This window comes from Oncorhynchus keta, chromosome 14, assembly GCF_023373465.1.
Source record: "Oncorhynchus keta strain PuntledgeMale-10-30-2019 chromosome 14, Oket_V2, whole genome shotgun sequence".
In the NCBI taxonomy this organism is placed as follows: domain Eukaryota; kingdom Metazoa; phylum Chordata; class Actinopteri; order Salmoniformes; family Salmonidae; genus Oncorhynchus; species Oncorhynchus keta.
The window spans coordinates 73218479-73357636 of NC_068434.1; the positions used below are offsets into that span (position 1 = coordinate 73218479).

Consider the following 139158-nt stretch of genomic DNA (forward strand, 5'->3'; position numbering starts at 1 on the left):
CAGTGTGGGCATCTTTTATGGCCAGGGCATGGTGTTCCCTGCCATACCTTGAAACTGTGGTTGGTTGTAATCTTGCTGCTCCTGCTGCATGTGGCTAGATTCTGGGTGGTTGTATGCTGGCTGTTGCTGAGGTCCTGGGTGGTTGTAGTGAAAAGGGGGTGGTCCTCCTCTTCCTCTCCATTGCAGTTGGTGCGGGGAGAGTGGTTTCGTGCAATATCTGGCATAGTGACCGGCAATTCCGCAGTTATAACACTGGTAGTTTCCCTTTCTGGGTTGTCCAGTGTAGGGACCTCGTTGAGCCCATTGTGGCTGTTGTTGTTGCATGATATACTGCTGTGGGGGAGGGTATTGGGGTGGTTGGGCCCCCCTAGTGGCAGTGAGTGAGGCTGCCTGCTGTTGGATCATCTGAGAGACAGTCTGTACTATTATCTGAGTGATATCTGGCTTTTCCCCTTGGTCTTGAGTTTCTTCTGCAATCATTTGTTTTTTAGGTTTCTCACCTTTCTGTGCCTCTTTTAGTTGAAGCTTCAAGAGTTGAATTTGGAGGGACTGGACCTGGCTCTCAGCTCCCCCTCTTTCCTTGTTGTGTTGGGATACATGGTGGTGCACATGCGTATTGAATTGGGTCAGAGGAAGTGCAATCAACCCCACTGTTCCTTTGAGTTTGGTTTTAACATCTCCAGGACACCCGTTCACCACCATTTCCTTCCACATGCTGAGTGTGGTATCAGTGTGATCGAATGGTTCTTCGTGGACCGATCTCCATGTGGTCTTAGCCCTGTCCAGGTATGCTGCAGGTTGCTCACCTGGGTTGATTGTAAAGGAGGATAAGGTGGCATGATTTCTTTCTGTAGGGTATGCTCTCCGTAGATCTTCCCATAATCTAGTACGGAAGTTGTCTATGGGGAGTGTTGGGGCCCGCCATTCAAGGCCAGCTGCTGTCATGAGGGCCTCCATGGTTCCGTGATCAGTGGCTCTTGCTAGTAGTGCTTTCATGTCCCCTAGGCAGAGTTGCAGGCCTGATGTAAGAATCTGCAGTTGGAGTAGCCATGCGGAGGCCCCTCCATGTAGGCTGGGCATCTGTTCCATCATTGTGGTCAGGTCAGTCATTTTCCAGGGTTGGTACTCTACGTAGCGTGGATCAGCTGCTGGGAATAGAGGATACATGCTGGCTCCACCCCGTTCCAGGTCCCAGTCTTCTCTGGTGGTCACTCCTTGAGATCTTAGTCCAGCCACCCTGGCAGACTTCCGGGTTGCGGTCGCCCCCTGGGTGTTGGTTACGTCAGTCACCTTTCCCTTCATCATGCCTTCAATGTGGTACTCACCCATCCCTCTGCCTTCATTATTCATCAGGCCCTTGGCTTGGGCTATTGATTCACTTAATTTTCTCCTTAAGTGTTGTATTTCAGAGTCTATTTCTAAACTGGTGGGTGTCTTTCTGTTGCTTTCCTCATCATCTTCCGTCGCCTGGCTCACGTGGCTGATATAGGACCCTTCTTCAACTTGGAGGCTACGCGGGGAACACTTTAGATGGAAGTAGTTGGGGTTTAACCGTTGTGCCTCCAGGGGAAAACGCCCATCTGCAGCTCTATTTCCTGGGCTTGTGAGGGAGCCCACAGCACCTCCGAGATCTATCAGGAGGGGCGCGGCGGAGTTACCAGGGAAAGCTCCTTCCTTGCATTGGTGCTCTCGGTTCTGGGGGGTGTGACCTGTATGTGGAGTGCTGGTGGTGGGGAGTGGCTCACACTCTATCTGCCCTCCTTTTATTCCGAAGCTCATAGCCCCATTCAGCTGGCCCACCTGTACGCTTAGCACTGGGGCCTGTATTGCGGGCTGGGTCCCGGTGAGGAAAGGGTTACCTTTGAACGGGTTGTGAGAATGCCCACGTTGGTTATGCCCCATTGAGTATGGTGGAGGTTGGGCCACCTCTAATGGTATTTCTGGGTATAGTGAGGGAGGAGCAGACGCCGTGCTGGCGTTGGCCACTTGGGGTACTGTGGGTAAACTCTCGAGTGGAGTTTTTTTCTCTGCTAAGGCCACACACAACATGTCCAGTTCGTTTTTTTGGCAGCACTCTTCTACTTTCTTCTATTGCCCACGTCCCTATTTTTAACTCCGCTTCGGCTCGCTATCTCTCTTTGGTGCCTTGGTTCTTGAACAAATGAGTCTTGTTCCCCTCTGTCTCACTTGCTTTTGCTCCCTTTACGGCTTCTTCTAGCCCTCTTTGCATAGATTGGAGTTCCTCGTCTACTGGAGGTCTCCCTCTAAGGTAACCCGCCTGTATCCATTTCAGTCTTACCCCCTCCCACACTGTTTTCATTTTTTTTATACTGGTCTTTCCCTCCCGCTCTATTAGTCATGCGCTGTTCTAAGTATTCATTGAACTTGAGTTTGGGTGTATTTGAGCCAGACATGTTATCACAAAATAATTACGTGAACTGCTTAGGTAATTATTAACGCGGTTAGGCAAGATATAACTGAGGCAGTGATTATCTGAAAAAGGTCTTATATGGCTTCCTAATTCCTGTTCTAGCTCATCTGGTAATGTCTGAAATGTGTCCTTTAGGTTTCAATCATTCCTGTACTACGTCCTCTGTAATATGTGTTTATTTCTATCTTTGTATACCCAGCCCGTATTGTGGTGTTAGCTCAGACTCCTCGCATGCGCCCCCACCCTCGCACACAAAAGATTTATCAGTGTGTGGTGACAGCTACGTGTGTTTCTCCGGTAGTCATTTGAAAATGTTCAGCGATTTATTTTAGGTATTTTCTAGAAATTATTGAGCAATCCCCTCTTGGGACAATATGTTAGCAAATTCAAGCGGTTCTAATAACATTTGTCAGAATAAATCTTTCTCCTTAGGAAATATCGAAAAATAGAAGAACCCCCCAAAAAATTGTTCTGCAAATTATTTAAATACTTTCTGTAAATAATTCAGTAACTTCCTTTTGGAAGTTAGTAAATATATTAGTAAATTCAAGCGATTCTATAGCAATTGTCAGAATAATTCTGTCTTTAGGAAATATGGATAAATAGACAAAATACAAAAAAATTGTTCATAGAATTATTTAAATACTTTCTGTAAATAATTCAGTAACTTCCTTTATGAACTTATATCAGTAAATATGAGCGATTCTATAGCAATTGTCAGAACAATTTTAAACTTTAGGCAATATCAACAGGAATGGAAAAAGCGAAAATCAGTGTTTGAGCTGGGCGGCTGTCAATCAAAGTTGCACGGCCATTCGACTACTAAGGTAGCTTTGTCTATCAGCACGTGAGCATAATAGCCCAGTTACGTATCCCAACCTAGCGGTTTACTCCGCGACAAACGTTTCTCTCAATTTAATTTCTCCGGTCTCAAAATCATGGAACGTCAACTCTGGTTCATATGTTTTCTCAATACTACATTCATTCATACGAAATTCACATTGAAATTCCAACATCCATAATTGTGTCCATTACATGTTAAAACACAGCCTCTGCTTTTCCTCACCTCTATACACAACCCAATATATATATAATTAGGACAGTTTTCTATGCAGATTTCAGAACAAACAGCGTCCCGAAGGAATTTAACACATTGGTCAATCACAATTCACTCATTCCTATTCAAATAACTCAGTATAGGCCAATTAATTTAAAAAATAAATTTTAAAAAATCATTTTCATTTTTGTATTTTTATATTTTCTTTGTCTTTATACAAAACAAGATATCCTTAATCAATGCCTTAGGTTCTTATGTAAAAAATAATTTGGCAACGATTCATACTCACGCTCAGTACTTTCTGATCAAAATTTGGTTTAGACTATAATACAATATGCAGATTTCGATTTAACAGGCTCTGCTTTACCTTTCAAGTAGAGCGCTCCGATCAGATTTCTTGAGGCAAGACGAATAGCTGTGGGTCACTCTTCCGTCTGATTTTGAGCCGCTGATCTGTTTCGTCCTCTCACACTAATTTATCATAGATCGAATCCAGGAATAACCATCCTCTGCTACCATTTTGTTAGTGTTTCATACTGGAGAGGGAATGCAAATCAATGACGCTGGACAGAGTGGAATCAGGTGTATCAAAAAGGCTGTTTATTGGTCAAAGATATCTTGTTCTACATCGTGCACGGATCTAGTTCATATAACCCGATAAGGAGTCAGGTGAAAAAGAGAACTTATACAAAGGTTACATTCATTTTTATACATAGAATAAAGTAGGTAGAGTCTTGTCGTGACGCCTTCTGAATGGTCCTGTAGGGTTGAAGGCGGACCCGCTCTAGCCAGAGTAGAAGCCCCCATTGGTGCACAGCAGTCTTCTGTTCTGGGCACCTGACCAGTAGAAGGGGGGAAAATAGTGTTTATTCTAGGAGATGTTTGTGTCAGGGGTTCGTGAGGTAGAGGGGCAGTTTTTATGGCTGGGTGTATGTGTTCATGCGATGGAATGTCTTTGTTTCCTGGGGTCGGGAGACAACAAACCTGAGGAGATAGTGTTAGGGGGGTAGTTTTATTGCTGGCTGTGTGAGCTAGTTCCTGTTTTAGCAGGTGTACATAAGATGACTTGAGTCAGGCGGATTAGCTTAGCGCTGTATAATATATGAGCTATGTGTATGAATATTTATATAACAATAGGAGTCATGCGTGCATTCAGGTGTATGTGCCACGGCTAATATTCTTCAAAATAAACAAACATAGGCTCATTCTGTTGAAAATAAGCCAGGGAATGATGTCATGTGTACATCAAGCATAGTGATCCTAAATGTTGATACTGTACATGACATTAGTTTTAACATTTGGAAATGTGAAGTGCAGATTTGGACTATCCAGGGTTTGGCTTGCTAATATGACATCAAAGCTGTATTTATTACAATCCTCAATGTTTCATCATTCAAAATACATTGAGTCCTCTTAATTTACAGAATTTCCCTCACTCAGACAACAACAAATGTGCAAACGTTTCCCAATTACCAGGAGGGATGGGGGCAACTTGTTGTTGCGCAGGTTGCTCAAGAACAGAACAGCTGTAAGTCAAAACCCATGCAGCGCTGGGAGCCAGAGCTCTGACAACATGTAAAGCATATTGGCTACAGTTGAAGAAAAACAATTGTAGACCTCCACAAGTCTGGTTCATCCTTGGGAGCAATTTCAAAACACCTGAAGGTACCACATTCATCTGTACAAACAATAGTAAGCAAGTCTAAACACCATGGGACCACGCAGCCATCATAACACTCAGGAAGGAGACCCTTTCTGTCTCCTAGAGTTGAATGTACTTTGGTGCGAAAAGTGCAAATCAATCCCAGAACAACAGCAAAGGACCCTGTGAAGATGCTGGAGGAAACAGGTACAAAGTATCTATATCCACAGTAAAACGAGTCCTATATCGACATAACCTGAATGTCTGCTCAGCAAGGATGAAGCCACTGCTCCAAAACCACCCTAAAAAGTCAGACTACAGTTTGCAATTGCAAATGGGGACAAAGATCAAACTTTTTGGAGAAATGTCCTCTGGTCTGATGAAACACAAATAGAACTGTTCAGCCATAATGACCATTGTTATATTTGGAGGAAAAAGGGGGAGGCTTGCAAGCCAAAGAACACCATCCCAATCGTGGGGGTGGCAGCATCATGTTGTAGGGGTGCCTTGCTGCAGGAGAGACTGGTGCATTTCAAAAAATAGATGGCATGATGACGGATGAAAATGATGTGGATATATTGAAGCAACATCTCAAGACATCAGTCAGGAAGTTAAAGCTTGGTCGCAAATGGGTCTTCCAAATGGACAATCCTATAGAAAATGTGTGGGCAGAACTGAAAAAGCGTGTGCGAGCAAGGAGGCCTACAAACCTGACTTGGTTACACCAGCTCTGTATGGAGGAATGGGCCGAAATTCACCCAACTTATTGTGAGCAGCTTGTGGAAGGCTACCCGAAACGTTTGACCAAAGTTAAACAATTTTAAGGTAGTGCTACCAAATACTAATTGAGTGTATGTAAACTTCTGACCCACTGGGAATGTGATCACATTCTTAAAATAAAGTGGTGATCCTAACTGACCTAAGACAGGGAATATTTACTAGGATTGAATGTCAGGAATTGTGAAAAACTGATTTTAAATGTATTTGGCTAAGGTGTATGTAAACGTCCGACTTCAACTGTAAGTTCCAATTTAGGCTCTTTATAAGTGCCCAAATCTGCCATTCTCAACCCATATATGAGTATGAGTGTAAAGGGTTTATAGACAACAACAAAAAAGAGGGTTTCAAAGCTCTGACAATAATAGCTAGTTTTCAGTTTTCCGCTCCCCACTCAGACCACTCTCAGACAGTAAGAGCTAAATTCTTGCTTGAGAAAATCCTCTTTGCTAAAAAGCTATTTTTGCTTATTTTTTACAATTTTAAATTAAATAAATTACAGTAATATACTTAATAGGACATTCACAAAGCTAGTCCACTCAACTATGGCCCCCATCCTCCACTAGACTTTCCCTATGTTAGTGCATCCATCACAGAAAAACCTATTACTATACACTTTCACTAGTCCACTTCCTGTCTGCTGGATAAACATATGTTTTGTACACCGGTCTCCTACTGGTAATTTCCTCTAACCGGAACACTGGGACAGTTGTACCGAAATTCTAAACTAGCACTTCTTTCGAGACCACCATCAGTTGGTGGCACACTTTTTCATGGTCGTTCGAGCCAGATAGGTGCAATTGTCCTGGACTATGACCAGTAGCGATATCATGCCACATGCCATCTCCCAGACCAGGCACACACGCTGGAGAGAAGGGAAGGACTGGGAAGTCCAGCCCATCGAGGCCATGGAGAGGCCCGTCATGGGGGTTCTGTCTGCCTACTGTCACATTGTCACCGTCAGGGAACAGAGCCTGGAGCAACTCAGGTGTCAACAGTAGGAATACGCGGCACTACGGAGGCACATTGTCCTTGCAGCCGCGGTCCTGAGTCCCCCTCCTGTCCAGAACTCACCAGCTCCCCAACCTTTGCCTGGCTACTTGAGGCACCTCAATGCCTGGACTTCATCTCCCCTCCCTAAGTACCACAGGATCAACCAGAAATATCCTGTATATCAGGCAGGGCAGCAGCCTTAATTGGCATGGGTGGCACGGCCGCCGGTCCAGCCACCACTCACTCATGTGGAGTGAACACCGATGCCCCTGGAGGTGCTATAGCCATTTGTCCTCTAGTTTGAGAAACAGACGCCTCACAAGTCCTCAACTGGCAACTTCATTAAATAGTACCTGCAAAACACCAGTCTCAACGTCAACAGTGAAGAGGCGACTCCGGGATGCTGGCCTTCTAGGCAGAATTGCAAAGAAAAATCCATATCTCAGACTGGCCAATAAAAAGAAAAGATTAAGACGGGCAAAAGAACACAGAGAGAGTTGCCGAAGTTGCCTCTTCACTGTTGACGTTGAGACTGGTGTTTTGAGGTTGCTATTTAATGAAGCTGCCAGTTGAGGGCTTGTGAGGCGTTTCTCAAACTAGACACTCTAATGTACTTTTCCTCTTGCTCAGTTGTGCACCAAGGCCTCCAATTCCCCTTTCTATTCTGGTTAGGGCCAGTTTGCACTGTTTTGTGAAGGGAGTAGTACACAGCGTTGTACGAGATCTTCAGTTCCTTGGTAATTTCTCGCAGGGAATAGCCTACATTTCTCAGAACATGAATAGACTGACGAGTTTCAGAAGAAAGATCTTTGTTTCTGACCATTTTGAGCCTGTAATCGAAACCATAAAATGCTGATGCTCCAGATACTCAACTAGTCTAAAGAAGGCCAGTTTTATTGCTTCTTTAATCAGAACAATAGTTTTCAGCTGTGCTAAAATAATTGCAAAAGGGTTTTCTAAAGATCAATTAGCCTTTTAAAATGATAAACTTGGATTAGCTAACACAGCGTTCCATTGGAACACATGAGTGATGGTTGCTGATAATGAGCGTCTGTACGCCTAAGTAGATATTCCATTAAAAATCTGCCGTTTCCAGCTACAATAGTCATTTACAACATTAGCAATGTCTAAACTGTATTTCTGATCAATTTGATGTTATTTTAAAGCAGAAACATGTGCTTTTCTTTTAAAAACAAGGACATCTATATCCAGTGCCACCTCTGTCTATATGCAGACTATGTGCAGAGCGTAGGGCCCCGCAGCCGCTAGAGGCCCCCCAACCCACAAAAAAGTAACTACAGTAAGTTTGAGTCTCTAGTTACTGTTGGGAGTTAGAATACACAATGTTGCAATTTCAAAATGTGGTAGTGCATTGATTTTGTTAGTTAGTTACCGAGATATCGTATGAACATGGCATAAGTCAAGCTAAAATGTTTAGAAATATTTCTGTCCGACCCATAGCAAAATGTGTAGAATTGCAGGAAAGTAGCTTTAAAGCTGCAACATTGTTTCTACTCATTGCAAAAATGTGTAGAATTGGTGGAAAGGTTAGGGTCATGAACTCAGACTGTGAGAGGGAGGCTTTGGATTGTTTCTGTGTGGGAGGTCATTATTTGAAAACCACCACCCTCTCTCTTGTTAGCGTCCTGGTAGGGTCATGAACTCAGACTGTGAGAGGGAGGCTTTGGATTGTTTCTGTGTGGGAGGTCATTATTTGAAAACCACCATCCTCTCTCTTGTTAGTGGCATTCCTTGTCTATCCCTTGTTGGTATACTGTATGACTAATCGAATATTATGAAGATAATGTTTTTAACTTTGTTTAACTGTATTCATCTTAATTTCTCAAAGCCTGAAAAGAAGTAGCTTCTCAATAGTTTCTACTTATCTATGAGTGTTTTTATTGTGAATGACCATACACATTTTAATAACTGGGAATATGCAGCTTCCTCCTTCGCTTATGCAGTGGACGAGGTTGTGCAAATGAGGGCTCTGACCTCGTAAGATTCAGGGCAGACGGAGGAGGAGGGAGAGAGGAAGGAGGGATAGTAAAACTACTAAGCTTGCATCTTTAAGTGTCCGTGATAGTGTCACCTCCAGAGGACTGCCTAGCCTTGACAAAGACTAAGCTGTTTCTCCATTCTGAGATGTTCCTCCTTTCAGCCCTGCCACATGCCAGACAAGCTAGACTCAGCGGTTTTAGTCTGAATTTTCTACAGCCTATTTTAATCAGTGTGTGTAGGTTTAGAGGAAAGGGGCTGACCCACAGCCTGACCAGGGTATCAGTGGACCGGGGGGAGTAAAAATAACCTTAGTCATCACAAACAGTGGTGTTGGGAAAGTCAACCTTCAACCTTGTCAGAACTGTGTGCTAATGACTTTGAGAACTAACTTATTTTGGTTCCTTCAATCATTATCAAGCTAGCTATAGCAGGGAGACCAACAGCATTTTATCACCTTTGAAGTTGTACGTTTTGGTTAATCAGACCAAATCGAACATCTATACAGAGTAATATATAGTGTCATACCCACCTCTATTTTACTGCAGTAAAAAGTTCCCATGTGAAAAGAAGTGAATATTTAAAAAGTCAGAAACATATTATTTTCAGTGAAGATCATACAGTAAAGTATATTACTTATCTATTGGTTCTGTGAATGATAAAGGGAGGTGAATTCTTGGGAAAAGCACTTATCCTACCTTTTGCTAGCTACTGCCTCAATGCTATTGTGTAGCTGACTGTGACTCACTTTGGAGAAAAGGAAGTTACGTATCAGCTCAAATAGTAGAGGTTGTTACATTTGTGCCAGGAAAGTTGCCTTGACCTATGTCGTATATGTTTTGAATTACTTGTTTGTTGTCTAGTTACGTATGGGTTATATTTTATTGTTACACTAGGATTTCCCAACATGAATGTCAAAACACATTAGTAACTAATAACTTCAGTATAATTCACAAATATCCTACAAGAGGTAATAATACAATATTTGCCACACCGCTCTGTTGTAGATATCATATATAAAGTACAGTGAGTTAGTCATTGGCTTTGCTGCTGTGTACTGTAAATGGCTAGGGAACCCAGTAGCTATGGCCCTAACATAGCCTCCTACTAACAGAATGACGAGGTCATCAGTTCTGAGCGGCTGATTGACAGCCTGTACGCAGGGAGACAGAGACCAGTGAAGAGAGTCGCTATAAGGTCAGTGAGAAAGAAGCGTGCGGCGGTAGAGGCATTTCACTAAACGCTAATTAGCTCCCCGTCATTACTATCTCTCCTTGGCAGGTCCCACTGGTACTCTCCATTCATACATCATTAATGACTGCATGCTCTGCCACGAGGACCAATGCTCACGTCACCTCTGACCCCGCCCCTCTCTCCCTGTCTCTCTCTCTACGGTAATTACAGTGCTGGACAGCTTCTGTGTGGAGAGAGAAGGGGGAGAAAGAGAGAGAGTCCAAGTGTGAAGAGGGAGATAAAGAAACAGAGTGTGAACAAGAGAGAGAGAGAGAGAGAGAGAGAGAGAGAGAGAGAGAGAGAGAGAGAGAGAGAGAGAGACAGAGACATAGAGGGATATAAACTTGGACTTGTTATAAATAACCCTACACAGCCTGCAGAGGGGGCTACGCCCATGGAGACGACGGCTGCATTTGACAGAGGTCAAGGTTCACTAACTAGCTCCTCCCTGTAATGAACCTTTTCCGCCTGAGGGCTTCAGCAATTGCTAACTCCGTTCCCGGGGTTAGTGAGGCATGGAGAGCCAGGTGAGGAGGGACCAAGGTGTGAGTGTCACCCTGCAGAGAGAGAAGAGAGATGGGATCAGGCTCAGGTCAACCCCCCTAACAAAGCCCAGGGATGAACTATCACTGTGTGAATCAATCTGACTCATTACTTCAGCCTCCACACCATGTTCAGTGAAAGGCCAGTTAATTAAATGAGGAAACCTGGAGGTGTAGAAGTTAAGAAGGAGTGGAGTGCCACAGCTGCACTAAATGAATAGCAGGAAGGATGTGTTGTGACCTTACTTTCATTAACCTGATGACTGTTATTTAATCCAGTAACTATGTGTAATTGTTATACGATTACATACGATTACATTGATCATGTAACAATTAACTCATTTGGATTTGGGGCACCACGGAAAAAGTTGTTTAGAGCGTTACCATCTCCCGAATTAAACTGTATAAGGTCTTTACGTACAACATCGATAAACAGTCATTTTATTAATCATTACCTCTTATCAAATTACAATTCTGACCATTCGTAACCTTCTTGAATCTGCAGAAAACCCAGCCTAGCTCATTATTCAGTACTACACCAATTAGTTTAATTAATTATTTACTAGCTAGCTAAATAATAACACAGAATAAACATACACCCTTTACATGAGACAAAGATCCATAGTGGACTGAAAGGATATGACGGCTTGTTACAACATAGATGGAAGGGGGGGGGGGTAGAGAAAAAGGACACTTATGGCGGATACATTCTAGGACTGTCCTCACATGAATCATACACTTTGCTTATGAACCACCGTCCGTTTGGAATAAGAAATAATGAATGTATTTATGTGTGAAATGCCTTTGTTCGCCGTTTATCTCGGTCGGAACCAAGCCTTCTCGGAAAGTTGTTGGTGGGCCTTTCCTGTGGGTCACTTGTACACACTCTGATTGCCCACCAGAGGTCACAATCTTCTTAGTTGTCCGGTCTCCATGGGATGTTTCCTCAGAACTTCCTCTTAGCCGCACCAGTGATTGTCTGAGAGGGGAGTTTTCTCCTTTCTCCACCTTATGTGTATAATCAGAGTTTGTACCACGTTACACGCAAAGCTGCAGACTGGCCATGTCCTGGTCTGATAAGTTAATTTTCTTCACCTCATATTAAGGTTGAGAGTTCCCACCATTTCAAATGTTTCCTGGTCGAAAGGTTGATTCCTCTTCCAAGCCTTTATGCACTCTTGGTAAAAAGGGGCATTCCGTCATGCTGACAAGCTCTCTGGCCTCCCTCGGGGCATGGCTACTTAATGTGCAAAGGATATGATTAGAAGTTCTCTTATGGCTCCTAAAATCACATTTGTATCTTAACAAAAACACATTCATATTTTTTTATATCATTTGCACAAAGTATTGGATGAAAACTTGACAGAGGATACATGGTGTATCCTTTCCAAGTTACAGTATTTGGTCCATACAGTTTTTAATAACATCACAAAATAAAAAACTAATTATATTAGTTTTCTACATCTCCCCACGGACCATTTACCACATGGTTGTGTTAGAAATATTGTTCCATTATCACTTTTTGGACGTTAAGAGTTGTGTGAGCAAAAGTGTCTGTGAACAAAGACATTCCTTGGGTTGATACTAAAGAGCGAGAGAGAGTCTCCCGCCCTAATTTACAACCGAGTGTGAGCTGTCAACCCGGAAGTTCCCTCCACCAACCCTTTGTGGGTGGGAGAGGGTCTGGTTATTGTCAGCCATTGCCAAGCTGATCTGACCCATTGTGATCCTCACCCCAGTCATGACAGATGTGTAAGTGCAGAGTACAGTATGTGCTGGATTGTAATGAGTTTCCTCCTCTTCTTCCGAAGAGGAGAGGCGAAACGGATCAGAGGACCAATACGCGGCGTGGTAATTTTCCATGGTACTTTTTAATGCTACAAGGTACACATGAACAAACTAACAAAACAAGAAATGTGAAAACTCAAAAAACAGTCCTATCTGGTGCACACACAGAGACAGGAAACAATCACCCACAAACACACAGTGAAACCCAGGCCACCTAAGTATGATTCTCAATCAGAGACAACTAATGACACCTGCCTCTGATTGAGAACCATACTAGGCCGAAACATCGAAATAACCAAAACATAGAAAAACAAACATAGACTACCCACCCAACTCACGCCCTGACCATACTAACTAAACACAAAACACAGAAAATAAAGGTCAGAACGTGACAGTACCCCCCCCCAAAGGTGCGGACTCCGGCCGCAAAACCTTGACCTATAGGGGAGGGTCTGGGTGGGCGTCTGTCCGCGGTGGCGGTTCTGGCGCGGGACGCGGACCCCACTTCACGATTGTCTTTGTCCGCCTTATTGTCCGCCTCCGTGGCTTTCTCACCATGGCAACCCCTCTCAATGACCCCACTGGACAGAGGGGCAGCTCGGGACAGAGGGGCAGAAGCTCTGGACAGAGGGACAGGGGCTCTGGACAGAGGGACAGGGGCTCTGGACAGAGGGACAGGGGCTCTGGCGCCTCTGGGCTGAGGGGCTCTGGCGCCTCTGGGCTGAGGGGCTCTGGCGCCTCTGGGCTGAGGGGCTCTGGCGCCTCTGGGCTGAGGGGCTCTGGCGCCTCTGGGCTGAGGGGCTCCGGCAGCGGCGCCGGACAGGCGGGACGCTCTGGCAGCGGCGCCGGACAGGCGGGAGGCTCCGGCAGCGGCGCCGGACAGGCGGAGGCTCCGGCAGTGGCGCCGGACAGGCGGGACGCTCCGGCAGCGGCGCCCGGACAGGCGGAGGCTCCGGCAGCGGCGCCCGGACAGGCGGGACGCTCCGGCAGTGGCGCCGGACAGGCGGGACGCTCCGGCAGCGGCGCCGGACAGGCGGGAGGCTCCGGCAGCGGCGCCGGACAGGCGGGGACGCTCCGGCAACGGCGCAGGACAGGCGGGACGCTCCGGCAACGGCGCAGGACAGGCGGGACGCTCCGGCAGCGGCGCAGGACAGGCGGGACGCTCCGGCAGCGGCGCCGGACAGGCGGGACGCTCGGCAGCGGCGCCAGACCGGGCGGGACGCTCCGGCAGCGGCGCCGGATGGGCGGGACGCTCCGGCAGCGGCGCCGGACAGGCGGGAGCACCTGCAGAGAGGAGACAGAGAGACAGCCTGGTGCGTGGAGCTGCTACAGGAGGCAGCGGCGCCGGACAGGCGGGACGCTCCAGCAGCGGCGCCGGACAGGCGGGAGGCTCCGGCAGTGGTGCCGGACAGGCGGGAGGCTCCGGCAGCGCGCGCCGGACAGGCGGGAGGCTCCCGGACAGGCGGGAGGCTCCGGCAGCGGCGCCGGACAGGCGGGAGGCTCCGGCAGCGGCGCCGGACAGGCGGAACGCCGGCAGCGGCGCCGGACAGGCGGGAGCACCTGCAGGGAGGAGACTGAGAGACAGCCTGGTGCGTGGGGCTGCCACAGGAACTACCAGGCTGGGGAGACTTTCAGGAGGCTTGGTGTTAGGAGGAGCCTGAAAGACCGGGCTGTGGGGAGCACTGGAGCTCTGGTGCGCAACCTGGCACCACTTCCCCAGGCTGGACAACTACTCGAGCCCGGACCCTCCAGAGTGCAGGCACAGGTTGAACCGGGCTGTGGGTAAGCACGGGAGATCTAGTGCTTACTACACGCACCTCTCCCCTAGGCTCCACTCCCACAGTTGCCCGGTACGAGCGGAGCGCAGGCAGAGGACGCACTGCACCCTCCCAGCGCCCCGGAGACACAGCACGCAGAGCCGGCGCAGGATAACCTGGACCAAGACTGCGTACCGGCGACCAGACCCGCTGAGCAGGCACCATACGCCCTGGCTCAATGCCCACACTCGCATGGCACTCTCGGGGGCTGCCCTATAGCGCACCGGGCTATGGACACGCACTGGCGACACCGTGCGCTCAACCGCATAACACGGTGCCTGACCAGTAATGCGCTGCTTATCATAAGCACGAGGAGTGAGCTCAGGTCTGCTACCTGGCTTAGTACCACACCTCGTGTGCCCCAAAAAAAATTTTGGGGCTGCCTCTGTACCTGTCGCACTGCCGTGCTGGCTCCTCATATTGCTGCCGCTCAGCTTTCGCTGCCTCCAGCTCTGCTTTGGGGCTGCGATTTTCCCCAGCCCGTGCCCAGGGTCCCTCTCCGTTCAGTATCTGCTCCCATGTCCAGGAGTCCTGTGATGGTGGCCTCTGTTGTTGATGCTGCTGCTGCTGTCGTCGCTGTCCTTTACCACGCCGCTTGGTCCGATTTTGGTGGGTGATTCTGTAATGAGTTTCCTCCCTTCTTCCGAAGAGGAGAGGCGAAACGGATCAGAGGACCAATACGCGGCGTGGTAATTTTCCATGGTACTTTTTAATGCTACAAGGTACACATGAACAAACTAACAAAACAAGAAATGTGAAAACTCAAAAAACAGTCCTATCTGGTGCACACACAGAGAGAGGAAACAATCACCCACAAACACACAGTGAAACCCAGGCCACCTAAGTATGATTCTCAATCAGAGACAACTAATGACACCTGCCTCTGATTGAGAACCATACTAGGCCGAAACATCGAAATAACCAAAACATAGAAAAACAAACATAGACTACCCACCCAACTCACGCCCTGACCATACTAACTAAACACAAAACACAGAAAATAAAGGTCAGAACGTGACATGGATTAATTTACCTCAGTTAATTTACTCTATGTAGAAAGTGAATTCCTCCGTCGTCTGGTAGGTAAGTACAGTCATTTTAGAGAAAACAAATATATATATTTCAAGATTTCAAATTCAGAACCAGCCATCACAGTGGGGCTCTGGAAGTCTGGGAAATCATCTGAAGTTTAAGGTACTCTGGACACTACTGTACTGTGAATAGGAAGTACGGCCTCCCAGCTAGCTTTGAACCTCCCGTGACTTTGACACCAGTCAGGGATTAATGCCACCCCACTGAGTTGAGTAACTGCCCCATTACAAGAGAGGGGAAAGGGGAGAGTGGGAGGCAGAGACAGAGTACACCTGAATAGTGTTTGTGCTGTTGTGTTAGAGAATGAAAAAGCCCTTGAGCGGAACAGGAAGTGAAAGAGGGAGTGAAAAGGAAAGCACAGAGTAGTACCTTTACCTGTGAAGGAGTGATTCTTCCATACACAGAGTACGAAGAGGTGTTGTGTCTCGGTGTGTATGCGTTCATTTACGGTGCTGTGGGAAAGATCCATTAGCAGTGAAACAACACAGCTCACAACAAGGAAGTTATTTATGTGTTCAATAAGGGTCTCTGGCTTTCACTCCCTTTTCCCCTCAGTATCACTTCCTTAAGAAAAGCAGCGCTTGGAAAGTAGACTACCACGCAAGGTGTCCCAGGTAGGTGAGAGTACATTGTCCTACTGTACTGTAGTCCGGTGGTGCACTGTACTGTGCCACTGGACCTCATACACTAACTGCTATTCTGGGCAAACTACCTGACAGTGTGCTGGAGTATGTGAGTCAGAAAACTGGAGGAGGGTGATGGTGCAAAGCTGCAGATTTTAATTGACAAGTGAAAACTTGCAGAACAATGAGCTGTTTTATCTTCAAGCGGCATATCAACACAGTGATGAAGTGTGTTTTGATCTAGTAAGACAGCTTTGAGCCTTTTCAAAGTGTTCACTTCCAATTTAATGGCTTATGGTTCTAAATATGAACCATTTATTAGGAAGAGGAGAAGAAGTGAGAAGTGTGGAGCGGGCCTAAGGAAACTTTTTAATGAGAACACGTAGGAAACAAACTGCAAGTTTCCTTGAGACAATCATGAAGGAAATGTTGACACCACCATTGTTTTCTGTGGAGTGTAAAGGCAGGGTATCTTTTTCCATTCATAAGGAGGTGGGGGACCAAATGCTCAAGAAAACTTCTAAACAGGGACTGACAGAACAGTACAATCTATCAGTGTGGGAAAATAAGGGGGGGAAAGAAAGAGGAGAAGAGGAAAGTATGAGAGGAGATGGAGGGAGACAGGAAAGTCATGGAAGCTGGGGATCGAGAGAGGCAGGCCAGATCCTGCTGACTAATCCACTTTCTAACAGCTGCTTGGGGAACCTCACAGTGTCCATTTGAACAGCACAGACATGATGAGCAATAAATCCAGAGAACGGGAGTGAGAGAATGAGTGGGAGAGTGAAAGAGAGTGGGGGAAAGAGATGGAGAATAAGAGAGAGAGTGGGGGAAAGAGAGGGATAGAGAGTGAAGGAGAACAAGAAAGAGCGCCATTCAGAGTGGGAGAGGGAAAAAAGCAGGGAGAACTTAAAACCCATTAATTTCCCAAAGCCAGGTCTGGAGGAAATTAATCCTGATAGGGGGGCTGATGAGCTTTGCCAGCTTCTCTCTCTGCTCTTGCCCTCTCTCCTTCTCTCCTTCTCTCTCCTCTACATCAGCCGGTGGTTGATGCTCTACAGATCCAGCAGAGCTGAAGAGGCAAGACAGACTCAATAAGAGCCAGAGAGAGCAGAGGAAGGTCAGAGGGGAGGAACGATGGAGAGAGAGAGAGAGAGGAGACAGAACACAATTTCGTTTTGAAATGCGTTTATTTTAACATACATTTTGGGGATGGACTGTGTGAGTGTGTGTATGTGCGTGAGTGTGTATGTGCATGAGTCTGTGATAGTGTTAGTGTGTGTCCCTACTGCAATAAGGTCTCTCAGTCCTTTTCTCAAATTACAGGGAACAGAAATGGATTTCCAGACAATCAGGAAGGCTTTGCTCTGATTGGGCGGAATGCTTCCTCAAGTGTTTGTCAGCCAATTTGGCCCATTACCCAGTAAAGTGAATAAGGACTCCTAGTCCATCAAAGACCTGTCCAGCTGCCAAGCAACAGCAGTGGGACAAAAAATGGATCTTAAAAATAATTTTGGTGCAAGAGAAATGTACCACCATAGCAATATTAGAGGTAAGAAGAGTGAGGAGAAGTGATCTAGTGCAAATACATATACAGTGTAAACTGTATCTACACTGAAAAAAATATACAAACACATGTAAATTGTTGATCCCATGTTTTATGAGCTGAAATACAAAATCACAGAAATGTTCCATATGTACAAAAATCTTATTTCCCTCAAACTTTGTGCACAAATTGTTTAGTGAGCAGTTCTCCTTTGGCAAGATAATCCATCCACCTGACATGTGTGGCATATCAAAAAACGGACTAAACAACAGGATCATTGCACAGGTGCACCTTGTGCTGGGGACAATAAAAGGCCACTTTAAAATGTGCATTTTTGTCACACAACACAATGTGACAAGTTTTGAGGGAATGTGCAATTGGCATGCTGACTGCAGGATTGTCCACCACAGCTGTTGCCAGAGATGTGAATGTTAATTTCTCTACCATAAACCGCCTCCAACATAATTTTAGAGAATTTGGCATTACGTCCAACTGGCCTCACAACCGCAGACCATGTGTAACCACATTAGCCCAGGATAGTTTGCGGCTGATGAGAACTATTTCTGTCTGTAATAAAGCCTTTTTGTGGGGAAAAATCATTCTGATTGGCTTGGCCTGACTGCCAAATGTGTGGGCCTTTGCCTTCCAAGGCCCACCCATGGCTGTACCCCTGGCCAGTCATGTGAAATAAATAGATTAGGGCCTAATGATTTATTTAAATTGACTGATTTCCTTACCGTGCATTCATAAAGTATTCAGACCACTTGACTTTCTCCACATTGTTACGTTACAGCCTTATTCTAAAATTTATTAAATTGTTTATTTCCCCTCATCAATCTACACACAATATCCCATAATGACGAAGCAAAAATGGGTTTTTAGACATTTTTGCAAATGTATCACATTTACATACAGTACTAGTCAAACGTTTGGACACACATACTCATACCAAGGTATATCTTTATTTTTACTATTTAGAACAATAGTGAAGACATCAAAACTATGAAATAACACATACGGAATCATGTAGTAACAAAAAAAGTGTTAAACCGGTTCTTCAAAGTAGCAACCATTTGCCTTGATGACAGCTTTGCACACTCTTGGCATTCTCTCAACTAGCTTAATGAGGTGGTCAGCTGGAATGCATTTCCATGAACAGGTGTGCCTTGTGAACCTATTATAGATCAGACCCTTTTTTAAATGTTTTACCTAAAATGACCCAAATCTAACTGCCTGTAGCGCAGGGCCTGAAAAAAAGGATATGTATATTCCTGATACCATTTGAAAGGAAACACGTAGAAGTCTGTGGAAATGTGAAATTACTCTAGAACATAACACAATAGATCTGGTAAAACATAATACAAACAAAAAAACAGGTGTTTCCTATTTTTCTTTTTGTCCCATCATCTTTGAAATGCAAGAGAAAGGCCATCATATAATATTGCAGTTATGTGCAATTTAGATTTGGGCCAATAGATGGTAGCAGTGTGTGTGCAAAGTTTCAGATTGATCCAGTGAAGCATTGCAATACCGGAAAATATTTTGAATCAATTCTGCCCAAATGTGCTGAATTGGTCAATTGATACATATTAAAGTGCATAACTATAGAACATATACAAAAATAAAATGCTAATACAACATTTAAGTTTACACACTCTCAGGAATGTCACACATGATGGATCATTAGCTTATACACTACCTTTCACATATCTAGATGGCTGGGAGTGGAGCCAGAGACAGCAGGGGTTCAAGCTGTAGAACCCAGTTCCTACATTTGAATATAAAAATGGATTTTATCAAATAAAACTATGCTACATTTTATCCCTGGGACCATCAGGATGACAAATCAGAGCAAGATTACTGAATATAAGTACATTATTTACCTTCAGAGGTGAATGTATCAAACCATTTTCCGTGATACATTTTTGTTGTTATGCACTCAAACAATAGCATGGTATTTTTTCACTGTAATATCTACTGTAAATTGGACATGGCAGTTAGACTAACAAGATGTTAGCTTTCTGCCCATATTAGACATGTCTATATGGGCAGAAAGTTTGGTGTTACTTACAGCGTCATGCTAATCACATTATCGCAAGTTAGCTCAACCGTCCCGGTATAGGGACACCGATCCCGTATTAAAAGTTCATTTGTGGAATGTATTTCCTTCTTAATGCATTTGAGCCAATCATTTGTGTAGTGGTAGGGATGGTATACAGAAGATAGCCCTATATTGTAAAAGACTAATTCCATATTATGGGAAGAACAGCTCAAAAGAGCAAAGAAAAACAACAGTCCATCATTACTTTTGTCACGGCCGTCGAAAGAAGTAGACGAAAGTGCAGCGTGGTGAGCGTACATTTCCCTTTTATTTTAGTAAATGTCGCCAACAAACGAAACACAACCGTGACACAACCGTGACGCTTACAGGGCTATAGTGCCACTAACAAAAGTTACCTACCCACACTGAAAGGAGGGAAAAAGGGCTACCTAAGTATGTTTCCCAATCAGAGACAACGATAGACAGCTGTCCCTGATTGAGAACCATACATAGAAAACATAGAAATAAAGAAACATAGAAAACAAAAAATAGAATGCCCACCCCACATCACACCCTGACTTAACTAAATAGAGAAATAAAACGGCTCTCTAAGGTCAGGGCGTGACAACTTTAAGACTTGAAGGTCAGTCAATATGGAAAATTTCAAGAACTTTGACAGTTGCAGAAACTATCAAGTTACAGCCCAAATAAATGCTTCACAGAGGTCAAGTAACAGACACATCTCAACATGAACTGTACAGAAGAGACTGCGTGAAACAGGCCTTCGTGGTCAAATTGCTGCAAAGAAACCACTACTAAAGGACACCAATAATAAGAAGAGACTTGCTTGGGCCAAGAAACATGAGCAATGGGCATTAGACCAGTGGAAATCTGTCCTTTGGTCTGCTGGGTCCAAATTTGCGATTTTTGGTTCCAACTGCCATGTCTTTGTGAGACGCAGCAAGATTAACGGATGATCTCTGCATGTGTGGTTCCCACTGTAAAGCATGGAGGAGGCAGATAGATGGTGAGGGGGGCTTTGCTGGTGACACTGTCGGTCATTTATTTAGAATTCAAGGCACACTTAACCAGAATGTTGAAAAGCATTCCAGATGAAGCTGGTTCAGAGAATGCCAAGATTGTGCAAAGTTGTCATCAAGGCAAAGGACGGCTACTTTGAAGAATCTCAAACATAAAATATATTTTCATTTGTTTAACACTTTTTTGGTTACTACATGATTTCATATATGTTATTTCATAGTTTTGATGTAGAAAATAGTAAAAATAAAGAAACACCCTAAGTGTGTTCAAACCTTTGACAGGTACTGTTAGTATTCAGACCCTTTACTGAGTACTTTGTTGAAGCACCTTTGGTAGCAATTACAGCCTTGAGTGTTCTTGGGCTCCCATTCTTCACTGCAAATCCTGTCAAGCTCTGTCAGGTTGGATGGGGAGCGTTGCTGCACAGCTATTTTCAGCTCTCTCCAGAGATGTTCAATCAGGTTCAAGTCCAGGCTCTGGCTGGGGACACAATGACATTCAGACACTTGTCCTGAAGACACTCCTGTGTTGTCTTGGCTGTGTGCTTATGATTGTTGTCCTATTGGAAGGTGAAGCTTCGCCCCAGTCTGAGGTCCTGAATGCTCTGGATCAGGTTTTCCAAGGATCTCTCTGTACTTTGCTCAGTTCATCTTTCCCTCGATCCTGACAAGTCTCCCATGATGCTGCATCCACCATGCTTCAGCGAAGGAATGGTGCCACGTTTTCTGTCGACGTGATGCTTGGCATTCAGGCCAGAGTTCAATCTTGGTTTCATCAGACAAGAGAATATTGTTTCTCATGGTCTGAGAGTCCTTTAGGTGACTTTTGGCAAAGTCCAAGAGGGCTGTCATGTCCTTTTTACTGAAGAGGGGCTTCCATCTGGCCATTCTACCATAAAGGCCTGATTGGTGGAATGCTGCAGAGATTGTTGTCCTTCTAGAAGGTTCTCCAATCTCCACAGAGGAAATCTGGCGCTCTGTTAGCGTGTCTATCGGGTTCTTGGTCACCACCCTTCTCACCTGATTACTCAGTTTGGCCCGGGCGGCCAGCTCCAGGAAGAGTCTTGGTGGTTCCAAACTTCTTCCATTTAAGAATGATGGAGGCCACTGTGTTCTTGGAGACCTTCAATGCCCGAGATATGTGCCTCGACACAATCCTGTCTCGGAGCTCTACAGACAATTCCTTTGACATAATGGCTTGGTTTTTGCTTTGACATGCACTGTCAACTGTGGGACCTTATATAGATTTTAATCAAGTTGTAAAAACATCTCAAGGATGATCAATGGAAACAGGATGCACCTGATTTGAATACTTGTAAATAAGGTATATGTTTTTTATTTTTAATACATTTGCAAAAATGTAGATTAATGAGGAAACACATTTATTTTTTAAATCCATTTTAGAATAAGGCTGTAATGTAACAACATGTGGAAAAAGTCAAGGGGTGAGAATACTTTCCGAATTCACTGTAACTTAGTAAAATACTAGAAACTGTTGCATGTTGTGTTTATATTTTTGTTCAGTATAGTATTAAAGAACTACTCTATAAAGTTGTTCATGTAATTGAATTGTTACCATAGACAGGATGAGCCTTGAATCACATGAAATGTTCTCCTGTTCCAGGTGGAAGATATCAGAAATGGTCTGAATGTATCCTCACCGCTCTGCTGACAAACCTCAACTGACATACTTTTCTTTGTTCTTATCAGGATGTACATTTGTTCAATTCAAAACGGTGGAACAGATGCCAAAGACAAGCTCATACTCCAGGAGAAACACACACACACACACACACTATCTACCCTACAGCTTTTAAACACATAGAACAATCAGAGACCTTGAAAGTTAAAGTTAAATGAAACAACACATAACCCTTCCCTGACAAACCACATTCATCTTGTGAGACACATGTGAGGCTACAGTAGGGCAGATGAGATGAATGGATAGATATTGATGGATAGACTGCATCTTGTTTTCAATTCAACACACAAACAATCAGCCATTAAATGTTGGCAAATGCGCCGACAGAACTCCTATTTCAACTCTATCTAAAACTTTTTTGAGAACCTAGCAGAGAAATAGGACATGTTCACTCCCAAGTACCCATGTAGAGGATGATAAATGTTTCTCTCCATCTTGCAATGTGGGATGAGGCTGAGTTATCCTCTCTCTTTCTGCCTCAATGCAACCTGTTACTGCTCAATGTACGACAGATACAGGAGCGCATCCTAAAATAACTCTGCAAGACAGATACCCACATACTGCTGGGTAGCAGCCTGGTGAAGCCTGGGCCTGGTTTCAAAAAGATTGGAACAGAGGAAGGAAGGAAGCAAGGAAGCAAGCAAGGAAGCAAGGAAGGAAGGAAGGAAGGAAGGAAGGAAGGAAGGAAGGAAGGAAGGAAGGAAGGAAGGAAGGAAGGAAGGAAGGAAGGAAGGAAGGAGAGAGAAAGAGAGAGGGGGGCAGAGAGAGTGAAGGGACTGAGAGAGAATATTAAAATAAACTGAATGAGAAAATATGTCTTGGGAAGGGATGTTGAGAAGTATAAGGGAGGAAAAGAGAGTACAATAGAGGAGAGAAGGCAATCTTTCTGGAGCCCTATCTTTTGGAGCGGTCTCTAACAACAGCCTCATTAAAACAGCAGTGAATCACAACTGTCCCTGTGTTTTCACAACCATTCAACTTTTTTATTTGGTTAGAATTTGTGGATTCCATCTTGAGTCTCAATTTCTCTGCCATATTTCACTAAATTAACGGGCTTGCTGGTCTAAATCACTCATCTCTCTCTTCACTCCACTCTGCCTTTAGAATACACTCACAATCTCCAGACCAATTTTCTAAAGATTTGATTCAGAAGGTAATATCCTCTTTTCTGAACTTAAAAATACATTAAAAAGGCAACCTTATTCTTTCTTTCTCTCCCGCTATGATTTTCCCCAGACTGATTCTAGATTACCTGAAGTAAGAGTAGTGAAGGCAGGGCAACACTTGGCTGTGTGTGTGTGTGTGTGTGTGCGTGTGTGTGTGTGTGTGTGTATCCCACTCTTCTCTGTGTTCCTCTTCCTCCGTTTCATCTGCAGTGACCCTTTTCCACCCTTCTCCAAGTGCTGAAGAAATGTACTTTCCTATAGTTTACCCTGGTAGACATCATTATGAGGACAATGGCTTGTGAGCAAAGGAATGATTTCTAGGTCTAGTAATTCTGTTTTCAATGACTCTCGGAGGGGTAGAGAGAGAGAAGGTGAGGGAGAGATTGGGATGCAGTGAGTGGGCTTTCCTCCATTGACCTTCTCCCTATGGTTTGATTACACTCACTCCATCTTTCCATCCATCCATCCATTGCCTTTTACCCCTGTTGCTCTCTCTCTTCCCTCTCTCCATCTCCTCCCCTGGATTTACCCAGACTGATGAGAGACACCTTGGAGGGGCCATCAGACCTCTTCAGCTGACCACAGACAGTCAATTACCCCCTGGGTGAACGCTAGGACAGCTAATGTGTGTGTGTGTGTGTTTGTTTGTTGTTGGGCATGTCTGTGAAAGGTGAGGGGTGGCTCTGCAGATGTCAACATAATCATTCCCTCACAGTACAAAGGCATAGACACATGGCCTTGTGTCATTTCAATATAACATATATACTACAACCTAATCACACACGCTTCCTGCCCAGGATTGATTTGTTTACCTGTTCTGTACTGAACACACACTTGAAGAGAATCCCTGCTGCACTGCATGCTCACACTTGTTCTAAAGCAGAGTACACAAACACACACACACACACACACACACACACACACACTTTTGCTACACTGGTTCTACTCAACCCCAGTGGAAAAGGCACTTATCACTTGAACAGATAAAAATATGCAAACCTCTGGATTTCTAGTGACTCATAGCTCCACCTACTGGTTATAAAGTGGAAGTGTAGTTCCACATGTAGCTCAGAGTACACCTTTAGTGGAATACCAATACCAGCACCAGTACCCACAGCGAGAAATCTAATTTTCATGCAGATTGGCGCTTTTAATATGCTTAACTATGATTAATTGAAGTGATTACACCAGCATAAGAAACTATGTACGTTTCTATATCCATCCCTCCCCTGTGCCGGGTTACGACAAAGTCAACATCCACCCACAAACTGGCCATCAATTACTGAGGCAGGCTCCATTAACGGAATAAAGAATATTAAGTGGAGGAGGCGGTCTTATGGCACAGGCACCACTTTCTCATTCATACTCTTTTTTTATTTTACCTTTATTTAACCAGGCAAGTCAGTTAAGAACACATTCTTATTTTCAATGACGGCCTAGGAACAGTGGGTTAACTGCCTGTTCAGGGGCAGAACGACCTTGTCAGCTCGGGGATTTGAACTTGCAACCTTGCGGTTACTAGTCCAACGCTCTAACCACTAGGCTACCCTCTCTCTCTTTCTCTCCATGTGAGTGATAATAAGGCTAGTCTAGATGATCTCCAGGTTGCTCTTAACTGTTGATGGAAAGTGGTGATGTATCCACAGAGAGACTATAATGTATATGGAGAATATACACACAGAGTATTACTGTATGTGCTGTGCTATGACTATGAGGTGACGCGAAAGCTCAATTTAAATACAACTGACAACCATCAGAGTCAGTTCCAACAGCCTCAGAACCAACTCATTGGATTTCCCCCACCCCATGACTCAACTAGCAATTTAGACCAACCCGGTCTCCCCTCATCTGATACGTTGCATTGTTACCCACAACATTTTATGGGGAGGAGAAATTAAATGAGGATATCACCCTCATTTCATCAAATTCAACAGTGCACTTTCTCTCCATGTGGGCACCAACAAGTAACGGAAGGCTACTTAATTCTTCCGAGTTGGCTAGATCTAAATTCCCCTTAACTATTCTTAGGGAGCATTACTGTTACTATTTCTGTACCTGTTAATTTTAGACTAATTTAACGCTATAACAGACAATGCTATGTTGTTGAATTTACTCTGAGTGATGCGCAGTGGATAGCGCAACCAAAGCCTACACAAAACAAGAGTGTACAGCATTGTTTTGAAGATACAAAAAGTTGTACTCAATGGGTTTGCATACATATCCACATTGACCTCAGAGAGATCATAGATCCGTAGAAAAGCCATGTGATCACTGTTTGGCTCCCAGTTTGAATTGCAGCATTGAGATTGCTGAGTTTTGACATGGCAAACATTGAATGTAGTACTAATGTTTTTAAAAAATCAACTGTACTAACTGCATTTCTCAGCTTGTTCTCAGGTTGTGACAGATGCTGTCGGTACAGGTACCATGGACAGTTCAATACTGCCATAACAATGACCACCACAGAAGAAAGGCAAAGAGAGACAACGAAAGGGAGAGTGACAATTATAGGAGAGAAACGAAAGCTATATAGATGGCAATATCCAAATATTGTTTGATTTGCTTGCCATCTACAGTGCAGATGACAGTAGTCCGACTGACAACTTTATCAGGACGAGGTCTTGCCGATGTCAAGTTCTTTCCAAAAGCCTAATCTCTGATGACGCCAGCTAAATGACACATTGGATCGGCTACCCTCAAACATCAATTGATGTTTACTTATCATAAAAAGCATGCAGTTACTTGCTGTACAACGCTGATCATCGAGCTAAATGTGGAATAATTGGAAATGTGTAGTTCTGACTATGCTCTTCAAGAGGTGATGATATTAAAACCAAAATAGTTATAACATTTAATTAACAATCCTTTGAAAACGGCATGTATTTGTCAATGGTTTTAGCGGAGCTGGTGGTCTCCTTGCCCCCCAGCTGCCAAATCTAAATTGTTTTGGGACGTTTTATTGATAACGATCTGTTGTAATTGTAAATCACCATATTGGCATTGTTACATCACTGGTAGGAGAGTTTTGGAATACCTGAATTAATGAGAAAATGACCTCTGAGTGCATGAATTAGCATCATTTGCTGGTGTTAAACCATATATGAAAACATTCAACATATTTTGAAAGCTGAGAAACAGCTCTTTCAAATGATATGACATACATTTGAAGTCTGAAATTTACATACACCTTAGCCAAATACATTTAAACTCAGTTTTTCACAATTCCTGACGTTTAATAGTAGTAAAAGTTAACTGTCAGCATAATAGTAGAGAGAATTATTTATTTCAGCTTTTATTTCTTTCATCACATTCCAAGTGGGTCAGAAGTTTACATACACTCAATTAGTATTTGGTAGAATTGCCTTTAAATTGTTTAACTTTGGTCAAACGTTTCGGGTAGCCTTCCACTTCTCAATCACGCACCTCACCACAATTCCCAACCAATGCGTATTTTGGTACGCAGTCCCTCTTCATTTGATTATGTTGACAGCTGGAGGAATTGATTGAGCTGTGCGTACACCTTTGGTACTCAGATAGACCCTTAAGGGACAGACAATGCGTTACCATACATGGATAATGCTCTGGCATGGCGATATTGTCCTACCAGTTGAATAATAAATGCTACTTTGTTCCATCTGCTGGACTTCATTTGTATATTTTAAAGTAACAGTGGTGATTCCATAGTAATCAATGGTGAAGCTGAAGTGATGTTTCTTTATCTGCAATTGATTTAATATACAGTACATGATAGCATCTTCAACCACTGATAGTGTGGGGATAGTCTACTCAATGATACTGAGATGAGGGTGGCTCCCTCATTTCACAGCAAGTTAACTCAGGAACAGAAAACAAGTCGAGGAGCCCTCTGTCCATTTAAACCCAAATGAGAGGGAGATGAGTTGAATCAAACTGTATTTAAAAATGGAAACCACAGCTGTCGGATTATGTAAAGGACCAATGATTCATCATTTATCTCATTTAAGTGAGACCTCACGACTCTGTCCACGTTGTGTAAAACTACAGAGACTGATTCTCCACTCGATTACACAGCTTCCCCAAACTGTGGAAGTGTTCAGAGTATTCCTGGAGTTTCAGAGAGGGGAGACTAGAGTGAAGAGGCTGACTGTCAGAAAACAGTGCAGTGTAGGGCAGTTTATTGTTTACTCCATGTGTAACTCTGTGTTGTTGTCTGTGTCACACTGCTTTGCTTTATCTTGGCCAATTGTAAATGAGAACTTGTTCTCAGCTAGCCTACCTGGTTTAATAAAGGTGAAATATATATATTTTTAAATAAACGTCTGCTTTGTATCTCTTAGGGGTTGACCCTGTCCTCCTCCTCTCCCTCCTCCTCATTATCATGCCTTTCATAATCACTGTCTGTTCTGTTCTCCTTTAACCTTAATATAAGGATGAGAAGGGCTGTTCTCCCATCTCCTAGTAATGGTCCTAGGTCTACACATGAGCACCCCTGTGGAATCAGACTAAAAAAGATAGGAAAACCAAGCATGGAAAGTGTCGCTGTACTCCTTATTATCCCACAATGCAAAAAGGCAAATCGATATATGTGTTTTAATTCAACTGGATTTTTCATCGTCATCCTAGGTCGCTCAGATGAATGATTATACAAAGCTAGCATAGTCTTGTATGAGAAAACAACAGGAAGGATAAATAATTAGCAAGAACACCAATAGAGCAAAAGCTCTCACTTTTCACAAAGTTATCACATTATATATTGTATAAAAGTTCACCAAAATAACTATCCACTATATCAGGTAAATAGTTAAAGATGCAATGTGTAACTTTTGGGGAAACCCAACCAAATTCACGTAGAAATGTGAGTTATAGATTTGTCATTCTTGTTGAAAGCAAGTCTAAGACGCAGATCTCTTCTATCTGCAATATTTCTATGCCTCCCGTTCTTAAGCTTAGTTTTTGCGTCTTTTACTTTGGTTTTGTACACCAGCTTCAAACAGCTGAAAATACAATATAACATATTTCACAGAGGTTTATTCTAATTTTGGGAACCAGGAAATGGCATCGCAAATTTTGCATATTGCACCTTTAAAAAATATGTTACATACCAACAATGCTACCAAAGGCATAACATTGCAGATTGATGGAGATTACAAATGTGCTGTATGCAGAATCAACCACCCTCTTCCAGAGACAGAAGAGGAAGTGAGACATTCCATTCCCTAATTTTTTCTGCATCAATGGAAGTCAATTAACTAGGTAACTATCGCATTGGTGTTGATGGGAGAGCCACCCCTTCAAGTAGACCGGAAATTATGATTTTTTTTTCAATGGTAAACAGACTGAGTGAAGTATATTTATTTATCCACCATCTTTGACTTTTCCATTAGAAAAACAAACTTAATGAAGTCACATGGTAGGGATGGTCACGGTCAGAATAGGAAGAAACTGCTTATAGACAACCACCAGAAGGGGGAGACAAATACACTGGGATCAGAACACCATCATCAACAGACACTATTATGAGTCTCTGAAACCTTAGTGCTCCTGCATTTAATTCCTTCAACAGAATACATTGGAATGCATCAGATAAAGTTCCTACCAAATGTTTATTCACCCACACAAGTGCACGTGTCTTTTTTCCTCAACCCGTCCTTGGACGGCCCACCTTACATTTACATTTAAGTCATTTAGCAGACGCTCTTATCCAGAGCGACTTACAAATTGGTGCATACACCTTATGACAACCAGTGGAACAGCCACTTGCATCTAAATCTTGTTGGGGGGGTGAGAAGGATTACTTACCCTTACTTACCCTATCCTAGGTATTCCTTGAAGAGGTGGGGTTTCAGGTGTCTCCGGAAGGTGGTGATTGACTCCGCTGTCCTGGCGTCGTGAGGGAGTTTGTTCCACCATTGGGGGGCCAGAGCAGCGAACAGTTTTGACTGGGCTGAGCGGGAACTGTACTTCCTCAGTGGTAGGGAGGCGAGCAGGCCAGAGGTGGATGAACGCAGTGCCCTTGTTTGGGTGTAGGGCCTGATCAGAGCCTGGAGGTACTGAGGTGCCGTTCCCCTCACAGCTCCGTAGGCGAGCACCATGGTCTTGTAGCGGATGCGAGCTTCAACTGGAAGCCAGTGGAGTGTAATGATTAGGCCTGTCGACTTTTCTGGACCGCTGTACCATAATTACTTTAACTAGGCCTTGTTAAGAGATAATGTACCTTCAGAGGTACATCAGATCTCATTAAGTCTGCCAAATTAGGCCTGAACAACCTACCTCAGAGAAAGAACACACTGAGAAACATGCCTTACACCTGTGTGAGACTAAATGTAAATGTAAATGAACATATCCCAAATTCAACCCTAGCCCTGACCCTTTCACCTTGAACCCCTATCCCTGACCCTCTCGCCTTGAACCCCTATCCCTGACCCCCTAGCTCAGCGTCCCTAGCCCTGACCCTCTCGCCTTGCACCCCTAGCTCAGCGTCCCTAGCCCTGACCCTCTCGCCTTGAACCCCTATTCCTGACCCCCTAGCCCTGAACCGCTATCCCTGACCCCCTAGCTCAGCATCCCTAGCCCTGACCCTCTCGCCTTGAACCCCTATCCCTGACCCCCTAGCTCAGCGTCCCTAGCCCTGACCCTCTCGCCTTGAACCCCTATCCCTGACCCCTAGCTCAGCGTCCCTAGCCCTGACCCTCTCGCCTTGCACCCCTAGCTCAGCGTCCCTAGCCCTGACCCTCTCGCCTTGAACCCCTACCCCTGACCCCTAGCTCAGCGTCCCTAGCCCTGACCCTCTCGCCTTGAACCCCTATCCCTGACCCCCTAGCTCAGTGTCCCTAGCCCTGACCCTCTACACCAGTCTCTCCTCACTTGTATAAACCTGATAGGAGTGTATAGGTATAAGTGTAACCGGTGCTGTACTGCACCGCTGTATCTATGCATTGTGTGTGGTTGATTGAGACTATAGAAGTGGACTTTGGAGATCAGGTTGTTTTAATTCAGCACAATTCACTCACTGTTTCCTGCATCAGCATCCAAAAGAAAATAAAACATTTGTAGAGCACGTATGTTCTGCGAATCGTCGCCTCTTTCTTTCATAGTGCATCAACATGATTTGAGCACGAGCACGCAGGGCAAAACGTAAGTACACACTCCCCTACTCCCAGCTTGCAGGCATGCATAATAACAAATCAACATGCCATATTGATATATGAACCTGGTGAAATTCACACAGTACTTTAACAACTGTTACATTCACCCCTCCTGAATTTCACCAACCTTGTAAAACTGAACAAAATAACCTACCAAGCTCAAGGCATAATTCTGAATTCAGCTCAAAGCTACCCATAGGGTTTAGGGCAAGTGAAAGTTGGTCAGGCCTTCAACTGCCGCTAGATGCATAGTGCCTCTTACACTATACCAACCTACTTAGCCTTACAAAAATGGTCATTCTGTACTAAATTATATCTCTATACTATGTTAAACTTGCACCTTCTGGTGGATTGACTCAATTAGTCTCTTGACAGGTTTAACTACCCTCCCCGCCCTTGTGCGCCCTGCCACTGGGCTAGGGGCCATGGTGACTAACAGTGGCTCTGGCCTTAGATCATTGATCAGAGGAGGGTTTGAAGGAATCAGCTCCAGGATCTCAGAGGTACTTCCCAGGTAATTTTCCTCAAGCAAGCAAGGTTCTTCTGGTTCTGACTTTCCATCCGATGCCCAGAGCTCGGAGTAATCGCTTGAATCCTCCGCCACCCAAGATGCACTTTCCTCCCCAGAGTCCTCCATGTCTTCCCTGTCCAGTCCATCACCGGAGTCGGTGACCTCTCCTGCATCTACATTGATTGAAGGTCCTGCAGCATCACTGTCATTGAAGTGCACTGAATCATCAATTTCAAATGGCAGGAAATTCACCTGCAGCAGTAGATTCCGGTGAACCACTTTCTCTCTGCCGTAACGGTTTTGCATTATGTACGTGGGAGTTTGTGGATTGACTGAAGTCACTGTGAAAATCTCGGGGTTCCACTTGTCAGCCAACTTGCGGTGGACCCTTTCACCCTTGTTGGCGATGAAGACACGTTCCCCCATGGACAAACTGATGCCTTTAACCCGCTTGTCATACTCCCGACCTTGTCGTCTCTGTTGCTTGTCAGTGTGCCTTTGGGCAACACTCATGGCTTCCTTCAGCCCAGTGATCAGAGTCTCGACATACTTGTTGCAATCCACAACACTGGAGTCGTCCAAAACATTGCGGAACATCACATCCACTGGGAGCCGAGGGACCCTACTAAACATGAGAAAGAATGGAGCATAGCCCATAGTCTTGTGAACAGTGGCATTGTAGGCAAATGTCAATGACTGGATTTGTTCAGGCCAGAGTGAGGTGTACTCTCATTTGTGTCTGGAAGTAGCTAGCAAGCTAGCCAACATTAGCCAGTTCGCTTGGGTGCTTGATTGCTGTTTTGAGGTCAGAAAGGTCAGATCAACCCACAAAACACTCTGAATTTACAAACGCCCAGAGCGCACTCTGAGCGCACTCTAGCACTACCGATTGAATTTACAAACACACCCATTGCGTCTTATTAATGTTTCGGCCGTAGGCCTATATACCACAGTGGCAAGGCATATGAACTAACATGTTATAGAGCAAACAACACAGTTGTCACAACACATGTAATATGGCTTTTTTTGGGGGGGCTTGGCTTCCCCAGTGAATTTACCCATGCACCGCTACTGAGTCTGAACAGCCAAAAAGCACATTAATCAGATATATCTTGATGTGGTATGAAGTCAGATACAAATCTGATTCCTGGCCATGTACCTTGTGTCTGAAATCTTATTTATTTTCCCTTAATTGGTTTTTAGACTGTTATTTGGCATATCTTGTTGCTTGCTAGCTGCTTTGTTGACAGTTTGCTAAGAGCATGTGGTAGCTAACTAGCTTGTTAATTGTTTACAAACAAATTAGTGAAAGTGCTAGAAAGCTAAATGGCTAGCTAGCTAGTTGACTACTGTGGCCAAAAATGGCTTGTTTTGAATGTTGGATCATCTTATCCTTCGAAGCTTAACTTAAAAGTGTTCTTACACTATGATTTTGACCATTCAAAGCAACTGTGAAACGTACATGGCAGGCATTGTTGTCATCTTAGCTTGCTACATAACTTCTGATTGATAGGAAGAAGTAAGAGCACCACCACCAATCAGCCTACACCACTGCCAGTGCGCACACCAATCGTTACTATGACAACAAGCTTGGCCATGTCAACTAATGACTGCTGTCTGAAATCCGATTGGGTCACTTGTAAACTTGCTGTTTGGACAGCCAGTATTCCAAAATGGATTTGAAAACGAAACTGACTTGAGCATTAAGGCCTGCAGTGTGAACAAGATTTGATACTCACAACTCACTTCAATCTAATAGGAGGAAATCATGGATTATAATAATAATATAATGTAACGACCCTGGGTCTAGTGTCGTTACAATAATAATAATAATGGAGTGAATAGCCTATGCATTCCTGTCCTCATCTGCTTTTCCTCTATGCACATGTTGAGAAAGAAATAAAACAGATTAAAGCAAATTCTGGCTGTCCTGTTTTTTTGTGAAAATTAAGGAGAAAAGCTATTGGCTATTATGGATAATTGAGTTGCCCTATATTTTTCTCTCGCCCAAATCAGACTGCACCCTTACTGATGTCCTGAAACGCACCAATCAGAAGCTGAACGAAGTCAAGTCAGCTGATTAGTCAGGATTCTTGGCGTGACACGATTGGATAGCTGGCGAGCTTGAGTTGTTTACTTTTTTTGCTAGTCATATTTCCTCTATTCTTTCTAACTGTACACTGTCACAGTAGGCTTTCGTTATTTGTGAAACTGACACACTTCAAAACGGAATGAGTACTACCATTAGCACCCAACGAGGACAGGTAAATATAACAACTAACGTCAGATAACAAGCTATAGTAGCTAGCTAGCGTTAAATTAGCCAACGAACACGGATAAACACCATTTTAGCTAACGTTAGCTTCAATAATCACTATATGTAGCTAGCTGCAACGTGTTAATGCAAATAACACCGTAGCGTTAGCTAGTTACAGTAGCTAATTAACTTCCAGGTAGATACATTAGCTTCAACAAGCTAGCTTGCTGGGTGGGTCGTTTTTACGTCAGCCAGCTAAGTTAATTTAGAAGACTAAAGTTTGGCAAGTCTCTGGATATAGCCATATAGCTAGCGGTAGCTAGCTTGCGCTCCTTAGCTAGAGCTTGTCAGGAGCAATAACCACAATTGCGTGGTTAACACTAGGCTAACTAGCTACGAAGATTACCAAGCTACTGGTTAAATCTAAAGTCAACTAGCCAGTTATCTAGCTAGCTAACGTTACTTCTTCTTCGATAGGGTTTAACGGCGGTTGGTATCCAATGGCAATGGTGCATTACCGCCACCAGCTGGCTGGGGTATTGAATAAGCACTAAAAATAAAATATTCCGGGAAAGGGGGAAAAGACATACAAAATAAAACACTTCAAATAAAAAAAATACATAAATCATCATTTAACAGTCCACATAAAATACATCCCTACACACAGGCTCAGTGGTCTGTGATGGGGCTACATTCACCGACAGGATTTCTTGCACTGCCTCGGCTGTGAAATCACGAAGACACAAAACACGTTCAGCGGCATTCACAATGATTCCAATTTTCTTAGATTTCTTCTCCGCTTGTGCTGTGCAGTTTATGACCATTGCAATAAATAATACAAAATCCACCTTTTTAACATGTAGCATTTCACTGTCCCTCAGTTGATGAGAAACCTTCACTGGTTTTGGTGGCTCTACCATTGCTTCTTCCCTGCCATTTGTTCCTTCCAATTTTCTCACCACCCCCAGATAGGAGACAGCTGGACACTACCCATTCCACCTCTTTCTCCTTCACAGGGCACAAGAATTAAGGGGCATGTTCACCTCCACAGGTGCATCATTTCCCTCCATCGGGCATACAATATTCTTCCCTTCTGCACACACTTGACACATGATGAAATATTTTACATTCATGACATTGAAGGGGCTTGTACACAAAATCTCTTACAGGCTATCAAGGGAGAAACTCTTCATCAAAGAACAGTAGGGAACTTATTTTCTCCGTATACCATACAGGTCAATCGACGTGCACCAACCACTCCATCGATGTCTTCAGTTATATCCTCAGCCTTTATTTATTGCGCCACACTAGAAATAACCACCTTGATAGGCATTCTGCTATGATATCTTTTTGAGTCTTAACACGCGCCTCTTCTGCTCCGCAGACATACAAAAAATCGAAATAAGACCACTTCTTGTGACTCACTGAGTCCACACTTTTTTCCAACACATTCCAGATTTTCATGGAGACGTGAAATGGATTTCCCAAGTAGTATTGATCCCAAAACTGATCCAAAACCCTGACTCAGACCAAAAACGAGTCTAGTGGTTTCCTATTTTCCAACATAGCTTTTCTTCTCTTGTTTTGCTTTTTCTTTGGTGCTGTCACCCACTCATTCTTCCTAGGTTTTGGCCTTTCTAGGGAGTTTTTCCTAGCCACCGTGCTTTTACACCTGCATTGTTTGCTGTTTGGGGTTTTAGGCTGGGTTTCTGTACAGCACTTTGAGATATCAGCTGATGTACGAAGGGCTATATAAATACATTTGATTTGATTTGATTCTCACTTTCAGTACTATTGGCTTCACTCGACTCACTAACAGTTTCAAACAAAACCTCAGTTTCCGCCATCTTCTGTCTAGCTAACTACTGTATTCACAGGAGCCTTACATGCTGATTTTGTCCCCACTCCCCAGACGCGATCAAGACACGCAGATTGAAATATCAAAACAAACTCTGAACCAACTATATTAATTTGGGGACAGGTCAAAAAACATTAAAGATTTATGGCAATCTCGCTTGCTAGCTTGCTGTTGCTAGCCAATTTGTCCTGGGATATAAACATTGGGTTGTTATTTTAGCTGAAATTCACAAGGTCCTCTAATCCACAGATAAAAGGGTAAAAGTTTGTTTTCTAGTAGTCTCTCCTCCAGGCTGCTTCTTCTTCTGACCTTATATGGTGGTTGGCAACCAACTTTAAGGTGCATTGCCACTACTGACTGGAGTGTGGACCTCAGTTAATCTTTCAATCACCCATGTGGGTATATGCTCCTAAAAAACAATTAAGAGAGAGCACGTGGTATATGCTCCTAAAAACCAATGAGGAGATGGGAGAGGCAGGACTTGCAGCGCGTTAAGCTTCACAAATAGAACCAAGTTCTATTTTAGCGCCTGGCTACGCAGACGCTCGCGGGCAGTGTGTGTGCAATGATTGAATAACATGTGTAGTTGAAGTCGGAAGTTTACATACACCTTAGCCAAATAGATTTAAACTCCGTTTTTCACAATTCCTGACATTTAATACAAATACAAATTCCCTGTTTTAGGCCAGTTAGGATCACCACTTTATTTTAAGAATGTGAAATGGCAGAATAATAGTAGAGAGAAGGATTTATTTCAGCTTTTCTTTCTTTCATCACGTCAGACGTTTATATACACTCAAACCGTATTTGGTAGCATTGCCTTTAAATTGTTTAACTTGGGTCAAACGTTTTGGGTAGCCTTCCACAAGCTTCCCACAATAAGTTGGGTGAATTTTGGCCCATCCCTCCATTTTGCCACAACTTTGGAAGTATGCTTGGGGTCATTGTCCATTTGGAAGACCCATTTGCCATCTATTTTGTGAAGTGCACCAGTCCCTCCTGCAGCAAAGCACCCCCACAACTTGATGCTGCCACCCCTGTGCTTTATGTTGGGATGTTGTGGCCAGCTTAGCTAATGTTACTTGCCCAGATTTAAACTTGCTTGAGTTTATTAGGACATAGCTAAACCATTGTCGTCTGTTAGCCAATTTGAGCTGAAATCTAGGCAAGAGAGCAACATTTTACTGAACCACCTCTATAGGGCAGTGATGGAGAGGCATGGCCAAGCTAGATCTGATGATGTTGGACCGGTTTCCCAGACTGATTGAACCCTGGACTGAAAAGCCTTCTCAATATAAGGGATCAAGTCACCTGACACATTTTGTCCAATAACTAAAGATAGGGTGGTCATATTGTTATGCCATTTTCAGGGTTTATCTACAACACAGAGATGATTCAAAATTACATGTATGAAATTAAAATGCCATATTATGAAAATTACGCAAATAAGTCAGTATGCAAAACACAATTACAATAATTAAAGCCCAATAATTAAAAGTAGGAATGGTCATATAATTCGCAAATCTGAATGTTTTATGCAAAACTGAGAGTTTGTACAATTTTAAACAATTTATGAAATTAGATTCATTTTTTGTACAATTTATAAAAATGTGATACTTTAAAACCTCTTAAGGCTGTTGCGAATTTTCACAGCTTTTTGTTAAAAATCGTGCAACATTTCAGCGCCCTGCTACTCATGCCAGGAATATAGTATATGCATATGATTAGTATGTGTGGATAGAAAACACTCAAACGTTTCTAAAACTGGTTAAATCACGGCTGTGACTATAACAGAACGTGCGTTTCATCGAAAAGTGCAGGAAAATCTGATCACTGAAAATGGAAAAATATATCCATCCGCCACTTCAACCCATTGTTAAATGCGAACCACATTAAATGGGGCTGAGGTTGCAATACCTACAGCTTCCACACGATGTCAACAGTCTTGTCATTTGCCTACAATTTGTTTCTTGGTCAAACGTAGAAGAGACAAGCCATTTGTTCAGGTCTCCGACCGGATATTTTGGTTGAGATTTACCCGGACATTATTTCCAGGCGGACAGCTAAAGAATATACATCGCCTCGTGATCAATTTGATCGCTTATTAACGTTTACTAATACCTAAAGTTGCATTACAAAAGTATTTCGAAGTGTTTTGTGAAAGTTTATCGTCGACTTTTTTAATTTTAAAAAATGACGTTACGTTAGAAAACGCAATTTTTTTCGTTGTTCACACAGTCTTCATAGATCGATATCTAGGCTATATATGGACCGATTTAATCGAAAAAAGACCCAAAATGATGTTTATGGGACATCTAGGAGTGCCAAGAAAGAAGCTCGTCAAAGGTAATGAATGTTTTATATTTTATTTCTGCGTTTTGGGTAGCGTTTTGGGTAGCCCCGGCTACCGCAAAATCTGTCGTTAGTTGACGTTGCAGTATTTTGGGGGTACATGCTATCAGATAATAGCTTCTCATGCTTTCGCCGAAAAGCATTTTACAAATCTGACTTGGTGGATAGATTCACAACGAGTGTAGCTTTAATTCACTATCTTGAATGTGTATTTTAATGAAAGTTTAATGACAGTTTGAGTTTTATCAAAAACTATAGCTGGCGCTCTGAAACTCCGCTGAGTGATGTTCCTGCCAGGGAACTGTATTCTGCTACTTCCTTAAGAAGTTTTAATATGCTAATCTATATGGAATAAACACAAAATACAGGAAGTTAAGACCATTGATTTAAACTAAGGTGGTCATTGTTAACATATATTGATGTTTTATGCAGAACTGGTAGTTTACACTGAGGAGTAATGTGGAACCCATGCCCGTGTACACACACACACCAGGGGTGTTAAGAGTACATATAATTGGCATTGATTACATAATTATGAACAAAAAAACAGACTTAGTATTTAGTATTTACCAATTAGCAACTGTTAGGCAGTATATATCACAGTTATGTTGTAGTTAGTTGTCCAACTGAATAGGCCCAGAGTTCCAAATAATAGGCCCAACCGTGTGCCACCTGCATACACACTCTGCATATCCCACACACACACAGTATCCCCACACACTCAAACAGCACCCCCACCAACACACACACAGTGCCTAACAGACACACATTTCTCTGAATCCTCACACAGCACCCACCAACAAACACACACACACCACAATACACACAGCCTAGCACAGACACACTTCTCACTAAGTCTGAACTGTTACACAGAAATCTACTAGTCTAATAACATAGCTTACTTCTAAGGTAGGTCTACGCCTGAGTTGGATTACATTGTAATGTTATTTTTTGGTGTTGATGAATTTCTCTGGTAAAGGGAGTATAAACTGCACCATTCCCAGCAAATAATTCGCCTAGGCTCAGAAAAGACAGTGAGCTGCCTGCTAGCCGGCTGCACAGAAAGATAGCTGGGACACATTTTCAATTCACTTAGCTATGTTGTTATCGATTGTAAGCCTGTTGCCACTGAATTCTTATAGTTTTTACTTGAAAGAATAAAACCATTAATCACAAAAAGTGGCATAATACTGACACTGCTGCACAGCGCTGCCTCTCGCCCCAGTTGCCTCATGGAACAGTGTCAAGCACTCCCACACAGCTAGCAAGATAGCACTCATCATGGAAATGTGAGTGGGGGGAACAGGAATTTGGAGCAACCCCTACATCAAATTGTAGCTACGATGCAATGTTGCCAATTTATTTAGTATGTTTTCAGAACCCTCCAGTGACTTTTTTATTGGTCAAATATTCTAGCGACAAATTCAGCTACTTTTCAGGCTGCCTTTTGGGGAGGTTTGACACGGTGTGTTTCTACATTTTTGATAGCCTTTAGCGACTTTTCCCAATCAATACTGCAGAAAACAAAAGTGGGAGAAGAAAATGCTTAATCGGCGAACGCAGCTGTGCTGCAAGACAAAATGTCATCTAGCGACAAATCAAGGAGCCAATAGTTGGTCTCACTGAAAAATAGTTGGCAACACTGGCTACGAAGCTCTACTTTGTAACCTGCTATGTTTTGTTTGTGTCTCTGAATAAAAAAATGTAATGATAGAGCCAAAAGAATATAGTTTTACCTTATATTTCAGTCCAAGGATGTCCAATACCCATGAAAAGGGTTGGCAGGGTAGCCTAGTGGTTAGAGCGTTGGACTACCCCTGAACAGGCAGTTAAACCCGCTGTTCCTAGGCCGTCATTGAAAATAAGAATTTGTTCTTAACTGACATGCCTAGTTAAATAAATGTCAAATTAAAAATAATTCAAATGTTTAAAAACACCCTCAGGACTTTCCAATACTTCTTAGCAATACAATGTCACACAGATCTTACTCTGATAGGTTGAGGAATAGCTTACGCCGAAAGCAAATATGAACACACTGATTTCGTGGGTTTCACAAAAAGGGCTGTCCCACAGAATTCTTAGCACGGCACTTGCTTTAGATTTTGGCTCATATCGCGTAAATATCATAACATTACAGTATTTGGGATTTTTAGACATGGGTAACAACTGCCACATTAATGTTTTCAAATGATTCATGTATTTTCACGACCATATTATTAACATTTAGTGAAAATAGATTTGTTTACTCATGTTCTTTGTAGAATTCTCACATAGCGTCCATTGTTTGTCGCGTCACCTAACATGCTGCCAACGGTGTGTCCGAGAAATCGCTACATATTGTGACCCTTTTCTTCCTCTAGTGTGGTTTACCTGTCCTCACTCACAATTCCTCTGTTCCTTTTGTCTTTTTAGGTATACATTGGGGAGTTGCCCCAAGACTTCCTGCGTATTACTCCCACCCAGCAGCAGCAACAAGTTCAGTTGGATGCCCAAGCAGCGCAGCAGTTGCAGTATGGGGGATCCCTGGGCACTGTAGGACGGCTTAGCATCACTGTAGTGCAGGTAGGTTTTTTTAACGGCATCTGCTTGGTCTTTCCCTAGAATCAAGACTTATTGTGGAACACAAGGTTATTAATGCAGTGGGAATGTTTTCATGTGAGTCACTGGTATGTCCCTCTTTTCTCCAGGCCAAGCTAGCGAAAAACTATGGTATGACACGCATGGACCCTTACTGCAGGGTCCGACTAGGGTATGCTGTTTATGAAACACCCACAGCTCATAATGGTGCCAAGAATCCACGATGGAACAAAGTTATCCAGTGCACTGTCCCACCTGGAGTAGACTCCTTCTACCTGGAGATCTTTGATGAAGTAAGAAAGAAGGAATTAGGGGGCGGTGGGTGAGGAGAAGATCATAACTTGTTATTGGCTCGACAACTAGGCCTGTCTAGAGTTATTGACAGCAATATACTTTGAGTATTTCTTCTTGATGATCATCCTTGATTTTAGGGACAAGTTACTGATTTGAGGTGTTTGTGCTGGTCACTTTTCCAGAGGGCATTCTCCATGGATGACAGAATTGCATGGACACACGTCACCATCCCGGAAGGCCTGAGAGAGGGCAGTGTGGTTGATGAGTGGTACAGCCTCAGTGGCAGACAAGGCGATGACAAGGAGGGCATGATCAACCTGGTCATGTCTTATGCTGTGAGTTCATAAAACACGCATGCCCCAATTATACATCGTCATTGTAGTACAGTTTGAAAGTGATTGATTGATGTTATCTAACAACTTGCCCCTTATCTCTTCCTTTTGGCTCTCATGCTTTCAGAACATGACAGCAGGTATGCATATGTCTCCACCTGTTGTCCTCATGCCCACAGTCTATCAGCAGGGGGTAGGATACATACCCATTGCAGGTGAGTAGAACCATACTCTCCACTGTGATGTAGTGTTAGGTTTATTTTTGATACAATAACCCAAACAGACTCCAATAAAACTCAAGATAGAATAATTCACCACACGAGGTGTTGCAGCTGCAAAAGCACACAGGCTACTAACATGACTACATGCTACTGCAATCCACTAGATAATTACACTCCTCATACACAAAGAGCCTAAATCTAACACTACTTTTGATCTCTAAGAATATATAAAAAACTGTATATTCATATTCAGAGTATATAAAACAGTAAAGATACAAGACAGTGTTATAGAACAGTAATTATGATCTGTCAGCTCGAACTCCATCTGCTCTATTCCACCCTTATGGAATCATTCTTGCCCTCAGAGACCCATTTCCCTCTTCCCAAATACAATGCACATAGATCTTTCCATCTAACCCATAACATAATAATTACTACTGCTAGGCTAATTATACAATTATAAACAGATTAAAACGGGTTCAAGTCAGTCTTCAACTGTAGGCAATATTGGACAGAGACACTGCAGCCATCTAAGGCCCAGTTCTATTTTGATTGCTAGTCTACTTTCCAAATGGAAGTGGTCATAGCTTGCCTTATGTAAGTGAAACGAAAGGATGAAATAGACCACGCCTCTGACTGACCACAGAACATTGTCATTTTCTGTTCATTTTCCTGACTATTCTACATGTTGAATTGCCACTGCTCATCGGCACCCAGCAGGTGATCTACTTACTGTGCAAGGATGATGTTTATTAGTGTGTGTTTCCCTTAAGAACTGTTGACCTGTTTTAAATTATAGGAGATTAATAGGAGATTGTTGCTTACCCATTTCTCTCTGGTTTGCTCTTCTCAGGAGTGCCCACTGTATACAACCAGGGAATGGTGCCCATGGGTATGCCTGCAGCACCCACAGTCGCCCCACAAGAAGCTCCCTGTAGTGAGGAGGATCTTAAGGCACTGCAGGACATGTTCCCCAATCTGGACAGGGAAGTGATCCGCACTGTAATTGAGGCCCAGCAAGGTAACAAGGATGCCGCCATCAACTCTCTGCTCCAGATGACAGAAGAGCTGTAACAGTGGAGCCACAAATAGAGCCACTGTGGAGGCCAGAACATTGCCCATTCACAGCAACATCACCCTGCACAGTTTGTAAATATGCACTCAGGCCTGCGAGCTCTCAACTGTCACTCACACTAAATACAATCCAGCAGTTTTCAACCATAAGCAGATGTCCATATCTGAGGTGTCACACATTTATGCATCTGTTTACATTACCATCTGTATTATGAATCAATGTATAGCTGTGTTCCCAGTCCACTTCTGGGATTGGGACGAATTGGTTTGCCTACTGATAAGTGCTGTGATGGCTGGTTGGCTTCTCAATTTTACATTCCACTTTACTCAGAATTATGTACAATTAATGTTGATGCAGTGCGATGTAGGGGTAATGAAAGGAATTGATCCTCCAGAAGCTTTAGATCTTTGAGATAGCAGTTGTTGTGAGACATTGTTGAGAGCTCCCTAGCCAGTCTTCTCTGTATATGTGTATTGACCAGTACTGTCTTGAGCATATCTGTGTTTGATATATATATATATATATATATATATATATATATATATATAATAAATAGTCTCAATCTGTATAAATATAGTTATATATATTCAAAAGATGATAAATTATGAAGACAAGAGATGTAGGTATGCAGCGGTTCAGAGCAGAAAGAGAACTTATCACAATATAACAAACCGTGATGACTTAGAAGATGTGCAAATCCTCGCATAGCCACACAGCCAATGCCTATCATTGTCTCAATTGTTAAGGTTAATTTGCCACCATTTCATTCTACTCTGGATAATGCCATATGATTTTGTACTTCTCCAACCAAAAATGCCTCTGAATGTTTCTATATCACTGGTTAGTGGTTAACTATGATGGAAGAATATATCATGGTAATCCAATATCAAATAATGACATGGTAATATAAAATTATTGAAATCAGTGAAGAAATAAACATATTGCTGATATCATCCTTTCCCTTCATCCTATCTGAATTCACCGGCTTTATTGCAAATTGTTAGAGGCTATGAAAATCCCTGCTGGATTAATAACTTAAATGGTGTGCACAACCAAATGACATGATGTTCAGAAAATTGGTATACGTTGGTATGATTATCATACAGATAAAATGTCATGTCCTACCACTACCTTATATAGGCCCACACATAAAGAGGAGACTTGTAAAGATCCATTGACATGAGGTATTGAATGTTGCCGCCCCCCCCCCAAAAGGTCTGATTTTAACATGGGGTTTAAATTTTCTATTTGTATTCGCTTAATCTTCAAAGATGTGCATATATTTTTCAAAGGAAAGATCCTCTGTTTTGGTGTGATTCATTAAAGAAAATATATAGTTAATTTCTTTTATGCTTAGGCCATACTCCATGGGTGTCATACAGTATGTAACAATTCTTCTTGTTTAAATTTAAAAGACTTAATTGATTTTCAGTGATCCCAATTCTGGGCACTTATGTTTGATTGATTTCTCTATCCCCTCTTGATTTAACAAGTTCCTGTTTACCTTCCACTTTCATGAAGACACAGCAAATTCTTTCATTTTAAATGCTAGGTTTTCTTCTATGTTTTCCCCCGTACTTGTCCCATTCCCATAGACATATTTTGAACATTATTGTGTCATGTTTAGCCAGGCGTCTGTATAACTCCTAACAGTTCCAACGTTTAGCCATGCTACTTATTAGATCAATGTGCACAAGGATGTTCGAAGGCACTCTAGCGGATGTTGGGAAGGTTGTTCTGATTCTGTTGCAATGGAATGGCAAGGCTACGTGCTACAGCAGTTAATGGGTTTTCTGGTTTGAATGTACAAAACTATTTTGGCATCAAATTAGGTTTGCAATTTGACATTTACTCTTGTTTCTTTTACTCATGACACATTATGGAAATAAATGATTTATCTGCATTTGTTTGGTCTTGTAGTGTAGATCTCAACCTGGTTTATTTGCCATGCCATTTTTGGACTTGATTGAAATATACCCATTGACATTTGAAGAATATAACTTAAAAATAACTCATGAGCTTAGTATGACTGTTGTAACCCATCATAACCCAAAATATAAACTTGTTTTATTTATTTGTAAACGATGCAATTGTAAACAAATACATGATTAAGGCCAACATTCAATTCGGACTGTGGAAGATCTGTGTTACAGCGCAATTGACATATGAATGTAATTTCCGATTGAGCCGACGTGCTGCGTTTACAGTTCATGTGGGCTCTGCTATCACTGGAACATTCATTGCCTTTAAAATGTGCATATTGTGGACAAAATGCGATTGGATTGAATCTGGCCCTTAAACTATCATGTTGATCTCATGGATGGTCGGTCCTTGCATCAATAGAGATAGAGACTGGGTGACACTGTCTGATCTGCAGATTACCCCATTAAACCCCACCATGTTGTCAATGACACAAGAACGTCACTGCCCTATTCTAGCTACATATTTTATTATACCTTTACTAACTTGTGACTTACTGCTTGGCAAGTTTTGTTGCGTCACTATATTTTCAAAAGCAACTAGTAGCTAGCTACACGTAACTGCCAAAATAATCGAAAATCTTGAGTAAATGAGGGTTCTGATGTCTCTGTTATGGTGTGGGTGCATTTTTCTTGCCATGGTTAATGACCACTCAACCCATAGAGCAGTGGTATCCAATATCTTTCAGCTGGGACCACCAATATTTAAAGCCAGCTTTTTACATCAACAAATAACCTTAAATTAATTGTATTTTCATCTCTTATCAAAATGAAAAGAAAACAATACATACATTTACTCAAAATGTTATCTTTCAAATGATCTTTCTCGAAAACGTTTATATATTGTCCCATACAACAATCAGTACCCTACTTTTTATTTATTTTGGCGACCCCACTGCAGTTCCGTTGCAACCCCGACTTTGAATGCCACTGCTCTAGAGGGCAAGATAAACACCAGTACTGTACATACACAACCATTCTAAGTGATCACCTTCAACTTATGGTGAACTTATGGTGAATCATTTCTATCCTGATGGGAGTGTGCTGACAATGCCCCCATCCACAGTCACCAGATCTCAACCCAATTGAACACTTATGGGAGATTCTGAAGCAGTGCATGAGACAGCATTTTCCACCACCATCAACAAAACACCAAATGATGGAATTTCTCTTGGAAGAATGGTGTCGCGTCCCTCCAGTAGAGTTTCAGACACTGAGAATCTATGCCAAGGTACATTGAAGCTCTTCTGGCGGCTCCTGTTGGCCCAACGCCCTATTAGGACACTTTATGTTGTTACTGTTATTTTGGCAGTTACCTGTACATACTTCTAAGTAGCATAATGTTAATGTTATAGTGGTCACTGTGAATAGCTTGAAGGATTGTGAGAATTCCTCAAAGAGCAAAGGAACATGCACATGATGCTGCTGTTGTTTATTAATTACTACAAATGAGAAAAGAGATTCTCCACCACATTTATCATAGAAAATACATGAATTTTACAATGAAGGTATAAGAACATAATGCTAAGTGCTGCCGATTGTAGAAATACACTGGCATGACAGATTTAATTAAAACGTAACAAGAAAACAAATTTGGACTTAACACTCCTTGTCATGAGGATAATTCCTATGTCAGTGTGCATGTTGTCTCCCTAGACGTTTAGCGCCTCCTCCTGCGCGGTCTCGTTGTCCCCGGGGCGGTGGTCGTGCCTGCATCACAGTCTGTGACATGACATCCACACGACTCAACGTGGATGTAGGAGTGCTTGACCTTTGATCCATCAGGGCACATCAGCTCCACCTCTTTCTGGCTAGTGGTCGCCTCTTGGCAGCAGGAGCAGTAGTGCATCATGGTGTTCGCCTCTGCTGAGTACCTGCACATTGACAGAAACACAAGAGAAGTTGAAAAGAGGGATTGAATTCCCTGGGTTGTCTTGACAAGATGAGCACAGGTGCATTAAATAAGTCAAATTGTCTCCTAGTTCATAAAGGGCACGCTAGACAGTGAATAGATGATCACTAACTGGGGCCTGCAGGACATTGACTAGTGCTGCATTCAGCATCTGTAGTACTTACATAGAAGAGGTTCCACAGTTTCCTGAGCAGGAATTGATCTCCACAGGCTCAGAGGTCGCACAGCCACTGATGACAATGCTAGTGGTGGTGTACTTCATCTCACAGACATTGCTGCGTTCTGTGCCTGGTCAGGGAAGATGCATCAATAGTTAGGCTATTGTTTGGTATGACAGTAGATGAAGCAGAAACAGCCAACATATACATTTTTGGCCAGTATGTAGTCACACAATGTTTCCGGTTGGTCTTGTTTAGGTGACATAGCATGCTAGTATTAACCAGTAGATAGGGGGTTATTAGCAATGCTTTGGCTGGACGTGTTACTTACAGGTCTTGCAGCATCCATTTGCGTCTGTCTTTTCTGTGCCCTGGGGTGAAAAATAGGAGAGATGATTTATAAGTGGTAGATTGTATACATTATGTGAGCTCCTTTCCATTTTAAATGTTACTGAAAGATCTATCGCTATGACCCAAGAGCACTAGGAATGATAGTAACATTCTGAGTGAGAAAGGAAAACAGTGTAACTGCAGTGTTAATTGTCCCCACGATGGAGGTGAGATAGGACAGAAACTCACTGGGACACATTTCTCTGGGCTGAAAGCAGGGCACACAGTCTTCACCTCCCCTGGTATATATTGGCCACCAGTTTTCTCACATGTGTACTTCACACATTTGTCACCAGGTGGTGACCACGTTTCGTTCACCTATCGCACAAGGACAAGATGATGAAGAATTATGATGCCGTTTCAGATCATGCAGACAGATTATGCATCCTCATACACTCTTGTTGTACTCACCTGAATAGTGTGTTTGGTCTTATCTGGCATAGTAACCACACAGCTTGTCTGTACACACTTCCCACAACACTGACCAGGTATGGCCTGATACTGGAAGCCCTAAGACGAGGATGGAGAGCCATCATTGAATCATTGTTCACTTATTATATAAGCATGCAGCAGCTTCCAGAGTAGGCTACTGCAAGTTTCTTATAAATATGTAAATTAATTGATCATCTTTGTACCTGTGAACATGTAGTGTCGCAGGAGATATTTGTGCACACAATGTTGTTGAGCTTGGTGCTAGGATCCATGGTCGAGCTGCAGATACAATTCTCACAAGTTCCTTCAGGAACTTCAGCACCAGGCTGGAGTGAAAGAGAGAGACAAAAGTTATCATCCACTATAACAGACTTTGAATAGAGCAGGGTCAGAGTGCAAAGGGAGCAGTTCTACAGTAGAATGTGACCAATTATGAGGGCAGCAAACACAATACAGCTTATCTTAAGCTATTTCTAGGTGTATCTTTCAGAAGCTTGTTTAATTTCATTTATTTTAAATGATTTATTCTTACCTGGTACTCAATGTTATTGTAGACACATACACCCTTAGGAACTGAACAGACACACATTGAGAAGAAATCAGTCAGTAATATTAGTGACTCATGTCAGAGTTAACACAAATGTAACCAGTGATACAGGGGAATTACAAAACCACTGATGAAGTAAATCAAGGGGACTTACCACAGGTATACTCTGGACAGCAACTTGAGATGGACGTGCTTATAATTGCCTCCCACCCTGGTTGGCAGTCCATCATGACTTTGGGGCACAGCAGTGCATCGCACTCTGTTACAGAGGTAACCAATGAGAAGTGATTAAAAGACAAGCCAATAGAGGGTCAAATAACCCCTATGACCCTACAGAACACTTCAGATAATCTTGGTCTAGTACTGTATGAATACGAGTTGGCTTTCTAATGATTTACTGAAGGGTCTGCTCCATCACTCACCACATGTATATTTCTGGCAGCAGCCTTCTGTCTTGTTCACCAGTCTGTATCCAGTCTCATTGCAGATGGGTGTGGCTGGAGTGGGGCAGGTAATAGGCTGGCACTGGACAATCATGGAGTCCATGTCACAGGTGCACTGCTGGCAACCACTCTCCCATGTATCACCAGGCTTAATGGAAAAACAGGGTAAAGTCAGGTCAATACAGAGACAGAAAAGAGTAACTCAAATGTTTTTGTTCTACAACGAACTGGATTTAACCATGACAGTTAATATGAACCATCATTATGTGAGAAGAAATGGGTTGGAGGTAGTTATTCAGAGATGAAACGTTTTCTTCTGGTCAGTTCATTGGAAGGAATAAAGAGGCCAAGACCTATACTATGTCAATGAAAAGTATCCATCCAAGTATGTACGTTTCCCTGACTCACGTGAAATGCATCTCATGATATGTCTATGTGAGAATGAATATCTGGAGAATATTTAGATGGGAGGAAATTCTTACCATTTTGGGGTTGCCATCAGGTCCAGTGCAGCCTGAAAAATAAATAGAGGGTGTGTTTAAAAGTTTTGTCTCACGTGGTTGGCGTCACATTCTTCACACCTCAACATCAACACATTTTGTTAACTGTTCCATTACAAATAAAGCCTGTAAGCCATTATTTATGATTCATTTAAGGTTTCAACATACAGAAAGGTGTCATTTTCATATTGATAGCTACCTGCAAAATGACCCATAACCCATTCTTACCACAGGAGACCACACAAGTATCAGAGTAGGTGCTGAACAAGACGGTTTTAGATGGACAGAAGCAACCCTCCTTCGTCTTATTGGTCATTTGGGTTTGGTTGTTCAAATACTTTTCATTATATCTGCATACAAAAGAGGTTTGGGATTATGCAGGAGATCATTTATTTTTAAAACACTCAAATTAAGAAAATTCATATAACATCCAATCAGACTAAAGCTTACTTTGTATTACATGTTGGTTCAACTGCTGGACCACATGGCATGTACACCTTAGTGGCTGGGCATGTATGCTCTGCAGGACAAAAATAGATCACAGTTATGCTGAACACCATCAAAAACATTTTTTTAAGTAGCTGCCTAAGACAAAAGTAGCTTCCTATGAATTTGTGGCATGACTACTATGCTTGGATTCATAGCTCACCACATTCTCCATCTGTGGACTTCCTCCAGTCAATGCAGATCCCTTTATTTGCACATTCAGATGCATACGCCTCCAGACTAGAGCAGCTAGAAATAGCATTGTTGCAGACATCTGATCTACAGGCCTGAATGAAGGCATCAGGAGAAACCGCTTTATGGCATTCCTCAAAGACCCTTTGAAATAAAATATCATAGAGAGTGATTTAAAGAGATGCATGGAGTGCAACCTTAAACTAGAAATGCCAATGGAACGGTACCTGTATTATGATAAAACAGGTTAATTACAAGTAAATTAACATTACAATTGATAAAACACATTAGGAAGTGAATTGTCATTTAGGCATTCCTATTGTGTGCTTGTTCCCTTTTTCAAACTTAGTTTGATATGTTGCTTACTTGCTGTTCATGATTTCACAAATGACTGTCTTGCAGGGGGTAGGGGATGTGCTTGGGGTTGCCGTGGTGGTAGAGGGTGGTGCTGTTGGAGGAGTTGGACAGTCCTGGTTTGGAATCAGCCACTGGCTAGCTGCGACTGAGCAGCTCTGTATCTGACCATTAGGTGACTGGCAGTCATTCTTCTGGGAATTATCACAGGTACCTTGAAAAATACGGATATTAAGTAGGGTAAAACCTAGTTAGCAAGGACAAGTCATAGTTGTCTTGTTGTATGCAATTTCTATAGGGTGGTCTCGATAGGAGCATCTACTGAAGGTTTGAAACTGTGAAATGTTTATTGACCCTCTTTAATAATACTCACCACACTGGCCCTCTGTGCTGCTTTGGAAGAGGGAATAAGGAAGGTTGATGCTAAATGATGACCCCTTGTAAGACACCTGAACCTTAAGATCAGTGATCTCCAGCACGACCTCCACACCAGTACTTGTTAGAGCAATGTCACCCATTCTGTAAGCTGGGTAGATTCGTTTACTGTTGACATATACCTGCATTTGTGTAGAAATGAATACACATTTAGATGGTTGAGTCATGTGTTATCTTGAAAGTCGTAACATGACAATGTTAACTGCATTTTTGGTTTTCATTTAAATTTATGGGATTTCAATAAAGCATGATAAAGCAGCAGCATCATTAAAACATTACGGATATTAATTTTAAAAATGTATTTTTTTTTAAATAGTTACCACATTTTCTGTTGTGTCACCAGATCTCTGCTGGGTTAGAATCACTTCATAGGATTTGTAATGAATGATAAGGGACTGAGGACAGAATCCACTGTCGGCGTTTCCACAGTAGTGATTATCAACAATAATGGTAAGGTTGTATTTGAAGTTGATTTCTTTCACTAAGGTGTAGGAGCAGTTCTCCTGGAAATTGTAATATACTCCATCAAATGTCATGTAGTGAGATCCACCCCATCCACTGCATACACCTGCAACATGTTAAAATATGAGTTGATAATAATCTAAGCTATTGACACAGGACAATGAAAACTAATGAGCAATAATGTCTTATTTTAATTCAGATTGTTGGGTTGTATGTTGCCACTTACATTCACATTCATACGTAAAGCAGCATCCAGTTGAATCATAGACCTTGACAGGTGGACGACCATTCTCACACTGTAGTGGCTCCACTGGCTTGCATTTTACTGGTAGCTGGACAACAATGCCGTCCTGGCAAACTGCTGTGGTACAGCTATTCAGCTGCCAAGATTCTCCATTCTGCCATTGATTTGATAAGGAAAAGCAATTACTCAAACATGCACACACAGGGTTGAACACACAAACACTATACCACAAAGACAAATATACCCATTCACCCATTTTATTATTAAAAACCTTTTAAAATTACCTTTTTTGGTGGCTGAACGCTAGTGCAGTCTGGCGAGGATTGAGTTGTTGGTGGTGTGGTCGTGGTCTCTTCTGATGTTGTGGGTGATACAGTGGGTGGTGTAGAGGAAGGACATGGATTTGATTCCACTTCAACTTGGCACGTTGCTTTGCAGTAAGCTGTGAAGCACCACCCTGAAGCATCGGTCACATTATACACCAGGTTCCCTGATAGTTGAGAAAGGCAAGTGTTAGAACATTTCGTTTTGCAAATTAAAGTTAATTGAAAGATTAGTGAAATGTCATTTATTTTGATTGTCTGAATGATATTTATAGCATGTTACCTGGTAGATACTGTGTCCCATTAACATTGCAAATGCACTGGCTGGTGGTGACTGCTTGTGATGTCGGTGTAATAATCACTTGTGGCGATGCTGAAGGAGTTGTTGTTGATAATGTGCCTGTGATGACAACTGGCTCTGTTGTTTCTGTACTTGTTGTTGAAGGCTGTGATGTTGAACTTGAAGTTACAATTATATAAGTTGTAGAAGAGGTAGTTGGGCCAGTGGTGACAACTTTAGGTGGCGTTGTGGATGTAGATGGAATAGACTCCGTTGTGGTTTCTTCAACTGTTGTAGTTCCACCTGTGGTAGGTGTAATTTCCTCTACATTTGTGGTGGGTGCATTTGTTGTTGTTGTTGAAGTCGTGGGATTGGAAGTAATGCCAACTGTCCCTGGTATTTCTTCACCTGTTGATGTGGGCTGTGGTGTTGAGGTAGAGGTTTCAACAATTACAGTGGTGGAAGTGGTTGTTGGGCCAGTGGTGAATTCTTTAGGTGGCTTTGTGGATGTAGATGGAATAGACTCCGTTGTGGTTTCTTCAAATGTTGTAGTTCCACCTGTGGTAGGTGTAATTACCTCTGCAGTTGTTGTTGTTGAAGTCGTGGGATTGGAAGTAATGCCAACTGGCCCTGTTGTTTCTTCACCTGTTGATGTGGGCTGTGGTGTTGAGGTAGAGGTTTCAACAATTACAGTGGTGGAAGTGGTTGTTGGGCCGGTGGTGAATTCTTTAGGTGGCTTTGTGGATGTAGATGGAATAGACTCCGTTGTGGTTACTTCAACTGTTGTAGTTCCACCTGTGGTAGGTGTAATTCCCTCTACATTTGTGGTGGGTGCATTTGTTGTTGTTGTTGAAGTCGTGGGATTGGAAGTAATGCCAACTGTCCCTGGTGTTCCTTCACCTGTTGATGTGGGCTGTGGTGTTGAGGTAGAGGTTTCAACAATTACAGTGGTGGAAGTGGTTGTTGGGCCAGTGGTGAATTCTTTAGGTGGCTTTGTGGATGTAGATGGAATAGTCTCCGTTGTGGTTTCTTCAACTTTTGTAGTTCCACCTGTGGTAGGTGTAATTTCCTCTACATTTGTGGTGGGTGCATTTGTTGTTGTTGTTGAAGTCGTGGGATTGGAAGTAATGCCAACTGGCCCTGTTGTTTCTTCACCTGTTGATGTGGGCTGTGGTGTTGAGGTAGAGGTTTCAACAATTACAGTGGTGGAAGTGGTTGTTGGGCCAGTGGTGAATTCTTTAGGTGGTTTTGTGGATGTAGATGGAATAGACTCCGTTGTGGTTTCTTCAACTGTTGTAGTTCCACCTGTGGTAGGTGTAATTACCTCTGCAGTTGTTGTCGTTGAAGTCGTGGGATTGGAAGTAATGCCAACTGGCCCTGTTGTTTCTTCACCTGTTGATGTGCGCTGTGGTGTTGAGGTAGAGGTTTCAACAATTACCGTGGTGGAAGTGGTTGTTGGGCCAGTGGTGAATTCTTTAGGTGGCTTTGTGGATGTAGATGGAATAGACTCCGTTGTGGTTACTTGAACTGTTGTAGTTCCACCTGTGGTAGGTGTAATTTCCTCTACATTTGTGGTGGGAGCATTTGTTGTTGTTGTTGAAGTCGTGGGATTGGAAGTAATGCCAACTGTCCCTGGTGTTCCTTCACCTGTTGATGTGGGCTGTGGTGTTGAGGTAGAGGTTTCAACAATTACAGTGGTGGAAGTGGTTGTTGGGCCAGTGGTGAATTCTTTAGGTGGCGTTGTGGATGTAGATGGAATAGACTCTGTTGTGGTTTCTTCAACTTTTGTAGTTCCACCTGTGGTAGGTGTAATTACCTCTGCAGTTGTTGTGGTTGAAGTTGTGGGATTGGAAGTAATGCCAACTGGCACTGTTGTTTCTTCACCTGTTGATGTGGGCTGTGGTGTTGAGGTAGAGGTTTCAACAATTACAGTGGTGGAAGTGGTTGTTGGGCCAGTGGTGAATTCTTTAGGTGGCTTTGTGGATGTAGATGGAATAGTCTCCGTTGTGGTTTCTTCAACTTTTGTAGTTCCACCTGTGGTAGGTGTAATTACCTCTGCAGTTGTTGTTGTTGAAGTCGTGGGATTGGAAGTAATGCCAACTGGCCCTGTTGTTTCTTCACCTGTTGATGTGGGCTGTGGTGTTGAGGTAGAGGTTTCAACAATTACAGTGGTGGAAGTGGTTGTTGGGCCAGTGGTGAATTCTTTAGGTGGCTTTGTGGATGTAGATGGAATAGACTCCGTTGTGGTTACTTCAACTGTTGTAGTTCCACCTGTGGTAGGTGTAATTTCCTCTACATTTGTGGTGGGTGCATTTGTTGTTGTTGAAGTCGTGGGATTGGAAGTAATGCCAACTGTCCCTGGTGTTCCTTCACCTGTTGATGTGGGCTGTGGTGTTGAGGTAGAGGTTTCAACAATTACAGTGGTGGAAGTGGTTGTTGGGCCAGTGGTGAATTCTTTAGGTGGCTTTGTGGATGTAGATGGAATAGTCTCCGTTGTGGTTTCTTCAACTTTTGTAGTTCCACCTGTGGTAGGTGTAATTACCTCTGCAGTTGTTGTTGTTGAAGTCGTGGGATTGGAAGTAATGCCAACTGGCCCTGTTGTTTCTTCACCTGTTGATGTGGGCTGTGGTGTTGAGGTAGAGGTTTCAACAATTACAGTGGTGGAAGTGGTTGTTGGGCCAGTGGTGAATTCTTTAGGTGGCTTTGTGGATGTAGATGGAATAGACTCCGTTGTGGTTACTTCAACTGTTGTAGTTCCACCTGTGGTAGGTGTAATTTCCTCTACATTTGTGGTGGGTGCATTTGTTGTTGTTGTTGAAGTCGTGGGATTGGAAGTAATGCCAACTGGCACTGTTGTTTCTTCACCTGTTGATGTGGGCTGTGGTGTTGAGGTAGAGGTTTCAACAATTACAGTGGTGGAAGTGGTTGTTGGGCCAGTGGTGAATTCTTTAGGTGGCTTTGTGGATGTAGATGGAATAGTCTCCGTTGTGGTTTCTTCAACTTTTGTAGTTCCACCTGTGGTAGGTGTAATTACCTCTGCAGTTGTTGTTGTTGAAGTCGTGGGATTGGAAGTAATGCCAACTGGCCCTGTTGTTTCTTCACCTGTTGATGTGGGCTGTGGTGTTGAGGTAGAGGTTTCAACAATTACAGTGGTGGAAGTGGTTGTTGGGCCAGTGGTGAATTCTTTAGGTGGTTTTGTGGATGTAGATGGAATAGACTCCGTTGTGGTTTCTTCAACTGTTGTAGTTCCACCTGTGGTAGGTGTAATTACCTCTGCAGTTGTTGTCGTTGAAGTCGTGGGATTGGAAGTAATGCCAACTGGCCCTGTTGTTTCTTCACCTGTTGATGTGGGCTGTGGTGTTGAGGTAGAGGTTTCAACAATTACAGTGGTGGAAGTGGTTGTTGGGCCAGTGGTGAATTCTTTAGGTGGCTTTGTGGATGTAGATGGAATAGACTCCGTTGTGGTTACTTCAACTGTTGTAGTTCCACCTGTGGTAGGTGTAATTTCCTCTACATTTGTGGTGGGTGCATTTGTTGTTGTTGAAGTCGTGGGATTGGAAGTAATGCCCACTGTCCCTGGTGTTCCTTCACCTGTTGATGTGGGCTGTGGTGTTGAGGTAGAGGTTTCAACAATTACAGTGGTGGAAGTGGTTGTTGGGCCAGTGGTGAATTCTTTAGGTGGCTTTGTGGATGTAGATGGAATAGTCTCCGTTGTGGTTTCTTCAACTTTTGTAGTTCCACCTGTGGTAGGTGTAATTACCTCTGCAGTTGTTGTTGTTGAAGTCGTGGGATTGGAAGTAATGCCAACTGGCCCTGTTGTTTCTTCACCTGTTGATGTGGGCTGTGGTGTTGAGGTAGAGGTTTCAACAATTACAGTGGTGGAAGTGGTTGTTGGGCCAGTGGTGAATTCTTTAGGTGGCTTTGTGGATGTAGATGGAATAGACTCCGTTGTGGTTACTTCAACTGTTGTAGTTCCACCTGTGGTAGGTGTAATTTCCTCTACATTTGTGGTGGGTGCATTTGTTGTTGTTGTTGAAGTCGTGGGATTGGAAGTAATGCCAACTGGCACTGTTGTTTCTTCACCTGTTGATGTGGGCTGTGGTGTTGAGGTAGAGGTTTCAACAATTACAGTGGTGGAAGTGGTTGTTGGGCCAGTGGTGAATTCTTTAGGTGGCTTTGTGGATGTAGATGGAATAGTCTCCGTTGTGGTTTCTTCAACTTTTGTAGTTCCACCTGTGGTAGGTGTAATTACCTCTGCAGTTGTTGTTGTTGAAGTCGTGGGATTGGAAGTAATGCCAACTGGCCCTGTTGTTTCTTCACCTGTTGATGTGGGCTGTGGTGTTGAGGTAGAGGTTTCAACAATTACAGTGGTGGAAGTGGTTGTTGGGCCAGTGGTGAATTCTTTAGGTGGTTTTGTGGATGTAGATGGAATAGACTCCGTTGTGGTTTCTTCAACTGTTGTAGTTCCACCTGTGGTAGGTGTAATTACCTCTGCAGTTGTTGTCGTTGAAGTCGTGGGATTGGAAGTAATGCCAACTGGCCCTGTTGTTTCTTCACCTGTTGATGTGGGCTGTGGTGTTGAGGTAGAGGTTTCAACAATTACAGTGGTGGAAGTGGTTGTTGGGCCAGTGGTCAATTCTTTAGGGGGCTTTGTGGATGTAGATGGAATAGACTCCGTTGTGGTTACTTGAACTGTTGTAGTTCCACCTGTGGTAGGTGTAATTTCCTCTACATTTGTGGTGGGTGCATTTGTTGTTGTTGTTGAAGTCGTGGGATTGGAAGTAATGCCAACTGTCCCTGGTGTTCCTTCACCTGTTGATGTGGGCTGTGGTGTTGAGGTAGAGGTTTCAACAATTACAGTGGTGGAAGTGGTTGTTGGGCCAGTGGTCAATTCTTTAGGTGGCTTTGTGGATGTAGATGGAATAGACTCCGTTGTGGTTACTTGAACTGTTGTAGTTCCACCTGTGGTAGGTGTAATTTCCTCTACATTTGTGGTGGGTGCATTTGTTGTTGTTGTTGAAGTCGTGGGATTGGAAGTAATGCCAACTGTCCCTGGTGTTCCTTCACCTGTTGATGTGGGCTGTGGTGTTGAGGTAGAGGTTTCAACAATTACAGTGGTGGAAGTGGTTGTTGGGCCAGTGGTGAATTCTTTAGGTGGTTTTGTGGATGTAGATGGAATAGACTCCGTTGTGGTTTCTTCAACTGTTGTAGTTCCACCTGTGGTAGGTGTAATTTCCTCTACATTTGTGGTGGGTGCATTTGTTGTTGTTGTTGAAGTCGTGGGATTGGAAGTAATGCCAACTGTCCCTGGTGTTCCTTCACCTGTTGATGTGGGCTGTGGTGTTGAGGTAGAGGTTTCAACAATTACAGTGGTGGAAGTGGTTGTTGGGCCAGTGGTGAATTCTTTAGGTGGCTTTGTGGATGTAGATGGAATAGTCTCCTTTGTGGTTTCTTCAACTTTTGTAGTTCCACCTGTGGTAGGTGTAATTACCTCTGCAGTTGTTGTTGTTGAAGTCGTGGGATTGGAAGTAATGCCAACTGGTCCTGTTGTTTCTTCACCTGTTGATGTGGGCTGTGGTGTTGAGGTAGAGGTTTCAACAATTACAGTGGTGGAAGTGGTTGTTGGGCCAGTGGTGAATTCTTTAGGTGGTTTTGTGGATGTAGATGGAATAGACTCAGTTGTGGTTTCTTCAACTGTTGTAGTTCCACCTGTGGTAGGTGTAATTATCTCTGCAGTTGTTGTCGTTGAAGTCGTGGGATTGGAAGTAATGCCAACTGGCCCTGTTGTTTCTTCACCTGTTGATGTGGGCTGTGGTGTTGAGGTAGAGGTTTCAACAATTACAGTGGTGGAAGTGGTTGTTGGGCCAGTGGTGAATTCTTTAGGTGGCTTTGTGGATGTAGATGGAATAGACTCCGTTGTGGTTACTTCAACTGTTGTAGTTCCACCTGTGGTAGGTGTAATTTCCTCTGCAGTTGTTGTCGTTGAAGTCGTGGGATTGGAAGTAATGCCAACTGGCCCTGTTGTTTCTTCACCTGTTGATGTGGGCTGTGGTGTTGAGGTAGAGGTTTCAACAATTACAGTGGTGGAAGTGGTTGTTGGGCCAGTGGTGAATTCTTTAGGTGGTTTTGTGGATGTAGATGGAATAGACTCAGTTGTGGTTTCTTCAACTGCTGTAGTTCCACCTGTGGTAGGTGTAATTATCTCTGCAGTTGTTGTCGTTGAAGTCGTGGGATTGGAAGTAATGCCAACTGGCCCTGTTGTTTCTTCACCTGTTGATGTGGGCTGTGGTGTTGAGGTAGAGGTTTCAACAATTACAGTGGTGGAAGTGGTTGTTGGGCCAGTGGTGAATTCTTTAGGTGGCTTTGTGGATGTAGATGGAATAGACTCCGTTGTGGTTACTTCAACTGTTGTAGTTCCACCTGTGGTAGGTGTAATTTCCTCTACATTTGTGGTGGGTGCATTTGTTGTTGTTGTTGAAGTCGTGGGATTGGAAGTAATGCCAACTGTCCCTGGTGTTCCTTCACCTGTTGATGTGGGCTGTGGTGTTGAGGTAGAGGTTTCAACAATTACAGTGGTGGAAGTGGTTGTTGGGCCAGTGGTCAATTCTTTAGGTGGCTTTGTGGATGTAGATGTAATAGACTCCATTGTGGTTACTTGAACTGTTGTAGTTCCACCTGTGGTAGGTGTAATTTCCTCTACATTTGTGGTGGGTGCATTTGTTGTTGTTGTTGAAGTCGTGGGATTGGAAGTAATGCCAACTGTCCCTGGTGTTCCTTCACCTGTTGATGTGGGCTGTGGTGTTGAGGTAGAGGTTTCAACAATTACAGTGGTGGAAGTGGTTGTTGGGCCAGTGGTGAATTCTTTAGGTGGCGTTGTGGATGTAGATGGAATAGACTCCGTTGTGGTTTCTTCAACTTTTGTAGTTCCACCTGTGGTAGGTGTAATTACCTCTGCAGTTGTTGTGGTTGAAGTTGTGGGATTGGAAGTAATGCCAACTGGCCCTGTTGTTTCTTCACCTGTTGATGTGCGCTGTGGTGTTGAGGTAGAGGTTTCAACAATTACAGTGGTGGAAGTGGTTGTTGGGCCAGTGGTGAATTCTTTAGGTGGCGTTGTGGATGTAGATGGAATAGACTCCGTTATGGTTTCTTCAACTGTTGTAGTTTCACCTGTGGTAGGTGTAATTTCCTCTACATTTGTGGTGGGTGCATTTGTTGTTGTTGTTGAAGTCGTGGGATTGGAAGTAATGCCAACTGTCCCTGGTGTTCCTTCACCTGTTGATGTGGGCTGTGGTGTTGAGGTAGAGGTTTCAACAATTACAGTGGTGGAAGTGGTTGTTGGGCCAGTGGTGAATTCTTTAGGTGGCGTTGTGGATGTAGATGGAATAGACTCCGTTGTGGTTTCTTCAACTGTTGTAGTTCCACCTGTGGTAGGTGTACTTTCCTCTGCATTTGTGGTGGGTGCATTTGTTGTTGTTGTTGAAGTCGTGGGATTGGAAGTAATGCCAACTGGCCCTGTTGTTTCTTCACCTGTTGATGTGGGCTGTGGTGTTGAGGTAGAGGTTTCAACAATTACAGTGGTGGAAGTGGTTGTTGGGCCAGTGGTCAATTCTTTAGGTGGCTTTGTGGATGTAGATGGAATAGACTCCGTTGTGGTTACTTGAACTGTTGTAGTTCCACCTGTGGTAGGTGTAATTTCCTCTGCATTTGTGGTGGGTGCATTTGTTGTTGTTGTTGAAGTCGTGGGATTGGAAGTAATGCCAACTGTCCCTGGTGTTCCTTCACCTGTTGATGTGGGCTGTGGTGTTGAGGTAGAGGTTTCAACAATTACAGTGGTGGAAGTGGTTGTTGGGCCAGTGGTGAATTCTTTAGGTGGTTTTGTGGATGTAGATGGAATAGACTCCGTTGTGGTTTCTTCAACTGTTGTAGTTCCACCTGTGGTAGGTGTAATTTCCTCTACATTTGTGGTGGGTGCATTTGTTGTTGTTGTTGAAGTCGTGGGATTGGAAGTAATGCCAACTGTCCCTGGTGTTCCTTCACCTGTTGATGTGGGCTGTGGTGTTGAGGTAGAGGTTTCAACAATTACAGTGGTGGAAGTGGTTGTTGGGCCAGTGGTGAATTCTTTAGGTGGCTTTGTGGATGTAGATGGAATAGTCTCCGTTGTGGTTTCTTCAACTTTTGTAGTTCCACCTGTGGTAGGTGTAATTACCTCTGCAGTTGTTGTTGTTGAAGTCGTGGGATTGGAAGTAATGCCAACTGGCCCTGTTGTTTCTTCACCTGTTGATGTGGGCTGTGGTGTTGAGGTAGAGGTTTCAACAATTACAGTGGTGGAAGTGGTTGTTGGGCCAGTGGTGAATTCTTTAGGTGGTTTTGTGGATGTAGATGGAATAGACTCCGTTGTGGTTTCTTCAACTGTTGTAGTTCCACCTGTGGTAGGTGTAATTACCTCTGCAGTTGTTGTCGTTGAAGTCGTGGGATTGGAAGTAATGCCAACTGGCCCTGTTGTTTCTTCACCTGTTGATGTGGGCTGTGGTGTTGAGGTAGAGGTTTCAACAATTACAGTGGTGGAAGTGGTTGTTGGGCCAGTGGTCAATTCTTTAGGTGGCTTTGTGGATGTAGATGTAATAGACTCCATTGTGGTTACTTGAACTGTTGTAGTTCCACCTGTGGTAGGTGTAATTTCCTCTACATTTGTGGTGGGTGCATTTGTTGTTGTTGTTGAAGTCGTGGGATTGGAAGTAATGCCAACTGTCCCTGGTGTTCCTTCACCTGTTGATGTGGGCTGTGGTGTTGAGGTAGAGGTTTCAACAATTACAGTGGTGGAAGTGGTTGTTGGGCCAGTGGTGAATTCTTTAGGTGGCGTTGTGGATGTAGATGGAATAGACTCCGTTGTGGTTTCTTCAACTTTTGTAGTTCCACCTGTGGTAGGTGTAATTACCTCTGCAGTTGTTGTGGTTGAAGTTGTGGGATTGGAAGTAATGCCAACTGGCCCTGTTGTTTCTTCACCTGTTGATGTGGGCTGTGGTGTTGAGGTAGAGGTTTCAACAATTACAGTGGTGGAAGTGGTTGTTGGGCCAGTGGTGAATTCTTTAGGTGGCGTTGTGGATGTAGATGGAATAGACTCCGTTATGGTTTCTTCAACTGTTGTAGTTCCACCTGTGGTAGGTGTAATTTCCTCTACATTTGTGGTGGGTGCATTTGTTGTTGTTGTTGAAGTCGTGGGATTGGAAGTAATGCCAACTGTCCCTGGTGTTCCTTCACCTGTTGATGTGGGCTGTGGTGTTGAGGTAGAGGTTTCAACAATTACAGTGGTGGAAGTGGTTGTTGGGCCAGTGGTGAATTCTTTAGGTGGCGTTGTGGATGTAGATGGAATAGACTCCGTTGTGGTTTCTTCAACTGTTGTAGTTCCACCTGTGGTAGGTGTACTTTCCTCTGCATTTGTGGTGGGTGCATTTGTTGTTGTTGTTGAAGTCGTGGGATTGGAAGTAATGCCAACTGGCCCTGTTGTTTCTTCACCTGTTGATGTGGGCTGTGGTGTTGAGGTAGAGGTTTCAACAATTACAGTGGTGGAAGTGGTTGTTGGGCCAGTGGTCAATTCTTTAGGTGGCTTTGTGGATGTAGATGGAATAGACTCCGTTGTGGTTACTTGAACTGTTGTAGTTCCACCTGTGGTAGGTGTAATTTCCTCTACATTTGTGGTGGGTGCATTTGTTGTTGTTGTTGAAGTTGTGGGATTGGAAGTAATGCCAACTGGCCCTGTTGTTTCTTCACCTGTTGATGTGGGCTGTGGTGTTGAGGTAGAGGTTTCAACAATTACAGTGGTGGAAGTGGTTGTTGGGCCAGTGGTCAATTCTTTAGGTGGCTTTGTGGATGTAGATGGAATAGACTCTGTTGTGGTTTCTTCAACTGTTGTAGTTCCACCTGTGGTAGGTGTAATTACCTCTGCAGTTGTTGTCGTTGAAGTCGTGGGATTGGAAGTAATGCCAACTGGCCCTGTTGTTTCTTCACCTGTTGATGTGGGCTGTGGTGTTGAGGTAGAGGTTTCAACAATTACAGTGGTGGAAGTGGTTGTTGGGCCAGTGGTCAATTCTTTAGGTGGCTTTGTGGATGTAGATGGAATAGACTCCGTTGTGGTTACTTGAACTTTTGTAGTTCCACCTGTGGTAGGTGTAATTTCCTCTACATTTGTGGTGGGTGCATTTGTTGTTGTTGTTGAAGTCGTGGGATTGGAAGTAATGCCAACTGTCCCTGGTGTTCCTTCACCTGTTGATGTGGGCTGTGGTGTTGAGGTAGAGGTTTCAACAATTACAGTGGTGGAAGTGGTTGTTGGGCCAGTGGTGAATTCTTTAGGTGGCGTTGTGGATGTAGATGGAATAGACTCCGTTGTGGTTTCTTCAACTTTTGTAGTTCCACCTGTGGTAGGTGTAATTACCTCTGCAGTTGTTGTGGTAGAAGTTGTGGGATTGGAAGTAATGCCAACTGGCCCTGTTGTTTCTTCACCTGTTGATGTGGGCTGTGGTGTTGAGGTAGAGGTTTCAACAATTACAGTGGTGGAAGTGGTTGTTGGGCCAGTGGTGAATTCTTTCGTTGGCGTTGTGGATGTAGATGGAATTGACTCCGTTGTGGTTTCTTCAACTGTTGTAGTTCCACCTGTGGTAGGTGTAATTTCCTCTGCATTTGTGGTGGGTGCATTTGTTGTTGTGGTTGAAGTCATTGGACTGGATGTAATGCCAACTGGCCCTGTTGTTTCTTCACCTGTTATTGTGGACTGTGATGTTGAGGTAGACGTTTCTACAATTACTGTGGTGGAAGTGGTTGTTGGGCCAGCGGTGGCAATTTTAGGCGGCTGTGTAGTTACCTCTGCTGTTGTTGTAGTTGACTTTGTCGTTGTGATTGAAGTTGAGGACTGTGATGTTGAGGTAGAGGCTTCAACATTTTCAGTTGTAGATGATGATGCTGTGGTGTGTGTGAATATCCCGGATGTAATTGTATTGGTAATTTGGGAGTGTGGCTCTGTTGTCAATTTTCCACCTGTGAAGACTGATTCTGTTGTTGTTGAGGGCTGTGTTGTTGATGTTAAAGGCCACAATGTACCTGTAAGGTGAGGTAGTGTTTTTGTAATTGGCGCAATCGAAGTTACTGATGGTTTTGTGGTGACATGTGATGTCGTTGTTGCCATACCAGTGGTGACTAATTTAGGTGGCTTTGTAGATGTGATTGTCTCAGTTGTGGTTTCTTCCTTTGTTGCTACTTCTCCACTTGTTGTGGGTACCATAGTTGTTGTAGTTACAGTTGTCGGTTTGGGAATTGTGACTGTACTTGATCCTGATGATGTAGTTGAAGGATTTAATGATGAACTTGTGGTGATTTTAGGTGTCATCTCCATTGTTGTAGAAGACCAAGTTGAAGTTGGTTCTGTTTTTGAAAAAGATATACCTTTAGTTAACTTGGCTAGAATAATAACATTTGAATTTACCAAATAGCTCGTATTTACAAAACATATCATTCATATTCAATTTGAACATATCGTCAATATGAATTAAGCTCATCACTACCACCTACAGTCGGGTCCACCTGAATACCTGAGACTCCACCAGGGGCCTGAGCTGGTACGGGTCCAAAATTCAAACTTTTCCTTCTGGCCCGGGTCGAGTCATGTTTGATTGTCATTGGGTCTTACAGCTGATTGACCTGATTGGACCTGAATGGACCTGACAACAGCTCTGCATAGCCTGTACCATATTTATTTGACTATGATATGTTGAATTTATTGACTTCTAGAAGGCCTAGACAAAATATACAAAATATACAAATTAACCAGAGGAGCATCTTGGCTGATAAATATAATTAGTTTGTCACTCTGGTCCAATCAGGTCTGGTCTAGACCTGGACCAGTTAGAGTATGGGTCGGGTCTAGGTCTGGTTGTCGTCGGGTCCATTCGTGTTTGGGTCTGATTGTTCTCGGGTCTGTTCGCGTCCCCCTTCATTTTAAATGATTGTATGCGTTCAGGTCCGGGTCTGATTCTCGGGTTTTGGACCCGAGAAGACCTCTACTACCATCTTACATACAAATTGCTATTAAGTTCCATCAAGATTTCCATTTATGAGTATGGTATTTAGCACAAATTGGGCTGCCCTTTAATCATTCAAGAGTTTCTCTGCTTACCAGGTGTTGTGAAGTGGAAGACAGTTGTGGGTTTTAGTGTGGTTGTTGCATGGACAGTTGTTGTGGTCAGAGGGGAAGTTGTGGTTGGTACTGGAGTTGTGGTCACTTGACAAGGGGAAATGTTCCTGGTAATGGTTCCGTTCGCGGCACAAACAGCAACAATGCAGTTACCAATCCCATCTGTTGTGTTGTAGAGGGTTTCTCCATACGGGTGTTGTTTACCATTATACAAGCATGTACAATCTGCAATAAAACAAAGTATTTTAAATTAGAATCAATCAATGTTGCTTTGGGCATTGCTAAATATTTTACTTTTATTTGATGATGTCATCCTTACCATTTACATCATAACTACAACTCACTCCAGTCATTGTGCAGGTGCTTTAAAAGAAGAACAATGATTTAAATGTTTTAAATATTCCCAGTTTTAAATTATATAGATATAACTGTTTTGTTCAAAATACTATTATAGAGGTATAAATAATCAGGGTTTGGTAATAAAGTACTGTAAATTGTGAAATGCATGGGGAGCAGGGCAAGTTTTCAGATTGCCATATTGCCATAATTGGCATCACTATGGAAAAACTAGCATGACCTTCCCATCTTAGACAAACCCCTTACCACCCTCTTCCCCAAAATTAATGCAATACAGAAAAGCTAATACTTTCACAGTTAGAACATTCAGAATATGCTCTGAAATAGCACAGTTACTGTGAATTGAATGATTTTAACATACCATGTTTCACAGTTTTGTGCCGGAAGATTCTGTCCATTGGTGTACTGGTTTCCTTCATAGTCATAACAGCCACATTGTTCCCTCTCCACACACTTCATTGTCTCCTCATTGAAGTAAGGTTGTGCCGCAGGACAGTTAGGATAGCAGCCTGTAATAACCACAATAGCCAAGAGGTTACAAAAGGTCAAGTCTTGTTAAGGATAACAGTAGTCAGTGTAAATGTAGCCTGAGGCTGCTCAGACACACAGCATGTAGATGTAAAACCATTGTCAGGGTCAGTTCCAATTACAATTGTTATTCAGACATAATATACAAAATGAGACAAAATATGAGTTAGACGGTCATATCCCTACCTTCCAATGCTGGAATTAAACTAGAACAGTCTCCGGAAGGGTTTCTGCAGGTCTTCATACACTGAGCTCCACATGCCTTGTAGTGCCACTCACATTCTCCAGTAGGGTTGTAGTAATCACAGAACAGTGCTGTATGTGGTGGACAAAATATGGTGGACAAAAACGTTTTCATTATTTGAACTAGAATAATGATCCCTTTCCATGATCAACTGTCCTATATGATAGTGTCAACCTAGTCCAGTATTGAATTGACAAGTGCCGTAATGTAGTTGAAAATCACATTCAATAATGATTGTGAAGAAACTTACGGCAAATTCGAGGGGTTCTCCAGGCTACGCATGCTCCAGCTTCATTGCAGGCCTTTGCATAAGCTGCCACTGCGGTACAGAAACACTCACAGTCTCCACCACTGTCACAAGCACATGAGTCTCTCACACAAGCATCGTAGTAAGGAGAGGGGTCCACCTTAAAAGCACAGCAATGTGTTGTAAGATATACAGGAGTTGCATGGTGAAGCACATTTCTTTGCCCACAAAAGACAATCCACATATCTTACTAGTATTCAAATCAAATCAAATCAAATGGTATTGTTCACACACACATGGTTAGCAGATGTTAATGCTTGTGCTTCTAGTTCCGACCATGCAGTAATATCTAACAAGTAATCTAACAATTATTAAATCCTATTTGAATATATCATTACCTGGTTCTGGCAGGCTGCGAAGACATCACTGTTAATGATGCTGCACTGTTTCTGGGCCCAAGACGCTCTGTACGGGTTGGAGGCACATGGGTGCACTACAGCGGATACACTTGGGCAGCTTGATGAAACTTTCCAGCTGTTTCCAAATTCCACTGGATCAACAACTGTCGCCTGGGCTCTAGTGGTGAAGTCATTGTTTGCGTTGCCATCATAGTTTCCACACAGACCACACACTTGCCCCTGAAGAAAAGAGATCATGAATTAAATTGATTGACTTGGCAGGGTTATACAAAAGTCTCTGTAATATCAGATTTGACTGAATACTGAATTAATTTCTTCATCAGAGTATCTTAATGTACCTGGTATTGTGGGCTAAGCTTGATAAAGAGACTGGTCTTCTTGTCCCACATGAGGATTAGACCACTTTTGACTTCAATGACCAGATAATTCCCCAGAAGGCTGATCTGTTTAGGAAACTGCTCTTCTGGAGTACTTCTGACAACTTGAGCGGTCCCATCTGCCAATATGAGCTCACTGGTCTGAAGAAGGAAAATATGTTTTCATACATAACTTGGTCTGAAATCAGATCTCAACTTGGTTGATGATTTGTTGATTGTTCTTTACACGAGGGATGGAATGTACAGTATTGTGTGAAGTCAAGTTGCTCATTACCCCCAGGAAGAGCTTGATGGTCTTGGAGCAGGTGGTGCCTTTAGTTCCACAAGGAACGTTCTCAGTGAGGACTCTGAAGCTGCCACTGCCATTAGTATTGCCACAGTAATCCTGTGCGAAAGGAAAATGTTCTTAATATGGTTAAAATTCACACTTCTCAATGCTGATACAATTCTACCAAATAAAGAGACACAAACCTGAATGAGAGTGTATTCACAGTTTCCATTAAAGTTGAACCTTTTCTCATCAAATGTGATATAGTGACCCTCTCCGTAGATTGCACAAACTCCATCACAAAGATGTGTGGTACACTGCCATTGTCTGTCCTTGCAAATACTGTGAACAACACACACATAATGTCACAAAAATTGCCTGACATTTTTTTCATTATTTGTACATCTGTGTTCTTTATGTTTTCTCCCCCATGAGATGTAAGACACAAAACAGGCATACCATGTATTGCAGTCAACCTTAAGAGTCTCTCCAGCTTGGTAAGTAGCTCCATTGTGAGAACAAGGACAAAGTTCCTCCTTGATGCAGTCTCTGTTCCCATCAGACACCAGTCCGGTGGGGCACATACAACCTGATGTGCACTCTGTGCTGATCTAAAGCGATTTAACAAAGTGCACACAAATTAAAGAGATATGGACCATTTTTTTGTACACTGGGGGAGGAGGGGGGTGGGTATTTGACATAATTGAGATTCTCAAAAGTTTTTGTTCAGTCAACACAAAACTCAGTATAATAGTGACAGTACGTGACAATCCCATTTAGAGTGAGTAAGGGACTCACACAGGTCATATCCAGAGTTTTGCAGCTCTTCTGACACTCTGAACCTGAAGCTCCTGGAGGTGCAGTTGAGCAGTTGAAGAAAACCATTGGCACTGTGCATACTGGGGATATATGAAAATACCGGTTTTAAAAAATAATTTCAATTCTCAAACAAGCAGAATATAATGATCATATATCCAGAAATATCCACATTCATCATCATCATTAATCACATTGTCTTACATGAATTGCTTGAATCCCCTTGGTTAATTTCAAATGTACCTGTTTTGTGAAGGATGCATGTAAAGGGTTAAATCATATTGAGCCATATATTTTATCAATAAATTAAATTAATAAATTGAAGGCAAAGATAAAACTTACTGGATGGTCTTGCTCCCCCAGTGCAACTCAGTGTCCCTTGTCTGCAAGTACTGTAAAATAGTTCCAGTATTAATAGTTATAGTTAGTAAGATAATGAAATTAACAGCAAATATCATTATGACATGATTTAATACACCGTTTTGAATATATCCATGAAGTTTCATTTGTACTTGTATTTATTTTGGTCTCCTATCTTTATTTGAATCAAATCAAATCAAATGTATTTATATAGACATTATTACATCAGCTGATATACCAAAGTGCTGTACAGAAACCCAGCCTAAAACCCCAAACAGCAAGCAATGCAGGTGTAGAAGCACAGTGGCGAGGAAAAACTCCCTAGAAAGGCCAAAACCTAGGAAGAAACCTAGAGAGGAACCAGGCTCTGAGGGGTGGCCAGTCCTTATCTGGCTGTGCCGGGTGGAGATTATAACAGAACATGGCCAAGATGTTTAAATGTTCATAAATGACCAGCATGGTCAAATAATAATAATCACAGTAGTTGTCGAGGGTGCAACAGGTCAGCACCTCAGGAGTAAATGTCAGTTGGCTTTTCATAGCCAAACATTGAGAGTATCTCTATCGCTCCTGCTGTCTCCTGCTGTCTTTATATGCATGAGGGAGGTGCTTACCAGGTGGCACCGTCTCTGCTGATAGTCTCTCCTGCAGGGACCACCGAGCCCTTGTCATAGCAGGGACAGTTGGTGGGGGCAACACACTGGCCAGCCTCGTCCATGTAGGTGCCCTCTGCACAGCCACAGCCGTCCACCGGAACAAACTTCACCTGGCAAGATTGGTCTGTCATGCTCAGTGAGCGGCAGGTGCGTCCACAGCTGGTCATGTTGTAGGTATAAACTGTTTGTCTGGGACAGGCGGCGAATTTATCTGAGAAAAGTCATTAGATATGAGTAGTATTAGCAAGATATTGATTTCCTTATATCTTTGTATTTGTGCAGTTATTTCTTCAGATTATTTGTACTTAGTAACTACTGTTGTTGTTTCAGTAAAATCGTTATATTCTAATAAATTTGCAGCACTCATTATAATGACACATTGCGAGAGCTCTCCATGGTGCCGTGCTGTCTACTCACTGCAGATAGTGTCTCTCCAGCCGCTGAGCTGGATACCCTCGGCAGCACAAGCGTGGACATAAGAGGAGACGGCAGCACACATGCAGTCCTCACTCTTCTCGCAGTTACAGCTGTCATACATGCAGTTCTGTTGGAAAAAGAGTCAACATGTGTCAAGACTATAACCTCATCACATGAGAGTTTAATGATTTTACTTTGAGATTAGTATCCTTCTTAACTAACTTACGGTTTTGTAGGTGTCTGGTCTTATTTCAGAATGGCAAGGGGAGAACACTCCTTTAGGATCTGATAACATGGAACACCAGTGCTGGGCGTATTTCTCTGTGAAAAAGACAATCATAATTTCAACATAAGCATATACCATCTTAGATAACTTTGTTATAATCATTCAACACGTGATGAATCTGTAGGCTTAATAAATATGTACCGTTTTCGATGCTCAAACTGCAGGGGTTTTCAAAGCTAGTCTTGACATCAGGGCAGCTGGCCATGGTCTTCCATGTGTTGGCAAAAGCTACAGCTGTGCCCTCCACCAATCCACTGATGACTCTGAACTCATCTGCCTGAACGTCATTGTAGTTTCCGCAAAGGCCTGTGGAAAATAATTGAAGCCATATGATGCTATTAGATTTTTGTGAATAGAGATACAGAAGAAAAAGGTATGAAACTGACGGATGAATCTGAAGCATACCACAGGTTGTTCCTTTGTAGGCTGAGATGGCAGTTATGTAGATCTGCATAACTGGTGAAAGCTGGATCTGAAGTTGAACTCCAAGAGTTGTCTGGATAACAATGTAGAATGAGGAGGGCTTGAAGATGGTCACTTCAGCTGCAATACATGAAATAAATAGATGGACATCATTAAGGCTTCATCTAGTGAATATAAATTATATGAAGCTCATACACTGATCCACACTACAAATGAATTTGGCATTACAATGGATTATCTCACCTGTATAGAGTGGGAGCTGAGAAAGAATCTGATTTACAAGAACACTTCCACTTGACTGGACTTGGATCACCTGTGAATTAGATAAGATAATGGATTCTATAAAATTCTAATTGGTTCATATATGTTTATTGAATAATCCCCTCTAGACACAAACATTACCATGCATGAGCATTTTAAAAGATTGCAAACAGCCTGGCAATATTTGCCAAATCAGGGCAATTTTAAAGAAGGTTATTGTGTGTGTCGTCAAAAAGGTTTAGGGACATTTATTTGCAAGCCAGTATAATTATCTTCAAGAAGTGGTTTGGTTTGGAAATGAGTTGACAGGTCCTTGTATTATTTTCTCTGAAACATATTTGGAGAGTTGCCTTACGGTGGATCTGCTGGAGAGGGCTAGGGTAACAGCCCTCATACACGTCTGAGTGTCAGTCAACCCACACTTCACAATGTCTCCCAGCACGGTGAATTCAGTTCCATTGCATTGCTGAAAGAAAACAAGCATGATTTTGAAGGCAAAAACATGAAATGAGAGTGACTCATTTGGACCCATTTCTACGTCAACAAATGGCTTGAGGAAAAGCTATTTTACCTCACCTTTTCACCTTAGTTTGCACTGACAACGTATCAAGTTTCTACTTGCTTCTATTGCTTTGCTATACTGCGCCACATGGACTGACCTTGGTCAGAATATAAGAGCAGTCCCCATGGAAGGTGTAGGCTTTCCCATCATAGGTGTTGATGTGGGATCCTCCCTCCACAGAGCAGGTCCCAGGACAGTCCTTGTCTGTACAGGCCCACTGACCACCAGTACAGGTGCTAAAGGGAACATTTACAGGCTCATCTCACAACTGCATTCACACAGTATTTTAGAAATATTGATGATTTAGTTTCTATAATCACACTGTGGAGTTTGGCATGATTCATGAAAATGAGGCATGGGATATGTGATGTTTAAATCAGATGATGTACTTGGCCTACCATTCTTTACAGTTGCTGGTGTAAGATTCTCCAGATTTGTATACTTGTCCATTGTGGACACAGAGGCATTCACTCAATGGAATACAGCCACTGTTGCTGACATCATCAAAAACAGTACCTATTTGGTGAGAGATCAGGCAGAAATCAGTAGATTTAAGTTATTCTAATGTGTTCTTTACACAGAGAACTTCATTGACTCGAGAAAGTATCTGAGAGAAACATTCAATATTTACTTATTTCATTATCATAGACTTTTGCACACATTGACATAAAAGGCATAATGGGTAAAAGGTGTGGTGTTTTCATGATGTGCTTGAGGTTAACTTGTACAACAGAGTTGAACCTATGTGTTACCTAGAGGACAGAAGCAGCCGTCTGTACAGTGGTCTTCACACAACTGGCTGGCCTCTGGGTTGGAGCAGGTGTCAACACAGGGGCTTCCACACTCCTGGTGCTCCATGTTGAAGGGACATGTCTTATCTGAGAAAATAAACATTGTGATTAACAGTTTCCTTAAAATGTATTGTGAACATGATCATTTAGTGTTTGGTGGGCATGTTGGAGAGTATCTGCATACTTACAGCAGAACTGTTCAGTCCTCCATTGCTGGGGCTTCCCCCCTGCATGAACACACTGACGGGAGTACTCTGAGATGGTGTTGCACAGGCAGAAGGACTTGGTGCTGTTATCACAGTGGCACAGGTCTGCAAGGCAGGTCTTTATGAAGGCGTCCATGTCCAAATAATTAGTGCAGCTACTGAAAGCTGCACTGGAGAACAGCTGCTGACAAAATTCCTACAAATAGAGACAAACCATAAAAGGTTACTGTATAGAAAACATTTGTTGGATCACATGGAATAATTGCCATTTCTAAATTCTATTAACATTGTTTTGTATTCTTCTTCTGTGGTGTGAAATGGAATACCTCATCTCCACAACTCTCCACAGAAGTTAGTGTAGGCTCCTCACAGACTTCCAGAGGGCCATCCAGTTTCCAGAGGTTTCCATAGTCTGAGCTAGAGAGTTCCCCACCTGCAACAACACAGACATTGACAATTAGCTTTTCCACCTACAGTATGTAATGTAGTTACATTTCAGTTTTGGCATTTTCACAAATTATTTTACCATTGATGATGAACTCGCTATATGTTTGGACTTCATTGAAGTCACCACACAGTCCGCAGGTCTGGTTTCTGTATTTCTCGTTCATTTCAATCTGTAGAAACACCAGATACAATGTGTTTTGTCCACAAAATCTCATCCTGTTCAGCACCATTCACATGTTCAGTCTTGGCTATCCTCCATGTACTCTTTATTTTTATTAAAGTCTTTGTATCAATGTATTTTTATTAAAGTCTTTGTCTTTATATTAGGAAGTGACAGAAAATGTCATTCAAATCTACAAATATTTGCAAACACTTCATCAAATAAACATTGGAACATTAGCCTGTATGTGTATAGGGTATACATCTTCACATATCCTGTTTAATTCATCCTCGTTCTTCAGGTAATTCTGCCTTTCAATGTTAATATTTTAGGAGGGGAGTAGACAGTGATTCAACCAACATGAGACAAGGAGCAGCAAAAAACAGATGTCTCTCACTCACGATCAACTGCTGATCATTGCCATTGAAGGCAAAGTTGATATGCTTTTAATCTAAAGAAAACTGTAACATTATTAACTAATCAACCATTGAAGAGGAAAATTAGAAATGCAGGTATTTTACCATTAGGGAGTCATCCTTGTTCCAAACAGCAACCAGCCCCAGTTTGGCTACGACCTTCACATTGGATGTAGTCTTCACGATGCTGACTCCAGACAAGCTGAACGGCAGGGTCACCCTTCAGGAGGAAGAAGATACTTAAAGGTCATCCTATGCATTATGATTATAAGTAATATTAATATACAGAATGTAGCACATAAAATCCCCAAGAGAGGTGCTTGCAGAATGGCGAATCAGTCAAATGACAGGGAAACTCACGTCTGCCCATTGACCACAACACCACCCTTGGAAAGCTCCACCACTACACCATCCAGCTTCATGGTGATCTTGCTAATGGTGGGCTGGTTGTCCACCACCTGCCGCCTCATCTGGATGTTGAAAGCCTCATAGCTGCTCTTACACAGTGAGGTCACAACATGGTTGCAGGTGGAGGGGAGCTGGAAAAAGTCCCCGTCAAAGGTCTTGAAGTGATAGTTACCCCATGTGCTGCAGACCTGGTCATTGTGTGAAGCATTCACTCCTGAGGGACAAGGAATACAAATGTCAGTTCCATCTTAGCGTATTGATGGATACCCAGTCTTTTATTCGGTGTGCAATCGGTCAGAGATTTACCTGAAAGTGTGGGTATCGTTGTGATCATTGTCGGGATGATTGTTACACTTGTGGTGGGGCTCACTGAAATAAAAGCAATTCATGAGTATTTTACAATATTATATGAACATTCCGGGTGGAATTCAATCATTGCAGATTTAGATTGTTGCACTGCGCTTTTAGAAGTGTATTTGATTTGCACAGCAGTATGTATGGCCAGACGAAGGGACATTTGAGGAATGATGTGACCCATTCAATATTAACAGCGAACCTAAGGCTCCATTCAATCCGTATCGCCAAAGTTAAGCGCTATCGTGCAATGGGATTTTAATGGGAATGTTCCTGCGTTCGCAGAGTTTCAGATTTTTCAACACATATTTGTAACATTTTTAAATTTAGACAGGAACAATCTCATAAACAAATGTGTATAAGGAACAGAAATAGGATGAACATTTAAATGAATAATGTAATCATATGATCGTAGTAAATGAGAAAAAAGGAAAACCGTTATTATTGACTAAAAACTGTTACTGTATGCCTACTGTTGAATTCTTTAAAATGCATGTATAATACATGTAATCACTTTTCTGTGTGTTAGTACATTTCTGAATAGCTAATACATTATTTTTTTTACATAATGAGATTTTACATGAAATATATAGTGTATGTTATCAAATCTGAAAGTGACCTAATCATACTAAACTTGTGGTTACAGTGAGTGTCAATCATCATAATCATTTGGTGTTGTCCTGAATATTTACTATTTGTAATTAACATTCAGTCGGATTTATGAAATAATATGTATATTTGACAGATTTGTCAGACTTTTAAAAATGTAGAAAAATATATATTATAGTAATAATCAGAACAGTTTCTGATTTAGGCTAATGAATGAATATTCTACCAACCTGTTTGTGTTGATCTGATCAGTAGTACCAGGCATATCAGCCTCCATATCGGTGTATCCTTGGTTGTCCCCATGGTGATCCTGTGGGTAGTGAACAGGTCCTGCACAGGTGATATGAGAGAGGTGCTTAGGATGGATCTGGTTTTTATAACCACCTGTATTTGAGGAGGGACCTTAAAGGTTAACACAAAGGTGGGGCCAAAGGTTAAACATGACTCAATGACGACTTTAAGACTTCAATGTTCTGTCTATGAGGTTTTTCAGAACATTAACAGTATATTAAGCATGAACATTTATATATACATTTAGATATTTTCATTAAGAATTCTATTATTGGGATTAGTTGTGTACCCATATTGTTATTATAAACTCAGGGGGTTCATAATGTCCTTTATTATAAACCTACACATCTATATTGCACAAGAGAAGTTACTTAATAGTCTTATGTGATTCCTTTTTTACAAGGAGAGGTGTCTTCCTTCCTCATTCAGTATCTATTCACCTCAGGCAGCATCTCCACTCCAGTGGTTTGAGCTATTGGTATTTGGTATTGTATTAGGATCCCCATTATCCCAAATGCAGCAGATACTACTCCTGGTGTCCACAACACAATACATGTTATTTTCTTTATGTAATGTAAATTTTAATGTATAATTACAGATACATTCATAATAAATAAGTAGTGAGGTTTAATAGAACAAAACGGTTTATCTCCACAGCCATCAAAAAGTCAGCCAATGTATTGCGGATTAAAAATACATTCATCCACTCTATTGGCTCAGTATCTTGAGCACACATTGTCCAAATGCAAACATTTGTCTCGCTGCTGTTGCTCAAAGGAGCGATCGGGCTAATTGTATTCATAGCAGTATTCATGGACTAGTGTGACTCACCGAGTTTATCCAGGAACTGCATCCTGATTAAAAATATATATATATTAAATTGAAAATAATGAAAAAATAATTTGAATACACTAATGTGCATTTTTGCACAACTATTCTAAGTATTATTTCACAACTATTAGAACGTTAATAATCACTTCAGCTTTCTCATATGGCCACTAAGTCTATCAACAGTATCAACCTATTATTTTTGGGGTGTTTTTAAACTCAACAGGAATAACTAGTTTGTATATAGCACATACAGCACAGGCTGTTGCAAAATTAACTGAGCTTTAGTAACACATTAGCATTTATTATGTTTCATAGCATATCTATTTTTTCCAAATTCATGTTTGAAAATGTTACTTTTTAAAACTTTTTTGTCAAACATTCCCTGTTCAATTGATAGTTGTTATTTTAAGGCTTATGGTTATTGTTAAGATTCATTCAACATACCTTCAAACCCTCACTTTAAGCATACCTTTTTAAAAAGTCAATATGTTACATGTCTCAACATAAATATGTGCCATTTTTTTAATAACTAAATGACCAGAAAGTACACATTTGACTTAAAACCCATTAAACAAGTTTGCTATACCTGCATGGCTTTCTATATTTCATTTTACATTGATACTAACTTATTTTACCACAGATGTACATGTAACTGCCAAAATAAAGGAATCACTTGAGTAAATGAGGGATACAAATTGAAAAGCAGGTGCTTCCACACAGATGGGGTTCCTGAGTTAATTAAGCAATCAACATGGTCGTGTGTGTGTGTGTGTGTGTGTGTGTGTGTGTGTGTGTGTGTGTGTGTGTGTGTGTGTGTGTGTGTGTGTGTGTGTGTGTGTGTGTGTGTGTGTGTGTGTGTGTGTGTGTGTGTGTGTGTGTGTGTGTGTGTGTGTGTGTGTGTGTGTTTCAGTCACCAGATCTCAACCCAACTGAACACCTATGGGATATTCTGGAGCGGAGCCTGAGACAGTGTTTTCCACCGCCATCAACAAAACAACAAATTATGGAATTTGTCATGGAAGAATGGTGTTGCGTCCCTCCTATAGAGTTCCAGACACCTGTAGAATTTATGCTGAGGCGCATTGAAGTTTTTATGTTCTTACGCACAATTAATACACTTTATGTTGGTGTTTCCTTCATTTTGGCAGTTCTGTCAAGCCAAATCCTGATTGGTTTTAGTGGTTTTCCTGCCATGAATGTAACACATAACATTAAATATTGTACCGTCAGTTGATCAACATTTGTGGAAGAATTGCCTTTTTCTATGAGGTCAATCATCTAACTTTTTTTTATCATCCATTGCTGACAGAGCCGACCAGAGCCGACCAGGGCCGACCAGAGCCGACAGAGCCAACCAGAGCCGACCAGGGCCGACCAGAGCCGACAGAGCCGACCAGAGCCGACAGAGCCGACCTATGTGTGAAATGATCATATCTGTATATGATCATGTCTACATTCATCTGCTATAGGGAAGAATCTGTTGCAGGTTTGTAGGTTAGTACTTTTTGTATCTGACCCATCTTTACATTGGACAATGGAATATTCATAGTGGTCAATTCATACAGAGCTCACTACTGTACCTAGGGCGCTCTACCAAAATGCTATTGACTGATTTATGACTGATAATTGGAACAGCCTTTAAATGTCTTTCACACCGCCTAGGCTATATCATATGCCCTTGTGTGTACACCCCAGGTGGTTTCTTTCCTAACAAAGACTTTGCTGACTGAATAGCCTATCCATCCTTCCCCACCCATCCCCACCTTGGTCTTGCCAGAGGCTGTGTGCGGCTCCACCTTACCCAAAGGCTTCAACAATGTTTGATGATTTTAGCAGCTCTGGGTTGCGTATTTGACTGCTCTATCGTCATAGCTATACTTGGTTTATGTATAGAACCATTATTACACAAGCTCTGGGTAAATAGATTGAGGTTGAGTGTAAACTCAATTCAGCGTACAGAAGTAATATTAAACAGCGCAAGTTGATGAGCACTTTGAATAACTCAAACAAACTGTGATGATTTATGGGTGACAGCTTAATGTTAAGTGTAACTAAAGGTTAGATTGAGGTAGGTTGATACAGGAACCTTTATGTAAAAGTAAGTGTAATATTAAAACATGTTGAATAAAGTGGGAGAAATGACTCAGGATTAACTATCCAGGGTGGAGCACACAGTTAAGCAACATATGTTTACTGTTTATTGGCTATATAGGCTAGTAAAGAGAGGTTCCCTAACAACACCATGTTTGAGAAATGTTTACATAAAAAAAATACATTTGCTTAATTATTTGACTAATTTATTTATTATATTAATAGGTATTTTACTGTCCCTGGTCTAATTATGTCAAACATATGACCCACTTTCTGTGAGCTCAGAGTTCCTTTTTGATGACTTGGCAGCAAGTCTACAGTGCCTGGAGCTGGGTAAAACTAATAAACAGTCCTAGTATTACGGCCTTTGGGCAATGGGGTCCCTATTAAGGTGACCCTACCTGTTCTACTGCTTACTTTTAATCTAACAGGAATGTTGTTTACCTTCTTAGGTGGGACTTTCAATGTTGATTCAGCGTCAATACAATTAGCATTGAAATGTGTATCTAATCCACTCCACCTCAAGGCATAATCTTCTAAAAATCTGTCTACCCTGCCCATAGCACCACACAGACTTGTATTTAAATAAATTGTATGTTTTTGAAAATCATTATCTTTCATGTTAGGGGCTTCAAAAAAACTGTAGAAAGTGTTTTTCCTTTTAAACAGCCTCAACTAACTAAAAGATGTCAGCAAAATGTCCTTTTGGACACCAACACTTGTTGTGCTAGTTGTAGACAAGTCAGTACAACATGATCATGTTATAAAGCAGGCAGAGTGCTCTTTTCTGCAATATTAGTTTTGATTTGAATCAAGTCTATTTCACATTTTGTCTGATTGTTGTGAGGTTATATCATTGGTCAGGTAAGTCATCTGTAACAGAGGACTGGTTATAATAGCAAAATAGTTATTTAATTCCCTCCAACTAAGGTGGGAACCTTCTCATTTCTATTCACGCAGTTTGACAAACACTATCAAAAACATTTGAAATAAATTGTCTAAGTGCATAATACTTTATTACTTTATTAGTCCATATATCAAATATGAAAATGTGTCTTTAGTACTGTATAGAGAGGAGCACAGGGTCAGCCACAGTGCTGTCCCTGGATATATCTAGAGGTTAGCTAAGTGCGTTGCTCAAGGACAACAGTAGGAAGTGGCGCCAGGGATCTGAAACCAGCAACCTTTAGATTACTGATCCGTTTTTCTGAACTAACACCATCTCAAATTGAAATAAGTGATTAACACTTTGAATTGTGGTTGTTTGTCTGGAATAGGATAAGCCATTGTTGAACTGGGTGTCTGCAATCAAATATTTCCCAACTTAATTTCAAAAGGAATGAAAACAAGAACGTGGTATATATGCATAGCCTATTGCCAACTTTATTTATGTGTTTTGAATGGCTAAAACAAAACTAAATTTGACAAAAAAGCTGAAACTTTTTCGCCATCTAGGAGATTACTTTGCAGGAAAGTGAACAAGTTGAGCATAAATAGAGAACTAATCTAAGCAGTAAAGGGATGGTAGTGGAGAGTCATTCATCTTCTCCTGCGTCGTGACCTTGTGACCTGGGTTTCCTCCGGGGTCACGCACTCTGTCCTCTGGCAGCCACATTTATTGATGTGGATGTAGGAGTGGTTGAACTTTGAACCATCTGGGCAGATCATCTCCACTTCCTTCTTGGTGGTGGATACTTCCCGACAACAGGTACAAGAGCGCTCCATCATGTTGGCCTCAAGAGAATACCTGAAAACAGAAAGGAGAGGCGATGTTATTATGTGGATGTAGTGATGGTAGCAGTTGTAATTATATAACATTGGCAGGCAGCCGAATTCTGATGTTATGACCAATCAGATGAGCTCTTTTGACAATAATTGGGCAGAATATCAGCATAGGGCTGCCTTTGTAAACACAGCCATTGTAACATAACATATTAGTGAAAATATAATTTGTAGTTTGCATTTAGACAGGCAGCCCAATTCTATTTAATTGGGAGGATTAATGTGTTAGTGTTCCTGAAATATTTCAGGAATGATCAAAATACTCACATGGCGTAGGTGCCACAGGATCCTCCGCATGTTGTCACTTCCACCTCGTTTGCAGACTTGCACCCATTGCTGTCCAGGTACACTTTTCCCTTTGTCACGTTGCATGGCTTATGTTTTGGAACACCTGCACACAAAAGTGACATTTTCAAAGCTAAAATACCTTTTTCAATGCCGGATAAAGGGCAAGAATGGTTTACAAATGTATATCAAAAAGGATAGTGTTAAAAAGACACTCACAGACATGGCAGCAACCATCTGGAGCAATGACTTCAGTTCCCTTAAAAACAAGAAAATGGAAGAAAAAACAAAAACATTTTTACGTCACTGACGTAGCGTTTACCAAACTCACTCCACATGTTTTTCAGTGCAGTGTTCTTGCATTGTTCACTTTACGCAACAGGTGTAAATAACCTCACATAAATACACAGTAGGTACGCAACAGGCATTGGTCTGAGCGACTGGGCATATTTAAACAGTATTTCACAAGTATGAATTTGCACATTGTCCAGTTTTTAAATGGGCCAATTTCCCAGACCCAGATAATTTAGCAGATAGTTATTGTAACTCACGGGTAGGCAATCTTCTGGGTGGAAGTCAGGGCACACAGTCTTAGCCTCAATTGGGATGAATTGGTCCATAATCTTTACGCACTCAAACTTGAGACACTTCTCTCCAGATGGTATCCAGATGGAACCAGGCTGTAGAGTTGAGAATGTGAAATATATTAACAGGAGATTCTTCAAATGATAAAAGATAAGATATACTATATCATCACTAAGATAGTTATTTTGTGTAACACTTGAGTGCTAGATTAAAATTACATGTTGCTCTTTTTAAATAATCAAGGGAAATAGGACTGTATGTTTTATGAATTGTAAAAAGTAACAAACAATTGCGAATCTGTGTGAGAGATAAATAATGCTGCCTGATGCTATTTTACCTGAATAGTGTGTGTGGTATTATCTGGCAGCATAACCACACAGCTTGTCTGTACACACTTCCCACAACACTGCCCAGGAACGGCTTGATGATCAAAGCCCTGAAAGGAAGAAGACAGACCAGAGAGGAGAAAACCTTTATGATCTCTGTTATACCAATTTGTGATCCTGGTAACTCACTAGTAAATTACACTTATCCAGTAGTAGTCCAATAGTGGACGCAGAGGAATCAGTGTTATTATAATATTTTTACATGGATAAGGACTCACATTACACTAAGTATGTTGAATTACATAATGAGGCTAAAGTGTGTAGATGTGTCAATGGAGATCACTTACCTGCTGGCAGTGAGTGTCACATTCAGTAGGTTGACACTCAATGATATGTAGATGGGATTGGGCATCCACCCTGTCACCACACACACAATTCTTACACTTGTCCCCAGGAACATTGGCACCTGGCTGGAATGAGAAAATAGAATATTTCAATGGAAAATCTATGAATTGAGATGTTTTTTTTTTTGTCCTATCGAATCTCATACATGGATTGACCATAACATTTTGATGGCACCCTGATAGCTTAATGAAGGTATTTGTTTAGTTTAACTTTTCTTTTTTTAACGTATGCAAGTAAAATAACATTGTCCTCTTTTAATAAGTTACATTCAAAAGTGTTGATAATTTATAAGTGGTGGGACTGGCCAAATAACATTGCATAGAACGCATCCGCACCTGATATTCAGTGTTGTTAAACACACAGACATCCTTTGGCACTGTGGGGCAAAGAACATGGATAATCACTCAATACTGCAACTAACATGTTGGGATTTCTAGGATATGCACAAATACTGTACACATACACTCAAGCACATGCAAACTCATACTCACTGCATTGATACGTTGGGCAGCAGACTCCCATAGTTGCCTCTGTCTCAAATCCGACTGGACAAGTTATCTTGGAAGTAGAGCATCGTGTGACATCACACTCTGTTTGGAAAGAAACAACTATTGTTAAAAAAATATGCAAGTGGCCACATTGGTTGGATATGTTAGGTAGTCACCAAAAATATAAATGTTTTTACAGAGTTGTTCCAAAGCCCCCATAAAGAGCATATTATCCAAAGAAGTCACTCACCGCATTTGTCCTTTTGACAACAGTCAACGGTTTCTACGACCTTAACTTGGCCCTCCTGATCACAGGTGAGAGGAGGTTGATGTTGGCATGCCACCGGCTGGCACTGGATTTCCAGACTGTATGGGTCACATACACAATCCTGGCAGTTGCTCACCCAGGTCTCATTAGCCTGCAATGAGGAATATTTTAAGCACATCAAGGTTTGTATGGACACTACCAGTACAAAGTTCAATCATTCAGTGTGTGGAATCATAAATTACTGAAGCGCTTTGTTCTATGAAAAGCACTATAGAAATGTAATACATTATTATTATTATTATAGTTAATATTATTGCATACATTATTATACATGATTGTCAAAAGTGAACTACCCAGATGATGTTAATGTGTATATCAGAAATGAATAGTTGTTCTAAAACCTGAGAGTGAAATTCAAACACAATTTTACCTCTTTCCATTCTCCATTTGGCAACGGACAAATATCTGATGAACCAAAGAGAAAAAAATACATTAAAAAATTAAGTCATTGAAGTCCATTCCACTACTTAGTTTTGATAATGTACTGTATGTACCGGAATCACTTGATAAAATCTATATCAATCTAAATAAACCAAAACCCACACCATTGAAGTATCTGAAAAATGTTGTGGACATTTTATTTTTTATTTTTTTTTTACAAAAAGCTAAACCAGCCTTCAAAAGACAACTACAGTAGCAACGAACAATTAACACTTTGTGCTTCCCAAAGTGAAGGCCAGCAGGATGTAGCTACTATCACAGCACAATACTGTAAGTCCCCACACCCTCAATATGCAATGCTGTTATTTGACCATTCTTACCACAGCTGGGGATACAGTAGTTTGAGCTGGAACTCATCAAAGTGGTACCAGGAGGGCAATAGCATCCCTCCAATTGTATATCTCCCATGACGCTGAACTCATTTTGAGTCTGGATGAATTTGAAATTGTACCTGCAGAGATATTCAAAAAAAGTTTCAATAGCTGAGAGACTTTTCCTAGTCGTTTATACCCATCCACTGAACAACAACAGTATTATACATACCAGGCATTACAGGTTGGTTCAACTTGTGGACCGCAGGCATTATACACCTTGGGTTTCTCGCATGTGAAGTCTGTAGCAGGTGAGATAAAAAGATTAATTACCAATAAGCTACATCATGGAGAGGTTGTCTGAGCTTTATGGTCTTGAGGAGTGACCTACTTACCACATTGTCCATTTGTATAATTTCTCCACTCAATACAGACTCCTGCTTGTGCACATGCATCAGCATAGGTCTGCAAGCTGGTGCAGCCAATAGTAACATCATCCATATGGCACACATCAAAGATACATGCCACAAGGAATGGCTCGTAGGGGATTATCTTATGGCAACTCTCAAAGACCCTTGAAAAGATGTCATGCTTCAGTTAAAGTAGATATTTAAATATGATAATTCACTTTGTTTTGTCATCAGGCTTTGTCAAATGATTGCCGTGTTTTAGTATGTCAAGTTATTGTTCGCACTGAGATTATTCTGATTGAGAGGTTATCGATACTACAGAGGAGATGTATTGTGAACACTAATTGCTACTTACTTGCTTTGAATGAGATGACAAATGGGTGGATCGCAGCCTGGTAGTGGTGTTGGTGTCGGTTCTGGTGATGGTGGAGTGCACTGACTGTTATTGTGGTCAGCAACATGCCATTGGTGTGCCATGTCTGGACAAGATGAATCGATAGTTCCATTTGGCAAGCGGCAGTCATCTGTCCGGTTGTTGTCACATGTACCTGAATAAGATTGAAAACCATCGTTAGACAATGAGACATCGTGGGGTAATCATGGCAACAGAGTGACCATAAAACACCTGTACTCACCACACTGGCCCTCAGTGTTGCCACTGAACTTGTCCCAGGGCAGGTATATGCTAAACATAAGACCAGTGAAAGACACCTTGGCATTAATTGCTGGTATGACTAAAAGGGTCTCAATCCCGTTGTCTGTGATGCGGAAGTCCTTGGTCTCATATGCTGGGATGATGCGTTTCTGGTTTACATAAATCTAGGACAAAAATATTAAGAGATCGACAAAATGGTTACAATAATTTCTATACCCAATGTCTCCTATATCTAATACATAGAGGAAGTATATCCATCTTAAATGAAAGCTAATCAATATTTAAGCTAATCGAAAATCTAATCTCTATTCTAGGAAAAATGTCTTGAACATACAGTATTTGAGATATTTTAATTACCAGACTTGTGAAAACTCCATCAACGTCCTTCTTGGTCATGAATATCTTGTAAGATTGATAATAAATTGTCAGAGACTGAGGGCAGGAAAGTCCATCTGGGGCATCACAATAGTAATTGTCGATTACAACACTGAAGTTGTACTTTGGCAGGATTTCTTTGACCAAGACGTAAGAACAATTTCCTTGGAAGCCATAGTATGTTCCATCAAAGGTGACATAGTGAGGGTCTCCCCAACCATAGCAGATACCTTAGTAAGAAGAGAACAATTAGCATTTAGATGGACACGGATATGGAATGTTTTATGCTAAATGAATGGTGTGGTGCTGAAATGTTTCCAAGGTGAGACATTCATGTGCATGTACTGCTATTAACTATAAGATAACTCTGAACCAGTCAAGAGTAAGGATTATTTTTCAGATTTTGAACTAAAATCCAATCGCTAAAGTACAATTTGTAACACAAAGACTAAACTTTTTTTTTTAATTTGTTGTGGACTTACATTGACACTCATAGTGGAAACAGCATCCAGATTCGTCATACACTTTGATCGGAGGATAGTTATTTTCACATGCTATTGGCTTCGGAGTCTCACAATGTACATGCTCATAAATAACTTTCCCGTTGGCGCATGTTCCGTTGGTGCACTGGTTATGTTTCCAGCTTTCACCGTTCTACAAACACAGACAAATATTAGGCTTGCAGGAAATGTCTATAAAATCATACCATTCATTATGTGTTTTTATTAATCAGCCTTTTGTAATTAATAATTCCTATGGAATGTTTCCACAAACGTTATTATCTATAGAAGAGCAAATACCTGTCTTGGAGGATGTTCATGGTGACAGTTTATCTCAATTGGATATTTTTGGGTGGTGGTTGGTCTTTCTGTTGTATGTGGTATTGTTGTTGTTGTTGGGAGCAGTGTAGTGGTGGGTGAAGTAGTGGTAACTGGGGTAGTTGTTACATCACATCTGAAGGAACGGGTTTCTACTTTGCATGTCTTGTTGCAGAGACCAATGTAGCACCATCCATCATGGTCAGAGACATTGTAAACAATTGAGCCTGAAAGTATTTTGAAGAGTATTACATTTTGTACAATTGAACATGTATAATTCAATATAAACTGAATATTATGAATGACTGAACTAATGGTGAAATACAAAAGGTTTCGAATGTGAAAAGGTGGAAAATAAAAACTTACCAACGGAGAAATCACGATGATTGAAATGGCAAAAACAAACGGGTTCAGTGGATGTAATTGTTGGTGATGTTGTTCCACCAGATGTTACAGGATATGAGGTTGTAGGGAAAGTACTAGTTATGGGTGGCTGAGTTGTTGTTGTTGTTGTTGTTGTTGTTGTCGGGATGTGTGTTGTGGGAGGACATTGACAACATTTCACTCGTATCTCGTAATCGAAGCACTTTTGCTGAAGACCTTGCTTACTGTTTTTACAAATCAGTCCAACAGATGGATTGCAAGTCACGTCTTGGCCAAGCTGAGAGATCTGAAGTCCAGGGTATTGTTTTGCTCTACATTCAACTGCCTCTGGAGCTGAGCAAATGTGATAACCACTAGCAATGATGTTCTTAATGGATTCATTATCTCCACCTTCAGAGCCAGAGGTTGGCTGACCAAGGTTGATCCAGTCTGACCACACACAAATTTCTTCACCATTGCACTGGGTAGTTGATGCTCCTGTTGAGGTTGATGTAGGAGTCGAGGTTGGAGTTGTAGTAGAAGGCAGAGTTGTTGTTTTTGTGGTAGATGGAGCTGTCGAAGTTAAGATTGTAGTAGTGGGTGTAGGAGTCGTGGTCGACAGAACTGTTGTTGTTGTTGTTGTTGTTGTCGGGATGTGTGTTGTGGGAGGACATTGACAACATTTCACTCGTATCTCGTAATCGAAACACTTTTGCTGAAGACCTTGCTTACTGTTTTTACAAATCAGTCCAACGGATGGATTGCAAGTCACGTCTTGGCCAAGCTGAGAGATCTGAAGTCCAGGGTATTGTTTTGCTCTACATTCAACTGCCTCTGGAGCTGAGCAAATGTGATAACCACTAGCAATGATGTTCTTAATGGATTCATTATCTCCACCTTCAGAGCCAGAGGTTGGCTGACCAAGGTTGATCCAGTCTGACCACACACAACTTTCTTCACCACTGCACTGGGTAGTTGATGCTCCTGTTGAGGTTGATGTAGGAGTAGAGGTTGGAGTTGTAGTAGAAGGCAGAGTTGTTGTTTTTGTGGTAGATGGAGCTGTCGAAGTTAAGATTGTAGTAGTGGGTGTAGGACTCGTGGTCGACAGAACTGTTGTTGTTGTTGTTGTTGTTGTCGGGATGTGTGTTGTGGGAGGACATTGACAACATTTCACTCGTATCTCGTAATCGAAGCACTTTTGCTGAAGACCTTGCTTACTGTTTTTACAAATCAGTCCAACGGATGGATTGCAAGTCACGTCTTGGCCAAGCTGAGAGATCTGAAGTCCAGGGTATTGTTTTGCTCTACATTCAACTGCCTCTGGAGCTGAGCAAATGTGATAACCACTAGCAATGATGTTCTTAATGGATTCATTATCTCCACCTTCAGAGCCAGAGGTTGGCTGACCAAGGTTGATCCAGTCTGACCACACACAACTTTCTTCACCACTGCACTGGGTAGTTGATGCTCCTGTTGAGGTTGATGTAGGAGTAGAGGTTGGAGTTGTAGTAGAAGGCAGAGTTGTTGTTTTTGTGGTAGATGGAGCTGTCGAAGTTAAGATTGTAGTAGTGGGTGTAGGAGTCGTGGTCGACAGAACTGTTGTTGTTGTTGTTGTTGTTGTCGGGATGTGTGTTGTGGGAGGACATTGACAACATTTCACTCGTATCTCGTAATCGAAGCACTTTTGCTGAAGACCTTGCTTACTGTTTTTACAAATCAGTCCAACGGATGGATTGCAAGTCACGTCTTGGCCAAGCTGAGAGATCTGAAGTCCAGGGTATTGTTTTGCTCTACATTCAACTGCCTCTGGAGCTGAGCAAATGTAATAACCACTAGCAATGATGTTCTTAATGGATTCATTATCTCCACCTTCAGAGCCAGAGGTTGGCTGACCAAGGTTGATCCAGTCTGACCACACACAACTTTCTTCACCACTGCACTGGGTAGTTGATGCTCCTGTTGAGGTTGATGTAGGAGTAGAGGTTGGAGTTGTAGTAGAAGCCAGAGTTGTTGTTTTTGTGGTAGATGGAGCTGTCGAAGTTAAGATTGTAGTAGTGGGTGTAGGAGTCGTGGTCGACAGAACTGTTGTTGTTGTTGTTGTTGTTGTTGTCGGGATGTGTGTTGTGGGAGGACATTGACAACATTTCACTCGTATCTCGTAATCGAAGCACTTTTGCTGAAGACCTTGCTTACTGTTTTTACAAATCAGTCCAACGGATGGATTGCAAGTCACGTCTTGGCCAAGCTGAGAGATCTGAAGTCCAGGGTATTGTTTTGCTCTACATTCAACTGCCTCTGGAGCTGAGCAAATGTGATAACCACTAGCAATGATGTTCTTAATGGATTCATTATCTCCACCTTCAGAGCCAGAGGTTGGCTGACCAAGGTTGATCCAGTCTGACCACACACAACTTTCTTCACCACTGCACTGGGTAGTTGATGCTCCTGTTGAGGTTGATGTAGGAGTCGAGGATGGAGTTGTAGTAGAAGGCAGAGTTGTTGTTTTTGTGGTAGATGGAGCTGTCGAAGTTAAGATTGTAGTAGTGGGTGTAGGACTCGTGGTCGACAGAACTGTTGTTGTTGTTGTTGTTGTCGGGATGTGTGTTGTGGGAGGACATTGACAACATTTCACTCGTATCTCGTAATCGAAGCACTTTTGCTGAAGACCTTGCTTACTGTTTTTACAAATCAGTCCAACGGATGGATTGCAAGTCACGTCTTGGCCAAGCTGAGAGATCTGAATTCCAGGGTATTGTTTTGCTCTACATTCAACTGCCTCTGGAGCTGAGCAAATGTGATAACCACTAGCAATGATGTTCTTAATGGATTCATTATCTCCACCTTCAGAGCCAGAGGTTGGCTGACCAAGGTTGATCCAGTCTGACCACACACAACTTTCTTCACCACTGCACTGGGTAGTTGATGCTCCTGTTGAGGTTGATGTAGGAGTAGAGGTTGGAGTTGTAGTAGAAGGCAGAGTTGTTGTTTTTGTGGTAGATGGAGCTGTCGAAGTTAAGATTGTAGTAGTGGGTGTAGGAGTCGTGGTCGACAGAACTGTTGTTGTTGTTGTTGTTGTTGTCGGGATGTGTGTTGTGGGAGGACATTGACAACATTTCACTCGTATCTCGTAATCGAAGCACTTTTGCTGAAGACCTTGCTTACTGTTTTTACAAATCAGTCCAACGGATGGATTGCAAGTCACGTCTTGGCCAAGCTGAGAGATCTGAAGTCCAGGGTATTGTTTTGCTCTACATTCAACTGCCTCTGGAGCTGAGCAAATGTGATAACCACTAGCAATGATGTTCTTAATGGATTCATTATCTCCACCTTCAGAGCCAGAGGTTGGCTGACCAAGGTTGATCCAGTCTGACCACACACAACTTTCTTCACCACTGCACTGGGTAGTTGATGCTCCTGTTGAGGTTGATGTAGGAGTAGAGGTTGGAGTTGTAGTAGAAGGCAGAGTTGTTGTTTTTGTGGTAGATGGAGCTGTCGAAGTTAAGATTGTAGTAGTGGGTGTAGGACTCGTGGTCGACAGAACTGTTGTTGTTGTTGTTGTTGTTGTCGGGATGTGTGTTGTGGGAGGACATTGACAACATTTCACTCGTATCTCGTAATCGAAGCACTTTTGCTGAAGACCTTGCTTACTGTTTTTACAAATCAGTCCAACGGATGGATTGCAAGTCACGTCTTGGCCAAGCTGAGAGATCTGAAGTCCAGGGTATTGTTTTGCTCTACATTCAACTGCCTCTGGAGCTGAGCAAATGTGATAACCACTAGCAATGATGGTCTTAATGGATTCATTATCTCCACCTTCAGAGCCAGAGGTTGGCTGACCAAGGTTGATCCAGTCTGACCACACACAACTTTCTTCACCACTGCACTGGGTAGTTGATGCTCCTGTTGAGGTTGATGTAGGAGTAGAGGTTGGAGTTGTAGTAGAAGGCAGAGTTGTTGTTTTTGTGGTAGATGGAGCTGTCGAAGTTAAGATTGTAGTAGTGGGTGTAGGACTCGTGGTCGACAGAACTGTTGTTGTTGTTGTTGTTGTTGTTGTCGGGATGTGTGTTGTGGGAGGACATTGACAACATTTCACTCGTATCTCGTAATCGAAGCACTTTTGCTGAAGACCTTGCTTACTGTTTTTACAAATCAGTCCAACGGATGGATTGCAAGTCACGTCTTGGCCAAGCTGAGAGATCTGAAGTCCAGGGTATTGTTTTGCTCTACATTCAACTGCCTCTGGAGCTGAGCAAATGTGATAACCACTAGCAATGATGTTCTTAATGGATTCATTATCTCCACCTTCAGAGCCAGAGGTTGGCTGACCAAGGTTGATCCAGTCTGACCACACACAACTTTCTTCACCACTGCACTGGGTAGTTGATGCTCCTGTTGAGGTTGATGTAGGAGTAGAGGTTGGAGTTGTAGTAGAAGGCAGTGTTGTTGTTTTTGTGGTAGATGGAGCTGTCGAAGTTAAGATTGTAGTAGTGGGTGTAGGAGTCGTGGTCGACAGAACTGTTGTTGTTGTTGTTGTTGTTGTCGGGATGTGTGTTGTGGGAGGACATTGACAACATTTCACTCGTATCTCGTAATCGAAGCACTTTTGCTGAAGACCTTGCTTACTGTTTTTACAAATCAGTCCAACGGATGGATTGCAAGTCACGTCTTGGCCAAGCTGAGAGATCTGAAGTCCAGGGTATTGTTTTGCTCTACATTCAACTGCCTCTGGAGCTGAGCAAATGTGATAACCACTAGCAATGATGTTCTTAATGGATTCATTATCTCCACCTTCAGAGCCAGAGGTTGGCTGACCAAGGTTGATCCAGTCTGACCACACACAACTTTCTTCACCACTGCACTGGGTAGTTGATGCTCCTGTTGAGGTTGATGTAGGAGTAGAGGTTGGAGTTGTAGTAGAAGGCAGAGTTGTTGTTTTTGTGGTAGATGGAGCTGTCGAAGTTAAGATTGTAGTAGTGGGTGTAGGACTCGTGGTCGACAGAACTGTTGTTGTTGTTGTTGTTGTTGTTGTCGGGATGTGTGTTGTAGGAGGACATTGACAACATTTCACTCGTATCTCGTAATCGAAGCACTTTTGCTGAAGACCTTGCTTACTGTTTTTACAAATCAGTCCAACGGATGGATTGCAAGTCACGTCTTGGCCAAGCTGAGAGATCTGAAGTCCAGGGTATTGTTTTGCTCTACATTCAACTGCCTCTGGAGCTGAGCAAATGTGATAACCACTAGCAATGATGGTCTTAATGGATTCATTATCTCCACCTTCAGAGCCAGAGGTTGGCTGACCAAGGTTGATCCAGTCTGACCACACACAACTTTCTTCACCACTGCACTGGGTAGTTGATGCTCCTGTTGAGGTTGATGTAGGAGTAGAGGTTGGAGTTGTAGTAGAAGGCAGAGTTGTTGTTTTTGTGGTAGATGGAGCTGTCGAAGTTAAGATTGTAGTAGTGGGTGTAGGACTCGTGGTCGACAGAACTGTTGTTGTTGTTGTTGTTGTCGGGATGTGTGTTGTGGGAGGACATTGACAACATTTCACTCGTATCTCGTAATCGAAGCACTTTTGCTGAAGACCTTGCTTACTGTTTTTACAAATCAGTCCAACGGATGGATTGCAAGTCACGTCTTGGCCAAGCTGAGAGATCTGAAGTCCAGGGTATTGTTTTGCTCTACATTCAACTGCCTCTGGAGCTGAGCAAATGTGATAACCACTAGCAATGATGTTCTTAATGGATTCATTATCTCCACCTTCAGAGCCAGAGGTTGGCTGACCAAGGTTGATCCAGTCTGACCACACACAACTTTCTTCACCACTGCACTGGGTAGTTGATGCTCCTGTTGAGGTTGATGTAGGAGTAGAGGTTGGAGTTGTAGTAGAAGGCAGTGTTGTTGTTTTTGTGGTAGATGGAGCTGTCGAAGTTAAGATTGTAGTAGTGGGTGTAGGAGTCGTGGTCGACAGAACTGTTGTTGTTGTTGTTGTTGTTGTCGGGATGTGTGTTGTGGGAGGACATTGACAACATTTCACTCGTATCTCGTAATCGAAGCACTTTTGCTGAAGACCTTGCTTACTGTTTTTACAAATCAGTCCAACGGATGGATTGCAAGTCACGTCTTGGCCAAGCTGAGAGATCTGAAGTCCAGGGTATTGTTTTGCTCTACATTCAACTGCCTCTGGAGCTGAGCAAATGTGATAACCACTAGCAATGATGTTCTTAATGGATTCATTATCTCCACCTTCAGAGCCAGAGGTTGGCTGACCAAGGTTGATCCAGTCTGACCACACACAACTTTCTTCACCACTGCACTGGGTAGTTGATGCTCCTGTTGAGGTTGATGTAGGAGTAGAGGTTGGAGTTGTAGTAGAAGGCAGAGTTGTTGTTTTTGTGGTAGATGGAGCTGTCGAAGTTAAGATTGTAGTAGTGGGTGTAGGACTCGTGGTCGACAGAACTGTTGTTGTTGTTGTTGTTGTTGTCGGGATGTGTGTTGTGGGAGGACATTGACAACATTTCACTCGTATCTCGTAATCGAAGCACTTTTGCTGAAGACCTTGCTTACTGTTTTTACAAATCAGTCCAACGGATGGATTGCAAGTCACGTCTTGGCCAAGCTGAGAGATCTGAAGTCCAGGGTATTGTTTTGCTCTACATTCAACTGCCTCTGGAGCTGAGCAAATGTGATAACCACTAGCAATGATGGTCTTAATGGATTCATTATCTCCACCTTCAGAGCCAGAGGTTGGCTGACCAAGGTTGATCCAGTCTGACCACACACAACTTTCTTCACCACTGCACTGGGTAGTTGATGCTCCTGTTGAGGTTGATGTAGGAGTAGAGGTTGGAGTTGTAGTAGAAGGCAGAGTTGTTGTTTTTGTGGTAGATGGAGCTGTCGAAGTTAAGATTGTAGTAGTGGGTGTAGGACTCGTGGTCGACAGAACTGTTGTTGTTGTTGTTGTTGTTGTCGGGATGTGTGTTGTGGGAGGACATTGACAACATTTCACTCGTATCTCGTAATCGAAGCACTTTTGCTGAAGACCTTGCTTACTGTTTTTACAAATCAGTCCAACGGATGGATTGCAAGTCACGTCTTGGCCAAGCTGAGAGATCTGAAGTCCAGGGTATTGTTTTGCTCTACATTCAACTGCCTCTGGAGCTGAGCAAATGTGATAACCACTAGCAATGATGTTCTTAATGGATTCATTATCTCCACCTTCAGAGCCAGAGGTTGGCTGACCAAGGTTGATCCAGTCTGACCACACACAACTTTCTTCACCACTGCACTGGGTAGTTGATGCTCCTGTTGAGGTTGATGTAGGAGTAGAGGTTGGAGTTGTAGGAGAAGGCAGAGTTGTTGTTTTTGTGGTAGATGGAGCTGTCGAAGTTAAGATTGTAGTAGTGGGTGTAGGAGTCGTGGTCGACAGAACTGTTGTTGTTGTTGTTGTTGTTGTCGGGATGTGTGTTGTGGGAGGACATTGACAACATTTCACTCGTATCTCGTAATCGAAGCACTTTTGCTGAAGACCTTGCTTACTGTTTTTACAAATCAGTCCAACGGATGGATTGCAAGTCACGTCTTGGCCAAGCTGAGAGATCTGAAGTCCAGGGTATTGTTTTGCTCTACATTCAACTGCCTCTGGAGCTGAGCAAATGTGATAACCACTAGCAATGATGTTCTTAATGGATTCATTATCTCCACCTTCAGAGCCAGAGGTTGGCTGACCAAGGTTGATCCAGTCTGACCACACACAACTTTCTTCACCACTGCACTGAGTAGTTGATGCTCCTGTTGAGGTTGATGTAGGAGTAGAGGTTGGAGTTGTAGTAGAAGGCAGAGTTGTTGTTTTTGTGGTAGATGGAGCTGTCGAAGTTAAGATTGTAGTAGTGGGTGTAGGACTCGTGGTCGACAGAACTGTTGTTGTTGTTGTTGTTGTTGTCGGGATGTGTGTTGTGGGAGGACATTGACAACATTTCACTCGTATCTCGTAATCGAAGCACTTTTGCTGAAGACCTTGCTTACTGTTTTTACAAATCAGTCCAACGGATGGATTGCAAGTCACGTCTTGGCCAAGCTGAGAGATCTGAAGTCCAGGGTATTGTTTTGCTCTACATTCAACTGCCTCTGGAGCTGAGCAAATGTGATAACCACTAGCAATGATGTTCTTAATGGATTCATTATCTCCACCTTCAGAGCCAGAGGTTGGCTGACCAAGGTTGATCCAGTCTGACCACACACAACTTTCTTCACCACTGCACTGGGTAGTTGATGCTCCTGTTGAGGTTGATGTAGGAGTAGAGGTTGGAGTTGTAGGAGAAGGCAGAGTTGTTGTTTTTGTGGTAGATGGAGCTGTCGAAGTTAAGATTGTAGTAGTGGGTGTAGGAGTCGTGGTCGACAGAACTGTTGTTGTTGTTGTTGTTGTTGTCGGGATGTGTGTTGTGGGAGGACATTGACAACATTTCACTCGTATCTCGTAATCGAAGCACTTTTGCTGAAGACCTTGCTTACTGTTTTTACAAATCAGTCCAACGGATGGATTGCAAGTCACGTCTTGGCCAAGCTGAGAGATCTGAAGTCCAGGGTATTGTTTTGCTCTACATTCAACTGCCTCTGGAGCTGAGCAAATGTGATAACCACTAGCAATGATGTTCTTAATGGATTCATTATCTCCACCTTCAGAGCCAGAGGTTGGCTGACCAAGGTTGATCCAGTCTGACCACACACAACTTTCTTCACCACTGCACTGGGTAGTTGATGCTCCTGTTGAGGTTGATGTAGGAGTAGAGGTTGGAGTTGTAGTAGAAGGCAGAGTTGTTGTTTTTGTGGTAGATGGAGCTGTCGAAGTTAAGATTGTAGTAGTGGGTGTAGGACTCGTGGTCGACAGAACTGTTGTTGTTGTTGTTGTTGTTGTCGGGATGTGTGTTGTGGGAGGACATTGACAACATTTCACTCGTATCTCGTAATCGAAGCACTTTTGCTGAAGACCTTGCTTACTGTTTTTACAAATCAGTCCAACGGATGGATTGCAAGTCACGTCTTGGCCAAGCTGAGAGATCTGAAGTCCAGGGTATTGTTTTGCTCTACATTCAACTGCCTCTGGAGCTGAGCAAATGTGATAACCACTAGCAATGATGTTCTTAATGGATTCATTATCTCCACCTTCAGAGCCAGAGGTTGGCTGACCAAGGTTGATCCAGTCTGACCACACACAACTTTCTTCACCACTGCACTGAGTAGTTGATGCTCCTGTTGAGGTTGATGTAGGAGTAGAGGTTGGAGTTGTAGTAGAAGGCAGAGTTGTTGTTTTTGTGGTAGATGGAGCTGTCGAAGTTAAGATTGTAGTAGTGGGTGTAGGACTCGTGGTCGACAGAACTGTTGTTGTTGTTGTTGTTGTTGTCGGGATGTGTGTTGTGGGAGGACATTGACAACATTTCACTCGTATCTCGTAATCGAAGCACTTTTGCTGAAGACCTTGCTTACTGTTTTTACAAATCAGTCCAACGGATGGATTGCAAGTCACGTCTTGGCCAAGCTGAGAGATCTGAAGTCCAGGGTATTGTTTTGCTCTACATTCAACTGCCTCTGGAGCTGAGCAAATGTGATAACCACTAGCAATGATGTTCTTAATGGATTCATTATCTCCACCTTCAGAGCCAGAGGTTGGCTGACCAAGGTTGATCCAGTCTGACCACACACAACTTTCTTCACCACTGCACTGGGTAGTTGATGCTCCTGTTGAGGTTGATGTAGGAGTAGAGGTTGGAGTTGTAGGAGAAGGCAGAGTTGTTGTTTTTGTGGTAGATGGAGCTGTCGAAGTTAAGATTGTAGTAGTGGGTGTAGGAGTCGTGGTCGACAGAACTGTTGTTGTTGTTGTTGTTGTTGTCGGGATGTGTGTTGTGGGAGGACATTGACAACATTTCACTCGTATCTCGTAATCGAAGCACTTTTGCTGAAGACCTTGCTTACTGTTTTTACAAATCAGTCCAACGGATGGATTGCAAGTCACGTCTTGGCCAAGCTGAGAGATCTGAAGTCCAGGGTATTGTTTTGCTCTACATTCAACTGCCTCTGGAGCTGAGCAAATGTGATAACCACTAGCAATGATGTTCTTAATGGATTCATTATCTCCACCTTCAGAGCCAGAGGTTGGCTGACCAAGGTTGATCCAGTCTGACCACACACAACTTTCTTCACCACTGCACTGGGTAGTTGATGCTCCTGTTGAGGTTGATGTAGGAGTAGAGGTTGGAGTTGTAGTAGAAGGCAGAGTTGTTGTTTTTGTGGTAGATGGAGCTGTCGAAGTTAAGATTGTAGTAGTGGGTGTAGGACTCGTGGTCGACAGAACTGTTGTTGTTGTTGTTGTTGTTGTCGGGATGTGTGTTGTGGGAGGACATTGACAACATTTCACTCGTATCTCGTAATCGAAGCACTTTTGCTGAAGACCTTGCTTACTGTTTTTACAAATCAGTCCAACGGATGGATTGCAAGTCACGTCTTGGCCAAGCTGAGAGATCTGAAGTCCAGGGTATTGTTTTGCTCTACATTCAACTGCCTCTGGAGCTGAGCAAATGTGATAACCACTAGCAATGATGTTCTTAATGGATTCATTATCTCCACCTTCAGAGCCAGAGGTTGGCTGACCAAGGTTGATCCAGTCTGACCACACACAACTTTCTTCACCACTGCACTGGGTAGTTGATGCTCCTGTTGAGGTTGATGTAGGAGTAGAGGTTGGAGTTGTAGTAGAAGGCAGAGTTGTTGTTTTTGTGGTAGATGGAGCTGTCGAAGTTAAGATTGTAGTAGTGGGTGTAGGACTCGTGGTCGACAGAACTGTTGTTGTTGTTGTTGTTGTTGTCGGGATGTGTGTTGTGGGAGGACATTGACAACATTTCACTCGTATCTCGTAATCGAAGCACTTTTGCTGAAGACCTTGCTTACTGTTTTTACAAATCAGTCCAACGGATGGATTGCAAGTCACGTCTTGGCCAAGCTGAGAGATCTGAAGTCCAGGGTATTGTTTTGCTCTACATTCAACTGCCTCTGGAGCTGAGCAAATGTGATAACCACTAGCAATGATGTTCTTAATGGATTCATTATCTCCACCTTCAGAGCCAGAGGTTGGCTGACCAAGGTTGATCCAGTCTGACCACACACAACTTTCTTCACCACTGCACTGGGTAGTTGATGCTCCTGTTGAGGTTGATGTAGGAGTAGAGGTTGGAGTTGTAGTAGAAGGCAGAGTTGTTGTTTTTGTGGTAGATGGAGCTGTCGAAGTTAAGATTGTAGTAGTGGGTGTAGGACTCGTGGTCGACAGAACTGTTGTTGTTGTTGTTGTTGTCGGGATGTGTGTTGTGGGAGGACATTGACAACATTTCACTCGTATCTCGTAATCGAAGCACTTTTGCTGAAGACCTTGCTTACTGTTTTTACAAATCAGTCCAACAGATGGATTGCAAGTCACGTCTTGGCCAAGCTGAGAGATCTGAAGTCCAGGGTATTGTTTTGCTCTACATTCAACTTCCTCTGGAGCTGAGCAAATGTGATAACCACTAGCAATGATGTTCTTAATGGATTCATTATCTCCACCTTCAGAGCCAGAGGTTGGCTGACCAAGGTTGATCCAGTCTGACCACACACAACTTTCTTCACCATTGCACTGGGTAGTTGATGCTCCTGTTGAGGTTGATGTAGGAGTCGAGGTTGGAGTTGTAGTAGAAGGCAGAGTTGTTGTTTTTGTGGTAGATGGAGCTGTCGAAGTTAAGATTGTAGTAGTGGGTGTAGGACTCGTGGTCGACAGAACTGTTGTTGTTGTTGTTGTTGTCGGGATGTGTGTTGTGGGAGGACATTGACAACATTTCACTCGTATCTCGTAATCGAAGCACTTTTGCTGAAGACCTTGCTTACTGTTTTTACAAATCAGTCCAACGGATGGATTGCAAGTCACGTCTTGGCCAAGCTGAGAGATCTGAAGTCCAGGGTATTGTTTTGCTCTACATTCAACTGCCTCTGGAGCTGAGCAAATGTGATAACCACTAGCAATGATGTTCTTAATGGATTCATTATCTCCACCTTCAGAGCCAGAGGTTGGCTGACCAAGGTTGATCCAGTCTGACCACACACAACTTTCTTCACCACTGCACTGGGTAGTTGATGCTCCTGTTGAGGTTGATGTAGGAGTCGAGGATGGAGTTGTAGTAGAAGGCAGAGTTGTTGTTTTTGTGGTAGATGGAGCTGTCGAAGTTAAGATTGTAGTAGTGGGTGTAGGAGTCGTGGTCGAAAGAACTGTTGTTGTTGTTGTTGTTGTTGTCGGGATGTGTGTTGTGGGAGGACATTGACAACATTTCACTCGTATCTCGTAATCGAAGCACTTTTGCTGAAGACCTTGCTTACTGTTTTTACAAATCAGTCCAACGGATGGATTGCAAGTCACGTCTTGGCCAAGCTGAGAGATCTGAATTCCAGGGTATTGTTTTGCTCTACATTCAACTGCCTCTGGAGCTGAGCAAATGTGATAACCACTAGCAATGATGTTCTTAATGGATTCATTATCTCCACCTTCAGAGCCAGAGGTTGGCTGACCAAGGTTGATCCAGTCTGACCACACACAACTTTCTTCACCACTGCACTGGGTAGTTGATGCTCCTGTTGAGGTTGATGTAGGAGTAGAGGTTGGAGTTGTAGTAGAAGGCAGAGTTGTTGTTTTTGTAGTAGATGGAGCTGTCGAAGTTAAGATTGTAGTAGTGGGTGTAGGAGTCTTGGTCGACAGAACTGTTGTTGTTGTTGTTGTTGTCGGGATGTGTGTTGTGGGAGGACATTGACAACATTTCACTCGTATCTCGTAATCGAAGCACTTTTGCTGAAGACCTTGCTTACTGTTTTTACAAATCAGTCCAACGGATGGATTGCAAGTCACGTCTTGGCCAAGCTGAGAGATCTGAAGTCCAGGGTATTGTTTTGCTCTACATTCAACTGCCTCTGGAGCTGAGCAAATGTGATAACCACTAGCAATGATGTTCTTAATGGATTCATTATCTCCACCTTCAGAGCCAGAGGTTGGCTGACCAAGGTTGATCCAGTCTGACCACACACAACTTTCTTCACCACTGCACTGGGTAGTTGATGCTCCTGTTGAGGTTGATGTAGGAGTAGAGGTTGGAGTTGTAGTAGAAGGCAGAGTTGTTGTTTTTGTGGTAGATGGAGCTGTCGAAGTTAAGATTGTAGTAGTGGGTGTAGGAGTCGTGGTCGACAGAACTGTTGTTGTTGTTGTTGTTGTTGTCGGGATGTGTGTTGTGGGAGGACATTGACAACATTTCACTCGTATCTCGTAATCGAAGCACTTTTGCTGAAGACCTTGCTTACTGTTTTTACAAATCAGTCCAACGGATGGATTGCAAGTCACGTCTTGGCCAAGCTGAGAGATCTGAAGTCCAGGGTATTGTTTTGCTCTACATTCAACTGCCTCTGGAGCTGAGCAAATGTGATAACCACTAGCAATGATGTTCTTAATGGATTCATTATCTCCACCTTCAGAGCCAGAGGTTGGCTGACCAAGGTTGATCCAGTCTGACCACACACAACTTTCTTCACCACTGCACTGGGTAGTTGATGCTCCTGTTGAGGTTGATGTAGGAGTAGAGGTTGGAGTTGTAGTAGAAGGCAGAGTTGTTGTTTTTGAGGTAGATGGAGCTGTCGAAGTTAAGATTGTAGTAGTGGGTGTAGGACTCGTGGTCGACAGAACTGTTGTTGTTGTTGTTGTTGTTGTCGGGATGTGTGTTGTGGGAGGACATTGACAACATTTCACTCGTATCTCGTAATCGAAGCACTTTTGCTGAAGACCTTGCTTACTGTTTTTACAAATCAGTCCAACGGATGGATTGCAAGTCACGTCTTGGCCAAGCTGAGAGATCTGAAGTCCAGGGTATTGTTTTGCTCTACATTCAACTGCCTCTGGAGCTGAGCAAATGTGATAACCACTAGCAATGATGTTCTTAATGGATTCATTATCTCCACCTTCAGAGCCAGAGGTTGGCTGACCAAGGTTGATCCAGTCTGACCACACACAACTTTCTTCACCACTGCACTGGGTAGTTGATGCTCCTGTTGAGGTTGATGTAGGAGTAGAGGTTGGAGTTGTAGTAGAAGGCAGAGTTGTTGTTTTTGAGGTAGATGGAGCTGTCGAAGTTAAGATTGTAGTAGTGGGTGTAGGACTCGTGGTCGACAGAACTGTTGTTGTTGTTGTTGTTGTTGTTGTTGTTGTTGTCGGGATGTGTGTTGTGGGAGGACATTGACAACATTTCACTCGTATCTCGTAATCGAAGCACTTTTGCTGAAGACCTTGCTTACTGTTTTTACAAATCAGTCCAACGGATGGATTGCAAGTCACGTCTTGGCCAAGCTGAGAGATCTGAAGTCCAGGGTATTGTTTTGCTCTACATTCAACTGCCTCTGGAGCTGAGCAAATGTGATAACCACTAGCAATGATGTTCTTAATGGATTCATTATCTCCACCTTCAGAGCCAGAGGTTGGCTGACCAAGGTTGATCCAGTCTGACCACACACAACTTTCTTCACCACTGCACTGGGTAGTTGATGCTCCTGTTGAGGTTGATGTAGGAGTAGAGGTTGGAGTTGTAGTAGAAGGCAGAGTTGTTGTTTTTGAGGTAGATGGAGCTGTCGAAGTTAAGATTGTAGTAGTGGGTGTAGGACTCGTGGTCGACAGAACTGTTGTTGTTGTTGTTGTTGTTGTCGGGATGTGTGTTGTGGGAGGACATTGACAACATTTCACTCGTATCTCGTAATCGAAGCACTTTTGCTGAAGACCTTGCTTACTGTTTTTACAAATCAGTCCAACGGATGGATTGCAAGTCACGTCTTGGCCAAGCTGAGAGATCTGAAGTCCAGGGTATTGTTTTGCTCTACATTCAACTGCCTCTGGAGCTGAGCAAATGTGATAACCACTAGCAATGATGTTCTTAATGGATTCATTATCTCCACCTTCAGAGCCAGAGGTTGGCTGACCAAGGTTGATCCAGTCTGACCACACACAACTTTCTTCACCACTGCACTGGGTAGTTGATGCTCCTGTTGAGGTTGATGTAGGAGTAGAGGTTGGAGTTGTAGTAGAAGGCAGAGTTGTTGTTTTTGAGGTAGATGGAGCTGTCGAAGTTAAGATTGTAGTAGTGGGTGTAGGACTCGTGGTCGACAGAACTGTTGTTGTTGTTGTTGTTGTTGTTGTTGTTGTTGTCGGGATGTGTGTTGTGGGAGGACATTGACAACATTTCACTCGTATCTCGTAATCGAAGCACTTTTGCTGAAGACCTTGCTTACTGTTTTTACAAATCAGTCCAACGGATGGATTGCAAGTCACGTCTTGGCCAAGCTGAGAGATCTGAAGTCCAGGGTATTGTTTTGCTCTACATTCAACTGCCTCTGGAGCTGAGCAAATGTGATAACCACTAGCAATGATGTTCTTAATGGATTCATTATCTCCACCTTCAGAGCCAGAGGTTGGCTGACCAAGGTTGATCCAGTCTGACCACACACAACTTTCTTCACCACTGCACTGGGTAGTTGATGCTCCTGTTGAGGTTGATGTAGGAGTAGAGGTTGGAGTTGTAGTAGAAGGCAGAGTTGTTGTTTTTGTGGTAGATGGAGCTGTCGAAGTTAAGATTGTAGTAGTGGGTGTAGGACTCGTGGTCGACAGAACTGTTGTTGTTGTTGTTGTTGTTGTCGGGATGTGTGTTGTGGGAGGACATTGACAACATTTCACTCGTATCTCGTAATCGAAGCACTTTTGCTGAAGACCTTGCTTACTGTTTTTACAAATCAGTCCAACGGATGGATTGCAAGTCACGTCTTGGCCAAGCTGAGAGATCTGAATTCCAGGGTATTGTTTTGCTCTACATTCAACTGCCTCTGGAGCTGAGCAAATGTGATAACCACTAGCAATGATGTTCTTAATGGATTCATTATCTCCACCTTCAGAGCCAGAGGTTGGCTGACCAAGGTTGATCCAGTCTGACCACACACAACTTTCTTCACCACTGCACTGGGTAGTTGATGCTCCTGTTGAGGTTGATGTAGGAGTAGAGGTTGGAGTTGTAGTAGAAGGCAGAGTTGTTGTTTTTGTAGTAGATGGAGCTGTCGAAGTTAAGATTGTAGTAGTGGGTGTAGGAGTCGTGGTCGACAGAACTGTTGTTGTTGTTGTTGTTGTTGTTGTCGGGATGTGTGTTGTGGGAGGACATTGACAACATTTCACTCGTATCTCGTAATCGAAGCACTTTTGCTGAAGACCTTGCTTACTGTTTTTACAAATCAGTCCAACGGATGGATTGCAAGTCACGTCTTGGCCAAGCTGAGAGATCTGAAGTCCAGGGTATTGTTTTGCTCTACATTCAACTGCCTCTGGAGCTGAGCAAATGTGATAACCACTAGCAATGATGTTCTTAATGGATTCATTATCTCCACCTTCAGAGCCAGAGGTTGGCTGACCAAGGTTGATCCAGTCTGACCACACACAACTTTCTTCACCACTGCACTGGGTAGTTGATGCTCCTGTTGAGGTTGATGTAGGAGTAGAGGTTGGAGTTGTAGTAGAAGGCAGAGTTGTTGTTTTTGAGGTAGATGGAGCTGTCGAAGTTAAGATTGTAGTAGTGGGTGTAGGACTCGTGGTCGACAGAACTGTTGTTGTTGTTGTTGTTGTTGTCGGGATGTGTGTTGTGGGAGGACATTGACAACATTTCACTCGTATCTCGTAATCGAAGCACTTTTGCTGAAGACCTTGCTTACTGTTTTTACAAATCAGTCCAACGGATGGATTGCAAGTCACGTCTTGGCCAAGCTGAGAGATCTGAAGTCCAGGGTATTGTTTTGCTCTACATTCAACTGCCTCTGGAGCTGAGCAAATGTGATAACCACTAGCAATGATGTTCTTAATGGATTCATTATCTCCACCTTCAGAGCCAGAGGTTGGCTGACCAAGGTTGATCCAGTCTGACCACACACAACTTTCTTCACCACTGCACTGGGTAGTTGATGCTCCTGTTGAGGTTGATGTAGGAGTAGAGGTTGGAGTTGTAGTAGAAGGCAGAGTTGTTGTTTTCATGGTAGATGGAGCTGTCGAAGTTAAGATTGTAGTAGTGGGTGTAGGAGTCGTGGTCGACAGAACTGTTGTTGTTGTTGTTGTTGTTGTTGTCGGGATGTGTGTTGTGGGAGGACATTGACAACATTTCACTCGTATCTCGTAATCAAAGCACTTTTGCTGAAGACCTTGCTTACTGTTTTTACAAATCAGTCCAACGGATGGATTGCAAGTCACGTCTTGGCCAAGCTGAGAGATCTGAAGTCCAGGGTATTGTTTTGCTCTACATTCAACTGCCTCTGGAGCTGAGCAAATGTGATAACCACTAGCAATGATGTTCTTAATGGATTCATTATCTCCACCTTCAGAGCCAGAGGTTGGCTGACCAAGGTTGATCCAGTCTGACCACACACAACTTTCTTCACCACTGCACTGGGTAGTTGATGCTCCTGTTGAGGTTGATGTAGGAGTAGAGGTTGGAGTTGTAGTAGAAGGCAGAGTTGTTGTTTTTGTGGTAGATGGAGCTGTCGAAGTTAAGATTGTAGTAGTGGGTGTAGGAGTCGTGGTCGAAGGAATTGTTGTTGATGTGGTAGCTGGAGCAGGCGATGTTAAGATCGTAGTAGTGGGTGTTGTTGTGGTGGTTGGAGTTGTAGTTGTGGTCAGAGGTTGAGTTGAGGTTGGAGGAGTAGTGATTGTCATTGGTTTACTTGTTATTGTAGTTAATGTGGATGTTGACATTATTGTAGTTGTGACAGTAGGTGTAGTTGTAGTTTCTTGTGTTGTAGTGTGACATTTCACACTCTTACAACATTTTACCTTAATTTCATAGTCAAGGCATATTGGAGGAATACCTTGATCTTTGTTCTGGCATATTAATCCAACCTTTGTATTACATTCTACCTTCTGTCCTAATTCAGACAATGGGATCCCTGGATATCGCACTGCTTGGCATATGACATCCACTGGTTTTTCACAAATATGTTTTCCAGATTCTAGAATCTTTTTAATTGATTCATTGTCACCACCCCCAGGACCAAATTGAGGATAGTCCACATTATACCAAGGTGACCACTCACAAACTGTGCAGGTAGGGGTTTTTGTATTCAACGTGGTCGTTGATATAGTGGAGGTGGTTGCTGTTGTAGTTGTGGTTGTCGTCATAACAGGTGGTCTTGTAGTTGTTGGTGAAATGGTTGTAGGCTTAGATGTGCAAAGATCTTCATCACAGCAGAGGACTCGGACTTGGTAGTTAAAGCACAGTGGGAATGGGCCTGACTGGTCTTCATTTCTGCAAGTCAACCCTTCTGCTACATTACACTGCACCACTTGGCCTACTTGGCTTATGCTAACATTTGGGTACTTCTCGGCTCTGCATTGGATCTTGCTTGGCTTCTCACATATATTGTGTCCCTCTGCTCTTATGTTGTTGTAGGTTTCAGAGTCTCCTCCTGGAGTTCCAAGTGTAGGGAATGTGGTATCAAACCACTGTGACCACACACATGGATATCCACATGTAGTGGTAAAGGTTGTTGGAGACACTGTTGTCTCTGTTGAAGATGTGGCTGGCTCTATAGAATCAGGGTATACATTACAGTTAGTCAGTTAAATACAAAAATATAAAAATATATTTTATTCTTTTAGATTGGTGTTAATGTAAAACAATCTAAGGAAGGTGCCTAGTTAGCAATGTCTTCAGCCATTCTGATCATAAGAGATACTTGCTGTAGTGTTCACACTTCATATGCAACAATGGTGGCTGGTGGAACGTTAAACATTGAGGACAGGCTCATAGTACTAACTGGAATGGAATAAATGGAATGGTCTCAAACACAAACACCTGATTTCCTTGTGTTTGACACCATTCCATTTACTCTTTCCCACTCATTATTATGAGCCCGTCCTCCGCTCATCAGCCTACTCTGATATATAACCAAGTCATACTAGTCACTAAAGCCTCCGTTTCAGGTACCCACCAGTTGTCGTTGGTGTTGAGAAAGTGAAAACATTTGTTGTCACTGTAGAGAATGATGTAGAGGTAGGAACATTCGTAGATGGAGTTGGATGAGATGGAATAGAAGTTGTTGGAGTTGTAGTTGAACATGGGTACATGTCCCGGTGAATGGTTCCATTCTTCCCACAAACTGCTGTCATACAGCTGCTATGTCCATCCGTTGTATCGTATATGATATGCCCATAGGGGTATTTGTTCCCATTGTAGGTGCAAGTGCAAGCTGAAATGATAAGATATATTTTAGGGTACTGGAAGGTTGAAAACATTATTACTGTGTTTTCGTTTTTTTTTTTTTGAGGGATGCATTCATACCTTGTACATCGTATTTGCAGTCCACTGTCACTGAATTACAATAGCTTTGGAAAAAGAAACATTTACAATTCTAATTAGTTTCATTCTTGACATTCAAACAAAGTTAGGATGTTCACAATTTTAGCCAAGACCAAGATTCTCTGTATTACTAAAGACATACCATGTCTGGCAGTTTTCTGTGGTCGGTACTTTTTCTCCATTATTGTAGTGTTTTCCATCTCTGCCATAGCAGCCACACTGCTCCTTCTCCACACACTTCATTATATCTTCATCAAAGAAGGGTTGAGCAGGAGGACATTTTGGATAGCAACCTAAAGAAGAAGAAAAATATTCAAATATTAATGATCAAAAAGCAATTGATTGATAGAGGTAATTTAAAGCTAGAATCTTTTGTTGCTACAGCCATTTTTGTTTTTACCTATAAATGAATAATACATACCCATTAATTCTTGAAGAATATAACTTATAAATGCCTACTGAGCTTAGTTCAACTGTCGTACCCCATAAGAACCCGAAATACACTTTGTTTTACCACAATGTTTGTAAACAATACAAATTAAGTCAAACACTGTGTAGCCTCAAAACATGGTTAAAACAATCATTTTCATATCATGAATTTATATCATGAAAGCCCTTGTATCCATAGCCCTGTATGAATTTGATAATGGTTACAATTCTCCTGGGCCTTCCCTCAGCTTTTTACCTAAACAGAGGCGGGGTGGCGACTTTTTTATTGTTTCATTTAAGGACTCTAGCTTCAACATTAAATAAATACTAAGTACCTGTTATGGAAAATTGTTGTTGCCGAAAATAGATCCTAAATGAATGTCTACTGTACCTTCAAGAGGTGGTATCTGAGTTGAGCAGCTCCCGGAGGGATTCCTGCAGGTCTTCATACACTGAGCTCCACAGGCCTTGTAGTGCCACTCACATTCTCCAGGGGGGTTGTAGTAATCACAGAACAGTGCTGTATGTGGTGGACAAAAGCTCTCTGTAAGTATTATCTTCAATTCGGTTTAAACTGACTGGATTAAGCCTGTTTTTATGTCAGCACTTAAATGAATGGAACATTTAGAAACTCACGGCAGATTTGTGGGCTTCTCCAGGCTATGCAGGCTCCAGCCTCATTACAGGCCTCTGCATAAGCTGCCACAGCGGTACAGAAACACTCACAGTCTCCACCACTGTCGCAAGCACACGAGTCTGTCACACAAGCATCGTAGAAAGAAGAGGGGTCCACCTAATTGGAGAACATCATTTAGTCAACATGATCATATCAAATTCCAAAACGTTCAGTGAACGACTAAAGTCTAAACCTACTTTAGAATGGCAGTCTGTGAAAACTTTGCTCTGTATGATGCTGCACTGCTTCTGTGACCAAGACTGCCTGTAAGGGTTGGCAGTACAGGGGCTCCTTTTGTTCATTGCATCGGGGCAGCTTGCAGAGACTTTCCAGCTGTTTCCAAAGTCTAGAGGGTTGACAACTACTGCCTGGCTCCTGGTAGTGAAGTCATTGTTTGCATTGCCATCATAGTTTCCACACAGACCACAGACATGTCCCTGAAGAGGACATAGCATTAGATTCAGTTGAGTGATAAAAAGTCATAACAGACTTGTGAATATCAGTTGATGGAATACTAGAAACATATTTTAATATCTAATTTGTCATCCAATCAAAGTTCAAATGTACCTTGAACTGTGGGTTAAGTTTGATGAACATGCTTGTTTTCCTGTCCCACATGAGAATCAACCCATTATTGGCTTCAATCACAAGGTAGATGCCCATTGTGCGAATCTGGTAAGGAACCGCCTCCCCTGTATTTCTCTCAATGACTTGGTAGTTCCCTTCCGTCAGGATTAATTCATTGTTCTGAAAGAGATTTTAAAAAAATATCAATTTATCTAATTACTGATTGTTATAATGTATGCTATAATGTTAGTTTTTTGCCTAGCCTCATGAAGCTTTGATGTATGTATGTATGTATGTATGTATGTATGTATGTATGGTCCTTCTGTGGCTCAGTTGGTAGAGCATGGCGCTTGTAACACCAGGGTAGTGGGTTCGATTCCCGGGACCACCCATACGTAGAATGTATGCACACATGACTGTAAGTCGCTTTGGATAAAAGCGTCAGCTAAATGGCATATATTATTATATTATTATTATTATTATATATTATGTATGTATGTATGTATGTATGTATGTATGTATGTATGTATGACTGAAAAGTAGTAGTATTGGCTTCAGTAATGGTATGTGCCAGGCAGGAAGCAGGAATCTAGTTACCCCCAGGAAGAGCTTGATGGCCTTGGAGCAGGTGGTGCCTGTTGTTCCACAGGGAATGTTCTCAGTGATGACTCTGAAGCTGCCATTGGCATTGTTGTTTCCACAGTAGTCCTATTTAAGGTAGATTCAATTTCAGTCATAAATGTAACAACAGCCAACACAGTATTATGATGGATGGTACATTATCTCCAACCACACATGCGGTAAGTCAATCAATGAAATAATGAAAATGTTAATCTCGTTGGGAATGCTACAGTAGTATTCACAAAGCAACAGCAGATAATGTCCAAACAGTTTCAAATATTGCTGTTCAGACTCCCCAGAAACACCTACAGTATATACCTTTTAAAAAATGAACACAAACCCTTATTGGTCATCATGTATTAATACATAAACAATAAAACAAATAATATTGGTGTTGATCACTTAGACTATCACGTTACCCTGCAAGCATACCTTTGTAAGAGTGTATTCACAGTCTCCTTCGAAAGTGAATCGTTTCCCATCAAAGGTAATGTAGTGTCCATCTCCATAAATGGCACAGGTTCCATGGCACAGGTTAGTTGTGCACTGCCATTTTCTGTCTTTACAAGTGCTGAAAGTGGCAAAAACAGATATCAGACTGAAGTCTTAATTGGTCTAAAACCCCAAATAAGGCAAGATGAGCTTACCAGGTATTGCAGTCGACCTTGATGCTGTCTCCTGGTTGGTAAGTAGCTGCATTGTGAGAACAAGGACAAAGGTCTGGCTTGATGCAGCCTCCTTTTCCATCAGATACCAGTCCAGGAGGACACATACAGCCTGATATGCACTCTGTGCTGATCTGTAAAGTCAAAATTATTGATTTGAAAATCTGTTGTGTAAAAATGGTGTTAGAAACTCACGGCAGATTTGTGGGCTTCTCCAGGCTATGCATGAATGAGTGAAGAGTCTGGTGGACCAAAAGGTCAAACTTGGCCTTCGTTAGCCATTAGTCAATACAGAGAGACCAGGAGAAACTCCCAGCGCATAGGTATTGGCTTATTCTACCAAACAATCATCTCCCACAAAACCTTCCCAATAACCCTCCCCCATACACTAGCACACCACAAGCACAGAACCAAGCCTCACAGTCGTGTGATTTGCTCAAATTAAATGATGACAAATAATTTACTCAATAAGGAAACGTCCATAGAATTATATGATCACTCCAACTAAGGACAAAATTGAATCGTTGATGTACCAGCCGTATATACGCTGTGCACAATAGCTTGGAGACTATGTTAACTTTACCAATATATAAAAAACTGAAAGTTTATATTTTACACTTGATTTTATTCACAATCCTTTGGGCATTAGATACACTGAGTGTAGAAACAATAAGAACACCTGCTCTTTCCATAACATAGACTGACCAGGGGAATCCAGCTGAAAGCATTGATCCCTTATGGATGTCAATTGTTAAATCCACTTCAATAAGTGTAGACGAAGAGCAGGAGACAGGTTTATTAAAGAAGGATTTTCAAGCCATTAGACAATTGAGACCGATTGTGTATTAATATCAATATTAGGAAAGTGTTCTTAATGTTTTGTACACAGGTGTATATCCGCTGTGCGAAATGGCCTGGAGACGAAGTAAACAGGGGACTTACACAGGCCATATCCAGAATGTTGCAGCTCTTCTGACACTCTAACCCTCTCACTCCTGGGCTTGCATTGGAGCAGTTGACGAAAACCATTGGTGCAACACATGCTGTGGAAATAAAGGGAATTCATGTATCATGACTCTGTTGTGTCTTTCACAAAATCAATATACTCTGTAAAGTGTGTACTAGGATGGAGAGATGATAATTCAACATGCACATAGCCTGGTTCTGTTGCCAATAGCATACTACTACCACACACCACATGTGTATATAGGATTTGACAGAGTGCCATTACTAGAATATACTTATTTCAAATTCAGTGTTGCCTGGCACAGTACAATATCTCAAAATTGTGAGATGTTTTGACATTTTATATACATGAACTTACATGGATGATCAGGTGAATCTCCAATACAATGGAGTTTTCCCTCCTTGCAGGTGCTGAAATAAAAGTATGTTAATGGTACTTGAATGTCCCTATGCACACTGCAGGAAAGCAAGGCCCAAGGCCCTTGGTTCATAAAGTCTCAAAAATATGCCTTTAAAATAAAATGTGTTGTGAATTACACTGATATACAGCTTGAGTATAGGTAGGTAAATAACTCGGTCCATACCACATGGTTCCATCCTTGCTGATGACCTCTCCAGGGGACACCACTGAGCCCTTGTAATAACAAGGGCAGCTGGCTGGTGGAACACACTTGCCCTCATCATCCAGGTAGGTTCCCTCAGAACAGACACACCCATCCACAGGCTCGAAGGTGATTGAACAGGTAAAGTCAGAGTCGCTGTAGCAGCGGCAGGAGCGATCACTGATTTCCATGCTGTAGCTGTAGACCATGGTGCTAGGGCACGAGGTGGAGTATTTGTCTGTGGATGGCAACAATTAGTGTTTGATGTAAATATTTATCATATTTCTATCTTATTCTTCCACAATTGACACATCTTCTTAGGTATTACTGTGTGATTGTCACTCACTGCAGATAGTGTCTCTCCAGCCGCTGAGCTGGATACCCTCGGCAGCACAAGCGTGGACATAAGAGGAGACGGCAGCACACATGCAGTCCTCACTCTTCTCGCAGTTACAGCTGTCATACATGCAGTTCTGAATAGAAAACCACAGTCAGAACAGCATCCATATTATACTGTACAATAGTTTTAATTAATTGTGTGCGCATAATATGCACGAACACTGTGCAGAAAACAATATTTAACAGCAAGCAAAATGATCCTCAATTGCCCCATAACAACTGTAATCACATGATACATACATTTGTGTATTAGCTATGCTCATGAAATATTCAGAAATGAATAGTATGGTGATGGGGTCTCACATCTTTGTACATGTCTGGGCTTATCGCTGCATGGCATGGAGCAAACAACCCTTTAGGATCAGCCAGCTGAGAGCACCAGTGCTGGGCATATTTCTCTGAAATGGTGAAAAAATAAACCACAGGAATTAGTTAGGCCAACTTTAAGAAACACTTGCACCATTCTCCATAACATTTAAAACTGACATGGAAAGGGGATAAACCATGCTGCTACCATTGTCAAGACTTAAACTGCAGGGGCTTTCAAAGCTACTCTTGATGTCTGGGCAGCTGGCTCGTGTTTTCCAGGTGTTTGCAAAACCAATGGCTGTGCCCTCAGTCACTCCGCTCAGGACCTTGAAATCATCTCCTTGGTTGTTGTTGAAGTTTCCACAAAGACCTGTAGGGTGAACATGTATTTATATACAGGGAATATAAATCATTCCCAGAACATGAACACCTCAGTGGACTGTGGTGGTTGGTCAACGGATGATGAGACATACCGCAAGTTCTCTGCTGCCAAACGGTGCTTGCAGCAATATAGACCTGCATGATTGGTGAGAGTTGGATTTCCAACTGGAGGCCAAAGGTGGTCTGGACGATGATGAAAAATGAGGAGGCTCTGAAAATAGTTACTCCAGCTATAAGGAACAAAGTGAAGAGGAAGGAGTAAGATGCTGCATTAAAATATATGTGTCAGTGTTAAATGATAAAGCTGCATCACCATCACAACATTCCCATGTATCATTATGTATTCCCCATACAATGATGTGCTTTAACTGTAGGACACAAGTTTCATGTATGCCTAGTCATGACTACATTGATTGTGCTGTATGTTTAATGTGCAACTGTAACTTACCAACAGAAAAGGGCAGCTGAGAATAGATTCCATTTACAAAGGCTTTTCCATTTGGTTGTATGTTGATCACCTGCATAGAGGGTCATTGTTTAACCATATGCTTATTCATGATATTCAAATGATACATTAAAGTCTAAAACCTAACAACATTACGGGAAAAACATCTACTGCGGTCAAAGGCTGAGAGCATGTCAGTCAAAGGATACTTACAGTGGCTCCTTCTGAGAGGGACAGGGTAACAGCCTTTAGACAAGTCTCACTGTCAGAAAGCCCACACTGCACCAGATCACCCAGTACAGTGAATTGCATCCCATCACAGTCCTGAAAAAAATATGAATACGCTGTTACAAATATTTTCCTTAATAAAAGGTCAAATCAATATCTCAGTGTAAAACAAGAGACAGAGTAAACATGAACAACCCAGATTTCTCCATAGATAAACGTATGAATGCAAGATGAATATTATTGTTCCAACTCTGTTCCTGGAGAGCTACTCTCCTGTAGGTTTTTGCTCCATCTCCAGTTGTAGTTAACCTGATTCAGCTCATCAACCAGCTAATTAGTAGAATCAGGTGCCCTAAATTAGGGTTGGAGTGAAAACCTACAGGACGGTAGCTCTCCAGGAACATGGTTGGAGAGCCCTGTTCTATATAGTTTGATTACGATGTTCTTCATAATCCTGGATTTGTTAGAATAAAATTAAAGAAGCTGGAGACAAAGCTGTAATACAGACATAATAACTACAAAAAAGTTGACAAGTGTTAAGATGTCTTATGTTGATGAGATGGATGCACACAGATCTTTGGTGAGGAAACTGCATATGGACCTTGGTCAGAATGTAAGAGCAGTCCCCGTGGAAGGTGTAGGCTTTTCCATCATAGGTGTTGATGTGGGATCCTCCCTCCACAGAGCAGGTCCCAGGACAGTCCTTGTCCACACACTTCCACTGACCACCACCACAGGAGCTAAGGGCAACATATCAATTATTCAATGGAACTTAAAAATTGTCACTGCTGGAATAACTTTTAGGCTCAAGTCAGAATTCTTAGCCTGGTTTTCTTACCAATCTTTACAAGTGCTTGAATAAGACTCTCCGGGTGCGTAGGTTTTTCCATTGTGGCGGCAGGAGCATTGACTCAATGCGATACAACCGTTCTTGTTGACGTCATCAAAAACGGTGCCTTTGGGTGAGAGCATACATGTGTTTATTATGTCTCCATCCCAACCTACTGCCCTACAAAGGCAAAACTCAGTAACTATATGTTTTCTTTTACTCCAAAATCTGAATTCAAAGTATTTTTCTGTCTAGACAGACAATCATTTCTGACACTCCATAATATATTCTGATCAACTGGCTTGTTTGTGTCAGGAAACCAAATACCACATGAATCAGATAGTATACCTGGACATACAACAGATCAAAGATGTTTTGACCAAATGTTGCCTTTGTAACGCAACATAGTCCGTTCCACAATATGGAATCAATTGCTTTGCATTCTATCAGTATACAGTCTGCTACATTCCAATGCATTTATCACATCTCTTTGAAGAAGAGGATGTGCAGAGAACGTTTAAATATGTCTGCCTACCTGGAGGACAAAAGCAGCCATCTGAGCAGTGTTCCTCACACATCTGGCCTCTCTCAGGGTTGGAGCAGGTGTCAACACAGGGGTTTCCACACTCCTGGTACTCCATGTTGAAGGGGCATGTTTTATCTGCAAAGATAAGGTTATTTCAAAATATTAGTATACTGTTGCAACTAACCAATGTGCGATTAGATTTTTGATATGGGGAGTAATGGCATGCTTACAGCAGAACTGTTCAGTCCTCCATTGCTGGGGCTTCCCTCCTGCATGAACACACTGACGGGAGTACTCTGAGATGGTGTTACACAGGCAGAAGGACTTGGTGCTGTTATCACAGTGGCACAGGTCAGATACACAGGCCTCAACAAATGAGTCGATGGCCAACAAGTCCTTACAGCTGCTGAAGGCAGGACCGGAGAGCAACTGCTCACAAACTGGTTTCTATCAAACAAAAACAGAGAGATGTTATAATTAGGACATATACAGTGGAGTCTGAAATGATTTACACCCTTGATAAAGATGAGTAGAAAGGACTGTATAAAATAAATAATTTTAAAAATGTAACTATATTGTATGCAAAACAAATTGGGGAAAATATTTTATTTTATATTAATACAATTGCTTCTAGAAAGAGATTTTGTCTAAAAAAGTCATACAAAAAAAATCTCTAAAAGGTGGGGTCACAATTATTGACATCGTTGTTTTCATTATCTTTCAATACCTCACCTTGTAAGGAAAACTGCAATAATCCTTTTTTTAAATGTTTTATGAATTGAAGAACACATTAGGAGCACAGGAGGTTGGTGGGAACTTGATTGGGGAGGATGGGCTCGTGGTAATGGCTAGAGCGGAATTAGTGTAATGGTATCAAATACATCAAACACATGTTTTCCATGTGTTTGATGCCATTCCATTTACTCCGTTCCAGCCATTATTATGAGCCGTCTTTACCTCAGCAGCCTCCACTGATTAGGATCCTTGTTAATCGTCGTCTGTTCTTGTGGATGGCCATAAGAACAGTCGACCACAGATTTTCAGTGGGTTTCAAAGAGAGACTGAGACGGCCATAGCAAAAAGGGGCTATTTTGCAGTCTCTGAACTTGACACCCATTGAAAACCTGTGGTTTGAATTGAAGGACAGTCCATAAGCACAGACAAAGGATATCAAGGATTTGGAAGGATTCTCTATGGAGGAATGGTCTAAAATCCCTCCCAATATGTTCACCAACTCATAAAACATTTTAGAAAAAGGCTCAGTCCTATTATTCTCTCAAGGTATTGAAAGGTATTGAAAACAAGGGGTGTCAATAATTTTGACCCCTGACTGGAGAGAAAGAAAATATGACTTTTAAACAAAATCTCTTTCTCAGAGCAATTGTATTAGTATAAAATAATATATTTTTCCAAGAAATGGAGCATATATACTGTAGCAGTATACAGTATAGTCATTTTTGCTAATCTTTATCAAGGGAGTCAAAATGTTGTTAAGTACACAGCAGCCAACATCCTATTCTTATCATAAGCGATAAAGTTTAACCTACCAGATTGGGGCATTTATGATTCGAAAGCAGTGTTTTTTCAGTACAGCTTTCAGTTGGACCATCCAATTTCCAGAAGTTTCCGAAGTCGACAGGGGACAATTTCATACCTTTGACATAAAAATAAATCAAATTATTGTTGAATGTCAACTGTATTCCAAATAATAGGCTATGGTTGACGTGTTGATAGTGTCAGTGAAAATGTACCATGGCTATAGAACTCATCAAATTGTTGAACTCCATTAAAATCTCCACATAGACCACAGGTCTTGTTTCTGAATTTGATGTCCATCTCCACCTGAAATAGAAGACCATTAGACATTTTAGGGAGACAGTTTACCTCCATAGCCGCATTACACTCAACAAAAACGGGAAATGACTGTAACAAAACGAACATTTAACTGCAGTGACAACCTATTCCTTAAAATAACTTTAGATTAGTACTACCTATAGTCATTCCAAGTGCCTACATTCATTCCAAGTGCCCACCATAGCACAGGCCTTCAAATGTAGACATTGACCACACTGCAAAAACCTAATTCCACAACAGAAATATTCATAAATGCATAATTGTTGTATTACCAAGAAGGAATCCTCCTGGTTCCAGATGGCTACCAATCCCAGTTTCGCTTTGATCTTGATGTAGGAGGTAGTCTCTTCAATGAGAATACCAGACTGGCTGAATGGTAAGGTGGCACTGGAGGAAGAGGAAGACAAAGCATTAGATTCAACTAGAACTTAGTCAGACCAACCAATTTGACATTAGCTCAATTGACTTCATTTTAAGACATTTTCATTAGTAGTATAAAAACAGTAATCTCATCTCAATCGCTGTAAATATGTGCTGGAGCATACTTACACAGTATGCAGTCGCGTCTAATGTTTTAAGTCAAAGTGACTGGGACAACAATATGACATCCAACAACTTGAGCACTGATTGAGAAATACAGCTTCATGAGAAATTCTTGAGGAACTTACTTCTTCCCATTTACAACAACGGAACCCTTGGAAAGCTCCACCACTACACCATCCAGCTTCATGGTGATCTTGCTAATGGTGGGCTGGTTGTCCACCACCTGCCGCCTCATCTGGATGTTGAAATCCTCATAGCTGCTCTTACACAGTGAGGTCACAACATAGTTGCAGGTGGAGGGGAGCTGAAAGATGTCTCCGTCAAAGGTCTTGAAGTGGTAGTTACCCCATGTGCTGCAGACCTGGCCATTGTGCATAGGACTCACTCCTGAGGAAACGGATAACCAATTCAGCTATGATAGCATACAATTCAGCAGGTTTTATCTTTAGATACAGAGAAAGAAATGTGTAGACAACGGTGAGCAGATTTTTTTCAATTTTTGGCCCCTTGTAAGATCTTGCTTTTTAACTAGTAGTCCATTGGTTGACTGCAAGATTGGCCTCACTCACTCACCATAAGAGTCTACTGACGCACCCGTGTGTCAATCTAATTAACATCATGAAAACATCCTCATCAAAATCTGTCAGTTTAAGCTAAAGATATCTGTTTTTTTTGCATGGGCTGCGTCTCAATCCACCACATCCACCTACAGTATGTCGACCTTCCGCATCTGTGGTTGAAAGTGGCGGAGCTGTTTGTCACACCAGGGGACATCTTAAAAATTGGTATTCTCGCGAAAACGTCTTTAGCGTCCAAACGATTTGGCCTACGAACTAATATCACCACTCCATGGTGTCACGGGACTCGTCTGATGTCAGTACCACAGATGTGCCAACCTCTGTCTGTAGCGTCTGAACCGTTTGGTCTACGACCCCCACAAGTGTCACTGAATGGAAGCATGGCGGTAGTTTTGTGCCAACAAAAAAATGTGGTTAAATATGTGTAAAAAAACACAAATATATCCTAAGCTTTCTTATCTCTCCAGACATTTCAAAACCTTATTCCTTAGGATACATTTTTGGGGCATTTATGAACGTGTTATTCAAGGCGTTTCTATGGTCAAATGGAATATTTAATCAAATAAAAACAAAGAATTTTCAAAGTACATCCAATCTCTATCATGTTTATGAACTGAATAATTTATGCTTTTCAAAAACAGCTAATCCACAAAACGTGTTGCACAACTTGCTATGACTGTCTCCATCATGGTTATTGTCCTTTCACCATTGTCTGTGGATATGTAAGGCTGCAGTGTTAATCATTGTCACCATCCTCAGGGCTCACACATCTGTATAGCACATGTATTATGAAGATTACCTGCAATCTCAGGCATCCTTGACATTGAGGGGATGATGTTAACTGTGGCCTTTGATGTATCCTCTGAAATCAAAGTGTTTGTTAATAAGTTACATGACGTTTTACTGTAAATCATTGTGGAATCCTGTGTATTTCAGGCTCTGTTATGTAGTTCTCTTGCCAATCCTACATTTACCTATTCATCAATCATAACTCGTGCTGAAAAGCACATAAAAGTAGGACTTAGCATGGTCAAATATTCCCTCATTGTTAGGCTGTCCAATGAGATAAACATTGGAGCTATTGTGAGAGTACTATGACATACAGTAACATACAATTTAGCCCTGTCAACACTAAAGTACAAGGTTTCATGTAAAACAAAATCATGGATTCTACCTACCACTTTGAGAGGCAGTTAAACCAATCGCCAGAGCCATCCATATTAACACCCATGTGGGTGTCTGTGTTGTCCCCATGGTCATCCTCTGGGTAGTGAACAGAGGTGGTATGAGAAAGGTACTTGTTGGTTCTTGACTTTATACCACCTGAGTGAAGGGAAGGTCCTTGGTTCTTCTGGACGTGAAGGTGTGGCAGAAGGGTTGGCTCCGTTCCAAGCATTTCATGGCCCTCTAATACCAGTATGAGAGGTTTAAACCCCATTTTCGCATTGCACAGAAAAAGGTGTAATAAACAAGTGGTTCCTAGATTTGTTTACCTTCTGACCAAGTTGAAATATTTATCACGACCAACCAAATAAACCAACCGTATATGTCAACCTAGTCTTGAGTTGAGCCACAACCCAGGAGGGTATAGCCCTGACCCATCATTCAGGAGACACAGTGTCCATAGACAATGTTCATAACCATTATTATTGCATTAGATAGATTATTTCATTAGTTAATCTATTAGATTAATTGTATTTATTAATTCATATATATATATGGACTAAATAAAACACCAAAACAGGTCATGAAGTGTTTGTGTTCATTTGTTTATCTCTTATGACTAATTTAATAGACCAACATAACACAATGCAGGTGTGTTCCTATGATAAGAGTGAATACTGATTTAATCTATTGTCCTTACACTGAGGCTGAAATGTCTTATTGTTTCTCCTGTCACAAAGTGTTTTTACACACAATGGCAATATTGCTCATGACTTGATATGAAGGAAAACCCTTGTTTACTTTAGTAATTAATTGTTTTATAAACACGAAACATTTTCAAAATGCCGTTAGTATTGTTGCAATGCACAATGCACAATGTGGTTATGTGGTGCTGTGTAATGTGACTCCACCATCTCATGTCCTTAGGTCAATATTCTTGTAGAAGGGTCGTTCCATTTGATTTCAATAACTTTTTGACTGCACACCTTTTAACTTGAACAAAACTTTCTAGACATTTTTGCCCATCATAGAAGTAGTAGCCTAGTGGTTAAAGCCTAGTGGTTAAAGCGTTGGGCCATTAACCTGACTTTCCTAGTTAAATAAAGGTTAAATAAAATAGTCAGAAACAAACTTTTTGGAACTGAATGCCAAAACATTTAGGAGATATAGGTGCTCACAGTTGACCCATTTTGCATACCCCACCCTGCCAAGAGACATCCATGTCTTTGTCACTGGAAAAGACCAACGGCATGAGTTTGATATAATTTAAAAGCTTGCAAACAGGGTAGTCCCAAAAAATAATTAGAATACCTTGAAGAATTTTTTTTGTTTTTATAAAAATGGACATTTATTTACATTCAACATCAATTATCCCAAAATGCATGAACTGATTCAAAAAAATAATAATTTGCGTATGTTGTAGCTTAAACCCTATTTTACATCATCTGATGTGTTTGTGTTCGACATCAGTTTAGACACAGTATGCTCTTGAATACAGTTTGTGTGTAATGTTTTGGCTGATAAAATCAACATTTAAACTTTTTTTTTATTTTTTGCATAATATTGTTGTGTCATTGGTACAGATATCCAGCACTGTACATATACCATACATCAAAGGTAGTTGCGTCAGAGTTGAAGCAAGAAAAATACCAGACCTGGGTCAAATAGGAGGGCAGTCACGCATACTAGCAAGGCAGAGGTCCTGGGTTTGAGCCTCGGTGTGAGCCGAATCAGGACATAGCAAGCAGTGTGACATCCTTTACATGTGCATGTTTTTTAAAAGGACTTAATCGCCTTTTAGTAACATCAAACTAAATATTAAGTTTATTTCAATGTATTTGACATTTTGACAATTGCACACATGCCCCCATCCCTTTCATAGATTTTTAGCTAGCAGTGGCTAAAGTTAGCTGACATTTGTAGTGGCTTTTTAGAGAACGGATTAAAGCTTCTCCTGGCCCACAGACTACTTTTAGGATGAGGAACCATCTAATGACAAATTGTAAAATCCTGAACTACCCCAAGCCTGTCTTGCTGTATGTACTGTATAGCAGCTTTCAATTCATCTTGAAATTAGGAAGAATTGTCAGCCCATCTAGCCATATAAGACAAGAGAAATTGGACTCTGCACTGATGCCTCAACCTCTTCACTTAGACGCATTTTGATGGGTATTTTTTTAAATCTTAATTTGATTTCTGTGGGGACACATAAATTGTAGGCTAAGGGTTGAAGGTGTGACAATTGAATCCTTCCATAGTTCATTAATCACCTGAAAAATGTGCCATTGATTGGTTATTCCCAATTCATTCACTGCCACTCCTTAGACTCACCAAATGGTTGCACTGCCAAAATTAGTCAGCATTACACTTTCAAGATTAGGATCTGGATCCCGGTACTCATGATGATGCACCCATTTAATAAGTAATAAAGATGTATTGGATGTCCTTGACGTGATATAATTATCATATAATTATGATTGAAACTAATCGTTTGATGGGGGACCTCCCTGAGGGAGGGAGGGAGGCAGGCCTTACATTTAGCCATGTGTGATATCAGAACAACAATTTCTCAAGCGTAGTGCAAAGGAGTATCACTCTGGCAGTCTCAGAGACTTAGCTATTCAATCAATCCTGCAAACAATCCTGCTATACAGACACTCCCATTCCTATTTATTTGGACAAGTGAAGATGTGGTGACATGGTGACATACTGAACAGTTGACTCAAATAATACATTTGATCTCACATCCAAAATGCTGGAGTATAGAGCTAAAAGTTTTAGCTTCACTGTCACTGTAAATATGTAGGGGAGAGTACATACATAACTGCATGGGATTCAAGGTTTCTTAAGTCTCTGTATATATGTTGTTTTAGACTTATTCAGGTCAAAAACAACATTGGTAACTTAGACAAGGTCCCAAAGACGCAAAATCCCAGAAAAAGTAAAGATGCAACATCAGAGCGAAAAGTATTTATTTCTTTAAACCATAAACTGAAGGTTTGTGAATGATTTATAATCCCCGAATCCATTTAGAATAAGGAAATATACATGCATCAAACAATACCTACTAAAAATCACTATCACTTCCTCCTTCCTGATTTGGAATGTCTCAATCCATATCTGTGACACGGCTATTTAGTCCAAAGGGGAAATGCACAGCCCATGCCAGTGAGGATGACGTCTTGCCAAGGCTGGGTTTATACTCCACCAAACGTTCACCGTAGCAAGACACCAGTACTTAAATCTTTAACATACAGCATGCAACAAAATCTCTGTACTTAGCCCTCTGTGTAGTGCATGGTGATGACAAATCCTCTACTGAGTATGTCTAGGGGAGTATAAATTCAGCCTAATACAACATTTGCTCAGTGAAAACCCTGATCAGTAACGTGTCCCTCTCTCCGCACCGTGTCGATATTTTACACACAGAGATTTTGATTTTACAGTTGGAACCCATAGTTCTGTGGTTAGAACTCCATGGGTGGAGTCTGGATTTCTTTCTGAGACGAGATTGCCATTGTACATGGTGTGTCACTGAGAGCCAAACAAACCTGGGCGTCAGTCTACGTCTTTATTGTAACCAAGCAGACAAAACAATACGTAAACATAGGTAAACAAAGTGTGGTAACTACATATGGTATACTCTACATTTGGTGTGATGTTATGATGCAGACAACAACAACAAAAAAGCTTCCAAAATAAATGTTTTTAGTTATTTCGTTTGTATGTCAAGCAAATTTCTGTTTGCATATATTAACTTTACAAGTGGAAGCTTTTCATTCCCACTTGATATCTTAATTCTGTTATCTATATTAGTTCTGAGCAAATTAATTAATAATATGCAAGGCTTGGTTAATATCTCAAACTAACAATATCCTTCAAATGTTTTTTTAAAAGAGTTTTCTATACATACATGTAGCTATAAATAATTTAGAAACCTCAAAAAAGGGTTTGATGAATTGTGGAATGTTCGTTCATCAGTTTGTACTTTGGGTTCTATCACCAATGACAAGGTACTAGTTCAAAAGCCCTAACCACCTCTAGATACACAGGTGGAGCGGCTGCCCGCAGGGAGTGTCAGGAAGCAGTGACTCAGATTTGTGAAAACAGTTCTGGACAGAAAGACCTTATGTGGTGAAACACAGGCGCGTAACATATGCGTCTGTTTGCGTATGCAATTACACAGTCCTTGCTGGGTGTCCATACCTCAATACTTGTCAGCCCTTCTGCAAATATTTGCAACTCATTGGTGCCATCCAAGTTACACATTGGTAAGCAACCAAAAAACCTGCTTATCTTTCTCACGGTAATATTAGCATACAACCACTTTTCCAAAATGACAGTCCAGCATTATCTTAAAATGTATAACATTGTTACAACCTAGGTTGTAACAAATACACAGACAGATAGACCAACTGACAGACAGATCCCACCCCCAACCCTGGAGCAATCTGGAAGTCAGGGCAAGGGTCATTTGGCTGAGACCTCAGATAATGAGAATCAAAACCTCTACCTAAAGTGTATGTGGCTGCATTTACGTAAGCACGGTAGAACAACAGTCTAATGTTGTAAATGTAATGTAATGTAAATAGAACATCAAATATGATTCATTGCTACAATTAGCCCTTTTCTATCTTGATATGTGGAATTTACGTTATGCTAGGATTTTCTCTCTCTCTCGAGCTCAGTTGGGACAACATCAGGTTACAGCGTTACCAAACAATGATAAACTCCTTCAACCAAGCCATATTGGACATAATAGTTACATTTACATTTACATTTAAGTCATTTAGCAGACGCTCTTATCCAAAGCGACTTACAAATTGGTGCATTCACCTTATGACATCCAGTGGAACAGTCACTTTACAATAGTGCATCTAAATCTTAAAAGGGGGGTGAGAAGGATTACTTATCCTATCCTAGGTATTCCTTGAAGAGGTGGGGTTTCAGGTGTCTCCGGAAGGTGGTGATTGACTCCGCTGTCCTGGCGTCGTGAGGGAGTTTGTTCCACCATTGGGGGGCCAGAGCAGCAAACAATTTTGACTGGGCTGAGCGGGAACTGTACTTCCTCAGTGGTGGGGAGGCGAGCAGGCCAGAGGTGGATGAACGCAGTGCCCTTTTTTGGGTGTAGGGCCTGATCAGAGCCTGGAGGTACTGAGGTGCTGTTCCCCTCACAGCTCCGTAGGCAAGCACCATGGTCTTGTAGCGGATGCGAGCTTCAACTGGAAGCCAGTGGAGAGAGCGGAGGAGCGGGGTGACGTGAGAGAACTTGGGAAGGTTGAACACCAGACGGGCTGCAGCGTTCTGGATGAGTTGTAGGGGTTTAATGGCACAGGTAGGGAGCCCAGCCAACAGCGAGTTGCAGTAGTCCAGACGGGAGATGACAAGTGCCTGGATTAGGACCTGCGCCGCTTCCTGTGTGAGGCAGGGTCGTACTCTGCGGATGTTGTAGAGCATGAACCTACAGGAACGGGCCACCGCCTTGATGTTAGTTGAGAACGACAGGGTGTTGTCCAGGGTCACGCCAAGGTTCTTAGCGCTCTGGGAGGAGGACACAATGGAGTTGTCAACCGTGATGGCGAGATCATGGAACGGGCAGTCCTTCCCCGGGAGGAAGAGCAGCTCCGTCTTGCCGAGGTTCAGCTTGAGGTGGTGATCCGTCATCCACACTGATATGTCTGCCAGACATGCAGAGATGCGATTCGCCACCTGGTCATCAGAAGGGGGAAAGGAGAAGATTAATTGTGTGTCGTCTGCATAGCAATGATAGGAGAGACCATGTGAGGTTATGACAGAGCCAAGTGACTTGGTGTATAGCGAGAATAGGAGAGGGCCTAGAACAGAGCCCTGGGGGACACCAGTGGTGAGAGCTCGTGGTGAGGAGACAGATTCTCGCCACGCCACCTGGTAGGAGCGACCTGTCAGGTAGGACGCAATCCAAGCGTGGGCCGCGCCGGAGATGCCCAACTCGGAGAGGGTGGAGAGGAGGATCTGATGGTTCACAGTATCGAAGGCAGCCGATAGGTCTAGAAGGATGAGAGCAGAGGAGAGAGAGTTAGCTTTAGCGGTGCGGAGCGCCTCCGTGATACAGAGAAGAGCAGTCTCAGTTGAATGACTAGTCTTGAAACCTGACTGATTTGGATCAAGAAGGTCATTCTGAGAGAGATAGCGGGAGAGCTGGCCAAGGACGGCACGTTCAAGAGTTTTGGAGAGAAAAGAAAGAAGGGATACTGGTCTGTAGTTGTTGACATCGGAGGGATCGAGTGTAGGTTTTTTCAGAAGGGGTGCAACTCTCGCTCTCTTGAAGACGGAAGGGACGTAGCCAGCGGTCAGGGATGAGTTGATGAGCGAGGTGAGGTAAGGGAGAAGGTCTCCGGAAATGGTCTGGAGAAGAGAGGAGGGGATAGGGTCAAGCGGGCAGGTTGTTGGGCGGCCGGCTGTCATAAGACGCGAGATTTCATCTGGTGAGAGAGGGGAGAAAGAGGTCAGAGCACAGGGTAGGGCAGTGTGAGCAGAACCAGCGGTGTCGTTTGACTTAGCAAACGAGGATCGGATGTCGTCGACCTTCTTTTCAAAATGGTTGACGAAGTCATCTGCAGAGAGGGAGGAGGGGGGAGGATTCAGGAGGGAGGAGAAGGTGGCAAAGAGCTTCCTAGGGTTAGAGGCAGAAGCTTGGAATTTAGAGTTGTAGAAAGTGGCTTTAGCAGCAGAGACAGAAGAGGAAAATGTAGAGAGGAGGGAGCGAAAGGATGCCAGGTCCGCAGGGAGGCGAGTTTTCCTCCATTTCCGCTCGGCTGCCCGGAGCCCTGTTCTGTGAGTCGTCGAGCCACGGAGCGGGAGGGGAGGACTGAGCCGGCCTGGAGGATAGGGGGCATAGAGAGTCAAAGGATGCAGAAAGGGAGGAGAGGAGGGTTGAGGAGGCAGAATCAGGAGATAGGTTGGAGAAGGTTTGAGCAGAGGGAAGAGATGATAGGATGGAAGAGGAGAGAGTAGCGGGGGAGAGAGAGCGAAGGTTGGGACGGCGCGATACCATCCGAGTAGGGGCAGTGTGGGAAGTGTTGGATGAGAGCGAGAGGGAAAAGGATACAAGGTAGTGGTCGGAGACTTGGAGGGGAGTTGCAATGAGGTTAGTGGAAGAACAGCATCTAGTAAAGATGAGGTTGAGCGTATTGCCTGCCTTGTGAGTAGGGGGAAGGTGAGAGGGTGAGGTCAAAAGAGGAGAGGAGTGGAAAGAAGGAGGCGGATAGGAATGAGTCAAAGGTAGACGTGGGGAGGTTAAAGTCGCCCAGAACTGTGAGAGGTGAGCCCTCCTCAGGAAAGGAGCTTATCAAGGCATCAAGCTCATTGATGAACTTTCCGAGGGAACCTGGAGGGCGATAAATGATAAGGATGTTAAGCTTGAAAGGGCTGGTAACTGTGACAGCATGGAATTCAAAGGAGGCGATAGACAGATGGGTAAGGGGAGAAAGAGAGAATGACCACTTGGGAGAGATGAGGATCCCGGTGCCACCACCCCGCTGACCAGAAGCTCTCGGGGTGTGCGAGAACACGTGGGCGGACGAAGAGAGAGCAGTAGGAGTGGCAGTGTTATCTGTGGTGATCCATGTTTCCGTCAGTGCCAAGAAGTTGAGGGACTGGAGGGAGGCATAGGCTGAGATGAACTCTGCCTTGTTGGCCGCAGATCGGCAGTTCCAGAGGCTACCGGAGACCTAGAACTCCACGTGGGTCGTGCGTGCTGGGACCACCAGATTAGGGTGGCCGCGGCCACGCGGTGTGGAGCGTTTGTATGGTCTGTGCAGAGAGGAGAGAACAGGGATAGACAGACACATAGTTGACAGGCTACAGAGGAGGCTACGCTAATGCAAAGGAGATTGAATGACAAGTGGACTACACGTCTCGAATGTTCAGAAAGTTAAGCTTACGTAGCAAGAATCTTATTGACTAAAATGATTAAAATGATACAGTACTGCTGAAGTAGGCTAGCTGGCAGTGGCTGCGTTGTTGACTTTGTAGGCTAGCTGGCAGTGGCTGCGTTGTTGACACTACACTAATCAAGTCGTTCCGTTGAGTGTAATAGTTTCTACAGTGCTGCTATTCGGGGGCTAGCTGGCTAGCTAGCAGTGTTGATTACGTTACGTTGCGTTAAAAGAACGACAATAGCTGGCTAGCTAACCTAGAAAATCGCTCTAGACTACACAATTATCTTTGATACAAAGACGGCTATGTAGCTAGCTATGTAGCTAGCTACGATCAAACAAATCAAACCGTTTGTGTTGAACACGGAAAACTACTTATTGTGATTTGAAATGTGTGGAATTTTGAAAAAATTACAAATAAAGCACTAATATATCTTGACTCGATACAGTATTCAACCCCCCAAGTCAAAACATGTTAGAATCACCTTTGGCAGCGATCACAGCTTTCACAGCAGTCTTTCTGGGTAAGTCTTTAAGAGCTTTCCACACCTGGATTGTGCAAGATTTGACCATTATTCTTAAAACATTTTTTGGTTGTTTATTATTGCTAGACAACCATTTCCAGGTCTTGCCATAGATTTTCAAGTAGATTTAAGTCAAAACTAACTCGGCCACTCAGGAACATTCCCTGTTTTCTTGGGAAGCAACTCCAGTGTAGATGTGGCCTTGTGTTTAAGGTTATTGTCCTGCTGAAAGGTGAATTCATCTCCCAGAAGACTGCATCAGGTTTTTCCTCTAGGATTTTGCCTGTGCTTAGCTCCATCCCATTTCTTATTTACATTTACATTTAAGTCATTTAGCAGACGCTCTTATCCAGAGCGACTTACAAATTGGTGCATTCACCTTATGACTTATACTGAACAACTCCCCAGTCCTTGACAATTACAAGCATACCCATAACACTATGCTAGAAAACAAGGAGAGTGGTATTCAGTAATGTGTTGTATTGGATTTTCCCCAAACATTATTGCAGTATAACTTTAGTGCCTTGTTGCAAACAGGATGCATGTTTTGGAATATCTTTATTCAGTACTGTTTTAAAGTCACCATTGGCCTCATGGTGAAATCCCTGAGAGTTAACATATATTTTTTATTATTATATTTTTAACAGCCAGATGTGATACAGCCTGGATTCAAACCAGGGACTGCAGTGATGCCTCTTGCATTGAGATGCAGTGCATAATACCGCTGCGCCACTCAGGAGTCCAAACGGCAACTGAGTTAGGAAGGACTAATATTCATTCTCTGCTTGTTTTTTCTACCCATCTTCCAGGGAGGCATTGGAAAACCTCCCTGGTCTTTGTGGTTGAATCAGTGTTTGAAATTCACTGCGGTACCTTACAGATACTTGTTTGTACAGAGATGATATCCAATTGTTTTAGTAGATACTATCTTGCCTCATGTAAAATCATGTAAAACACTATGCAACTCATTATGTAAGCACATTTTTACTCCCGAACTTATTTAGCATAACAAAGGAATTCAATACTTAGAGATTTCAGTTTTTCATTTTGTTGCCGTTTTCTCCCCAATTGCGTGGTATTCAATTGAAACTATCTTGCCTCATAGCTACAACTCCCGTACGGGCTCGGGAGAGACGAAGGTTGAAAGTCCTTGCATCCACGATAGTGCGTGTGCTTGGCCGGTGAGCGCGTTCCTGTAAGACGTAGAGTCGCAAGCTAGCGCGAGGATGCGAGACTGTATTAATCTTTGTATTCGAAAATCATTTTGATGCACGGAGAGAAAGAGGCGACGATTCTCAGAACATATGTGCTCTACAAATGTTTTTATTTGTAACGACCCTGGGTTTATAAGCGCGGTAATCGATTCTGCTGCACGAGCATGCTCTTGCGGCACAGTCGATAGCGCGCCGGACCTCGGGCTAGAAGGTCGAGGGTTCGAGACCAGCTCCCTGTAGTTTCATTACAGCATACACATAACAATGATGCCAGGTTATTCATTATTTCGACGGACGAAGAAACGCTCCCTGCCTTGTCTGTCTCATCCCGAACCGTACACGTTCGTTACTATAGGACAGCTGGAGATCGAATTTGAATATTAAAACAATGTAGCAAATGTTGGTGAGACATTCAGCAATGTGTATACAAATCTCAGCTGTTGAAAATGAAATATTCGTCTGAAAGAAACGTTGGGCAATAGATTTATCCGGTGGTTACTTGTGGAATAGACACCGGCTGGAATGTGCTTTTAACCAACCAGCATTAAACCCACCCGTTGTATAATTGGTGATATTCCACATATAAATAAAACAAATCAATGAAATAGCGCAGGTCTTGTAAATGTGAAACCTTTTTTATTTATTTATCTGTGCTCAGTTGCTGAAGCTACTTGTTAATTTAGCAGACATCATTTGCGTATATTCTGTCAACACATATATTTTAAGAATATAACGGAACATCTTAATTTCTCGTATAATTAAATTAAACATGAAACATTTCAGAGTAACAACAGTTATAGCAAGTAATAGACCACAGTTCAGATACAGCTTCTTCTGACAAAGTAGAAACAAAAGTAATAGACCACAGTTCAGATACAGCTTCTTCTGACAAAGTAGAAACAAAAAGAGGTGTCTTTTTCCAGGTGTGCACACGGGACAGAGGAAGGTCAATTCTTCCGCTATTGTTCTAAATTCAATCACCCTCTTTTTCATCCTCACCATTCCGTTAATTCACATTCAATCGTGAATTCAAGTGCACAATTGTCAGTTTATATGTGGTTTATATCACACGTTCATCAATTCACGTCATTCCTTCAGTGAGGAGAGAAAACCATTAGCGCCTGGATTCCAACGCTTTACACTGAACCCAAAAGCATAATCAGCGTTCTAACGTTCCCTTGTGGTGACATCATTTATTGTACTATACCACAATCTACCTGAAGACTCACAACTATTCATTAAAGAACCAATGTAGCAAATGCTTTTGTGTTATTTACAGTAAAAAATACCTTTAGACACTGCTAGTTTCTAGTGACCTGCTCTCGTGTCTTAATTTCTAAGGATTCATCCCAATGTTTCTCTGTGTGGAACCTGCTGTAACTGTTAGGTATTTGATTACAATGGTATCATTTCCCACAAAATGTATTTACATTCATATTATTTACAGTGTTCACTTCAAAATGTGTCAAACAAATCCATAAGTAACTCAGGCTTCTAACATGAACTAGTTAACCCTCTAGAGTCCAAGCCCTGCCATATGTAATTTTATTTATTTTATTTCACCTTTATTTAACCAGGTAGGCTAGTTGAGAACAAGTTCTCATTTGCAACTGCGACCTGGCCCATATAAAGCAAAGCAGTTTGACACATACAATAACAGAGTTACACATGGAATAAACAAACATACAATCAATAATACAATAGAAAAATCTACATACAGAATGTGCAAATGAGGTAGGATGAGTGAGGTAAGGCAATTAATAGGCCATGGTGGAGAAGTAATTACAATATAGCAATTAAACACTGGAATGGTAGGGTGTGCAGAAGATGAAAGTGCAAGTAGATATACTGGGGTGCAAAGGAGCAAGATAAATAAATAAATACAGTATGGGGATGAGGTAGATTGGATGGGCTATTTACAGATGAGCTATGTACAGGTGCAGTGATCTGTGAGCTGCTCTGACAGCTAGTGCTTAAAGCTAGTGAAGGAGGTAAGTGTCTCCAGCTTCAGAGATTTTTGCAGTTCGTTCCAGTCATGGGTAGCAGACAACTGGAAGGAGAGGCAGCCGAAGGAAGAATTGGCTTTGGGGGTGACCAGTGAGATATACAGTGGGGCAAAAAAAGTATTTAGTCAGCCACCAATTGTGCAAGTTCTCCCACTTAAAAAGATGAGAAAGGCCTATAATTTTCATCATAGGTACACTTCAACTATGACAGACAAAATGAGAAAAAAATCCAGAAAATCACATTGTAGGATTTTTAATGAATTTATTTGTAATTATGGTGGAAAATAAGTATTTGGTGAATAACAAAAGTTTATCTCAATACTTTGTTATATACCCTGTACAGAGCAGAGAAATTAACACCCATTAATCCCCAAAAGCCAGGTGTGGAGGAAATTAATCCTGATAGGGGGGCTGATGAGATTTGCCAGTTTCCCTCTCTACTGTTGTCCTCTCTCTGCTCTATCTATTTCCCTGCTTTACCTCACTTTGTTTTGCTCGCTCTCTCCTTCTCTCTCCTCTACTCTAGCCAGTGGTTGATGCTCTACAGATCCAGCAAAGCAGAAGAGGCAAGACAGACTCAATAAGAGCTAGAGAGAGCAGAGGAAGGTCAGAGGGGAAGAACGATGGAGAGAGAAAGAGGAGAACACCAGAGGCAGGAGCCAGGATGAGCGGGACTGATTGCTGCTGTGCTCTGACCTCACTATCCCCACAGATGGCTGATCCTCTATGATAGAGGGCAATAGACAGACACGGCACAAAGTGTTACATTACAATAAGTTGTAGCAGTGGGTGCTCTTTGATACAGTACCAGTCAAAAGTTTGGACACATTTACATCAAGGGTTTATCTTTATTTTTACTATTTTCTACAATATAGAACAGTAATGAAGACATCAAAACTATGAAATAACACATATGGAATCATGCAGCAACCAAAAAAATATCCAAATATCGCACACTCTTGGCATTCTCTCAACACGCTTCACCTGGAATGCTTTTCTAACAGTCTGGAAGGAGTTCCCACATATGCTGAGCACTTGTTGGCTGCTTTTCCTTCACTCTGCGGTTCAACTCATCCCAAACCATATCAATTGGGTTGAAGTTGGGTGATTGTGGAGGCCAGGTTACCTGATGCAGCCCTCCATTAGTCTCCTTCTTGGTCAAATAGCCCTTACACAGCCTGGAGGTGTGTTGGGTCATTGTCCTGTTACAAAAAACAAATGATAGTCACTAAGCGCAAATCAGATGGGATGGCGTATCGATGCGGAATTCTGTGGTAGCCATGCTGGTTAAGTGTGCCTTGAATTGTAAATACATCACTGACAGTGTCACCAGCGAAGCACCCCTACACCATCACACCTCCTCCATGCTTCATGGTGGGAACCACACATGCAGAGATAATCCGTTCACCTACTCTGCATCTCACGGCTGTTGGAACCAAAAATCTCAAATTTGGATTTATCAGACCAAAGGACAGATTTCCACCGGTCTAATGTCCATTGCTCATGTTTCTTGGCCCAAGCAAGTCTTTTCTTCTTATTGGTGTCCTTCAGTAGTGCTTTCTTCGCAGCAATTCAACCATGAAGGCCTGATTCACACTGTCTCATTTGAACAGTTGATGTTGAGATCTGTGTTACTTGAACTCTGTGAAGCATTTATTTTGGCTGGTGACTCTATTGAACTCATTGTCTGCAGCAGAGGTAACTCTGGGTCTTCTATTCCTGTGGCGGTCATCAAGAGAGCCAGTTTCATCATAGTGCTTGATGGTGTTTGCGACTGCACTTGAAGAAACTTTCAAAGTTCTTGAAATGTTCCTGATTGACTGAACTTCATATCTTAAAGTAATGATGGACTGTCGTTCCTCTTTGCTTATTTGAGCTGTTCTTGCCGCTATATGGACCTGGTCTTTTCCAAATAGGGCTATTTTATGTATACCACCCTTACCTTGTCATAACACAACTGATTGAATCAAATGCATTAAGAAGGAAAGAAATTAGACAAATTAACTTTAACAAGGCACACCTGTTAATTGAAATGCATTCCAGGTGACTACCTTATGAAGCTGGTTGAGAAAATGTCAAACGTGTGCAAAGCTGTCATCAAGCCAAAGGGTGACTACTTTGAAGAATCTGAAATATAAAATATATTTAGATTTTTTTAAACACTGCTGTGGTTACTACATGATTCCATATGTGTGTCACGAGAATTTTCAATCCCAATGATAATAACAATCAATCAATAGCTTTTACCAATCCCCAAGGTTTGTAAGACAATGGGTTTAATAATAATTAGTCAAAGACTCAGCTTATGCAAAAGTTAGTACAGTTTATTCACGAGAACGTTCTAAAGTCAAGATCACAAAAACATCAATTTTATAGTTGGGCACATACTGTACTTCCACACACGAACAGTAGGTATCCTACGCACATACTGTATCACTACCCAGCCGACAAAGATTAGGGAGACCATGAGAAGTCCTCCCTGTCCTCCCTCAAGATTAGGGAGACCGTGAGAAGTACTCCCTGTCCTCCCTCAAGATTAGGGAGACCGTGAGAAGTACTCCCTGTCCTCCCTCAAGATTAGGGAGACCGTGAGAAGTACTCCCTGTCCTCCCTCAAGATTAGGGAGACCGTGAGAAGTACTTCCTGACCTAGCCAGGTCGGCACCGAATTTTGCTCAGACAGTCTGGGTTTTTCCACTATACAGATATATTGTTTTACCCTAATTCTGACTAAAACTATACAAAACCATCAGATAATACTTTTATGATTCTAATACATTTCAGTGGAATTATTTCATAATTATCTTTCAACATTTAAATTACTTTAACAATGTGTTATTTCATAGTTTTGGTGTATTCACTATTATTCTATAATATAGAAAATAGTACAAATAAAGAAAAACCCTTTAATGAGTAGGTGTGTGCAAACTTTTGACTGGTGCTGTATGTCTTAAACATCCAACATGGGAGCTGTCATGTTGGACACTAAGCCATTGCAGAGAAAGGAGGCTGTCAGCCCACAGACAGTATTGCTCATTGTCTAGTCTGTTTTTGGGGCCGTTGTATAGTATCTGTTTGGTTGCCACACCTCATTACTCAGAAAACACTTTGGATTTTAAGATACGTTTCTCTGGACTGACATTTCGGGGAAGGACTGTGTTTTTGTGTGTTTATCCAGTAAAGTGAATTAGGACTCCTGGTGAATCCATCACATACCTGTCCAGCTGCCAAGCAATAGCACTGGGACAAAAAAGATTGTCCTCAAAGAGAACGTTGCCAATTTACCACCATAGCAACATGAGAGATAAGAAGAGTGATGAGAAATGACCCAGTGCAAATACATATTTATGGCAATAGATTAACACAACACTCTGGGAGCACTTGTAGTACCTGCACTGCATACCACCTTTTGAAAGTTTTTTGATTTTTTACTTAAGTCATTGACAGTCAATTATATCCACTCAAATGGTTACATTTGACTGTATTTAACTGGGATTAAATAACTACTATATAAAGTTGTTAATTTAATAAAGAAGGATTGGAAGCCATGTGCTTGTTATTGTTGCCATTCCATATACATTACAGTATGTGCCTTGAATCATTTGAAAGGTCATCATGTTCTCCTTTCTCAGTGTTCCAGGTGGAAGTTCTCAGGAATAGTGTGATTGTATCCTCACTGCTCTGCTGACAAAAATCAGTACAGTGTACATTTCCTTGTTCTTATCAGGATGTGAATTAATTCCTGATTGGATCTTTATCAGTACAACACTACGGAACAAATGCCAAAGAAAGTTCAGGCTCCGGGAGACACACACACAGACACACACAATCTACCCTACAGCTTACATATAGAACAATCAGAGAATGAGTAGATATTGATGGATAGACTGTCTCTTGTTTTCACTACAACACACACACATCCATTGGCCTTCTCCCTATGGTTTGATTACACTCACTCCATCTTTCCATCCATCCATCCATTGCCTTTTACCCCCCTTGCTCTCTCTCTTCCCTCTCTCCATCTCCTCCCCCTGGATTTACCCAGACTGATGAGAGACACCTTGGAGGGGCCATCAGACCTCTTCAGCTGAGCACAGACAGTCAATTACCCCCTGGTTGAACACTAGTGTGTGCGTGTGTGTGTGTGTGTGTGTGTGTGTGTGTGTGTGTGTGTGTGTGTGTGTGTGTGTGTGTGTGTGTGTGTGTGTGTGTGTGTGTGTGTGTGTGTGTGTGTGTGTGTGTGTGTGTGTGTGTGTGTGTGTGTGTGTGTGTGTGTTGTTGGGCGTGTCTGTGATTGGTTAGGTGTGGCTCCACAGATGTCAACATAATCATTTGCTACACACTTTTGCTACACTGGTTCTACTCAACTCCAAGTGGAAAAGGCACTTATCACTTGAACAGATAAAAATATAGAAATCTCTGGATTTCTAGTGACTCCACTTACTGGTTATAAAGTGGAAGTGTAGTTCCACATGTAGCTCAGAGTACACCTTCAGCGGAATACCAATAAAAGCGTGAATACCAATAAAATGTGAACCCACAGCGAGAAATCAAATTTTCATGCAGATTGGCGCTTTTAATATGTTTAACTATGATTCATTGAAGTGATTACACCAGCATAAGAAACTATGTACGTTTCTATATCCATCCCTCCCCTGTGCCGGGTTACGACAAAGTCAACATCCACCCACAAACTGGCCATCAATTACTGAGGCAGGCACAGGCACCACTTTCTCACTCATACTCTCTCTTACCCTCTCTCTCTTTCTCTCCATGTGAGTGATAATAAGGCGATGATCTCCAGGTTGCTCTTAACTGTTGATAGAAAGTGGTGATGTATCCACAGAGAGACTATAATGTATATGGAGAATATACACACAGAGTATTACTGTATGTGCTGTGCTATGACTATGAGGTGACGCGAAAGCTCAATTTAAATACAACCAACAACCATCCGAGTTGGTTTCAACAGCCTCAGAACCAACTCATTGGATTTCCCCCACCCCATGACGAATAGATCGTTTTTTTGCGTGGCACTGACTGGTAAGATGCTTCAGGAGGGCAGTCAGCTGCTTGCTTAGCGAGTACCTATGGGGGGTGATAAAGGTCTAAAGGTCTAAATTCAGCCTAGGCCACAGTACCACCATGTGGCTATCACCTACCATTGAAAGTCTGACTGACATGACGATACCAATGCCCTTACTAACGTCTGCGTGATACCTGCATGTTAACAAACCTAGGCAACATCATTTTTTGTTTTTATTTCACCTTTATTTAACCAGGTAGGCTAGTTGAGAACAAGTTCTCATTTACAACTGCGACCTGGCCAAGATAAAGCCAAAAAGTATAACACAAACAAGAATACAGAGTTAAACATAGAAAAATAGAATATAAAAAATATATGTACAGTGTGTGAAAATGAGGTAAGATAAGGGAGGTAAGGCAATAAATAGGCCATAGTGGCGAAATAATGACAATTTAGCAATTAAGCACTGGAGTGATAGATGTGCAGAAGATGAATGTGCAAGTAGAGATACTGGGGTGTGAAGGAGCAAAAAAAATAATAATTATAAAATAACAGTATGGGGATGAGGTAGTTGGATGGGCTATTTACAGATGGGCTATGTACAGGTGTAGTGATCTGTGAGCTGCTCTGACAGCTGGTGCTTAAAGTTAGTGAGGGAGATATGAGTCTCCAGCTTCAGGGATTTTTGAAATTCGTTCCAGTCATTGGCAGCAGAGAACTGAAAGGAAAGGCAGCCAAAGAGGAATGGCTTTGGGGGTGACCAGGGAAATATACCTGCTGGAGCGCGTTCTACGAGTGGGTGCTGCTATTTTCTTAAATGTATTTTACCTTTATTTAACCAGGCAAGTCAGTTAAGAACAAATTCTTATTTTCAATGACGGCCTAGGAACAGTGGGTTAACTGCCTGTTCAGTGGCAGAAGGACAGATTTGTACCTTGTCAGCTCAGGGGTTTGAACTCGCAACCTTCCGGTTACTAGTCCAACGCTCTAAAACTTATACACCGCTCAAAGAAAATATAAGGGAACACTAAAATAACACATCCTAGATCTGAATGAATGAAATATTCTTATTAAATACTTTCTTTACATAGTTGAATGTGCTGACAACAAAATCACACAAAAATGATCAATGGAAATCAAATGTATCAACCCATGGAGGTCTGGATTTGGAGTCACACTCAAAATTAAAGTGGAAAACCACAATACAGACGGATCCAACTTTGATGTAATGTCCTTAAAACAAGTCAAAATGAGGCTCAGTAGTATGTGTGGCCTCCACGTGCCTTTATGACCTCCCTACAACGCCTGGGCATGCTCCTGATAAGGTGGCGGATGGTCTCCTGAGGGATCTCCTCCCAGACCTGGACTAAAGCATCCGCCAACGCCTGGACAGTCTGTGGTGCAACGTGGCGTTGGTGGATGGAGCGAGACATGATTTCCCAGATGTGCTCAATTGGATTCAGGTCTGAGGAACGGGCGGGCCAGTCCATAGCATCAATGCCTTCCTCTTGCAGGAACTGCTGACACACTCCAGCCACATGAGGTCTAGCATTGTCTTGCATTAGGAGGAACCCAGGGCCAACCGCACCAGCATATGGTCTCACAAGGGGTCTGAGGATCTCATCTCGGTACCTAATGGCAGTCGGGCTACCTCTGGCGAGCACATGGAGGGCTGTGCGGCCCCCCAATGAAATCCCACCCCACACCATGACTGACCCACCACCAAACCGGTCATGCTGGAGGATGTTGCAGGCAGCAGAATGCTCTCCACGGCGTCTCCAGACTCTGTCACATGTGCTCAGTGTGAACCTGCTTTCATCTGTGAAGAGCACAGGGCGCCAGTGGCGAATTTGCCAATCTTGGTGTTCTCTGGCAAATGCCAAACATCCTGCACGGTGTTGGACTGTATGCACAACCCCCACCTCTGGACGTCGGGCCCTCATACCACCCTCATGGAGTCTGTTTCTGACCGTTTGAGCAGACACATGCACATTTGTGGCCTGCTAGAGGTCATTTTGCAGGGCTCTGGCAGTGCTCCTCCTGCTCCTCCTTGCACAAAGGCAGAGGTAGCGGTCCTGCTGCTGGGTTGTTGCCCTCCTACGGCCTCCTCCACGTCTCCTGATGTACTGGCCTGTCTCCTGGTAGTGCCTCCATGCTCTGGACACTACGCTGACAGACACAGCAAACCTTCTTGCCACAGCTCGCATTGATGTGCCAACCTGGATGAGCTGCCCTACCTGAGCCACTTGTGTGGGTTGTAGACTCCGTCTCATGCTACCACTAGAGTGAAAGCACCGCCAGCATTCAAAAGTGACCAAAACATCAGCCAGGAAGCATAGGAACTGAGAAGTGGTCTGTGGTCACCACCTGCAGAACCACTCCTTTATTGGGGGTGTCTTGCTAATTGCCTATAATTTCCACCTGTTGTCTATTCCATTTGCACAACAGCATGTGAAATGTATTGTCAATCAGTGTTGCTTCCTAAGTGGATAGTTTGATTTCACAGAAGTGTGATTGACTTGGAGTTACATTGTGTTGTTTAAGTGTTCCCTTTATTTTTTGGAGCAGTGTAGATGACCTGAAGCCAGTGGGTTTGGCGAGGGCCAGCCAACGAGAGCATACAGGTCGCAGTGTTGGGTAGTATATGGGGCTCAAAATTAAATATGCTCACATGCACCCATAAACTAAGTTAGGAGCAACATCATTGTTCTGGGCTAAAGTAGGTATAATTACAAAAATATCAAGTTCCAGTCCTAGGACTGAGTGCAAAAGAGGATAAACCACATATCTGTAACCACACATATTTCTTCAGATGTTTTACCTGAAAGCACTGAATTATTGAGGACAGGTTAGAACCCACATAGATTTCTAACTCCCTGGAGTCAAGAGGATACTCCAAAAATGGTGCTTTCAGTCTGTATTCTTTCCCCACAATGTACTCTTTGCCTTCTGTAGAAATTACATTCAGGACAGAAACAACTTTATCAATTCTGATACAGTCATCTCTCTCTGAGGTTCTGACAGCTAATCCATCACTCAACAGCTCCTTGGACTGATGCACTACTCCAACAAAACACTGTGGCACAGGCATCCTCAAGGATATTTCTTGCTGCTCTTCTTTAACATCATAACTAGACTTCAACCTATCAAATTCTGATAGTCAGCAGATCACTTGAGTTAAAGGACCGTGTAGCCTTCGGACCATTTTTTTGTTTGTTTTTCCAATGCATTTTCAAAGGGAAAGCCTGAAATCAGATATAAATGTCCATGTACTTTGATATCTTCGCTCAGATGTACTAAGCCATGTATGTTATAAACGATGACTCCTGACCATACAGTTGTCCAAAATGCTGAACAAATGAGACAAGTAATGTGTTGGCTAGGTCATTCATTGTAAAAACAATATTCAGGACTTGCTAAAAGATATACACCAACAGAAAGGAGCATGAAGTTGTCATACACAGGAGACTGCAACTCATCCTTGAAAACAAGTGGGCCTGTGTAGAATAAAAAGTGATGCAGCTCTGTCGCTTTCCATCTTAATCTGTCAGAAAGTGGAAAAGGTTTTCTGGCAAACTCCATAGGGATGTACTCCCTTAAAGTTACAAGCATTTCCGAGATAGAGAAAGCTTGACAGGAAGAAATACGACAACGCAGTGGACCACTACTTCTCATCCACAGATCCAACGGGTGTCTCATGAGCACCAAACAAACTAAATGCATGTAGTCATGATGGAAGACTCTTACCATGTTAGAATTCAAAAGAGGAGACTAGTTATGGAAGTGTTCTTCGTCCACTGACTGTTTGAAGCCCTCGTTGATTCTAGGCCTGGCATTAACCTCAGGAAATGCCACACGGCTGCCTGTGTAGACACCCCTTTGGTAGAACTTGTCACAGCTACTATATCCAGTGTTGGACTTCACTTTTTATATATGCTCTAGCTGTGGCATCACATATTACAGAAGACACATTTAAGAAATAAAGAAATCACATGAAAAGAAAACCCCCACTTTTGCATTTTAACTCAGTGACCTGCTTGCTTCAGTACTCATTCAGTACTCATTTAAAGAAGTTGGTTTTGCGGACCCACAAAACAAAGCAATAATCACAGAGTTTTTGACTTTTCCTTGGATTATTCAGAGTATTGGCCATAACTGAATGGCAGAGCTCTTAAAAAGAGGAAGGCCATCAAAATTAAGCTGCAACTTAAAAGCATGCTTGTCCGGAACATAAGACAATAGTCTTTGCAATAGTTTGTTAAGCGCATTGACTATTCTATTAGTGAAATGAGCCACCAACCTGTGTCTCAATTTTGTACACATTTTGGCAAGAAAAGTATGGTATATAAATCGAAGAATTAGCAACAAGGCAGACAAAGCAATCAACGGGATCCTAAACTCTACAGCCCAGTCTGCACATCAAGCCACCACTCTCATCACCAGAAGAACTGTCTGTCTCACTTCTCTCACTGTCTGACAAATTGTTAACACCTGACACCTCCCAATCTGCCAATCTTTCCCCATAAGTGTTCACATAAGTCCACTTGAATTCCACTTTTGGCTGTGGGTAAAAAAAAAAAAACGTCCAGAACTGATAAAGAAAAAATTGACTTGTTGGAGAAGACATTTGCTAGGGTACATAGTGGGGTTACCTTGGGCGAAGTATATATAGTTGAAGTCTGAAGTTTACATACGCCTTAGCCAAATACATTAAAATCAGTTTTTCACAATTCCTGACATTCAAACCAAGTAAAATGTCTCTGTCTTAGGTCAGTTAGGATCACCACATTATTTTAAGAATGTGAAATGTCAGAATAATAGTAGAGGGAATGATTTATTTCAGCTTTTAATTCTTTCATCACATTCCTAGTGGATCAGAAGTTCAAATACACACAATGCATTTGGTAGATTTGCCTTTAAATTGTTTAACTTGGGTCAAATGTTTTGGATAGTCTTCCACAAGCTTCCCACAATAAGTTGGGTGAATTTTTGCCCATTTCTCTTGACAGAGCTGGTGTAACTGAGTCAGGTTTGATGGCCTCCCTGCTCACACACGCTTTTTCAGTTCTGCCCACAAATTTACAATGCGATTGAGGTCAGGGCTTTGTGATGGCCACTCCAATACCTTGACTTTGTTGTCCTTAATCATGTAACTAATTAACTAGGAAGTCGGGGCACCAAGGAAAAATATTCAGATTACAAGGTTATAATTTCCTAATATAACCTTTCAAATATGTTCATATCTGATCCATAGTCTTCTGATTAATGAATTATTTACTTTACCTCACGTTAGTCTCATTCCAAATGTCGTAAATTGTTGGATATCTGCACAAACCCAGTCTTCACTATGAGTCATCCATACATCAATTGTCTTAAATCATTTATTTATTACTATCTAAGTAATTCACAGAAATGCATAAACAAACAAACAAACAAGGTAAATGTGGTTACATGAAATGATAGGAGAATGTACCCTAGTGGGCTAAACCGGCATGGCAGCTTGTTAGACAAAAGGGGAAGTGGGGGTTGTCATATATATATATGTAAACATTCATACACATAGCTCATATATATTATACAGCTCCAAGCCAAACCGCCTGACTCAAGTCACCTTACCTACCTACCCCTGTTAAAACAGGAACTAGCTCAGACAGCCAGCAATAAAACTACCCCCCTAACACTATCCCCTCAGCTTTGTTGTCTCCCGACCCCAAGAAACAAAGACATTCCATCGCAAGAACACATACACCCAGCCATAAAACTGACCCCTCTACTGGTCAAGGAGCTCAGAGAACAAGACTCTGCTATGCACCAATGGGGCCCGCTCTGGCTAGAGCAAGGCCCGCCTCCAACTCTTTGTGACCAGTCAGAAGACCAAAACGACAAGACTCCACCTACTTTATTCTATGTATAAAAATGAATGGAACCTTTGTATAAGGCCTCTTTTTCACCTGACCCCTCATCGGGTTATATGAACTAGATCCGTGCACGATGTAGAACAAGATATCTTTGACCAAAAAACGGCCTTTTTGATACACCTGATTCCACTCTGTCCAGCGTCGTTGATCTGCATTCCCTCTCCAATATGAAACACTAACAGGGTCGACTAAGAAGTCGCTACAGAGTTAATAATTATACAATTTAAATGCTTATCCTTTACACATGAACGCTCACTCATTCGGGAACAATTGCAATCAATATATATATTTACGCTCAGTGTGTCGTCTTGATCGCTGGTGAGAAGTTGGTTTATTTTTTAGAATTGTCCGTCTCTCTACCTCTCTCTCTCGGTTCTGGTTAGAGGGGATGGTTCAGAGTGACATTCGTATTAGGATGGATGTTTCGGCGGTTGTCGTTCTTCGCGTTCAATGATACCGAATTCATAGCTGCAGACTAGTAATTAATATCAAAGACTTCTTATTCTGTCGGTATCGATAGTCTAAGAGTTTAACCACGTGGTATGGTTAAAAGATACAGCAATGGTCTACAAACTGTGTACTCCCGTGATTGAGAGAAACATGGTCTGCAACCTTTAGCCATCTCGTAATTGAGGTAAGGTCGGTCTGCTGATCGAAAACCCGAGTGGGGGTTTAATTCGGAAGGGCCGAAAAGGGCTGTCCCAGGATGTCTGACCCTAACTGGGCTCAGGGGCGGTCCTCTGATTTAGTTCAAATCAAAAGGGAATTGTATTTTTCTTCATTAAACAGTCCAAAATCATATTACACAATTATACAAACAGTATCGTACTCACTCATTCATCTTATACAACAATTAGATGTAAACCTCATATATGAGGCTATTATATAAACAGCGTTATGGTAATGTGGCCACACCATCTCCCATGAGTTTCCCCAAGTTGTGACAAAAGGACCAGTTCATAGCTGGATTCTTCACCGATCTTTTATACTTTCTCCAGAACATGGAATTTGTTCGTACCTCAAGTTCTTTGAGGTGGAATGAATTGCTTTGTTCTCTATGAAAATTGACTCTCTCTATACTGTGTGTCCATGAGGAGATCCTCAGGAATTTACTATGTCTCTCTGACCACAGTCACCTAGTTGAAGGAGGCAAGGGGGAGGCAGGGAGAGGGGGATGGGGCTTGCTATACCTAAAGAGGCCAACGTCATGACAGCTCTGAACCCAACCAAGGATCATCAAAAGTCGTGCAATAAATCCTCGGACAGCCCAAAGATTCCTAGATGCCCTTCCAGACTCCCTCCGCCTACCCAAGGACATGAGAGTACAAAAATCAGTTAACCTAACTGAGGAACTCAATTTAACCTTGCGCAATACCCTAGATGCAGTCGCACCCCTAAAAAGAAAAAACATTTGTCATAAGAAACTAGCTCCCTGGTGTACAGAAAATAGCCGAGCTCTAAAGCAAGCTTCCAGAAAATTGGAATGGAATTGGCACCACACCAAACTGGAAGTCTTCCGACTAGCTTGTAAAAACAGTACTGTGC

At 42.4% G+C, this 139158-nt stretch overlaps 3 protein-coding genes and 2 long non-coding RNA genes across 66 annotated transcripts; 3 read left to right on the top strand and 2 right to left on the bottom strand.

Moving 5' to 3' along the window:
* The first annotated feature begins 33203 nt into the window (after positions 1–33203).
* Positions 33204–43992, top strand: LOC118393953 (toll-interacting protein). 2 transcript variants are annotated; one of them, XM_035787191.2, is made up of 6 exons: positions 33204–33387; positions 40003–40152; positions 40278–40460; positions 40644–40796; positions 40921–41008; positions 41868–43992. In XM_035787191.2, exons 1-6 carry the CDS (start codon positions 33355–33357, stop codon positions 42086–42088), a joined length of 828 nt encoding a protein of 275 aa, XP_035643084.2. In that variant the 5' UTR covers positions 33204–33354; the 3' UTR covers positions 42089–43992. The 2 variants fall into 2 exon arrangements, with proteins under 2 accessions (XP_035643084.2, XP_052318482.1); XM_052462522.1 differs by lacking the exon at positions 33204–33387 and adding an exon at positions 37440–37584.
* A 1493-nt stretch (positions 43993–45485) lies between these two features.
* LOC118362550 (mucin-5AC-like) lies at positions 45486–73346 on the bottom strand. Of its 50 annotated transcripts, none has more exons than XM_052462467.1 (63): positions 73250–73346; positions 72363–72425; positions 72009–72270; positions 71754–71868; positions 71152–71242; positions 70952–71058; positions 70608–70821; positions 70381–70506; positions 70027–70144; positions 69726–69864; positions 69422–69532; positions 69049–69118; positions 68788–68925; positions 68524–68688; positions 68323–68417; positions 68097–68223; positions 67638–67890; positions 67006–67055; positions 66868–66906; positions 66646–66746; positions 66307–66458; positions 66051–66189; positions 65854–65964; positions 65541–65720; positions 65182–65421; positions 64787–64943; positions 64479–64607; positions 64126–64273; positions 63727–63770; positions 63390–63632; positions 61874–62638; positions 60740–60889; positions 59888–59992; positions 59159–59650; positions 58754–58903; positions 57902–58006; positions 57023–57172; positions 55934–56548; positions 55547–55696; positions 55055–55309; positions 54329–54817; positions 53837–54091; positions 52769–53599; positions 52277–52531; positions 51230–52021; positions 50908–51113; positions 50606–50777; positions 50238–50485; positions 49856–50039; positions 49495–49696; positions 49100–49272; positions 48901–48970; positions 48679–48800; positions 48433–48464; positions 47930–48098; positions 47662–47766; positions 47493–47533; positions 47164–47286; positions 46940–47038; positions 46718–46846; positions 46470–46509; positions 46145–46268; positions 45486–45942 (listed from the first exon to the last, which is right to left on the bottom strand). In XM_052462467.1, the coding sequence occupies exons 1-63, from the start codon at positions 73320–73322 to the stop codon at positions 45729–45731; spliced, it is 12012 nt and encodes a 4003-aa protein (XP_052318427.1). In that variant the 5' UTR covers positions 73323–73346; the 3' UTR covers positions 45486–45728. The 50 variants fall into 50 exon arrangements, with proteins under 50 accessions (XP_052318427.1, XP_052318428.1, XP_052318447.1 ...); XM_052462468.1 differs by lacking the exon at positions 57902–58006 and adding an exon at positions 58394–58498; XM_052462487.1 differs by lacking the exon at positions 58754–58903 and having other exon boundaries at positions 59501–59650.
* A 4245-nt stretch (positions 73347–77591) lies between these two features.
* On the bottom strand, positions 77592–115076 carry LOC118360033 (mucin-5AC-like). 6 transcript variants are annotated; one of them, XM_052462515.1, is made up of 52 exons: positions 115025–115076; positions 114646–114708; positions 113394–113655; positions 112998–113112; positions 112623–112713; positions 112419–112525; positions 111102–111318; positions 110881–111006; positions 110355–110472; positions 110118–110256; positions 109502–109612; positions 109292–109361; positions 108936–109073; positions 108668–108832; positions 108457–108551; positions 108101–108227; positions 107737–107992; positions 107511–107563; positions 107129–107229; positions 106169–106320; positions 105954–106092; positions 105498–105608; positions 104901–105080; positions 104531–104770; positions 104294–104450; positions 104049–104177; positions 103371–103521; positions 103211–103254; positions 102861–103118; positions 101076–102455; positions 99126–99611; positions 86646–87443; positions 85674–86162; positions 83808–84215; positions 83424–83668; positions 83106–83277; positions 82606–82853; positions 82229–82412; positions 81949–82141; positions 81579–81757; positions 81416–81485; positions 81193–81323; positions 80802–80836; positions 80354–80522; positions 80107–80205; positions 79951–79991; positions 79558–79680; positions 79222–79320; positions 78851–78979; positions 78519–78558; positions 78282–78405; positions 77592–77979 (listed from the first exon to the last, which is right to left on the bottom strand). In XM_052462515.1, the coding sequence occupies exons 1-52, from the start codon at positions 115059–115061 to the stop codon at positions 77772–77774; spliced, it is 10002 nt and encodes a 3333-aa protein (XP_052318475.1). In that variant the 5' UTR covers positions 115062–115076; the 3' UTR covers positions 77592–77771. The 6 variants fall into 6 exon arrangements, with proteins under 6 accessions (XP_052318475.1, XP_052318477.1, XP_052318478.1 ...); XM_052462517.1 differs by lacking the exon at positions 99126–99611; XM_052462518.1 differs by lacking the exons at positions 85674–86162; positions 86646–87443 and adding an exon at positions 84528–85499 and having other exon boundaries at positions 83808–84041.
* LOC127907361 (uncharacterized) lies at positions 85190–98849 on the top strand. 2 transcript variants are annotated; one of them, XR_008064241.1, is made up of 2 exons: positions 85190–85339; positions 98468–98849. It is a non-coding gene; the product is annotated as an uncharacterized LOC127907361 (long non-coding RNA). The 2 variants fall into 2 exon arrangements; XR_008064242.1 differs by lacking the exon at positions 98468–98849 and adding an exon at positions 97484–97865.
* On the top strand, positions 85630–95656 carry LOC127907360 (uncharacterized). Of its 6 annotated transcripts, none has more exons than XR_008064239.1 (4): positions 85630–85768; positions 91604–92089; positions 93062–93565; positions 95507–95656. It is a non-coding gene; the product is annotated as an uncharacterized LOC127907360 (long non-coding RNA). The 6 variants fall into 6 exon arrangements; XR_008064235.1 differs by lacking the exon at positions 85630–85768 and adding an exon at positions 86108–86257; XR_008064237.1 differs by lacking the exon at positions 85630–85768 and adding an exon at positions 88052–88201.
* Positions 115077–139158: the final 24082 nt, after the last annotated feature.

What these genes read in the sequence shown, in the direction of transcription:
- LOC118393953 (XM_035787191.2), top strand. Translation starts at nt 33,355, where the DNA reads ATGAGTACTACCATTAGCACCCAACGAGGACAG. An exon ending in TTAGCACCCAACGAGGACAG is followed by an intron (nt 33,388 to 40,002) that starts GTAAATATAACA and finishes TTGTCTTTTTAG; the next exon opens with GTATACATTGGGGAGTTGCC. An exon ending in TTAGCATCACTGTAGTGCAG is followed by an intron (nt 40,153 to 40,277) that starts GTAGGTTTTTTT and finishes TCTTTTCTCCAG; the next exon opens with GCCAAGCTAGCGAAAAACTA.
- LOC118362550 (XM_052462464.1), bottom strand. Translation starts at nt 73,322, where the DNA reads ATGGGGACAACCAAGGATACACCGATATGGAGGCTGATATGCCTGGTA. An exon ending in GTGAATACACTCTCATTCAG is followed by an intron (nt 65,965 to 66,050) that starts GTTTGTGTCTCT and finishes CCTTTCGCACAG; the next exon opens with GATTACTGTGGCAATACTAA. An exon ending in GTGACACAACAGAAAATGTG is followed by an intron (nt 50,040 to 50,237) that starts GTAACTATTTAA and finishes ACACAAATGCAG; the next exon opens with GTATATGTCAACAGTAAACG.
- LOC118360033 (XM_052462515.1), bottom strand. Translation starts at nt 115,061, where the DNA reads ATGGCTCTGGCGATTGGTTTAACTGCCTCTCAAAGTG. An exon ending in TCAGATACCACCTCTTGAAG is followed by an intron (nt 103,522 to 104,048) that starts GTACAGTAGACA and finishes CTTCTTCTTTAG; the next exon opens with GTTGCTATCCAAAATGTCCT. An exon ending in ATGAACATCCTCCAAGACAG is followed by an intron (nt 83,278 to 83,423) that starts GTATTTGCTCTT and finishes CTGTGTTTGTAG; the next exon opens with AACGGTGAAAGCTGGAAACA.